We start from the raw sequence: 144,179 nt of genomic DNA on the forward strand, positions 1-144,179 counted from the left end.
GGGAAAAAAGAGAGAGAGAGCCTGACGCAGAGCCTGACGTGGGGCTCAATCCCATGAACTGTGAGATCATGACCTGAGCAGAAATCAAGAGTCAGACGATTAAACGACCGAGCCACCCAGGCTCCCCATATATTTCAAAAATATATATCTTTATGACACACTTTTTTCTCTTCCATGGTTTCTGATCAGCTTGGATTTTTTTTTTTGAACTCCACTTACTTAATTTTACAAAATATCACTGTATATTTATTCCTTCTCCTGTGTTGGCATGGATTTCTGAGACTTCACACAGCAATTAAAATGTTTACACTTTTTTCCTTTTGGGTATTGATGTTTATTCCTGGGAATTTCAAACAGCTAAGAACATATATATATATATATATATTTTTTTTTTTTTCCAGACAAGAGTTTTTTTTAACATTAGTACTATTGGTGTATAGGGTCAGATAACTTTATGTTGTAGGAGGGCTGCTCTGTGCAAGGGTGAATGCTCAATCTGACCTCTACCTTCTAGAATTCAGCCGCCACTCGCCTTGACACCACTCGCCTTGTCTACATACTAACAAATGTCCCTATGGGGACAAAATCGCTACCAGTAGAGAACCATAGTCCTTGATATTTGGCAATTGCAAATTGCTCTTTTGTTGTTGAAAACATTTTTTTTAACTCTTTCAATATCTAAGTATTTATTTTGTACTTCCATTTCTAAGTTTATTGCATCTGGGACAGAAAGTGTATTGTCTGCTTTATTAGACTTTTCAAAATTCTATTGATATTTTCTATGGCCTAACATATAGATAATTTAATAGATTCTACATGTGCTTTTAACTCAGTTTTCTTGGAGTTCAGGGGATTTAAATATATATATATATATATATATATATATATATATATATATTTATCCATTTGGACAACATGATTAGCTGCATTATTCTGACACTTTTATTCTAACTTATCTACTGTCTCTGTGATTTTTCTCCTACAAATCTTAAAATGTTTCTTGACACATATCCACTTTGCATTATTGATATTCATATTTCTTTCTTAGGAATTGAATTTCTTAGCCTGATAAATTGATTATAATATTCTAAATGTCCATTCTACTTAGAATATATTTTTACTTATGAATTTTCTAATATTTGTATTATTGTTACATATTTACTATGTTCTTTTGCTTACTATAGGGATTTTCCAACCCACAGATTTTTTTTCAATTTTAAATTAATACATAGGTTACTAAATATTATGATGAAATACCCTTTCTCATATTTTCATCTTTCTATATTAATCAATCCTAAGTTTTTAGAATACATCATATAAAAGGTAGTATATGTTTTTTGGAGAATGTGATAACTTACAAGAAAAACAAATTGATCTTGAACTCAGATAATAGCATTAATCCAAATAAAACTTGGATTTAATAACATAATTAAAAATGAAATTAGAAAATTACTTAAAAATGTAAGTAATTATGTATATAATCCTTTGCAGTTATAGGATTTTATTAACAAAAGTTCAGACACCAAAATAAAAAGATTAAGAGACATAATTCTGTTTTTTTACAAATATGCATTGTAGTGGCAAAATTAAAGTAAGTATAAAGCATAGAATAGCATGGATAACTATTGCATAACATACATTTTGCAATATGAGTAGTTAATATTCTTACTTTAGTAATCATTAAGTGAGAATGTGTGGTCTCAAGTAGGTGAAGGCCATCTAGGCAAATTCACACCCACGTTCATGCACACCCACCTATAAACACAATGCAACCTGGCCACACAAATCTAGGAAGATGTTCTACACTTGAAACCAGACAAGTGGAAATTAAACCTGTGTGTTCCCTCCTGTAAAAACAGTGAAGGTTAAAGGTCATAAAATACGCACTGCAGGTATAGGGAGAAAACAAATAAATGTGACTAATACGATTGTTTAGAATGTAAATTGTTGAAACCTTAATAAAGCTATATTCGCAATATGCAGTAAAAACTTTGAATATACATTTACTACTTTAACTATGAAATTTATCTTCAAAGAATTTATGCTAAATGCACAATATATATGTATGGGAAAATTAGCAATATTTGTATGCAGCACCCTACTGCATACCGTAGCCAACTAATACAGGGAATTAATTAACGTAGTACCTACTTTTTCAATAGCTCATCATTTTTTCACAAATCTATTAAATAAGGCAAATAATGTTTTAACTTTATTTTTAATTTGCAGAATAGTATTTTTCAGCAGATGGTTTATTCTAACAAACTTCATGTTCACACTGTGCTATGTTTTTATGAGTTCCAGCTGTTAACGGATAATATTTCACTGCCGAATCTATCATGTGTGATCTAATTGCTCATTATGTGCCTTAAACCACCAGCAATGTAGTTATTTTCAACTTGGAGCAAATTAAAATCTTATCAGCGTTTAAAAAATCTACAGTTGTCTTCTTCTGGTTAATTATTTTCAACTTGTGTTTTTCTCCGTGTATTTTGTTAGTGCATTATTTTGAATTCATTCAAACTGATTATCGCTCCTCTGCCCCCCGCCCCGCCCCATATAACTGGCAGGTGTGTTCATAGTTTCATTTCTGAGGAAACGGTTTTTCCTCCCCGTGTCACCAGCTGAGAGTCCTTTATGTTCCTCATTCAGACATAATAGCAGTAGAGCCCAAACACTCCAACTTTATGGATACCGTCAGACAAATGGATCTCTGTCAAGCTCTCTGTTAGTGGTGAATGTTTGGTATCCTCAGAGGATTACTCATCCAGTTGACTGGACTTTTTTTTTCCCCCCTGAAATTCCAAATGAAGACTTTGGGTTATGCTCTGTTCCTTAAGTAACTCGAAGTGTAGACCATTGTGTCTTTGGGGCACAGAAGAGTTGAAAACATTGGCTTTATGCTTAGACTAGTTCTTCCCAGAGAATGCTGTATGGCCAACCCTGTCTGACAGGTCTCAGATAATCTGGATTATTTTTCTGTTTTAAGGAAACAACACAAAACAAAACGAAACAAAACACGAAAAACTCAAGTCTCCAAGCTGAGAGAAATGTAAAGTGGTAATGAGTTGGTCGAAGCAATCCATAATGCTTCCACAAAGTTTAGGTTCTAAAATACAGGGGTTGGTTGTCTCCACTAGTCACCTATTGTCGCCTTCATTCATCTTTATTTCAGCTATAATTGAATACTCCTGACCAAACTTACATTCCAGAGACAAAGTGCCCTTTGCTTTACATACGAATGTGCTCCTTAAACATAGGCTGAATAATTTGTCTTTATCTATGGCAAAACCATCATTTTACTAATTTTTAAATGAAATTCTCACTACTGTTATTGATGTGATCAACTATATTTTATGAATATTATGTTTTATTATCATACAGTCTATCACCCGGATAAGGGTTGATTTTCTATGGTTAAGAACACTTTTTTTTTGAGACAACATACTAATTTCTTTATAGATTTGTTGCATCTGACATTTATTTACTACTATTTTATGCTGATTCTTTGCCTCCTTACTAAAATGTAAACTGCTTGAGAACAGGGACTTTGTGTCTTGCTTACCTCTGTTTCTAGGACAGAAATAATGCCTTGCATATACGTGAAATGGTTGCTTCCTAAAGCATCAAGTGCTCTATTGTTACCTAAAATTAATATAACATTGCATGTCAACTACACTAGAATTAACATTGAAAAATAAAAATTAAAAAAATAGGGGCGCCTGGGTGGCTCAGTTGGTTAAGCATCCGTCCGACTAGGTTTTGGCTCTGTGTGAAATCATATGGTATGTGTCTGTCTGTAAGTTGGCTTATTTCACTTAAAATTTCTCTAGCTCCATCCATGTTGCTACAAATGGCAAGATTTCATTCTTTTCAGGCCTGAATAATATCCCAGTGTGTGTGTGTGTGTGTGTGTGTGTGTGTTTATGTGTGTGTATACGTACCACCTCTTGTTTATCTATCTCTTCATCAATTGACGGATACTTGGGCTGCTTCCATAATTTGGCTAGGGTTGTAAACATAGCAATGCTTATATTCTTTCACATTAGTGTTTTCTTGATCTTTGGGTAAATACCTAGTACTGTGATTGCTGGATCAAAGGGTAGTTTTATTTTTAATTTTTTGAGGAATTTTCATACCATTTTCACAGTGGCTGCCCCAGTTTGCATTCCTACTAACAGGCCACGAGGGTTCCCTTTTCTGCTCGGCCTCACCAATACTTGTTTTTTCTTCTTGTGTTTTTTTTATTTCAACCATTCTGACAGGTGCGAGGTGATTCTCACTGTGGTTTTGATTTGCATTTCCCTGATGATGAGTGATTAAGAACCTAAATGTGGCCCCTGAAACCATAAAAATCCTAGAAGAAAGCACAGGTAGTAATTTTTCTGACACTGGCCATAAGAACATTTTTCTAGATAGGTCTCCTGAAGCAAAGGAAACAAAACAAAACTAAACTATCGGGATGATGTCCAAATACAAAGCTTTCAGGGGCACCTGGGTGACCCAGTCGGTTAAGTGTCTGACTTCAGCTCAGGTCATGATCTCGTGGTTCGTGGGTTTGAGTCATGCCATCAGGCTCTGTGCTGACAGCTCAGAGACTGAAACCTGCTTCGGATTGTGTCTCCCTCTTTCTCTGCCCCTACCCCACTCATGCTCTGTCTCTCAAAAATAAATAAATGTTAAATTCAAAAAATAAAAATCTTCTACATAGCAAAGGAAACAATCAACAAAATAAAAAAAAAAAAAGTACTGAATGAGAGAAGATATTTGCAAATGACATATCCAATGAGGGGTTAGTACTCAAAATATATAAAGAATTTATACAACTCAACATCAAAAAAACAAATAATGCAATAAAAAATGGGCAAAAGAGGGGAGTCTGGGGGGCTCAGTCAGTTAAGCACCCGACTCTTGATTTTGGCTCAGGTCATGACCTCACAGTTGTGAGATCCAACCCCGCATCAGGCCCTGTGCTGAATGTAGAACCTGGTTCAGATTCTCTCGTTCCCTCTTTCTCTGTCTCCCCCCAACTTGTGCACAGTCTCTCTCTCTCTCTCTCTCTCTCTCTCTCTCTCTCTCTCTCTCAAAGTAAATAAGCATTTTTGTAAATGGGCAAAAGACATGAGCAGACATTTCTCCAAAGAAAACATGTATATGGACAACAGACACATGGAAAGACATCCATCCTCCCTGATATTAACACTTTGCCCGTGTGGTGCGTTTGTTTAAATAATGAACAAATATGGATACCATGTTATTATATAAGGCCGATAACGTACATTAAGGATCAATCTTTGTTTTTCCAGTTCTGTGAATTTTGACAGATGCATCATGTCCTGTATCCATCATTATAGTATTATGCAGGATAGTTTTATTGTCCTGTGAGCCCTCTTCTACTTCCTCTCCAAATCTCTCACAAAGACTGATGTTTTGGCCGTCTCCATAGTTTTGCCTCTTCCAGACTTTTGTATACTTTGCCGTAATATCTGTGTAAAGGTTTTTGTGCGGACACAAGTGTTCATCTCATTTCATCATAACCCTAAATTTCTAGGCACAGGATTTGTGGCTTGTACAATAAGACGATGTTTCGCATTTGTAAGTAAGTGCCAAATCGTCTTCCAAAATGGCGGTGCATTTTCCATTCCCATAAGGAGTTACTCTTTATCTGCATCCTTTTCAGCATTTGGTGTTGTCAATGTTTTGGATTTTAGCCATTTTAGTAGGTGTGTGGTGGTATCTTGTTTTTTTCCTTTTTTTAATTTGCAATTCTCTGATGACATAGGACGTTAAGCATCTTTTCATATACTTATCAAGAAGATATTTATATATCTGCTTTGGTGAGATGTCTCTTCAGATATTTCAGCCTCTTTTTCAATTGGGTTGTTTGTTTTCTTATTGTGGAGAGAGAGGAGAGAGAGAATCCCAGGCAGGGTCCACGCAAAGAGTGTGGGGCTTGATCCCATGAACTGCAAGATCATGACCTGAGCTGAAATCAAGAGCCACATGCTCCACTGCCTGAGCCACCTGGACATCCCAAAAGTTCTTTGCTTATTTTGGATAAGAGTTCTTTATCAGATATCAGTTTTGCAAATGTTTTACCTTAGTTGACTTGTACTTTCATTCTCTCATTGGATTTAATTTTTGAAGGATATTTTCACTGGTTATCAAGTTAATAGGTTTTCACAGTGCAAAAGGGTTCCTCTTTCTCCTCATCCTCAGCAACGTCTGTTGTTGCCTGACTTGTTAATTTTAGCCATTCTGACAGGTGTGAGGTGGTATCTCATTGTGGTTTTGATCTACATTTCCCAGATGATGAGTGATGTTGAACATTTTTTCATGTGTCTATGAGCCATCTGGATGTCTTCTTTAGAAATGTGTCTATTCATGTCTTTTGTCCATTTCTTCACTGGGTTATATGTTTTTTTGGATGTTGAGTGTGATAAGTTCTTCATAGATTTTGAATACTAACCCTTTAATGATATGGCATTTGCAAATATCTTCTCCTATTCCATCAGGTGTCTGTTAGTTTTGCTGTTTCCTTCACTGTGCAGAAGCTTTTTATCTTGACGAGGTCCCCATAGTTCATTGTTGCTTTTGTTTCCCTTGCCTCTGGAGATATGTCAAGTAAGAAGTTGCTGTGGCTGAGGTCAAACAGGTTGTTGCCTGTTTTCTCCTCTAGGATTTAATGTCTTCCTGTTTAGGTCTCTACAGACCTACGTCTGTTTAGACCTACGTTTAGGTCTCTCATCCATTTTGAGTTTATTTTTATGTATGGGGTAAGAAAGTCGTTCAGGTTTATTCTTCTGCGTGTTGCTGTCCAGTTTTCCCAGCACGACTTGCTGAAGAGACTGTCTTTATTCCATTGAATATTCTTTCCCGCTTTGTCAAAGATTAGTTGGCCATATGTTTGTGGGTCCATTTCTGGGTTCTCTATTCTGTTCCATTGATCTATCATACTTGTGCCAGTATCACACTGTCTTGATGATTGATAATACAGCTTGAAGCCTGGAATTGTGATGCCTCCAGTTTTGGTTTTCTTCTTCCGGATTGCTTTGGCTATTCAGGGTCTTTTCTGGTTCCATACAAATTGTAGGATTGCTTGCTCTAGCTCTGTGAAGAATGCTGCTGTTATTTTCATAGGAATTGCATTGAATATGAATATGCAGATTGCTTTGGGTAGTATCAACATTCTAACAATATTTATTCTTCCAATCCATGAGCACAGATTATATTTCCATTTTGGGGGGGGTCTTCTTTAATTTCATTCATAAGCTTTCTGTAGTTTTCAATGTATAGGTTTTTCACCTCTTTGGTTAGGTTTATTCCTAGGTATTTTATGGGTTTTGGTGCAATTGTAAATGGGATCGATTCCTTGATTCGTTATTGGTGTATAGAAATACAATCAATTTCTGTATATTGATTTTATATCCTGCGACTTTGCTGAATTCATATATCAGTTCTAGCAGTTCTTTCGTAGAGTCTTTTGGGTTTTCCACATAGAGTATCATATCATCTGTGAAGAGTGAAAGTTTGACTTCCTCCTTGCCAATTTGGATGCCTTTTATTTCTTTGTGTTGTCTGATTGCTGAGGCTAGGACTTCCAAGACTATGTTGAATAACAGTGGTGAGAGTGAGAGTGGACATTCTTATCACGTTCCTGACCTTAGGGGGAAAGCTCTCAGTTCTTCCCCATTGAGGATGATATTAGCGGTAGGTTTTTAGTATATGGCCTTTATTATCTTTAGGTATGATGCTTCTATCCCCACTTTCTTGAGGGTTTTTAATCAACAAAGGATGCTGTATTGTGTCAAATGCTTTTACAGCATCTATTGAGAGGATCATGTGGTTATATGCCAACAAGTTGGTCAATCTGGAAGAAATGGAATAATTTCTAGAAACGTATAAAATACAAAAACTGAAACAGGAAGAAAGAGAAAATTTTAACAGACCCATAACCAGTAAAGAAATTGAATCAGTAGTCGAAAATCTCCCAACAAACAAGAGTCCAGGACTGGATGGCTTTCCAGGGGAATTTTTCCAAACATTTAAAGAAGAGTTAACACCTCTTCTTTTGACAATGTTCCAAAAATTAGAAATGGAGGGAACATTTCCAAACTCATTCTACGAGGCCAACATTACCTTGATTCCAAAACCAAAGACCCCACTAAAAAGGAGAACTACAGACCAATTTCCCTGATGAACATGGATGTAAAATTTCTCAACAAGACACTAACAAACCTGATGCAACAATACATTAAATGAATTATTCACCATGGTCAAGTGGGATTTTTCCTGGGCTGCAGGGCTGGTTCAATATCCACAAATCAATCAATGTGATATGTCACATTAATAAAAGAAAGAATAAGAACCACATGATCTTCTCATATATGTATAATACTTCTAACATCTTGCAAATTATTTCTTCTTTGTCATTTTATGGGTCACTAACTTTCTCCTGTGTATGGGTTTTATTTCTCTGCTTCTTGGCATTTTAGGTTATTTTTTAATCATATAATAGATATTACATTTATTGTATTATTACATTCAATGGATATTACCTTATTGAGTACTTAGATTTTATTGCCTTCCTTTGAACGGTATTTGTGTTTTTTTGTAACAAGCAGTTTATAAACTTGAGAAGTGTGTGTGTGTGTGTGTGTGTGTGTGTGCGTGTGTGTGTGTGTGACACTATTCTTTAAATTCAGTGAGGTCAATTTAGAGCAGCCTTTAACCCAGAGCTAGTTTAGCACTGTTAATAGGCCATGACCCTTACTTTCATAGTACCTGCTAAGACATCCTGGATGATGAGTGAGGATTCTCCACTTTGTCTAGTCAAAGCTATCATGCCATCCTGCAGTGTGAGGTCTAGGAATCATTCAGTTTCCAGATCCCTGGAGGCTGTTCTTTGCTGAGCTTCTTGGAATTTCATCTTGTGTAAGTCTGGCTTAGGATTTAGCAAGAGTTATAAAGGAATCATAATGATGATCTCTGGCTTCCTTCTGTCTTTATCACTTTCCTACATATTGCATTTTCTTCAGCTTTGAATTTTGATTGTTTTCTCAACTCAGGTGATCCTGCCTTCTCTGGGATTCTTCTCCCTAAGTGTGGGTTCCAATATTGCTCCCATACGGAAGCCTGGGGAGAAAGTGGGACTCATTTTGGCTATTATTCCTCTCTCAGGGACTGCAGTCCTATGGTATCTGAGACCTAATGTTTCAAAATATGTGTCTTATATATTTTGACCAGTTTTCTATTTTTTCCTGTGGAAGAATAAATCCAATCCTATTACTGTACCCTTTTTAATGGATGAGTAATATTCTATTTATCATCTATCAACTATCTATCTATCATCTCTCAATCATCTATTGTCTATCATCTATCTATGTATCATCTATTATCTACCTATCATCTATCTATTATCTATCATCTATCCATCTGCCTGTTTCCTCATCCTGTCAATATACCATATGAACTCTTCTGTTATGTAATCAGCTAAAGAACATAATACAGTGCAAATCGCACATTTGCCTCCATCATATGGGAACTGGCTGAGACTTAACTGTGTCTAATATTTTTATGTTAATATAGATGAATCGAAATTTATATTTTAGTTTATATTTGTGTTGCATGTTTTTTCACTATTTACTTTCAATAGGTGTAACTTACATGTAAACTCTAAAATCTTTAAGGTGTTCTTTCAAAAGAAATCCAGTATCAGAATATTTTCATCAGTTAATAGAATTACAGTGTGCATTCTTGACTCTTCCATATATAATATAAATTGCTACTTTGGTTTATTCGCAAAAAGTACAAATACTTTGCAATATTTTAAAACCAATTTATCCCACTCTCAAACTATACGCTATTGCTTTGTGTATTAGATACATTTTAAATTGCTCAAAAGTTTATAATACAGTATACATTTTAATATTTCATGAAATTGTATTATGCTATACAATCAATTATACAATTAAATTTCTCCCATATTTATTCCCTTAAAGAAATCCTCTTTATAACTAACCACTTGCATCAGAGATCATTACTCTTTGCCTAAAAAAATAAAATTTAGTATTTTCATTACTGTGGTTCTGTTGGTGACAAATTCTTTATTTTGTCTTTTTTTTGATGGATATTTGATGGATATCAAGAATAAGGCATTTATGTTATTTCAGAACTTTAAAAGTATTGGTACATCCTTTGTTGGCTTTCACTGTCTAATTTTAAACTGACGAAGTGACAAAGTTTAACTCTCTCTCTTTTAGAGTCAGCCTTTTTTTTTTTACCTCCAACTGTTCTTTATACATTTACTTTTCAGAAAATTTCAGAAGTTTTATTATGTTTCTGGTGTTTTATATATGTATTTACTTTTCTCTTATTTGTAGCACTTCCTGAAATTGTGATTTGATCTCATTGGTCATTTTTGGTAAAATTTCTACCATTTCCATTTGAGATGTTGTTCTGCTCAGTTCTCTTTCCTCTCCTGGGATGCTAACGCATTGGAGTGCTGACTATATCCGATGTTTTCATGCTCTTTCCTCTATTTTCACTCTTTAGTTTTCTTTTTCTTTTTTTTTTTTTAATTTCTTGACTATAGTTGCCATGCATGTTACATTAGTTTCAGGGGTACAACATGGTGATTCAACAAGTTTCTATGTTATGCTACACTCATCACAAGTGTCGTTACCATCTGTCACTACACAGTACCACATTATGGACTATAGTCCCCATGCAGTAACTTTTATCCCCATGATATATTCATTTAATAAATAAAAGACTGGATCCCCCACTCCCTTTCACCCATTTTGCCTCCACTTCCCTTCCCTCTGGCAACCATCAGTTTATTCCCTGTCCTTATAGATCTTATTCTGCTTTTTGTTTGTTCTTTTATTCATTTGTTTTATTTGTTACATTTCACATATAAGTGAAATCATATGGTACTTTTCTTTCATAGTCTGGCTTATTTCACTTAGCATTATACCCTATGAGTCCTTCCATGTCACAAATGGCAAGATTTTATTCTTTTTAATGACTGAGCAATACATATATATATATATATATATATATATATATATACATATATATGTGTGTGTGTGTGTGTGTGTGTGCGTGTGTGTGTGTGTGTGTATAATCACATGTTTTAATCCATTCATCTAGCTGTGGATGCTTGGGTTGCATCCATATATTGCTTATTGTAAATAATGCTGCAGTATCTTTTTGATATGGTGCATGTATCTTTTTGAAATACTGTTTTTATTTTCTTTGAGTAAATATCCAGTAGTGGAAGTATTGGGTTATAGTATTTCTATTTTTTATTTTTTGAGGAAACTCCATACTGCTTTTCATTGTGATTGTGCCAATTTGCACTCCCACCAATAGTGACAAAGGTTTCTTTTTCTCCACACCCTCACCTACATTTGTTATTTCTTATCTTTTTGATTCTAGTCATTCTGAAGTAAGGAACATGATATCTCCTTGTGGTTTTAATTTGCATTTCTCAGAAATACATTGCATTTCTACACACTAATAAGAAAGTATCTGAAACACAAATTAAGAAAACAATTACACTTATGAATGCACCCTCCCCCCAAAATACTTACGAATATACTTAGCCAAGGTGGTGAAATTCCTGTATTCGCAAAACTATAAAACATTGAGGAAAGAAATTGCAATGACATAAACAAATGGAACAATATCTCATGCTTATGGATTGAAGAATTGATATTATTAAAATGTCCACACTACCCCAATCTTCAAATCAATGCAATCCCTATCAAAATACCAATCCCATTTTTCACAGAACTAGAACAAATAATACTCAATTTGTATGAAAGCACAAAGGACCCCAAAGAGCCAAAGCAATTTTGAGAAAGAACCAAGCTGAAGCTATTATAATTCCAGATCTCAAGATATATTATAATGCTGTAGTAATCAAAATACTATGGCACTGGCACCAAGATAGAGACATAGACCAAAGAGAAAACTGGACAGATACATTCAAAAGAATGAAAATGGACCATTTTTAAATACTGTACACAAAAATAAATTGAAACTATATTAAAGACCTAAATGTGAGACCTGGAACCATAACCTTTCTTGAAGAGAACGTATGTTAACAGTAATTTATTTGACATTAGCAGTAGTAACATTTTTCTAGATATATCTTTCAAGGCAAGGGAATAAGAAAGAAAAAGAAACTATTGGGACCACATAAAAATAAAACACTTGCACAATCCAGAAAACCATCAACAAGACAAAAAGCAACTTACTGAATCAGAGGAGACATTTGCAAATATTTGATTTGATAGAAGGTTAATATCCAAAATATATAAAGAACTTATACAGCTCAACACCAAAAACAGAAAAAAAATACTCTAATTAAAAATAGGCAGAAGACATGAACAAACATTTTTTTTCAAAGAAGACACACAGATGACTAATGGGCACCTGAAAAGATGTTCAATATCACTCATCATCAGTGAAATGCATGCATATCTTTACTTCTATCACAAAATTTTCCCAGTTGTCCTTTCTTTAATATTCTTTGCATTTGTCTGAACACGTTTTCTGACTTACTTTACGTGTCACACTTCTTTTTCTAATACACTCTCAAATGAGTGACCTCTTGTCTAAATTTTCATCATTGTGCTTTTCAGATCCAGAAAATTTCTCTTTTTCAAAATTTATAACATTTAAATTTTTGCTGAAATTCTCAGTCTTGTCTTCTGGTATAATATAAATTATTTGAAAGTCAGTTTTAATAAATTTGCTTTTTGGATCCTATGTGTTTATAATATCTGCCATTTTCATATGTTTCTTTTTTAAAAAAAAATGCTTATTTATTTATTTTAAGAGAGAAAGAAAGAGAGAGAGAGAAGTAAAGAGAGAGAGAGAGAGAGAGAGAGAATCCCAAGCAGGCTCCACACTGTCAGCACAGAGCCCACAGGGGGCTCATTCTCACAAATCTTGAGATCACGACCTGAGCTGAAATCGAGTTGGACGCTCAACTGGGCAACCCAGGAACCCCTCATTTTTATTTGTTTTTACTCATGTTCTGGTATCTTCTACTTTGCCTGGATATTTTCCACTGGAAGGCCGCATATTTATCATGAATAATTTCAGGTCCAATTCGAGACCTAGATTGATGCTAACTTCCTCCTGATTGGATTTATATTTGCTTTCTACAGGCAGCTAAGACTGACAATCACCATTTTTCTACAAGTAATCCAAGAATGAGATATTTAAAGCTAATTCTTAAGCCCTTGCAAAAGCTGCCCTATTTACTGCTTCCTCTTATTTATAGACCAGCTAATTCGGTACAGTGTAAAGCTTGAAGTAATTACTAATGTGTCCTCCTCCTTGGCAAGCCTTGTGATCCAGTCCTGTCTCTCCACATCCTTCTCAATTTATAATTACATTTAAAGTTCTTCTCAGGTTGCCGGCCATGTCAGACAGAATATAGGAAATAAATTCGAGCAAAATTTAGTTCTAGATTCTGATCTCTTTCTCTGGAATTCCTTTTTTTTAATTTTTTTTTCTAATTTGGGACATTTAATTCCTCTCTGCCATGTCAACTTTCTGACGGCTTCAAACATAAGTTCAAAACAAGTATCCGTATTTGATTATTTTCTGAGCAAAATGGTTTCCCTAGGTTACTATGCATCATTTCAGGCAAAGGCTTCACTGATATCTGAAAAAAAATGACAAGTTTTCATAAGTACTTCACAAAAGTACATATCCAACTGCCTAGTGGAAAATGTTCAATCTGATGAGACATAAGGGAATGGAAATTAAAACCTCTATATTATTTCTTATTCCCTATACTGGTGATATAAAAAAAAAAGGCTAGAATTAATACTAAGTCTTGGCAAAGATGTGGATCAATTGTATATTTTATATATAGAAAATAAAATGGTAAAAAAAACACTTGGGATAAATATTTGGCAGTCTATACACAAACAGAATGACTGTGTGTGATAGACACGTATGCACACACACACACACACACACACACACACACTACATACAAGTTAACCCCTAACTGGAAATGATCCAGATTTCCATTTTTCTTCTTATCTATTCCTCCATAAGAAACCACTATAAAACTGAATGTGTTAAGGCCACATCTTTATTTAACCACAATATTTTGTTGGTAAGGTATTTGGAATAGGACCATCTAAGCAATTCTTCTCCAAGTGCTGTCAACTGAGGTCACTGTACAATATTTAGTTGGTGGAAGGGTCATTCTAGAGAGTTTAACATGGCTTCACTGCATGCCCATTAGTGGGCACATCCGAAGTGTGTATCAGCTGGACTGTTAACCTGTGCACCTACATGTGACCTCTATATCACAGTGGTTACATGACAATATAATCAGATGTCTTCTATGGCAATTCAGGGCACTGAGAGAGAGTGTCTGAAAAGATAGGAAGAGAATATGCTATGTGTCTTTTAACACCTGGGATTGGAAAAAAAAATTGTTCCAGCTTCACATTTCCATATTCTATTAGTCCAAGAACAAAAGAGTTCTCAAAATGCAAAAAGAAAGAAAGAAAGATACTATCTCTCCATGAGTCAGGGATATCAGAAGTATGCTTTTCTGCTCCACAAAAGACATTAGTAAAATATTTAGAAGATAAGCCACTGAGTGGGAAAAAAAATATTTGCAAAGCACATATCAGATAGGTATCCTAAACATACACAGAACTGTTAAAACTCAACGATAAGAAGATAAATAACACACTTTAAAAATGGGTGAAAGAGGTACCACCTCATCAAGAAGATATACCAATGGCAAATACGCATATGAAAAGGTGTTCAACACCCCATGTCATTAAGAAATTGCAAATTAAAGCCATAATGCAATATCACTACATGTCTATTAAAATGGCTGGTGAGGATTTGGAGGAACAGGGATGAGAGTCCCTCTGTGCTGGAGTCCAGTCCACTGCCAGTTAGAATGCAAAACTGACATAGATACTTCAAAAGACAGTTTGGCAGCTTCTTATGAAGATGAACATAGTCCCACTACACCATTCAGCAATTGTGTTCCCAGGTATTTATTCAAATGAGTATAAAACTTTGGCCACAACAAACCCATACGTGAATGTTTGTAGCAGCTTGATTCAAAATGGACAAAACTGGGAAATAATCAAGGCCTCCTTCAATAGGTGAATGTACTGTGGCACATACAGATAAGGAGACATTATTCAATGATAAAAAAATAAATAAATAAACCATCAAGCCATAAAAGACATGGAGGAACTCTAAATGCCCATTGATAAGCGTAAGAAGCCAATCTGAAAAAGCTGCAAACCCGATGATTCCAAATATACACCATTATCAAAGAGGCAAAACTATGGAGACAGTATAATGATCAGTAGTTGGGGATAGGTGGAGAGAAATGAATAGGTGAAGCACCAGGTGATTTTAAGGCAGAGAAGCTATTGCATATGGTACTGTGATGATGGAGGGGGGCCTGGGAAGCTCTGTCGGTTAAGTGTCCGACTTCGGCTCAGGTCATGATCTCATGGTTTGTGAGTTCGAGCCTCACGTCCCACTCTGTGCTGACAGCTTAGAGTCTGGACCCTGCTTTGGATTCTCGGTCTTCCTCTCCCTCTGCACCTCCCCTGCTCGTGTGCTCTCTCTCTCTCTCTCTCTCTCTCTTTGTAAAGATAAATAAACATTAAAAATTTTTATTTGATAAAAAAAATACTGTGATGGTGGATATATGGTATTGTGTTTGTCTTTGTCAAAACCCATGGAATATATAGCACAAAGGCTGAATTCTTATATAAACTATTGACATTAATAACAATGCGTTAATATTGGTTAATCAATTGTAATATATACATATATAAATATAAATAAATAAATTAATATAATATAATATATAATATAATATATTATATATTATATTATATTAAGGGAAACTGGAAAGCATGTAGTGGTTTTTTGGAAATTCTTTGCACCTTCTGCTCAAATATTCTTTAAATCTATAGCTGCTCAAAAAGTACATTAACTTTAAAAGTATATGCAACCATATTTAATTTAAAAAGACCATTCTCAGTAGAACAGATAAATAATATATGTAAAATAACCTCAATAGAAATAAATACACAGGCATGCCTGGGTGACTCAGTTGGTTAACCGTCCGACTTTGGTTCAGGTCATGGTCTCGCAGTTTGTTGGTTCAAGTGCCACGTTGAGTTTTCTGCTGTCAGCACAGAGCCTGCTTCAGATCTTCCCCCGCCCACTCTCTTTGTCCCTCCCCCACTCATTCTCTCTCAAAAATAAATAAATAAACTTTAAAAAGAAATAAATGAAGAGAAGAAGACATAGCCTAAAAACATCAATATTCTATTTCATTTAATCAATTTTGAAAAGAAAGAAAAATATTCTTCTAGGATAAATAAATTGCCTTTGGGTGATTTGTACTTGGGAAGAAGCAGGAGAAGTATTAATTTTCAGTAAGGTTCTATTTCCATCTATGGCTTATGGACAAATGAATGGGTTTATTTTTGAGGTTTGCTGGGTTCGCTAAACATGTTTGATCAATGTACTTTTTTGTATGTTTGATATATGTTAATGAAATATTTTAAATTGTACTAAGAAAAAAGTTGAGAAACTAAAAGGAAAAATAAACAAATAATAATCCTACAGGAAATTTTGAATTCAGCTCTCTGAGTCACTGATAGAGTTAACAGAAAAAAAAATCAATAAGGATCTAGAAGATTAGCATGATTGAACAGTGAGATTTAACAGCTAGGTTAACAAAACCAATACACCTATCTATCAATGTAGGTCTAAATAAATGTAGTTATACAGATAAGTATTTATTTCAGGATGATTTCTGAACACATTGGACGTAAGCTTATAACTAATAACCAAATATACATCTAGGAAGATGGCAGTGGAATAGAATGACCCTAGGCTCACCTTGTCCCATGAATACAACTAGCTAACTATCAAATCATCCTAAATAATCCCAAAATTGGCCAAAAGACTGATGAAAAAAATTCCAGAACTAAAAGAGAAAAGGCCACATCAAAGAAGATAGGAAGTGCAAAAATGTAGTGTGTGAGATACACAAATAGTGACCACTGTGGTAGGGAGGGAGCCACAGTCACAGAGAAGGGTGAGAGACAGACTAGCACACAGGGAAGCATGAATAGGGAAAACGAATCTCCACAGCAATTGGCTTGGAAAGCAAGAAGGACCAAATTTTGTGAGTTCTTGCAACCAGCACGGCTTAAAATCTTAAAAACTTAAAGGTCAATGGGCATGGCTTAGGTAGAGCCTGTATGGGATTGCACTTTCCTTGATGCAAAGACAGTCAAACAACCTGCAGACTTACAACTTGGAAACATTAATCTGAAGAATGTCTGGGGAACAGAGTGGGAAGGTTATTCACTCATCTCAGGGCATGTCCCTGAGAGACAGCTTTCACAAAGTCACCCCTCCAGGAACAAAGGGACTGGCTGGCTAGCACCATTTCCCTCTCCTGTCCCTCAGCACATGCACAAAGCCACCTGTGGGAACCAGCACTGTGACTACACTTGCTACCTGATTTGCTTTTACCAAGCCCCATCCCCTCTATGCTCTGTTGGAACTGCTTCTCCCAGCCACACTTGGCCCAGTCCCAATGTGGTGGGCCCTCTCCCCCAGAAGACCAGCCCAAACCTCTGCTCAAACTGTGGAGCATTGGTTCTGGCAGCAGTGATGACAGGTATTACTTCACAAACAGACCCAAGCACACCTTGTCAAATCATGCCACATTCTGGTTAGGAACCAAACACTGCTCACAGCACACAAAGAGCTTCTGCAGATGACTGGTTTAAAGGATAAGTGGCTAAGACAAAACAGCAGAGGACACAAAACACACACTGGAGGCACTCCTGGAAGCACCAGGTCCTGGAAAATAAGGAAGACTGCACATCAGGGCACCATAGGACTTCTTCTCTAGAAAGACATTACGCTCAAGAACAGGGAACATAGCTGATTTGCCTAACACAGAGAAATAGGCACAGAGACTTAAACAAAATGAGAAGATAGAGAAATTTGTCCCAATTGAAAGAACAAGACAAGGCCATGGCCAGGGATCTAAGCAAAATATAAGTAACACACCTGACAGAATTTAAAGCAATGATCATAAGGATACTCAATGAACTTGAGATAAAAGTGGAAGTCATGAGTAAGCCTCTTAACACAAAGATAAGGAATAACATAGTAGAGATAAAGGGCTCAATAAATGAAATGAGAAACACACTTGATGGAATGAGCAGCAGGCTGGAAGAAGCAGCAGAAGGAATAAGTGACCTAGAAGACAGGTAATGAAAAGCAATCAAGCTGAACAAAAGAAAGAATCATGCAAAATGTCAATAGACTTAGGGAACTCAATGATTCCGCCAAACATAATAACATTATAGGATTCCCAGAAGAAGAAGAGAGGGAAAGGGAGGCAGAAAAGTAATTTAAAGAAATGATAGCTGAAAACTCACCTAATTTGGAGAAAGAAACAGACTTTCAGATTCAGGACACACAAAGAACCCCCATCAGAAATCAGCGAAAGGAGATCCACACCAAGACACATTATAATTAAATTGGTAACATATAGTAATAAAGAAAAAAAAATTAAAGCAGCAAGACAAAAGAACACAGTCATATACATAAGAAAAGCCATAAATCTAGGAAAGGAATTTTCAGTAAAAACTTCCCAGAATGGAGTGGTATGATATTTGAAGTGCTGAGTGGGAAAAATATTCAGTCAACAATACTCTTTCCAGCAAGGCTAACATTCAGAATAGAAGAGATAGAGAATTTCCCAGATAAACAAAAACTAAAGGAGTTCATGGTTACTAAGTCAGCTCTGCAAGAAATATTAAAGGGGACACTTCAAGTGGAAAGGAGAGACCAAAATGGCAATATAAAGGCAGGAAACACAAAAGAAATAAAAGTGAGTATTTCTGTAAATAAACAGTCAAGGAATATATAGAATAAAAGCATGTAAAATATAACAACATATACCTAAAACATGGAGAGGAAAAAAAGGAAAGAGAGAAGGACAAGAAAGGATCAGATAAGATTGCCATAAACAACCACAAAACCAGTGAGAGAATGGCAATAAATAAATATCTATCAATAATTATTATTAAGTTCCTAAGCCTCCAATCAAAAGACATAAGATGGGGTGCCTGGGTGGCTCAGTTGGTTGAGTGCCCAACTCTTGATTTCAGCTCAGGTTATGATCTCATGGGTTCATGAGTTCTAGCCCCACATTGGGCTCTACTCTGACAGCACAGAGTCTGCTTGGAATTCTCTGTCCCCCTCTTTCTCTATGCCTACCCCTCTGCCATGCATTCTGTCTTTCAAAATAAATAATAAACAAAAACTTAAAAGAAAAGACATAAGGTGTCAGAATGGATTAAAAAGCAAGACCCATCTAAATGGTGACTACAAGAGACACATTTGAGACCTAAAGGTGCCTGTAGAGTGAAAATAAGAGAATGGAGAAACATACGTCATGCAAATGGATGTCAAAAGAAAGCTAAAGTAGTGATACTTATGTCAGACAAAATAGACTTTAAAACAAAGACTGTAACAGGAAAAAAAGAAAGACACTATATAATAATGAAAGGGGACAATATTTTTAGATACAAGAAGATAAAATGTAAAAATTTTGCACCCATCTCAACTACATAAAAAATTAATAATAAACATAAAGGAATTAATCAATAATAACAAAATAATAGTAGGGGACTTTAACACTCTGTTGACACCAGTGGAAAGATCATCTAAACAAAAAACCAACAAGGAAATAATTCCTTTGAATGACACTCTGGACTAGATGGACTTAACAGATACATTCAGAACATCCCATCTTAAAACAGCAGAATATACATGCTTTTCAAGTGCACATGAAACATTCTCCAGAATATATCATATATTAGACTAAAAAACTAGCTTAAACAAAATTCAAGAAGATCAAAATCATACAATGCATTATTTCTGACCATAATTCTACAAAACTAGAAGTCAACCATGAGAATATGTCTGGAAAGGCCACAAATACATGGAGGTTAAATAGCATGCAGTAAACAATGAATGGGTCAACTAGGAAATCAAAGAAATTATATATGGAATACATATACGGGATGTTATATACATATTGGAATATTATTCAGCCATAAAAAGAATGAAATCTTGCCATTTGCAACATCAATGGAGCTAGAGAATATAATGCTAAGCAAAGTCAGTCAGTCAGAGAAAGATAAATGCCATATAATTTCACTCATATATGGAATTTGAGAAACAAAAGAAATGAGCACATTGGAAAACAAGAGAGAAGCAGAGATACAAACCAAGAAATAGAATCTTAATTATGGAGAACCAACTGATGGCTACCAGAATGGAGGGGGTAAAGGGATGAGTTAAATAGGTAATGGGGGTGAAGGGGAACACTTGTGATGATAACCACCAGGTGATGTATCAAATTGTTGAATCACTGTACTGTGCACCTAAAAATAATATAACATTGTTAACTAACTGGAATTAAAATAAAAACTTAAAAGGCCAAAAAAAGCAAATAACCAAATATAAGTAAGCATTTCAAACTTTTCTTTTTTGTTACTAATTAAGAAATATTCTTGATATTAGAAATCAATTTGAATGGATTGGATGTCTTGTAAGGCAAGTGATCTTACACTTGGTTACTCAAATACATACATATATCTAAATATCTATGTCTACGTGCTTTTACATCTGTATATCTATTTCCAATAGCCTTGTATAATTTTAAATAGCATTGATACCTGTACAATCTCTCTAATCCATAAGAGTACACATATCACAAGGCATCACAGCTTTTCTGCTACAAACTTTAAATTATTACTTGATATTAGTAAAGTTATTATAATATAAAAAATAATAACAATATATTATTTGTATAATGCTAATATAATTAACATAAAAAGCCAGAATGATAGCAGTTCTTTAAAATTTTTCACAAAATTGAATATAAGATTGTTGTAAACATGCCCCCAAATATTTCACTGTCAACGTGATGGCAGTCCTGGGGCGGTTGGGTGACTCAGTTGGTTAAGCGTCTGACTTCAGCTCAGGTCATGATCTTGCTGTTCATGAGTCCAAGCCCCACAATGGGCCATTGGGCTGTGTGCTGACAGCTTGGAACCTGGAGCCTTCTTCATATTCTGTGTCTCTCTCTCTTTCTCTCTCTGCCCCTCCCTGCTCATTCTCTCTCTCTTTCTCTCTCTCTCTCTCTCTCTCTCTCTCTCAAAAATAAATAAACATTAAAATTAAAAAAATATATGATGGCAGTCCTTTTTTTGAATAGGTAGATGATAGGTTAATTTATAGGTGCATAAAGATAGATAAGCATATATACATGTATAAATTAGGTTTTCAAGGCTCACATATATAAAGTGCATAGAGATGCTATATATATGTTCTTGGACTGTGGATCTAAGGAGGCTCTTTGGAGATGATATCAACATCCTTTGTATCAGACAGAACCCAGGAATAGAAAGTTGCAGGTGCACTGGTGCCATTTCTTAGCATCCCGTGAAGAGACAGGTTTGAGTCAGGGTGAAGCTAAATGCTCCTGTTCCTGCTCTCTTGTTTTATGTGGTGAACAGAGCATGACCTTGTGAGACCAGACAGTCAAATTCAAGGCCGTGTGTTGTTTGATGTATTATTAGTGGAGAAATTCCAGCACCTGGAGACCTTGAAGGTCAGAAACAGCTGTTGTGGAGAGATAGCTTGTGAGAAGCATAGCCTCTCATAATGGAAGGAAGACAAGATTCTCAATCTCATCCAGCTTTTCATCAGCCAGTTCTGGGTGGGTCTCCATGTTCATTCACTGGAGAATCCTTACTACTCTTCTTCATGTTGGCAGTGTGGACTACAGGGAACCAGTCTTCTATTCTGATGGTAACATATTATAGATTAAAGTCTACCTGTTTCCTATGTCCTATGTTCAGGTAATTTCCAAATCAATACAGAAAGAACTCCCAGGGGTGCCTGGGTGGCTCATTTGGTTCAGTGTATGACTTCAGCTCAGGTCATGAGCTCATGGTATGTGGGTTCAAGCCCAGCTCAGAGCCTGAAGCCTGCTTCAGATTCTGTGTCTCCCTTTCTTTCTGCCCCTCTCCCTGCTAGCACTCGGTCTCTCTCTGTTGAATAAAAACATTTTAAAAAATCTTAAAAAAGAACCCCCAAAGCACTCCAATATTTTGAAAAGAAAGGATCTATAATTATTCATACGGAAAATTTGGTACTCAGTATATATTGTGATCATCTTATTTTGTGTAAGACAAATGAAGTTATAGAATAGAATAAACTTTGAATATTATGGTGTGTGTGTGTGTGTGTGTGTGTGTGTGTGTGTGTGTTTGCAAAAGCAGACAAGGTGTTGCAATGTTTTACATTATTATCCATTCCAGGAAAGAAAATGTCAACTTTTGAACCTAATTAACAAAAGGCTATTGCTTTTCTACATTTTTATTAAGGCAAAGGCAATCTATTTAAAAATAATTCAATTTATTGTAGATATGCTACAAATTGCTGCGAAGTGAGTTGCTAGCCATGGCCTGTCAGGGCAAATATGTTGTACAAATCTCAGATGAAAATTAGTATTATCATTTTGTACCACATCAAAAACAGCTCAGATTGGTAAAATTATTTCAAAGTCACGAAAACAGCAAATATACTCAAGAAAGAGCGGAGCAATCCCAAGTCTCTATTTTCTACTTATCCAGTTTGTCACCTGAATGAAGTCCCATACTCTGCAAATCTCTTCATCACGTGGATGCTCTATTTTAATAATTTCACAGCACTGCTATTGCCAAGAGATGATTTGCAGAAATCAGAACACAAATTAAGTTCGAGTGGGACATCCCCATGAACACACCCCATCATCTGACTGATGAGTACACAGACTATGTATGCTGATCAGCCCAAGATCATTCCCTCTCATTCACTGCATTGGCTCAGACATAAAACACAAGAATAGAGGACGGTAAACTCCCACCTTTATCGCGCAAAAGGAGATTTGATCACCCTATTTGACCACCCTGCGTTATTTGAACACAGCCATAGGAAAGTGCCAAAGTAACTTAACCAAAGCAAGAGTCCAGACAAATACCTTCTTACTGCTAATGTATAAAGAAATAAAAACTGATTTGGGTGGTATGACCAACACTGGACAGCACTGAAAAGGAGACGATTGGCTCAGTTAAGAAAATTTATGAAAGTAACATAATCCGGTGCATCGTTTAAAAATTTCAGAAAATTTTTTGAGGCGCCTGAGTGGCTGGGGTGGTTAAGCCTCTGACTCTTGATTTCAGTTCAGGTCATGATCTCACGGTTTGTGGGTTCTAGCCCCAGGTCAGGTTCTGAGCTAACGATGAGGAGCCTGCTTAGTATTCACTTTCCCTCTCTTCCCCTCCCCCACTTCCCCTCTCTCTGTCTCTCTCTCTCTCTCAAAATAAATAAAAATTTCAACAAGCTTTTTGACCTCTTCTGTAAAATGCAAGGAGGTATAGTCTTTACAAAACAAGATAAAATATAGAAGAGAAGAGCTTAAAATAGGAAGAAAGGTGGTGCATGAAAGAAAACCAGAAGAAATGCAGGCTCTTAGGCAAGATGGAAAGGAAATCGGGTTGGCACAAATGATTGTAGGGAAAAGAATCTTCAAATATTAAGGAGATAAAAAGCTGAACTGATAATGTGGGGACTCAAAAGTGGTTGAGTACCAACTTGAAAATTCCAATAATACAGAAAGGAAGTATAACTAAATTAAAATATCAGATAAAGGTATATAAAGATTTATTCCCCGAGTAAAGAAAGCAGAGACCAAAGTTTTGAACTGTATGTATTTCAGGACAGAAACCTTGAAGAAATAGAATGGAAACAATAACAAACAATATGATTGAACAGAATAAAATTTTATTTTATTTTATTTTATTTTACTTTAAAGTTTTTTTTTTTTGAGAGAGAGAGAGAGCAAGCAGAAGCAAGTGGGGGAGGGGCAAGGAGAGAGGAAGAGAGAGAATCCCAAACCAGCTCTGCATTGTCAGCATAGAGCCTGACGTGGGGCTTAATCTAACGAACCACAAGATGATGGCCTGAGATGAGATCAAGAGTCAGACAACCTATAGAGTCACCCAGGAGCCCCCAGAATAAAATGTTTAAATATCAGAGAGATTGCCTTAATTTATCTGAAATTTTAATTTTGATTTCTTATTCAACACCACAATTATTAGGAGAGTATCATTTAGTAATATTATTTGCAATTTTATTTTATTATAAATATTTGGCCTGGACAAATTCTGTTTTTTTTTTAATTACATATACATTATATTTTATTTTTTAAATTCTGTTCATTAAGTTATATATGTTATATGTTCATTAAGTTATATGTTATATAACTGTATATATATTATATATAACTTAATATATATATTAATAATATATATATAACTTTTTCTCTATACACACACACACATATATATACATATATATTCACCATATGTATTGATTTCTATTGTTAAACAAAATGTGCTTTTTTGCATTCCTGCAATAAAATAAACCTAATTTTTCAACTTGATTGGGACATATTATTCATTCTGTAAGTCAATATACTTGAATTGTATCTTTAGAATTATTGTGTCTATGTTTATAAGAGTTACTGGCCCACAAATTTCCATTCTTATAATAATGATAGAAGACCACCTGAGAATATTAAAACTTTAAATTTTCTTACTTCCATTCTGTCTTCTGTGCTCTAAATGTAGTCTATTTTAATTATGTGGTGGATATATGGTGGATAGACGGATAGGTGATAGATAATAGATGACAAGAAAGCATCATCTTATGGCTTTATTCAGTCCGTATTCATTTAGATTTTCACACACATTCATCAATTTCCATCATTTGTCCCTGAACCTCTGAGATTCCATATGGGATAATTTCCTTCTATTGAAAACGCACTTTAGAGACACAGTTGGAAAAATGAAGTTTAAATATGATACCTCATATAAAACTTAAAAAAAAAAAACCCAAATACCTAAGAAAAATTTCTGTGCAAGGAGCACAGGCCTACTCATAGAAAATTCATTTTGACGCATTTAATTATGCATAGTTTTGTTTTCTATTTAAATATTAAATATTAAAGTATGGTGCCAATGCACCACAGTGTCTGTACGTCTCGCTTCCTTTGCTCAGCATGTAGTGTGCAAATGCAAAAAGCTGCTTATTAATATTATACCTACTATTTCCTGGCTCTTACGAAGCTTTGTAGAGTTACCTTAATATCAAATTTATATTTATAATACACCCATATAATACCCATTAGGATCCTTATCTCAGATAGGAAGAAATTTAGCCTCTGTAGGGCAAAGTAGCTTACCAACAGAGAGAACTCAGCATTAAAGTCTGTATAACTCAAGATCCTGCCTTCTTTCCATTTTCTTTATTGCCTTTTATGTATGTGTTATGTGTTCAATAAATTCTCTTTCTTTAAATTGAATTTAACCCAAGAAGCAATGTTTTGTTGAACAATAAATGTGATATAGGACACTCTTCCTAACTTTCAGTTATGATACAGTTCATGTAAAAACAAAATATTTCATTGTGCTGGAAACTTAAAATAATGAAAATGGCACTTTCCACTTAACCAGAAACTGAAGGAAATCAAGTTGAATTACATGAGGTATAGAAAGCAAGTAGAAAAGGAACTGAATAAAATCTGTCCTTTACATTCCTTACTTTTTAGGCTTTTGAATAAATGTTTTTCCCCCAGTGGACTATCTTAGTCTGTCTGAAAAATAGACTTCTGTGTCTTGTATATTTAAGAAGGGCTCACCCTATGACAAACATGTCCTAAAATGCATCTTTCAAATGCATGAACTGAGTCTTATTAGACCTGAAGTCCACTCCATAATGCTTAATTGATGGCTAGTCATTATATGCTCTGTGAACTTGAGTGAAAGCTGTCCATAAGGCATTCATGGAAGGATGGAAAATGTGACGACAGATGATGAATGTTAGGTCAATAACCTTCAAAGATGACCTTACTTCTCTTTTCAATTAATTTCTCATGTCTTAAGATTTAATCTCTTCATTTCTCTTTGCTCTTGTTCCCAAATTGTGATGTACCAAAACTCTATGCAAACCAATTATAAAATGTAAAAAAAAAAAAAAAAAAAAAAAAAGAAAAGAAAAAAGAAAAAAAAGGCATTTTTTCTGTTACACAGATCCAAGCTAACTGGCATTTCTATAGCCCAGATATTTCCTTTGTAAATTCTTTATTCTCAACTGGAAGTCTTTAATAATATTTCTGAAGGGATACAAATATGCCTGTGCTCATTGCGATATGATACATTGTGATCCATTTTTAGACCTAGTAATTCCTGAAAACAATTTGCCTATGCTAAGATTCAGTGTGCTAGAAAACAGTAAACTTGTATAAGATGTAGCTGTCTTAGACACTGACTTTGAAAATTATAGGCTTATATTCTTAAGTGTCATCTCATTGGATGGTGTTGGGATATCTTATTTATTTTGCAAATGCCTCAGTTTCTTAAGTTTTTTTAAAATTTTCTATTTTACTCTTTTTTAGTTTTAGGTTTATTTATTCTGAGAGAGAGAGAAAGACAGAGAGAGAGAGAGAGAGAGAGAGAGAGAGAGAGAGAGAGAATGAGCATAGGAGAGGTGGAGACAGAGAAAGAGAGAGAGAGAATCCCAAGCAGGGTCTTCTCTGTCAGCGCAGAGCCCCATTGGGGCTTGAACTCACAAACTGTGAGATCATGACCTGAGCTGAAATCAAGAGCCAGGCACTTAACCAATTGAGCCACCCAGGCGCCCCACAATTTCTTAATTTTTATTTTGAGATGACTGTAGACTCACTTGCAATTTTAAGAAAAATATGCATATGATGCCATATAACCTATATACAGTTGCACACCCTTGCATAACTATAGAGCATCACAACTGGGGAATTGACATTGATATAATCCATTCACTTTTTTCCTTCACCAGTTTTAATTTCTTTTAATGTTTATTTATTTTTGAGAGACAGAGAGCAGGGGGAGGGGCAGGGAGAGACTGGGGCCGAGGATCTGAAGCAGGCTCTGTGTTGACAGCAGCGAGCTGGATGTGGGGCTCGAACTCACTAACTGAGGCACCCAGGTGCCCTGTTTCACAGTTTTAAATGCATTCATTTTTGTTGTATATGTGTATGTGCTTTCAATCTTATACAAATTTCTCATTTGTATAATTTTAAAAAAAAATTTTAATATGTTTACTTTTGAGAGAGAGAGAGAGAGCAGGGGAGGGGGAGAGAGAGAGGGAGACACAGAATCTGAAGCAGGCTCCAGGCTCTGAGCTGTCAACACAGAGCCTGACGCGGGGCTCGAACCCACGAACTGTGAGATCATGACCTGAGCCAAAGTTGGACTCTCAACTGACTGAGCCACCCAGGTGCCCCTGTTTAAATTTTTAAAAGTTACTGTTTGCATAGTGTTTATCATCTTTCAACCTATATTGCTGTATTTGATACAAGTTTCCTTAAGATAGCGTGTTGAGGAGTCATATATAACCATGCTATATTTTTTCCATGCTGCTAATCTCTCTTAATTGGGATACTTGAACCATTTATGTTATTTGGAGTAATCATGGATATGTTAGGTCTTAAGTCTGTCATTTTAGTATTTTCTATTTGCTTCATCTGTATCTCAGTGGAACAACTTTTCTTGTCTTCCTGTGGATTACTTAACTTTTTTAAAAGTATTCCCTTTTGGTTTATATTTTATTTTATTTATTTTTACTTAAAAATTTGTTTTTAATGTTTTTATTTATTTTTGAGGCAGAGAGAGACAGAGCATGAGCAGGAGAGGGGCAGAGAGAGGCAGGGACACAGAATCCGAAGCAGGCTCCAGGCTCTGAGCTGTCAGCACAGAGCCCGACTCGGGGCTCGAACTCATGGAGTGTGAGATCATGACCTGAGCTGAAGCCGGACACTCAACCGACTGAGCCACCCAGGCGCCCCAATTTTATTTTATTTTATTTTTTAAAATTAAGATTATTTATTTATTTTGAGAGACAGAGCAAGCAGGGTAGGGGAAGAGAGAGAAGGGAGAGAGAGAGAGAGTCCTAAGGAGGCTCCGCATTGTCAGATTACCTGACAGACCTGATGCAGGTCTTGAACTCATGAACTGTGAGCTCACGACCCTAGCCAAAATCAAAGGTTGGATGCTCAACTGACTGAGCCACCCAGGTGCCCCATCACCTTGTTTCATTTTTATTTGTTAATGTTTGTGAGAATATGGGTTTGGATACTTTTCTTTGTGGTGGCAATATATACATATATATACATACACACAGATGTAAATATAAATATATAGAGAATAATTTAATATATATTATATATTAGCATATATATTAGTTACATATTGCATATATCGTATATGTGTGTGCGTGTATATATATATGTGTGTGTGTACACACACACACTATATGCAACATACAATAATATCTATACACATTATATTATATACAGATGTATAAAATCAATCCCAGTGTATTGGTATTTCTTCTAGTGATGTGAAGAAATGTATTTCCATTTAAATTCCTTTACCCTCCCCACTTTTTAAATATAATTTTTGAAATTATTTTTCTAAATATATTAAACCTCGCATTAGATGTTGTTATAATTTTTGCTTCAACCATATTTAGAATTTAAGAAGCATATGAGCATGAACTCAGTCTATTATTTTGCTCCGTATTTTATTCCTGTGCCCAGACTGAGTATTCAAACTGGGAGCGGGGGCAGGAGGGCTGTTAGTGAGCTGAGGTTGGTCTCCCGGGGACTCCTCTCTTAGTCTGTGGCCAGATTCTAATGCTCTGTAGTTTGGGTCAAGGTTTTGGGTAGACTTACCCAGCTTGGAGGCCTGTATTCTCTACCTCACAATTTGTCTAACTCTGGTTTCATTACATATTTTAAGATTTACTTCCAAACTAGCATCGTGTCCTTTTCCCTAGGAAGCAAACTTACGAAAATCAGCCAGCTGGCTCTGCAACGCGTGAACATGACACAAGTGGCCTGTGTCGCCTTGCAGTGGCCATTTCGCTTAGCCCGCCTCTGCCGAATCTTAGCAAACTCAGTCACTGCCATCGGACGGAGCTCTTACCAAGTTTGCTATCCAGATGGTGACTTGATAATTGACTAAGAGAAAATAAAGATATATATTCTTATACTTTATGCTGCTCTCTATACATCCGCCACCAAAAAGACCCTCATCTTAACTCTATGCTAGTGACCCATATTTGATAAGCTCACAGATTATACTAGTGTGTTGTGTGTGATAAAAGTAACCTAGAGAAGCTAAAATAGTCCCCTTCTCATGATCCTGTAGGTTTACAAGCACGTTCAGGCCACATGAGAGGGATTTTTTTTTTTCACACGCACAAAAAACCAATTTTACAGAAGACTTGGGTACTTAGATTGAATAGTTTAGTATATAACACAAATAAAATAATAAATAGTAAAAACACAAATGCCCGCATATTACTGATTTATGGCTATCCAAATACAAATAAATATTTATCCAGTGTCAAAATTTATTAATAATAATAATAAAATGTTCACAAAGTGTATATTATTAGGGTTTCAATGTTCAACATAATTATAATTTATTTCTTTGCATGTTTCAAATATTTACATAACACAATATTTTACGTGTTCAACAACATGTATCGTAAACTTTCTGATCTTAGAAACATACTATTAATTAAATTAGCAAATTCATATTTACACATATGCAGGCACTTGCACATAATCTGTGTGTGCATATGTGCATGCGGTGTGTGTGTGTGTGTGTGTAAAATCCAAGTGTATGAGTTCTAACATTTGTCCCTGACTACAGGATTCTAAGGTTTCATTTAATATCTTTAGATCATGTGTGTGTAAAGTATTTACCTCATAAATATACGACAGTGGAAAAATACCAAGGTATTAAACTCACTCTAACGCACATCTTTGCTTTTTTTTTTTTTTAATTTTTTTTTTAACGTTTATTTATTTTTGAGACAGAGAGAGACAGAGCATGAGCAAGGGAGGGTCAGAGAGAGAGGGAGACACAGAATCTGAAAGGGGCTCCGGACTCTGAGCTGTCAGCACAGAGCCCGATGCGGGGCTCGAACTCACAGACCGTGAGATCATGACCTGAGCCGAAGTCGGCCGCTTAACCTACTGAGCCACCCAAGCGCCCCTTTTTTTGCTTTTTTTTTTTTTTTAATTTAGGCTTTTCCTGCAAAACCTGCAGTAATCCCTATACACAAAGTAATCTTCTGGATAAAAAAGTAAATATTTTTCTCAAGAACTAATCTTTAATTAGTTCTTAATAATATTTCCCTTCATGGTTCTGAAACTCGTACATTTGTGAGTATGTTATGACTAATTTTTTTTTCTGAAAATATTGGCATTTGTTAATGTAACTCAAACAATTATTGATTTAAAAAAGATTAAATATCACATACATTCTGAATCTCAGGGTGCTTAGGGTTCTGATTTAATCAGTCGTCAGCTGTTCATCAATACTTTAATCACTGTAAAAACATATATATTTCTTTGTGTGAGAAATGTCCAGGAGACTCACTGGGTTTCTTCTTCTTCTCCTTCTTCCCCTTTTTTTAAATTTTGTTCACCCATAACATATATCATTGATTAATCCACAGACAGGTTAATGTCCACAGTAAGGGAAAATAAGAAAAATGAATGAAGCTAGTAAGATAGAGATAAGAAAAGATAATAAATTTATAAAACAAGTGGGGCCATCTATCTTGATAGTGGGGATCAAATCCTGAAATATTGGCTACACTTATAACCCTACTGTGAATTTGGATGATATAAAATTGTGGATTATTTTTTTATAACTGTAAACACCCCAATTTGATTAAGATGAACACATTAATAATTTATCATTAAGTCACTTTAAAATAAATAATAAGTATAAGATAATAAAACAAAAAAAATAGCAGACACTTTATCATTTTCTTGTCCTGCTATTTAACATTTATATTTTATTTAACATCATTTAAGTTAAAATATACATATACATGTGTATATGTATGTATAAAATATACACATATACACAATATATATTATATATATACACACATATACACACTATATATATTTATATATATGTAATGTAAGGTATATATATAATATATATGGTACATATATGATATGAATATATGTATTTAATATATATATATAAGATATATATATATATATATATATAATATAAATATATATACCTTACCTAAATGTAAGAACTGAAATAATAAAATTCCTAAAAGAACACATAGGCGATAATCTCTTAGACATTAGCTTTAGCAATATTGTTCCCAGATATATCTCCTAAGGCAAGGAGAACAAAAGCAAAAATAAATTATTGTGACTACATTAAACTAAAAAGTTTTTGCCATCAACAAAGTGGGAAGGCAGCCTACTGAATGGCAGAAGATATTTGCACATGATATAACTGATTTTATATCCAATATATCCAAAATATATAAAGAACTTATACAATTCAACAGCAACACCACCACACACACACACACAACACACACACACACACACACACACACACACTCCAATTAAAAATGGGCAGAAGATCCCCTCTCTCTCTGTTCCTCCCCTACTCCCACTCTGTCTCTCTCTCTCTCTCTCTCAAAAATAAAATAGAGATAAAAAAAATTAAAAAGGCAGGGATCCACCTGGGTGGCCTCAATCAGTTAAGCATCTGACTCTGGCTCAGGTCATTATCTCACAGGGTTCGTGGGTTTGAGCCCACATCAGGTTTTGTGCTGACAGCTCAGAGCCTGGAGCCTGCTTCGGATTCTGTGTCTCCCTCTCTCTTGTCCCTCCCCCACTTGCACTCTGCCTCTCTCTCTCTCAAAAATAAAAGATTAAATTTTTTTTTAAATGGGCAGAAGACCTAAATATGTTTTCCCAAGAAGACATACAAGTGGCCAATAGACACATGAAAAGATGCTCAATAACACTAAATGTTAGATAAATGCAAATTAAAACCACAATGAAATATCACTTTGTACCTGTCAGAACGTATAGTATCAAAAATGTAAAACATGACGGTGTCAGAAGGATGTGGAGAAAAAGGAACACTTGTGCATTATTAGTGGGAATGTAAATTGGTGTAGCCACTATGGGAAACAATATGGAGATTCCTCAACAAATTAAAAAAAAAAAAAAAGAGCTACCACATGACCCAGTAATGGTTATTTACCCAAAGAAAACAAAAACACGAATTCAAAAAGATATGTTATCTATGTTATCACAGTACTGTGTTACAATACCCAAGATATGGAAGCAACCTAGTGTCCATCAACAGATATAATTTATATATTCGTACATATATATTTGTATATATATAAAGTCAAATGAATGGATTGTATGTGTATCTATATGTATATATGGAAATAAAGTCAGACAGAGAAAGGCAAATGCCATATGATTGCGCTTATAAGTGGAATCTAAAAAACAGAACAAATGAACAAAGAGTGAAACAAAAAAGTAGATTCATAATTCATAAGTACGTACAACAAACTGGTATTACCAGAGGGGAGGGAGGTAGGGGGGCAGGTGAAATAAGTGAAGGGAAAAATTAATAAAATAAAATAAAATAAAATAAAATAAAATATAAAATAAAGTAAAATAAAAATACTGAATCTTAATTAACAAATGAATATAACAATTTAACTTATTCATGGTTTGTGGTAATAAATTTTAGCATGTGTAATTATATTATTTCATTATAGTGTTAACATATAAAGTATACATAGTAATAGAGGGGCACAGGGTGACTCAGTCAGTTGAACGGTTGAGCGTCTGACTTCAGCTCAAGTCATGATCTCATGTTTGTGGACTTGAGCCCCGCATCAGGCTCTGTGGTGACAGCTTGGAGCCCGGAGCCTGCTTTAGATTCTGTGTCTCTCTCTCTTTCCCTGCCGCTCCCCTGTTCATGCTCTGTTTCTCTCTGTCTCTCAAAAAATGAAATAAAACTTAAAAAAAAATTTTAAAGAAACAGAATATACAGTTGACATGTTTGCAATATCATGATCTGTCTGTTCTTATGGATATGATTTTATATTAAAGTACTTAATAAGTACCTTATTTCTTAATTTTCAATTTAAATGGTGTATTTTTGTTGCTGTTGTTGTTGTTGTTGATGAAACATGTGTTGATAGGTAATAATATGCAGATCTTTTGAAAATTTTACAGGCACAAAACAGTGTCATTAAACATTCACTAATTTGTATTTTTTTTAATACAAGAAGGATACATCTAACTGAACATTACACTTAGATTATATTTGAAATGAGACCCCCCCAAAAATAGTTACTTATTATGTAAGTTTTCAATTGAATATCAGAACTATTTGAGTTTCCCAAGTACTCTTACATTTATTTTAAAGTGCTATAAAATATTTATATAATACTAATATTTAATCATTACTGTTTATAGAATTGCTATATTTAATCAATGTAGGTGATATCTTAAGTCACTCCACTCTAAGTTGTTTTGACCACATTTACCTGTTATGTTTAATTATTATGTTGGAGTAGTGCATATCAATTTCAGTAAATTTTAGTTTAGGAAAACTGCTGAATTCTGATCCTTCTATTAAACAAAGAAAAATATGAGGTAATTAAGAAAAGAAAATGAGTACCTAAGATGAAATTCAATACCAGGAGTCAATATTCTTGGTTCTAAGGTTTGGTATTTACACAATATAATGATAATGATAATATAAAATTAATAATAATAATAATAATAATAGATGTACAGCCAATCTCAAACCAAAATTTTAAAAATTTGATAACCCAAGTTAAAGATAAAATTTTAAATTTTATTAGATTTGATTAATTCCAAAAAACAAAAACAAAAAACCAGGCTCTGGGGCATATTTGGTGATTCCTACCAAACACCCGCACCAAATGCCGTCAAAAGGAAATGCTAGCCTTCGCATTTCTTCCCTACAGATGGTCTGGAATCAGTCAATTTGAAAGACTTATTTTCTAAAACTGAGGTGACACCTGAGAAGAGCATAATCTACTCCTGTTTCCTAAACTCAATTCCCAATCTGTGTTCTTTTAGTTGATTGAGGGAAGGGGAGCAGTCCTTTAAAACAAATGGCCAGCGTAAGGGCAGAGCCATCCAGCCACATGCATGAGAAGATGGCGAGAGTCTTGATATCTTTCCCAGCAGCCACTCCTGCTTTTTCCAGGTCCTGCCCTTCCCTACTGACACCACCACTAGTGGAAATATGTCTTTGCTACATCCTCTATGCCAGCAACTCCCAAAGCATTTTCCCTGAAATCGATGGGATGAATAAAAATAAACCAAGAGATTTTATGTTTAGCTTCTGCAGCATTTCTAGGTCTTCTAAATCTAAACTACAGTGTGAATCACCAAATGGAGAATGAGGGATATAGATGTGTATTTGTAGCAGATGTTTTCATGGCCTGTCCTGTGTCCTCTAAATCACAGATTCTGGGGAGAAAACCAGAGAGAAAACTATTTTCAACAATCTAGGATGGTAACCTCCAGCAGCGGAATCTCCATTTCTATCTAAGGACTATCTCTAGCAGCAGAGGAACTAGTTACTGGGCTTGGGAAGGGAGGAATGGGTAAACTAACATTTTAAGGGCATCTCACAACTAAGGAGTGGTATACATATACATAGGCTTCCTCCCTGCGGTAGTACAGTTTTGAGGCGTATTCCATATGGTTTCCAAAAGAATCGAGTCCTGGTGGCCAGCACAAGAATTTGCTCACTAACATATGTATCACTGGCATTTCTACCTTAATGTTTTTGGTTTTATTTTTTTTCCCTCTCTTACTTATCTCACTTTCACTGTATCTTCTCTCTCCCCTGCTTTTGAGATCACTTCCCAAACAAACACATTAATTTCTTTTTTGAATTCCCGGGACACATACATAACACTTGAAACTATACTCTTTTACTATACTACCTCTGGAGTTTCTGACAGCAGTAAATGGTGAAAAAGTGATGTCCAAATAGTTACAATGAATTAGAAACTACATATTCATGTTCAAAGTTTTTAAAAGCCAAACCAGTCATTGTCTCCTTTGAGACATGGAGACTCAACTCCTTTGAGTTAACATGGGTTCTTGAGTATCATGATTATTTAAAGAAAGCATTGCCTCCAGGGGAAAATGTCACATACTGAACAAATTATTAATCCAGTTATCCTTAGAAAATACCAGATATTTGAGGATTTTTACACATATAATCTCTGAATTGAAAAACTCATCATGGATTCATTTTATAAATATCTCCTTATGTGACATTGCTTTATTTATAACAGAGAACTGAAAGTTGAAGATTAACCCAACCCATTCTATTTAAAGAATAAAAAACAATGATTTCACAAGGAAAAGAGGTATAGGTTGACAAGATATGTAGATTTTTAAAATTTCCATATATTTTGTGTCAATTAAATTGTTTTTTTAAGTCTGCCTGCAGTTTTACACCTGTCAAAATGTGCTTGAACAAGAAATAAGTGGCTTAAATAATTTTGAAATTTATTATTCCCTTGAGATTGATTGAAGGAATTATGGGATGGTGAAATATTCTGATTGACACAGATTGGGGCAGGATTAATTCCCCAGAGTTCAATCCCTGCCAAGTGACATAGAGACTTTTGAATGTATAACATTTTTGAGAAAAAGAACATTAAGAAGGAGAAAAAGAACATTAAGAAGGAATAATAGATAACATATCATTTTTAACTAAAAATGTACTAAAAGTAGGTGTCTAAAAATTGGATGGGTATTTGCGCCTTAACTGTGTATTTTATTTGTGCATTTTATGTCTAGGTGATTTTTTTCTTTTGTTTATAAAAGTCTGTATTTTTTTATGATAGATACATTATATGCCAAATAAAGGGAAATTCAAACATAGAAAATCAAGAAGAAAAGCATTAGCTACTATTAACCAAACAAAGACAATAATTGCATGATCTATTAGCACATAAACTCTGTCTTACATAGCATATCCAATGTTTATGGAGACTACAAAGAAATTAAATTGGGACAAAGAAGCAACACTAGAAAATTCTGTAAGATATTATTTGTTTTTGTTTTTGTTTTTGTTTTTGTTTTTGTTTTTGCAGGGTCGGGGGAGCTCCTGGGTGGCTTAGTCGGTTGAGCATCCGACTTCAGCTCAGGTCATGATCTCATAGTTCCTGAGTTCAAGCCCCACGTCAGGCTCTGTGGGGACAGCTCAGAGCCTGGAGCCTGCTTCGGATTCTGTGTCTCCCTCTCTCTCTGCCCTCCCCTGCTCACGCACTCCCACTATCAAAAATGAATAAACATTAATTTTTTTTTTTTTTTTTTAATAGAGAGCTCAAGCAGGGAAGGGGCAGAGAGAGAGACAGAAGATATGAAACAAGCTCTGTGCTGACAGCAGAAAGCTGGATGCAGGACTCGAACTCACCTGGTGAAATCACGACCCAAGCTGAAGAGGGATGCTCAACTGAGTACCCAAGTAGGATATTAATATTAATACTAATATTGATATTAATATTAATACTAATATTAATATTAACTTTGGAACTTAACTGGGAAGATCAAAACAGTGAGAAATGATGGTACTTAAATGGCTGTAGAAACTTGAATCTACATCTGTGATTGTTGAGAAGTGTGTGTATAATTGGAATAATGCTTGTGTTTCTGTATAAGCAATGGTCGTGTATGTTAACACTAGGAGTACAGTAGGCGTGAGGGGAAAAGAAAATTTAAATCTGGGATACTCGAGGTCTACACATAAGAGTTCACAAAATATATTTGGTTGGTATGAAATTTGAAATATAAAACTATACAAGATTCCTTCAGAGTGAGGAAAAGACTACTAAATAGGCAGCAACCAGAAAGGCAGAAGTAACCAAAACACACACAGATTCTTCAGGGGTATAAAAGCCAATTAGGATAGAGAAATATGGGATTTTGTGTTTCATCAAAATGTTCCTGTCTTTCTAATTCTGATAATATAGTTGCCCCTGTGGCTAGTGGGAAAAACAAAAAACAAAAACAACTAAAGCATTAATATACTCATAAAGTAGCAACTTTTTTAGGTCAAAAGTCTGAATGCAGGAACTAAGGGAAAAATATCTCACACTGGAACTGGTTTGTCCCTAAGGGCAGGTACCGGAGCGAGTAAGTTTGGGTTTGCTAAGTGTCATGCAGCAGATAGAATAATAAACAGATATCAGGTCTTTCCCAAAAGAGGGAGCCACATAGGGGATCCTCCCCCATAAACTTGAGACCAAAAGATTACAGTCTCAATGTAAAAATGAATCAGAAGCAAATCAACCTTATCCCATACCCACAGGAAATTGTATGTAAAGTTGACTTGAGACTGAGCAGATTGAAAGTAAAATAAATTATTAAGAATTAGCAGTTGCAATCTAAGCATTGTTTACATGTGCTGCCCCAAAATGTCACTTGGCAAGTCCAAAAACCTGTTAGGCTAAGAAGTAGGATAAGGTGGTCCCAGAACCATGGTGTCTTTAAGGGACTCACAGAAGCCAGGTGCCTGGGTGGCTCAGCCAGTTGGCCAGCTGACTTCAGCTCAGCTCATGACCTCATGGTTCATGAGTTCGTGCCCCATGTTAGGTTCTGTGTGGACAGCTCAGAGCCTGGATCCTGCTTCACAGAGCCACTCCCCTGCTTGCATTCTGTCTCTCTTTCTCTCAAAAATAAACATTAAAAGAATAAAAATAAAATAAAAGATATTTAAAATGGATACGCATTGTATTATGCAAGTTGGAATTTTGATAAATAAAAGTAGTAATTTGAAAACAAAAAGAGGGAAAGTAATAAAACAAAAGAGAGAAAATGAGACATATGCAAGAAATTTAAAAAAAAGGAAACATATTGTAAGTATAAGCATAAACTATCAAAGATTACCTTAAATATAAATAGACAATAAGTTTCCTTATGATATAAAGATTGGCAGAAGAGTTATTTTTTTAATCCATTTCTAGGATGGTTACCAAGATATAAAGTAATAGAAAGATTGAAATTCAAACAACACAGGGGCGCCAGGGTGGCTTGGTCAGTTAAGTGTCTGACTTCGGCTCAGGTCATGATCTCACGGTCTGTGAGTTCGAGCCCCGCGTCGGGCTCTGTGCTGACAGCTCGGAGCCTGGAGCCTGTTTCAGATTCTGTGTCTCCCTCTCTCTCTGCCCCTCCCCTGTTCATGCTCTGTCTCTCTCGGTCTCAAAAATAAATAAACGTTAAAAAAAAAAATTAAAAAAAAAAAAAAAGAAATTCAAACAACACAAACCTTCTATGTAAGTACAATATTATTAAAATCTGGTATTGTTAAAGCAATGATAAGCAAAACAGAATTTAAGCGAAAGCATTTATTGATAAAAGGGAATTTATTCTTTATTATAAAAGTTTAGATTTGTTAGAAAGTTCTGATGATTTATATGTGTATCAACCTAACATAAACTGTAAAACCTTGGTTAATGAGCACAATTCGTTCTGGAAACATGCTTGTAATCCAAAACACTCTTGTATCAAAGTGAATTTCAGGAACCATTGGTTGTGATTATGTGACATTCAGCATCACGTAGGACTCGTATTGCAACACATCACTCATTTAGCAAGTTAAAATTTATTAGAAATGTTTGTTCCCCTTGCAGAACACTCTCAGAACAAGTTACTTGCAATCCAAGGTTTTACTGTATACCCAAAGTACATAGAGCAAAAATATCAGAACTGCAAAGAGAAATGCGAGAGGCCCCAAATCACTACAGACACTTAAAACACAAATATTACAAAAATAGAAGAAAAAAATTAAAATGCCACGCACTAAAAGAAGCTGTTTGATTAACAAAATGAACCAAATGTCATGGATCCGAAATGAATAGTAACAAATAACAAGAAAGAAAACTGGGAAAAGTATAAATAATATGGGTAAATAACTGGGAAAAGTATAAATAATATGGATAATGAATATTATAATATATGTTAGATGAATAATTAACACATGAAAAATGAAAGAGCTGTGTGTAATGCAGCTAAAATATGTAAAGAGAACATTTCTAACATCGATTGGGCTACTTAGCAAGAAATAAAAAGTGAATAAGTGAGAGAGAGAACCAAAGAATGAAGAAAGTAATATAAAGAAGTAATAGCATATATTTAAAAGTCCAAAAATTCAAACTTTGGAAAGAATGAAAAAAAGTAGCAAGCCTATAATGAGACTAGTGAAGAAAATGCACAAGTCACCATTATGTGGACTAGAAAAGGAGGCAAAATCACAGCATCTGTACACATTAATAATAATGCCTTTCTGTTTTACCATGATGGGGCAGCATACATTGGAATAAGTCTCCCAGAAAACAGACACAAAACCAAAACAAACAAGGTAAAACAAACATTGTAAGCTATGCAATAGACATTAACCAATAATAAGTTCTTCCATTTTGGCAGAACGGAAGGACATGAGGTGCTACATTCTCTTTGTCAGAACATTTAACATTGACGTACTCTTTCCACTTTACCTGCACCATTTAATCTTAGATCTACTATAAGTATATTCAATATTACCATTAATCATTTCATAAGATTCCCCACCTCACATTGTGCTTGATGAAATTCTAATAGACTCTTCAGAAAATTCTAATGACTATAGAGTTTCTCGAATTCTGGCATGTTTAGAACTACAGTTATTAGCTATGGTGCTTGAAGGGCCGTTTGGCTGGTTGGGTCCTAATATAGATTGGGCTGAAAAATGTTTATTAGGGATCCATATCTGTGAAAAAAAAAGAGCTTCGGAAGCAGAATTGAGAAGACGAACAGGAAGAAACGAGAGGTAAACCCACAAATTAACGGAACGTCGAGCATGAGCATTGTCTATGAGATTTGTCCTAATGCCAGACCTCCTTAAATGGCCTTGTTAGCTACCTAGGTATTGGTGGCGTCGTGAAGGGCATGACCTTGCATTAGTGGTCTTGCAGTAGCTGAAGCAAATACCAATGAGTGACATCTGCTGACCACACTCATTTCACTTGTCAGAAAGCGCTCCCCTGAATTACATTTATATTTTGGGGGAGTTGTTTTTAGGGCTGAGAATAAGGCTTAACTTGGTAAATGTTTCATGTGTACTTGAAAAACTTTGGATTTTATAGCGATTGATAAAGTATTTTATAAATGTTCTACAGATTAATTTGCTTGGTTATACTGTTCAAATTTTTACGTTGTTATTATATTGTGTATTAGCTCTATTATTAAAGTATACTGCTCAAATATCCAGCAGTAATTGGGATTTCTATTTTTTGATCATTGATCTCATTTTCTTGTTACTATATTTACAAAATCTACTGTTTGTTATACATGCATTAAATGTATCATATGTTATTGAAAAATTACGTTTTATGCTAATGAATTTACTTATTTTAATCATCTGGTTACATTTTTGCTGGTTACTAATTGCGCTGGTTACATACCTTTCTTTTAAGTCTAATTTCTCTTAAACTAATATGTCTCTCTACCTGTCTTAAGGTTAATAGTTGGATATTTGCAAATTATTTTATTTTTTATCAAATGCACCTCTGATGGACAGCATAAAAATTAGTTTTCTGAGAAATAAAGCCACACACATACGGTCAATAAATCTGACAATGGGTCCCAAAATATACAATGGTGAAAGGGCGGTGTCTTCGACAAATGGTACTGGGAAAATCAGACAGCCACATGCCAAAAAGTTGAAACTGGCTCCCTATCGTCTACCATACGGAAAAATCAACTCAAAATAGATTGAAGACTTGAATTTTAGACCTGCAATCATAAAACTCCTAGGAGAAAACACAGAAGGCAAGCTTCTTGACATCGCGCTTGGCAATGTTTTTTTTTTTGTTTTGTTTTTGTTTTGTTTTTTTTGTTTTTTTTTTGTTTTTTTGTTTTGTTTTGTACTGGACACCCAAAACAGAGGCAGCAAAAGTGATAATAAAGAAGTGGAACTCCAAAAGCTAAAATCTTATGCATAATAATGAAAAGCCATCAACAAATTTCAAAAGCAAGCTATCGAATGGGAAAAAAATATTTGCAAATCATACACCTGATAAGGGCTTAACATGCAAAATGCATGAGTCCATAAAGAGCTCCTATAACTCAATAGGAAAAAAAAGGAAAGGAAATTGCATTGTATAACAAAGAAAAATCTGCACTCCCATGTTCATTATACTATTTTATTCACAATACCCAATAAATGGGAATATCATAAGTAGTTATTGATGCATGAATGGACAAAGAAAATGCTATATTTATACAGTTATATACATAGTATAGTAAATATATCTTATATGTTGTTATACATATAATTTACCTTTCCCATTTTGTAGTATAAAATATAACAATATAATTAGAAAATATTGAATTCAAACCTATATTTATTTCAAGCCTAGTTAATGACATCTTATTCTTTCTTTCTTTTTTTTTTTTTTTTTGCATATTTTTCTTATATAGTACTAACACAACATCCCCAGGATTCTTTTAGCTTCACTAAGCTATTATAACATTGAAATCCAGTAAACAAATAACAACTGCACACATACACAAAAAAAGTTTCAAAACATTAGAATTTTTTTAATTTAATTTTTTTTTTGAAAGAGGGGGGAGACAGAGCACAAGCAGGGGAGGGTCAGAGAGAGAGGGAGACACAGAATCTGAGACAGGATCAAGGTTCCGAGCTGTCAGCACAGAGCCTGACATGGGGCTTGAACTCAGGAACTGTGAGATCGTGACCTGAACCAAAGTCGGACGCTTAACCGAGTGAGCCACCCAGGCAACCCAACATTACAATATTTCAAATAAATTATTTTTCAAGCCTGAGCATTGAATTAATAATCTCAACTCTCTGTCTCAATTGTGTATAAAGAAAAAATCCTTCATCTTTTATTACAAAATATATGTGCAATCAGCATACTTTTTATCACTATAGATTCTAAATACTTGCAAAGTTATTCTATAATTCCTCAATGAACCCTTGTGTCTAAAACTGGCTCAAATGTAATAAGACATCAATGATTAAAGTTCTACCAAATCAAGACACTGCAATTCACTGGAACATTGCTAGATATTCTTTGAGAGCCGATATTATTATTATTATAAGCCCATGCTTTTAGAAAAATGTACCATATTATCCAAAACTAGCCTTTCATATTCTATTCCTAGTTTGGTGTGTTAGAATAAGGTATTTTTGAAACACTTGAATTCATAAGGAGAATATTTTTTTAAAATGTCAATGAAATGCCATTTCTTCATGCTTGAACAACTCAAAATTGGCTCAAATTATTCTCCTCAAACTTTCCGAAACATTTTTTATCCAAATTCTAAGAACAATCACAATAGGTTTTAGCTACAAATGTGAGAATATTGTAAATGTCAGGGTGGATACATTTCAAAATGAATTTTATAGTCACCTTTTTCATCAGAGTGAAATTGTGCTATTTTGTTAAAAGTATATTTTATTGTAGACTCATTCTGGTCAAGATTTTGTCAAGTTGCACTTTTAAAGGCTGAAAAAGGGTTTCTTATGCAATGATTTTATATATATCCATATATAATATATATGGCATATAAAATCAGTATGTGCATCTGCTATATCAAATATCCTGTTTGAAGCTGTAAAAATAGGGTGATAACACAAAACATATGGTTGCATGCACCCCTGTATTCCAAGATGCAGAACACCCTAACCTTCTCTGTTCATTCTAGATGATACAATTTCTCATAAATCAAAGGGCAGTCATTGGCTACAGTAGAGGGTTCTGCTGTTGGTATGCAAATGATCTTCTCTTTAGTTTTTTTTTCAGATTCTTTTTTTTTAATGTTTATTTATTTTTGACAGAGAGAGAGACAGAGCATGAGTGGGGGAGGGGCAGAGAGAGAGGGAGACACAGAACCTGAAGCAGGCTCCAGGCTCTGAGTTGTCAGCACAGAGCCGGATGCGGGGCTCGAACCCACGAACCGCGAGATCATGACCTGAGCCGAAGTCTGACGCTCAGCCAACTGAGTCAACCAGGAGCCCCTAGCTTTTGAGGTAATTAAGGCAGAACATGTTTAAAGCGTAAAACTTTAAATGACAGTGCAAACCAGCACGTTTTCACCCATTCTGTTTGTCCCAGCTTCTCCAGCACACACACAAAATGTCAAATAGGCTTCAATGTGATTTTTGATAATAACTTCTCAAAGTGAGACACAAAACGGTGCACCGACACATTAAAATTCTGCTACATTTTCAACACACTTACTAACATGTCTTTGAATCACTTTGTGTAGGAATGGAAATAGCATGATATGCATTGAACAGCAGTTTATTTCTAGAAATTAATTTTGCAGAAACACTTAGAAATATGCCAAGAAAAAAAAACAGACAAGGATCTTCAGTGAAGTATGTATATATTCTCATACATGTGTGGATTTCGTTAAAAATTGAATCGTATTATTTGATTCAAGTACTTTATAACTGAAATATTTTACATTTTAATGTATCACAAGGCTGCTTTCAAGTAAATGATATAGATTTTTATTTTTATTTTACCAGTAGTTAGTGCACAGAATTTTATTTTCAATTTTAATTTAATTATAAATTTTAATTTATAATTATTGCATCACCCTTAAAACTAGCCCCTACTGCTAAATAGACAAGATTATAGAAGTCTATATTCCATTAACAACATAAGAATAAACACTTTGCACTTAAATATCTGTAGAACGATCCATTTATTTATTTTGGATTCTTTTATGTAAGTGGAATTTCCAAGCCAGCATGTTAATATCTTTCTGGAAATATTTTGACACAATATTTCCTTTTAAATTTATGTAACATTTGAAATATACACCTTGTGACAATTACTTCTTTGCCTTTCATTAGTTTAGCTCCATAAAGTTGTGTCTTCATGTAATAATTCCATGTTTTATCATAGTTTTTAATTTATATGGATGGTGGTATATCATATGCATTTTTATGTGATGTCATTTTTCCTTTCACTTTTCTGTTTTTTGTGTATCCTGTTTTCTCTGTGTCTTCTGAGATGTATTGAACTTGAAACATGCCACTTAGGATTATTTTGATTTTGATTTTTTTACTTTCGAGTATCATTGTTATATTAACATGCCATTTACTTATTGTATGGGAGCATTTGAGAATTCACATTTTTGGTATTTTAGTATTTTGAAAAATATGTATGCTTGTACAGATAAATTTTTTTTCAAGGCCCTGCTATCATGTGTCAGGAATGATCTAACACACACCGCGGAATGTATGGTCTACAAACTCTCAGTCAGCTGTGGTATTAACGCATAAATTGTGAGCAATGATTTAGAATGTTTTCAGCAACTCAGTAGAAAAATTATATAGCTTTTGAATGTAAAGATAAATATTTGGCAGTGTTTGATGTATTTTTTATTTCAGTTTAAAAAAAGTGACTTCATTGTATTTTATAAAAATATCTGCTCATGAGAGGCTGAAAAAAAATGTTCCTTCACTGACATTAGTTTGAGAAACGAGGGTCAGATATTATATTTACAGAAATGGAATTGCTTTTCATAGATATGCCTATTAAAATTTCATAGGGAAATTATCTTCCAAGGTGTTTATAAAAGTTAACGTTCCTACCAAGAGTGTGTAAGAGGATTCTTTGTCCACATTTTCACAAACACATAATACTGTTCTTTTGTTTTGTTTTGTTTTTGGATTGTTAAATAGTGTCCTACTTTTAATTGTCATCACAGTTTTATATTTGTCGGTTCAGGTTTCTAGTTTGAAATCCCTATTAAAATTTTTCACTATTTATTTGTATTGCAAAATATAATTCATTAGTGCTTTTAATTAATAAGGATTGTAACAAAATTGTCATTGTCGATACTCTGACCAAGATCCGACTCCCTGCATCAGAGCAAAACTAATTACTGTGTAACATGTTTTCATTTAGGCATTTAGAAAATGTATAGGCTAATATAACATGGATATAGAATTCTTATTTATTTTTAATTTCTATATTTTTAGTGAACATCTCCTAAAAACATTGTTGGTCTCTTGAATGTCCTCTAATTCAAAATTGCTGGCTCGTGGGTTTCACTCATGGGGAAATTTTTAGTTTCGTATTTTCCTAAATTATTTATAAAACTTTCTTTTAGGGCGCCTGGGTGGCTCAGTCGGTTAAGCATCCGACTTCAGCTCAGGTCACCATCTCGCGGTCTGTGAGTTCGAGCCCCGCGTCAGGCTCTGGGCTGATGGCTCAGAGCCTGGAGCCTGCTTCCAATTCTGTGTCTCCCTCTCTCTCTGCCCCTCCCCCGTTCGTGCTCTGTCTCTCTCTGTCCCCAAAATAAATAAACGTTAAAAAAAAAAATTAAAAAAAAAAACAACTTTCTTTTAGTTATTAATGACAATTGTTGTAAATTTTATAATACATAATCTCCAGTTGGTCCTTTATCTTTTTATGTTATTCATAATATACATTTTTTAATGTTTATTTATTTTTGAGAGAAAGAGAGAGAGACAGAGTGTGAGCAGGGGATGGGCAGAGAGAGACGAAGGCATAGAATCTGAAGCAGGCTCCAGGCTCTGAGCTGTCAGCACAAAGCCTCACGTGGGGTTCAAACATATGATCTAGACATTCCCCTCATAGAAATCAGTCCAAGAGAAATGAAAACACATCTCCGAATGAAGACTAGTATATGAATATTCACAATAACTATGGTTAGACTAGTATATGAATATTCACCATAGCTATGGTTATAAAAGTCAAACACTTTAAACAAAGTAAATATTCGATAATAGGTGAATGGCTAAAAAGTCTGTGACATAGCCATGCAATGAAGTGTGACTCAGCAATAAAAAGCAAGCCAAATATTAATCTATGAGAAAGCAAAGATGAAATCTCAAAATAAGCATGCTAAGTGAAAAGAACAAAGCCAAAGTAGGAGGATATACAATAGATTCCTATCAATTCAAAATTGTATAAAATATAGTATCATCTATAATAACAAATGACACTGTAATGGTTGTCTCAGAATAGGAGGTAGCAGGGGACAGGGGAGTTAGAAAGATGGAATAAAGGGGTGCCTGGGTGACTCAATTGGTTAAGTGTCTGACTTCAGCTCAGGTCATGATCTTGTGGTTCGTGGGTTCGAGCCCCGTGTTGGATTCTGTGCTGACAGCTTGGAGCCTGGAGCCTGCTTTGGATTCTGTGTCTCCCTCTATCTCTCTGCCCCTCCCCTGCTCACACATTCTCTCTCTCTGTCTCAAAGATACATAAACATTTAAAAAATTAAAAAAAAGAAACAGCATAAAAATATTTTTGGTATTAAGGAAATATTGATTATATTTTGGGGGGTGATGGCTTCATGAGTTTATGCATATTTAAGTATTTTCAGATTGTCACTAGAGGAACATCTCAATTTATCATTTTAATTTCTTATGCTGGTTTCTCACATTTTTATCTTTTTTTCATTATGGCTATAGTTTGGGTATGTTCTTTAGACTGTTATGTTCCAATTTGCTTACGGTCTCTTACTAAATTTGAGATTGCATCATCTTAAATATTTAATTGTAGTACAGTAATTTTCAATATGTTTCATGTGATATGTGCATAACTTATACATCTTTTTCTTATGTACTTTTTCTCTACTTATTTTTCAGCAGCATTCATGGAGAATCATCGCATGTATTAGTAACATAACATGTATTAAAGTACTTTATATAATTCACTCATTAATGTATCTTTGGTACAGTCTCTCTTGATCATGGGTATCTTGCTAAAATTCTACTAGTTGAGTTTGCTATTATTATACTTAGGACTTGAACGTTCATATACTTAAGCTACAATGATCTGTGTTATTATTTTTCCATGGTAAGTATATTTTGGGTTTACTCTCAACGTTGAGCTTACTTTATAAAGAATAATTTGGAAGTTTTATATGTGCCAATAGGTTGTGGAACATTGAATAGCACTATCATAAGCAGTTTTATAAAGATCTGGATAACATTTTCTTGAAAATTATCTAGGCCTAAACTTTCCTTGTGAGAGGAATTTTGAACATTCTACCTTCTGAAGTAATTTTTCTATTTCACCTATTTCAGTTAGAAGATATATATTTTAATGTAATGTTATCATTGAGCCACATTTTCAAATGTATTTTTTACATATTTAAGAAATAAATTTTCACTATTTTCATTAATTTCTTAATTCTTTCTCTTTTTTTCTTCTTTTATGGTTCTTTTCTCATTTCCCTTTAATATCTTAAGTTGCATTAATATTTTTACTTTCATTTTTATTAATATATGACATAAGCACTTTTTTCCCCCTGAAGAGAGCTTTACCTATTTTTCATAGGGTCGGATACATGGGACATTATAATTGCCATTATTATTATTATTATTATTAACATTTTATATGTATTCCACAAACTTGAACTGATTTCTTCTCTGTCCATATTCTGATGGAGAAGAAAAGTTTTTAAATTTCTCTGTGGTAGGTTTTCGTTCCTAGTTTTTTAATTAATGTTAATTAATTAATGTTAATGTTTATGTTCCTAGTATTTTTGTTCCTAGTTTTTTAATTAATGCTTGGTTAAATTTACTGTAAACATAGGATATTTCCTAAAGTATTTTAGTTTCTGGCAATATATTTATGTTATCCTCAGTGTCAATTTATCAGACAGTCAGGACACTATCAATTTATATGACAGACAATGTCCTGATATCAGACAAAAAAGATGATTATTTTTTTGTTTTGTTTTGGAACACTACAGATATTCCATTTTAAAATACTTGAATTCAGCCTTTTTAATTGTATTGATTTAACAGTTATGCTTTGTTTAATTATTTTATCATATTTAAGGCTATGAGTTTTGCTTTCAGAGATAGATTTTTTTTTAAATTTAATGTTTATTTAATTTTGAAAGAGAGTCAGACCCGCAAGCTGGGGAGGAGCAAAGAGAGAGGGAGACACAGAATCCGAAGCAGCCTCCAGGATCTGAGCTGTCAGCCCGGAGCTGAACATGGGCTCGAAACCATAGATGGTGAGATCATGACCTGAGCTGAAGTTGGAGCCTTAACTGAACCATCCTGGCGCCCCTAGAGATAGATTGTTTTTAAACTCTTACTTATATTAGACTTTTAATTTTCTGTCTTTTGTGCGTATGTATCTTATACAGCTGTGCCTTAATTTTCATTTTCGTTTTCATTGTTTAGCCTGATAACTGGAAGAATGCTTCGAACTATGAAACATTTAGATCCCTGACAATATTTTCCTAGTTCAAACTATAGTAACTCCATAATTTTAACAAAATAAAGTTGAATTTTTTTTTTTCTCCTGGCTTGACATTAATCTTCAAATATTTCCACAGGAGCTAGATGTATTAAAAATAGACTTGAAAGGAGGGATGTATCTTTGTATAGAATATTATATAAAATATTTTTAAGGCTGGGAGAATAAGACAAAAATGGGAAGTGTGGAAAAAAAAAAGAAAACAGATAAGTAATATACATAAAAACATTCATATGCCTAGCCCTCAAAAAAAAAAAAGGAATCTTTCCAAAGAAAAATAAAAAGTTTCTACTTGTACTGACAATATGTATAACATAAAATATAACAATTGTATTGAAATCATTGGATAATATCAGTTTATATTATAGAGGGAGTCCAAAATGAAAATGAATCACTCAATAGAATACAGTTTCTTAAACAGTTTTTTTATTTCTATGTAACAAATTACCACACATTTGTCAACTTAAAAAATATATATATATATATATATAAAATACATTTTATTATGTTAGCATATGTTTTATATATTATATATTGGTATATATTATATGTAAGTAATATATAGTTATTATATATTGTGAACATATTATTTGTTATTATCATATTATTTATATTTTATGCAAAAAATATATACATATATAATTTCCATTTTTCTGGGTCATAAATCTGTGCACAGGGTGGCTAGACTCTTTGCTCAGAGCTCAGCTGGGGTTGCAGTTCCTCCTGGGAGCTTAAGATCTTCTTCCCCAACTCACTGATTTTTGTCAGAATTCATTTCCTTGTGGAGGTAGGACTGAGATCCCTCTTTTCATGCTAGACATTGCCCAGGGACCACTCTCAGCTCCTAGAGGCCATCGACAGTTCTTTGACACTTGACCCCCAAAGGCAATTCGCAATGTGGATGTTTGCTCTCTTCCATAGCATGTCTTTCTGAGTTCCTTTTTGTTAATCAGCTGAAGAAAACACTGCTTTACAGTGGCCATCTGATGATGTCATGCCTCCCCAGGATATTTTTCTCTGCACCGTGTCACACAGTAGAAACAAAGGAGTGAGATCTCATCGTGTTCCCTCATCCCTTTCACGTGCAAAGGTTGTCTCGCTGTGCCCATGATATTTTAATTTATAGAGGTGACTGAGGTCAAGGCCATTGAAAGGACCATCTATTACAGTTCCCAGGAGAAGGGAGGCATGCCATGCCACACAGGGTCATGTCCGGAAGCACCAACGATAGCAGGGAGGCAGATGGGATGGGAAGACACGCTCAGAAACTTTGCTGTATTTTCTGTGGGAAAAGAAAGAGCAAGGCTGTTTAGTCAACCGAGTAGGTTTACAGTTGGATAGTTTAATGATTCTGGTGGACTGGACTACAGAGACAGACTCCAGTTGATTAGGACCTGGCTCTGGGGTGATTTAAGGCACAGGAAATAATGGCTTGGTGTGTGTGAGTTACAAACTGGAGGTGGTTAGAAATATAAACTTTGAATTGCTTGGTTTGTATATGAAAGCATACTGTCAAACGACTTATTTATTACTTCTAAGAAATAACTAACTCTGGGAGGGGCTGTGTGTCCCTAGTCAGCAAGATTTCCAAAATGTCAAATGATAATAAAAATACAGAAAAGAAAAGAAAAGAAAAGAAAAGAAAAGAAAAGAAAAGAAAAGAAAAGAAAGAGAAAGAAACATAGGAGTCATGGGGATTACCTTAGAATTCTATCTACCAGAATTTCAAATAGAATTCACAACAGCTTGTAATGATAGTTGAAAGGAAGCAACGTTCTTCAAAAGAAAAATCATGAACAAGAAACAAGAAAGTTTATCAGTGTGGGATCCCAAGTAAATGTCTTTATTAAACTGAGATTTAATTTCTCTGTTTGTAAAATAAATCTCACTGTACATGTGTATAAATTCATTAGGGTGAAATAAGAAAGCGTATTTCAAGTGTTTGCCATAGTATTTGGATACAGTTTGTCTGCAGAATTGTAAATATCATATCATTATTCCTACTTAATTCTCATTTGATTATTCTTAACGGAAACTTTTTTTCCCTCTTGTTTTTCTTTTTTTTTCTTTTCTCTTTCTTTTTTGGTTTTTGCTATCCATAAATTCCCAAATTAAGGAAACTCTTGGTTTTATTAGAGAGATGAGATGTCTGAACGTGTTGTACACTGTCTGATTTCTAGAATGTCACATTAAGTAATGTTGTTTACAAAACTACCAAAAATACATGACATGGCATATTGTGGGGGACAGCAGGCACCAGAAAACGGATAAATGAAAACAGAAAACAGAATGACTGGAGATGGATGCTATGTTCGGCAAAATTTTGGATTTGCATTTGGCAAGACAAGCTATAAAAGATATGCACATAGGAAGGGGTGGCTCGTTTCAGGGCAAGAATGAGAGAGAATCCATGGCTTTGAAGGGTTGAAAAGGCTGTTTGCTTTTGGTAGCCTCCACTGAATTGAAGGGGAGGGAGAGAGGGAAAGAGAGAGAGGGGGAGAGAGAGAACACAACACATTGAAGTAAACAAACAAACAAACAAAAACAACAACAAGAACAAAACAAAGACGTAAAATCAAGGCTGTAATTGTGTCTTGAAAGAACCTTGGTTGTGTTTATTGACACAGTTAGTTATCTGATGGCAATGACAGGAAGCTGGACTAAAAATTCTTTGCTCTGTCAAGTTTAAAACAGCATTCCAGTCTTCTGGCTATAGCAGGAGGACAACTGTGAAACTCCACAGCTCCCCAGAAAGCATGCATATCAATAACCACTTCCAACAAGTCCAGAGTGGAGAGTGGGTAAGCAAGGGCCTCCCCCTGAAGCTATAAAAGGTAAAGTCAGGAACTAATCAAAGACATTTCCCCAGCCTCCTGTAGAGGCTTTCGTGACATGTAAGCAATAGCATTTGTGGGATCCCTAGATGACTGTTTAATAAAATAAGTGTTTACTTTATTAAACCATTGTGGTTTGGGTATTGTTACAGTAGACTGCCTGTAATTCAATGACTTAAGAAAATCACCTTATAGCTTTACCATGAATTATTATGACTTTATGAAGGCAAATGTCAATGTGCTATGAAAACTCTTGGGGTTTTGTGGATGTAAAGCTTCCTCCGGGTTCCAAAAGTGGGGGCAGACCATTGGTTAGTACAACTATTAAGTGGAAAGAGACACTGATGCCCTGCCCTCCCAACCCCTTCAAACACAGAAGCTTGGATTCTATCACTTTCTTATATTGAGCACTTAAATATGTATTTAAAAAGAGTACACTCACAAAAAGATGGAACGGTGTTATAATTGTAGTCATGAAAAATTATACATCAAAGATGGTATAAAAACATTAAGAGTTAGGAAATTAGAGGGAAAAGATTTGTTCAATCATTTTTATCTATAGAGTTATAAATCCGTGCTAATGATAATGATGATGGATGGTTCACTATACAAAATAAGAAGCATCACTTTGAATTTAGCACCATCTTGTTTGGAAATATGGGTAAATTCAATGCCCTAGTTCATAACCACAGCAATGCAAGGTGTATTTACAGCAGAAATCTTGCAAAATAGTAGAGTTCACACGGAGCAAGAAATGTAAGTCCTGAGTCAACTTTCTTTATTTGCAAATTGCAGGGTGATATAATATGATTTCTGGATTACATTTATTAGAAAATGTGAATTTAGAAGGCTTAATTTATCACCAAAATCTGCTAAATTATACTTCAATGTTTTCTCAGTAAGTAAGGAAATTGTAATCCTGGGTTTTCCAGAAAGTTTCTGTTTATCGTATCCTCTTCACAGTGACACATAAACTATAAGATATCTCACAGATTCTAATATTTTGAGACAGTACTCCACCTTTTATCTTGCAACCTAATAAGAAAAGAATATGTGTTTGTCTGACACTCCACAGCCCCTGATTTTAATTAACACATATTGACTACTGATGATGAATGATGTCTTGGTGATTGAGAAACCCATCTGTCTTAAGTGGTGGAAGGAGATAAGACTTAGTTGGGTATTAATTATCTGTCTACATCAATCAAATTAATCAAAAGCCTTCTATTTAATCACTCATGTTGTGTTCTATTCACACACTGAAAATTCCAAGACAGAAAAATAATATCTAACTTAATATAAGACAAACAAGATTTTAACTATGGGGTAGATAATACAACCCACCCTGAATACCTTCTAATCCCTATAAACTATAAACATTGCCTGAAATCCATTGGATATATGGACAAATGTGATTTCATCTTTAATCATCTTTACGTATCTCCTATAAGGTAATGGTAAGGAAGACACTGTAGGTACATTGACATTCAAATTTGGGCTGACACAGATATGACACTTGCCAGTCTCTGATTTCAAGAGTCATCACTGTTTCTGGGAACTTCAGTTTCCCCAGCTATTAAATGTGGACAATTACGCCAATCACATATTGTATCTATTAGAAAAGCAAAAAGATACCTGAAGATCACAAATAAACAAAAGTTTTAAGCATAAAACTTAAAAGTGTTTTCTCACACAATCATACCAAAGTTTTGATAAGGATTTATTAAGAGCAAGTCAATGTTAGCAGGACCTCGTGCCTGATGTACCTGTATGCTTATGGAAATGACAGATGTTATTGAAGATAAAGGAAAAGCAACCAAATGGTCTCGGGGATATAATAAACAATTTTTTTTTCTAAGATTCCAATGATTTGATTTAGAGTTTGCATTTTCTGGGCCATTAGAAAAAAAATGAAACATCCAGCTAATCAAGGATTAATAAAAGTATTAAATAGTAACGATAACATCCATCTAGAAATATCATTACATATTATTAAAACCAAGATTATTTCAGAAACTCTAGGATGTTTCCGCTTTTTAGCTAAAAAGGGAACCGGTGCTATCCCATTAAAGCTTTACTTTTAATCTACTTAAAACAAGGCTAAATTACTCACTTTATCTTTAGTGTACTAGTAAAAAAGTAAACCATAACCTAAGGCCCAGCTCCTACTCACAACAAACTATTCAAAAGCGTGCTTGTGACGCAGCTGGCCAGAACTAAGAACGAACTAAGAACCTCACGTCCAACAGTTCAGACCGGTTGAGACCACCCACCTACCTGGGCCTGCGCAGAAGTCTGATAGGTGACCTTTTGACCTCCAGCAGCCTGAAATCTCGACCCCCTGATCACGTCAATGCCACCATCTTTTGACTACGCCACATGTGAAGAAGCGCCATGATTAGTGCCCCTGAGTAGATTAACAATTGCCTCATTTTCACCCATGCTCTCCCTAAAATCCCACAAATACTCAAGAGTCCCACAAATACTCAAGGTGGGTTTGAGATTTTTCTCCCTTCTCCCTTCACTGCCTTGCTAGTTAAACTTCTTCTTTGGTTGCAAAGCCCAATGTTTGGGTTGGCTCTGCATCAGGCATGCGGGCCCTCCTTCACTTACAAAACAAAGCCAAGGAAGGTATTGAACATGGTCATTCTTTATCTCTTAAATACTATTGAAAGCTAAATATATGCCAAACACTGTGCTAAGTAACTGGGATCTAACGGTGAACAGGCAGTTTCTGCAATATATTTAGAAGATAAGTTATAGGAGCGAGACATATTTTCAAAACCATGTGCTAAATGGACAATTTCAAAATGTCGTGCTGTGTGCAAGATTTTATAGGACCGAAAAGAGTTTCAGAGATTAGCAAAATAAAGTTTTCCAATCTACTTCAATATGAGTCAAATTAAGAGTAATTTTATAAGCCATTTTAATAGTCCCAGCTTAAAAAAAAAAAAAAAAGAAGAAGGAAATGTTTATTTATTTATTGTTAAATACAGAGCACAAAGGGAGATAGACAAAGCGAAATTCTCAGACAGAGAATTTCAATCAGGGTTTGCCATGAGGGGCAGTGTTGTTGGGCTTGAACCCACAAACCATGAGATCATGACCTGAGCCAAAACCAAAAGTCCGAAGCTTAACCGACTGAGCCACCCATGTGCCCCAATATTCCCAGTTTTTTAACTGACAGCATTTTTTTCTCTTTTAGGCTTATTTTCAAAACAATAGTAAAAGATTTGAGCTAAATTCAAAGTACCTCATGTTACAGGTAACTGTTCCATAACAAAACATGTTGAAATATTGTTATTGCTTCTATTAGATGAAGAAAATAAATCATAAACATAAATTGTAACCAACATTCCCAATCTGCAGAAAATCTATCTTAGTTGCTCATTTATATATGAGCACCGTTCTTGGAACGTCCGTGGCAACTAATACACGTGTTCAGCAAATGTATTTTAATTAATGCAAATAATAAAAGGACATTTCATTTGGTTAGAAGATAGGAAAATTAGAGAATTTTTGAATTTAGGTGTTTTATTTTAGTCTTGACAGTTTAATTTCACCCTTTCAAGGTATAAAAGATGAATTTTGTTTTGCTTTCATCTTGCAGGTTTACAGTAAAGGCATAATTTTAGAAATATAATAAACATCAAAAAAACTAATTAATATGGTGCATCACATATTGTGATTACTTCCTTTAAATTTACAAAACTTGGGCTTATTTTATTACTGAAAATCTAATTAAATTGGAGCTAATTTTTACTGACTACAATATATGTGTTTAGTTCTACAGAGTTATTGTTTATTATGTATACACAAAGCAAAAATATGTTTGGTATATGAGATGAAACTGCATAAAGGATATTGATTTTTCTGTGTGTGGTTGTAAACTATCTTTTTTCTTCGGAATATGTGTCAATTACAGACGGAGAGTAAGCTTTAGAGAATTATTTCCACAATTTTTACATTTCATTATTCTATTACCCATTATAAAGGAAAAGTAACTATAATATAATACAAATAAAAAACAAATATAATATAATACAAATAAAAAATACTGCTATGATAGTAAATATATTTTTTTCTGAGAAGAAAATATATATAGTTTTTGTTCTAATAAACACTTAAGTCTTGTTTTCTTTCATACATCCAAAGTTAAAGATTTCATAATTTATAACATTTTTCTTGATAGACTATCTAGTTTAAAAATACGTAATTTCTTTAATAATAATAGGATTACTTACATTTGTATTTATTAAAATAAAGGAAACTCTGCTATTAAGTAAATGATTTTTTTTTCTCCTTAATATGAAGGAAAAATATAGATACTGAGTCCTGTAGAGCAAAATAACATTTAAGTTTGGACATGAAAAGCACATCATTTGGGGATATTTTCAACTGAGAAACTAAGAGATTTATTAGATTCAATTAAATTTCTTACATGACTTGTGTGCTATGCTAAATTTAATATGGTAGCTGAAATAGATTATAAAATCCTGCCCATCTTACTAAGCAGATTCTATTACAATATAATAGAATTTGTTTGGAACATTTTTATGTTTCTTTCCCAAAAGAAACTACTTTGCATTGAATACTCACTACATTTTAATTTCCACCTCCCAGCCAGCCCTCAGCACCAGGAAACTGCTAACGTGAATTCTTCCTCCATAGATGTGCTCATTGTAGAATTTTTATATAATTTATATAAACAAGATGCTGAATTTTGCCAAATGATTTCTCTGTGTCTAATATGTTCATGTTTTCTTCCCCCTTCATTGTAATGATATGTGTAGTACATAAATTAATACATCAAATAATACATCAGGTGTTCTGTTGACGTTGTATCCCTGAAATAATTTTCATCTGATGAGTGTGTATAATCTGTTTTCTGCATTCAGTTTGCTAGTATTTTCCTAAAGATTTTAATGTTCATATTTATAAGAGCTATTAATCTTTAGCTGTCCTTTCTGTGATATCTGTTTACTGATCTGAGAGAATGAGTTGGGGAGTATTACCTCTTCTTGTGTGTTGTTGTTTTTTTAATTTTTTTTTTAACGTTTATTCATTTTTGAGAGATAGAGACAGAGTGTGAGCCGGGGAAGGGCAGAGAAAGAGGGAGACACAGAACCTGAAGTAGACTCCAGGCTCTGAGCTGTCAGCACAGGGCCTGACGCGGGGCTCGAACCCACAAACTGTGAGATCATGACCTGAGCCCAAGTCGGACACTTAACCGACTGAGCTCCCCAGGTGCCCTGCTCCTCTTGTGTTCTTTACAAGAAGAATTTATGAATTTTTCTTTTTTTTTTTCCCCTAATTTGCCAGTGAAGCCATTTGGCACTGAGCTTATACTTGCTAGAAGTTTTATTTTCTTTTTTAAATTATTTTTCAAATTTCTTTCTTTCTTTCTTTCTTTCTTTCTTTCTTTCTTTCTTTCTTTCTTTCTTTCTTTCAGTGCTAGTGGTGGGAGGCGCAGAGAGAGAGGGAGGCTGAGGATCTAAAGCAGGCTCTGCACTGACAGCATAGAGCCCGATGCGGGGCTTGAATTCACGAAACTTGAAATCATGATCCGAGCTGAAGTCTGACGTTTAAGGAACTGAGCCACTCAGGGCCTCTTTGTTAGAAGTTTTAAAATTATTAATTCAATCTATTTACTTGGTGTAGGTCTACTCTGAGTCAGTTTTCTTTTTTTTTATTCTTTTCTTTAAAAAAAATTTTTTTTATTGTTTATTCAATTTTGAGAGACAGAGAGAGAGCACGAGCAGGGGAGGAACAGAGAGAGAGGGAGACACAGGATCTGAAGCAGGCTCCAGGCTCTGAGCTGTCAGCAAAGAGCCCGGCGTGGGGCTCAAACTCACGGACTGTGAGATCATGACCTGAGCTCAAGAGCTCAAGTCGGATGCTTAACCGACTGAGCCACCTAGGTACCCCTTATGAGTCAGTCTTCATACTCTGTCTTTCCAGAATTTTTTTTTCCTTTCATCTAAGGTATTTAATTTTAGCATAATGTTATTCATATTTAATTTACAATCCTCTTTTTTTCCATAATATTCCATAATATTAAAAGCCATGTCCACTCTCCTTCCATTCCTGACTGCAGTAAATTTTATTTTCTCTATTTCTTAACAAATTTAGCTAATGCCTTGTCAGTTGGTTAATCTATTCAAAGAATGGGATTTGAGTAATACTGATTATCTGTTGTTTTTCTAGTCTTCTTTTCATTACTTTCCGCTCTAATCTTTATTACTTCTTTCTGCCTGCTTCATTTTTTGGTTGGTTCTTTTTCAGTGCTGTTAAGGTGGTAAGTTAGGTGATTCATTCGGGTTCTTTCTTTTTTAATATAGGCTTGTGGACCTGGTAGGGAGGAAGACCTTCCTCTGCCCTGCGGTCCTTCCAATTGGACTTAGAACCAACTTGACATGAGGCAGATTAACAGGAGAAAATCTAATTTAATCGGGATATGTCTCTCATGAGATTCCGAAGACAATGAGGCAGCAGGAAGCTTATATGAGCTGGGAGAGGGGTAGGTCTGAGGATACAAAGATGAGAAAGTGAATTAGCAAGAAGGTGAAAGGAGATGTTTGGAAAAACAAGGTTGCCTTATCATGCAGGTGGGTTCCTTAGGTAAAGGAGGATCCCTTGTTAGAAAACTAGCTGTTTTCCTAGCAGAGGCTCTTCCTTCCAATATAAGTTGAGGCAGCTGAGGAGTCAGAGAGCTTTTGCTGCATCTGCTTGGTTGCCATTACTTTTAACTTGAAATACTCTTTAGGTCAAACTGACACATTCTGGAGTGTCCTGCACCCTTCCAGCTTCTACGTTTTTGCTGCATAACATAGAATTTATCTGGTCTTTGTCCAAACTCCTGAGCACTAAGGGATTTTTGAGTTCTTTTATATCACTCTACTATGATAACAACTGTTTTGGGTTTTTCTACTTCATAGAGTGTATTCCACTAAAAACAGCAAATTAAGCCTCATGCTACTATCCAAAGCATGTATCATCTAGTTTGGGAAAAAGACTGATCTGGTAAATATTTTTAAACACCCAACTGTGTTTTCAAAATGTCATGTAATAATCTTGCATTTGTGATGATCGATTTGTGATTTATGTACTAGGAAAATCCTGCTTTTTAGAACATCTGTTTGCCTTGTTTTCATTATATTATTAGAATTGGTATAAATTCTGAATTAAAAGAGAACAAATTTATAGGTTCTAGTTCAGTAGACTGAAATCATTGTACAGAAGAAGGAAGTGCAAGTTTCTAAGAACTCAGATAAAATGTAGTTTTACACTTCCTACTAATGTATACCGGGTACCAAAAAATTATATGACTTTGAAACACGGAATTCAATAAACCATGTCAATCTAATCTTAATTATTCCTGCTCCAGAACCTTATTCCAACCAGTGGATAAAATACGGATATAATATACAAGGAAGAAGTGATGTGTGGAACATTGGGAAAAGATAAAACTTAATTTTCTTACAACTTACCCACAAGACACAAGTCCCTGGAGACAGACACTTTGCTAAGGGCAAAAGGCAATCTTAGCATAACATTATCCCAACCTCCAAGGGTGCTAGGTCTACTTTAACATATAGAAATTTCTTTGGAAATGTCCTTTATCTCTAACCCCCAAATATAATGTTAGCAAACCTCCTCCAAGCAGATAGTTTTATGGATGTACATCTGAAGGGTCCATGACTAAGGATTTTATTAGATAGTAATAAATGACCCATTCCTAACAATAGCTAGCCCCTTCAAGGTCCTGAAAACCTTGCTTCCAAAATTCCTTAGTGACTTACACTATCCCTAGCCCCTCCCAACTTGAAAGTATATAATCAATCACCTGTCACAACCCCAGGTCCTGTCGGTACTTTAATAAAATCACCTATTTCACTGAAAACATCTCAAGAATTCTTTCTTAGCTGTGGTTCTACATCCAAGGATTTTATGTCATATGGCATCCAAACATGTGGGTTGAGTGTTCTCTGGAACTTGAGCCTCAGTGCAAACTTGATGAATGTTTTCTTTTCTTTTCCCTTACTTTCACTTCAGGGGCTTTTCAAGAAATATGGTCTTATTAGAACACTTTCACATTGATTGCTCAGGCTGCAATCCTTTAGCCATGGCTACTCTATAGGGAGGGGAAAGCCTGTCTTTTGGCTGGAAGTTAGTATCATGGCCAGAATGGTGATAAGACCCAGAAACTTGATGCCCTCTCTTTGTGCCTATCTTCATACAAAGTTGTCTGACTTGGACACAGAACAGCCACCTAAGTGACTGGGACAGCTGCCAATTGTAAGACTCCCGTGTGAGGTTTCCTCCTCACTGGTCTAATGTAATCCCCTTCACATTGTTAGTCTAGCCACTTCTGACCTTATGGCCACCTTATGACCACCGCTCAGAGCCAACCAAAACCAGTACCCGACTGAATTAAAACCCAGTGGGGATCATTCCTTAGGGAAGTTGGCTGTAAAGACTGCATGTGTTGGAATGTCACTTAGACCATGAGAGATTTCTATCTTTTATTGTTTTCTGTCAGTGTCCTCTCTATGAACTACTTAAACTATATAATTGGGTAATTTCCCCCTTATAAAACTTTTCTAGTGTTTTCTATGAGAAAAAATGGTAAGGACACAGGCTGGGTGAACACAGGGTTCTGAAGGAAACCAGGGACACAAAAGGGGTGATTGATTATTCAATGATTAGGATAATCATCCTAAAGCCAGAAGAAGAAGCAAAATAATAAAGATTAGAGCAGAAATAAATGATATAGAAACAAAACAAAAAACAAGCAAATGAAAACAGTAGAACAGATCAATGACTCTAAAAGCTTGTTCTTTGAAACAATTAATAAAATTGATAACCCCCTAGCCAGACTTATTTAAAAGAAAAGAGAATAAACCTAGATAGATAAAATCATGAATAAAAGAGGAGAGAGCACAACCAACTCCACAGAAATACAAATGATTATAGGAAAATACTATAATATATATATATATATATATATATGTGTGTGTGTATATATATGTATATACATATATATATATATATATATATATATATACATATATATACACACACACATATATATGCCAACAAACTGGGAAATCTGGAAGAGATGGACAAATTCCTAGAAACTTGCCAACTACCAAAACTGAAACAAGAAAAAGGTAGATAATTTTAATAGACCCATAACCAGCAATGAAATTGAAATAATAATCAAAAATTTCCCAACAAACAAAAGTCCAGGGCCAGTCCTAGGGTAATTCCACGAGACATTTAAAGAAGAGTCAATACCTAGTCTTCTCAAACTGTTGAAAAGAAAAGAGAAGAGAAGAAAAGAAAAGAAAAGAAAACAAAACAAAACAAAACAAAAGGAAGGAAAACTTCCAATCTCATTCTACAAAGCCAGCATTACTTTGATTCCAAAAACAGATTAAGACCCCACTGAAAAGGAGAATTACAGGCCTATATCCCTGATGAACATGGATGAAAAAATCTTCAATAAAATACTAGGAAATCAAATTCAATAGTACATTAAAAGAATGATTCACTATGATCAAATGGGATTTACTCCTGGGCTACAGGGCTGGTTCAATATTCACAAATCAATCAACATGTTACACCACATTAATAAAAGAAAGGATAACAACCACATGATCCTGTCAATAGATGCAGAAAAAGCATTTGACAAAATGCAACATCCATACTTGATAAAAACAAACAAACAAAGTAGGGATAGATGGAACAAAACTCAACATCATAAAGGCCATATATGAAAGACCCACATCTAATATCACCCTCAATGGGAAAAAAAAAATGAAAGTCTTTCCCCTATGATCAGGAACAAGACAAGGATGTCCAACTCACTATTATTATTTAACATAGTACTGGAAATCTTAGCCTCAGCAATCATACAACAAAAAGAAATGAAAGGCATACAAATCAGCAAAAAGAAATCAAACATTCACTGTTTGCAGAGGATGTAATACTCTATGTAGAAAACCTCAAAGACTCCATCAAATACTTGTTAGAACTAATATTAATTCAGCAAAGTTGCAGAATATAAAATCAACACGTGCAGAAATCTGTTGTGTAAATTCTATACACCAGTGATAAAGCAGCAAAAAAGAAATCAAGGAATAGATCTCATTTGCAATTGTACAAAAAATAATTAGATACCTAGGAATAAAGCAAACCAAAGAGGTAAAAGATCTGTACTCTGAAAAGTATAGAACACTTATGAAAGTAATTGGAAAGGACACAAGGAAATGGACAAGCATTCCACGCTCATGGAATGGAAGAACAAGCATTGTTAAAATGGCTATACCTCCCAAGGCAATCCCCATCAAAACACCACCAGCATTCTTCACTGAGATAGGACAAATAGTCCTAAAATCTGTATGGAACAACAAAAGAACCCAAGTAGAGAAAGCAATCCTGATAAAGAAACATGAAACTGGAGGCATCATGATTCCAGATTTCAAGCTATATTAAAAAGCTGTAGTTATCAGGACAAAATGGTACAGGCACAAAAATAGACACAGAGATCAATGCATCATAAACATAATAGAAAACCCAGAGATGGACCCACAACTACATGGTCAACTCATCTTCAACAAAGCAGAAAAGAGGATCCAATGGAAAAAAGACAGTCTCTTTAGCAAATGGAGAACTGGACAGCAAAATGCACAATGAACTTGAACCACTTTCTTCCACCAGACACAAAAATAAATTCCAAATGGATGAAAGACCTAAATGTGAGACAGTAAACCATCTAAAATCCTCCAGGAGAAAATAGGCACCAATCTCTTTGACTTCAGCCCCAGCAACTTACTAGAAACATCACTGGTAACAAGGGAAACAAAAGCAAAAGAAGTATTGGGACCTCATCAAGATAAAAGGCCTCTGCACAGTGAAGGAAACAATCAACATAACTAAAAGGCAACTAAAAGGGGGAACTAAAAGTTTCCCCCTCTGGCACTGTTGATGAGAATGCAAACTAGTACAGCCACTCTGAAGAACTGTATGGAGGTTTCTCAACACTAAAAATAGAACTACCCTATGATACGGCAATTACCCAAACAATATAGAAATACAGATTTAAAGGGGTACATGCACCCCAATGTTTATAGCAGCATTATCAACAGTAGCCAAAATATGGAGGGAGTCCAAATGTCCATCGACTGATGAATGGATAAAGAAGATATGGTATATATATATATACACAGACATATGTACATATACATATATATATACATATATACACATACATATATATACATATAAATTGTATGTGTTTATATACATATAAATTATATATGTATATATATAATGGAATATTATTCAGCCATCCAAAAGAATGAAATCTTACCATTTGTAATGACATGGATGGAGCTAGAGAGTATTATTCTAAGCAAAATACGTCAGTCAAAGGAAGACAAATGTCATATGATTTCATTCATATGTGGAATTTAAGAAACAAAGCAGATTAATGTATGGGAAGAGACGGGGAGAGTGGAGAGAGGGGACACAAACCACAGGAGACTCTTAGAGAACAAACTGAAGGTTGATAGAGAGAGGTGGGTGGGAGATGGGCTAGATGGCTGATGTATATTAAAGAGGGAAATTATGATGAACATTGGATGTTGTACGTAAATGATGAATCATTGACTTCTACTCCAGAAACCAATATTACACTGTATGTTAAATAACTAAAATTAAAATTAAAAAAAAATGTGTTTTCAAACAGGATCTTTTTGGATGATTTCTCTATCCACCTGTAAATGCAAATGATGCTTTTTAAAAATATTTTTTAATGTTTATTTATTTCTGAGAGAGAGAGAGAGGCAGAGTGAGAATGGGGGAGGATAGGGAGAGAGGGAGACACAGAATGTGAAGCAGGCTCCAGGCCCTGAGCTGTCAGCACAGAGCCCGACGTGGAGCTCAAACTCACGGACGGTGAGATTATGACCTGAGCCGAAGTCGGACGCTTAACTGACTGAGCCACCTAGGCACCCCACAAATGATGCTTTTTAAATGGATAGTGCAGGATGCAGAAGGAGAACAGACAAAATTCAATAATACTGTATTAACTGTAAGGTTTGTAAGATGACAGATGGTTACCTACACTTATTGTGGTGACCATTTTGTGATATATGCAAATATCAAATCACTATATTATATACCTAGAACTAATATTGTATGCCAGTTATACCTCAATAGTTAAAAAATATCTTTATAAAATCAAAAAATAAATAAATATGAGGACAGGTTTAAGCTTGGCTCTGGTCTTATCAGGTAGTAAACTCCCCCCCACCCATTTTTTGGTTTTGTCTTAAAACTTTTATTTCTTCATTGCTTGACGATTTAAATGGAATGGAGATAAGCAAATTGAACAGCTGCCCACTTGGTTTACATAAATTTTAAACGTGACCCATTCATCAGTAAACAAAAGCAATACATTCTAGCATACATCCTACCGTTGTACATTTGTCTGGAGTTTCGAGTGTGGCTGAGATCTCTCTACCTGTACTCCATTATTATTTTCATTTCCATTGTTAACTTTTAACAACTTATCACTAATTGAGAACTGATTTACTCTGAGCCCTCATTTTCCCTGAGCTATGTCTGATCAGTTTCCTCATTCTCCGGAAGTCTATGCTGGAAATGGATATATCCAAACTAAGTACTGAAGAATACCACAATTCTCCAATTGGAATGTTTTTATGACAATAGAGCCAATTTCTATTCCTCTGTGAATCTCACCAGTGCATTAATTCTCTTGCTTTAATCAGATGATTCTTATTATTAACGTGTCGATTACCATTTTTATTACATTTTGATGGAAAATAACTACTAAAAAGATGTAGACTGTCAAATATAGAAGGTATTTTTAGATACAGATTCTACCCTAAATATGTTTGTGCCTGTGTATACCAGTTGCAGTAAATTTTTTAGGACACAATAGCATTTTTATGAAGTTATAAATGAATTGTAATGAAATCACTAAGCCAACTGAAATAGAGACACCTGTTGCCATTCAGGCATCAGCACTTTCAAGTAAGCTAAACAGATAGCTTTCATCTCGATACTGAACAGTCTGGTTAGTTAGTACAGTGAAGGTTCTCTAAAATGTTTCTTGGACATTCACTCAGTGAGCTGGTTAACAAATATTGAAAACTCTTCTATCTGGGGGCACCTCACTCAGTTTGAGACTACAGCAGTGACTGGGACACAGCTGTCCTCTGGGGACACCCAGGCTGGTCATGGATAAAAGTCAGTGTACAGGAAATCAAAGGACTGGAATACAGAGACAGATAGGTAACATAAAGAGACACCTACCATCTTCTGAAAGTCAAGTAATGTTCTCTGTGGTAGCTCAAAATGATCTAAACTGGATCTGATGGGTGATGGGGATTAGCAGACTCGTAGGGGAAGTGGAGAGTGCTGTGAAGTGTCCCAGGCATAAACTCGGCTTGCATAAATTCCCAGAGTGTAGGCGGATCATACTTTGGGTGAAATTGAGTTCCATTTTATACAAGTATTAAAACAGTATTACCAGTGGTGAATGTGCTATCTTAAAGGAGTTTTTCTGAGTTTTAGTTTGGATCTACTTTTATGATAAGCAAGTAAAGGTTTACGCTCAAATGTTCAGAAGCCATTAAGGAGCTCCCTAAGTTGTTAACAGGCCGTTAGGACCAAGAAATGATGGCACCTCAGGTAGAATTCAGAATGAAACACACTTAGTAAGTTGCATCTAAATATCTCAGTGCCCAGGCAAGGAAAGATCAAAGTGTGTATCACAAGACTACATAAAAATCTCATTATGCACCCCAAGAGCCATATTCTACCACTGAATGCCTACAAACTACCCCTAGATATCAACCTTAAAATTCAAATTTGGTGTTTCAGCTTTTCCTTCTGAACAACTGTCTCTGATTTATCAAATCTCTGTTTATTGCTCTGAACTAATAACAGCATCGTTAGCATCCTTAATGATTTTGAGAAATCTTTAAAGCATGATTCACAGATTCCTAAGATCTATCACGGTTTCTATGCGGTATTTTAGTGGTCATTAGAAATTCTACATCACGAAACATCTCCCACGTTATGCCATACGGGAGGGCTGAAATGAATTAGATGGCTCCTAATCAAGAAGATGGAAATCAAGATGCAAGGAAGATGAAGTTATGTTGAGGACACTGAGGTCGAGACAATTGAAGCAAATTGTCTTAGTTCCTACTTACAAGAATCAAGTTCCAGATTATAAAGATGACAATAATTTGACTCCCTTTGCTTAAAATTTAAATGTAAATAACAATGCTTTCCTCATCTTTGTTTATTCGCTAGTGCATTTATCCCTCCACACTTCCATTGACTCACTACGTTTAGGATAAGCAGGTGCATATGGCAGCACGTTCATCCAAGCAATCTTTCAGTCACATCCCCTGCACATGTAAACTCTGCCAAGAATAGTTCCCCAGCAAAGCACAGGAAACCCAAATATAAAGAAACATAGACTCTACCCTTAAGTGCCCTCAAATCGGTGGGACAGACAGAACACCAGTAATGTGGCCCAAGGTGATTAGTGGAAGGGGAAAGAGAGACTGAGTGGAGACAAGAGTGAGAAGGTGAGCGGAAACAGGAGGAGGAAGAGAACACAGCCACGAAGATAGGGAGTCTGGATGCTTACAGCTGCCGGGTATATAATCAATATGCTTTTCAAAGAATCTAGGGTGGGAGCTGATAAGGGGTTTGTTTAAAGAGAGCAATTTACTTCTGCGAGAAAAAAAAAAATCCCTCAAATGCAGCTGGGTTGACAAACACATTCAGTGAATGGTCATTTTGATTACTTTACTAAGAGCTGAGGAGGAAAAAAAAAAAAAAAAAGAATATTTTGCACAGGAACTGAAAGCTTATGTATTCCCAAGCCTTGGCTCTGCTGCTTACTTGGCTCCATTATTTGTGTCTTTATTTATTTTAACCTGTCATCCTCTTTCTGCATATTGGCTTCTCTTATATTCCAATATTCATTACAGCCTGGACAAGTTCTCTAGAGTGGCAGTGTATTAGTCCAGGTTCTCCAGAGAAACAGATGTGTATAAATATATATAATTATAGAGGCTGACAAGTTCCAAGATCTGCAACGTAAGTCAGCAAGCTGGACACCCAAGGCAGTCAATTCCAGTCCAGAGCAGAGGGTAGGAAAAAGCCAAAGTCTCAGTTGGAAGGCACACAGGAAGAAGGGATTCTCTAATACTTAAGGTCAACCTTTTTTGTTTCACTTATATCTTCAACTGATTGGATGAGGCCCATCCATATCAGGGAGGGCGATCTGCTTTATTCTATCTAACGATGTAAATGTTAATATCATCCAAAAACACCCTAAGAGAAACATCCAGAATAATATTTGACCAGATATTTGACCAGAATAATAATAGTTGACTATGGCTGAGTCAAGGTGACCCATAAAATTAAGCTTCACGGGTGGTTCTTGAAGTATGGTTCCAGGACCAACGGATCAGGATCATCTGGGGACTTGTTAGACGTGTACATTCTGAAGGCCTATGCTAGATCTACTGAATCAGAAACTTGGGCTGGGGCACAGCCTCTGTGTTTTAACAAGCACTTCAGGTGATTCTGATGCAAGCCAATTGGGAACCAAGAGCAATATCATTGTTCATGATCCCCTCAGATAAAACCCCTCTCGTTGGAACTCACTCGGTCAGAGAAGAGAGGGATAATTTAGAGGTGTCTTCTTCAGCTTGTGTCTGTACCAGGAGAATAGCATGGCCTTTCAATTGAAGCAGCCATATCTGGTACTAAGGAAATTTTTTTTTAATGTTTTATTTATTTTTAAGACAGAGAGAGACAGAGCATGAGTGGGAGAGGGGTATAGAGAGAGAGGGGGACACAGAATCTGAAGCAGGCTCCCGGCTCTGAGCCGTCAGCACAGAGCCCACCGCGGGCTCGAACTCACGAACCGCGAGATCATGACCTGAGCCTAAGTCAGACACTCAACCGACTGAGCTACCCGGGCGCCCCAGGAAAATTTTTAAGGTGTGTATTTAATATGTCACTAATAGAAAGTTTTCAGGACTGTCAGTTAAGGTATGGTGTCGGTATGCTTCATGCCGGGGCACTAAATTCTGAATTAGGAATCAGAACACTAGTATTCTTTTCCCATGGCCACCACCATCTAGCTGTGTCAGCTTTGGGACGTGACTTAAAACAGTTGGGGTCTTGATGTTTCAACCGTCACTCACACAGGTGGTGGCATGCCTTTCAGCCTGAGATGTCTGAGGACAAAAATGAGGAAAAAAAGTACTTGAGCCAAAACTGTTCACACTTAGAAAGTACCAAACAGTCACATAAGAAGAGACAAGCTAAGTTTGATGCTGTCATTTTGAAGATGCAGTGTCTCAATTGGTGGAAGAGAAGTTGTCAGTGGTACAAAAAGCAGCAGAAGAGGAACTTTGTGCCTTATTATTATTATTCCCCTATTTTGAACCACCTCTTGTCGGGAAACTGAGGTGGTAAACAAACAAATAACTAGGTCTCCAAGTGGGCATTAGTCCCAGTTATTTACAAATGAAATTGACCAGAAGCAAATATATAAGAAGCCAATAGATTCTTAAGAAGATGAATTGGGAGATTTAAACAACAACAACAACAGCAAACAAGGGTGTTTGAGTCGCTCAGTTGGTTAAGCATATGACTCTTGATTTCAACTCAGGTCATGATCTCACGGTTTGTGGGATTGAGTCCCACCTCGGACCCCTGCTTGACAGTGAGAAAGCTGTTTGAGATTCTCTTTCTCCTCTCTCTCTGCATGTCCCCAACTTGCTCTCTCTGTCTCTCAAAATAAATACCCCCCCCCAAAACAAAACAAAACAAAACAAAACAAAACAAACTTGCCTTCACTTACTAATCAAACTTAAAGTCCGTTGCAAAGAAAGCCACACAAGTAGAACTTGTCATGACAGCGGGACCACCTCATATGATATTTTGCTCTAAAGTCAATGTAGGTGTAGCTACAGTTGATTGTGGATCAGGGTATTCTTCCCATGTTTGCAGAGACAGAACCTCCCATGTTTGATCTCAAAGCACTGGATCTCCTGTCAGAGATGAGAGCGTTCTCGCTTCAGGGTCACCAAGATTCCCAAGTGCCACAGAGTCCTCTGTCTCTGACTCTTATTCTGAATGGGGTTTTTGTTGTACTTAGTCTTTCCATGCTTTAGCAATACAGGGGTTGATAGGTTATCATTAAGCTTGAGACAGCACATAAGCATAGATAATAGACTTTGGATTGGTGACAAGCTGGGTAGACCTCCAGGTCATTTTCTCTTTGGAGATGTGAGTTTATGCTGTGTCAACAGACAAAGGTTATATATGGACAATTTTTGGACATATATAATATATTGTATATATATAATTTATATAATTTATAAATTATTTATTATATTATATATTATAATTAATTATTAATTATTTATATATAAATATATATAATTATACATATATAAATAAATATATAAAAATATATAATATATAAAATATATATAATTATATATAAGTATATAATTATTAATTATATATAAATATATAATTATTAATTATATATATAATATATGTTATAATTTATATAATATTATATTATATAATATTATATATTATATATATTATATATTATAATATTATATTATATAATATTATATATTATATATATTATATATTATAATATTATATATATTTATATAATAATATATATTAAATATATATATATATGTATGTATTTGTTTCTCTGGAGAACCCTGATTAATACAGATTTTTGATACTGACAGTGGTTCTAGAAGAACAAAATGTTAAGGATGAGTTTTCTAAATTGGTTCCCAAGTTTCCTGAATAGATTCTCTAATCTTATTAGGTTGGAAGATGCTAATGATTCCCTTGCTAGTAGGAAAGAGAGCACTGATAACTCCATGGTGTGATCTAGCAATAGGGATACATGGGATGCATCCAATCAATCACTTATACAAAATGAGGAGATAGGTGACTCTGTATAATATTTTTGAATATTTATTAAAAACTTATGAAGTACAATAATGTTGCCTAGTTGTTCCTAAGGTTGTTGGACAAATGGTTCAAGGACAGCGTGAACTGACTGATTCAATATCCAACTCAAGCACCACAGAAGCTACCAAGGGGTTTTTCCTGTGGCTGAAGCAGAACTTTATCTCCTGTAGTCGAATAGCTAAATTTACTGAAAATAAAATGCAAACATCTTAGCCTAAGATGGCCGAACTACATGCAACACAAGCTGAACTCCCAGCTCTGCAGAGTGTCCACTGTTAAATCTAGGGCATTGACTCAAAAAGAGTAGAATCCTCTAGGTTGGAGTGATAATGTGTAGGAAACCCAGAAGGAAGCTGGGGACACTGAGTTCCTACATTCTGATGAATCTTCTTTGCTAATGAAAGAAATTTCCCCAACTCCAGTAGAAACATTTTCTCCATTTCAGTGGTATCATCCTCTTTAGCCACAATGATTTGGGCCTTTCCACCTCCTTCTGAGAGGGTTAACCTTACATTGCCTGAGGAAAATGTAATGGCCCCTCCCAAGGCAGTTGCTTTGCAAGGCAATGCTGATTATTCCTAAGACCCAGGCCTTCTGCCCTTCCTTATTTCTAGATCTTTAATCAGACTCAAGTTCTAGCAGGTCCCTAAAGATGAAGCACGATGAGGAGGTTCATTACACTTGAGTTTTCTAATTTATACAGATTGAAATCTGGGGAACATGTGTGAGGTTGGATACTAAAGGTGCAGGATGAGGATGGAAAAAAAAAAAGTTGGATCAGACCAAACTTATTTACATGGTCTCACTAAGCAAAGATTCTTCATTTAATGTTACAGCTCAGTGAGTTAGAAAGGACTCTGTTTGCTTGGTTGGTTGACCGAAACATTATCCAAAGTTGATCCACAATGAGCACATTGGAAATGCTAGATGAGCCTTGGTTCAATGTAGAGAAAGGGTTTCAAAAGGTTCGGAATATTGGGATATCCAGGTGGACTTGTCATTTAAGACCTATTCATCCACACTAGGAAGGTCCAGAAGATAGACCTTTTACCAATACTTTGAGAAATTAATTTGTGAAGGGAGACCCAGCATCCTTTAAGAACTCCATGATTGCTCTTCTCTGTAGGACACACCTCAGTGTGGAAACTACAATTACTTAACTGGGAAACATAAATGCAACAGGAATAATTAGAGCCTCGTGCGGCAGGGGCCAAGGGGTGTCAACTAACCATCAAACACAAGGTAAGTGCAGTTACCATGATAAATAGCAGAATCAAAGCAACAATAAGAATCAATCTGACTCCCAAAAGCCTATGGTGGGTACCTGATCATGGGGATCCTAAAGTGAAAGAGATAGTTAGCCTACTAAGTTCTTACTTGATCTTTATAAACAGAAAACTTCTAGGTTCAGTGAAAAAAAGTTTAAATTGAATCATAAAAAAACAGAATGTCATGACCACTCAGTTAATTCCTAGACTTGAACAAGTTTATAGATCCAAAGCCACATGAATGAATGGAAGCCCAGGTCCTCTTGAGGAAGGATCCTAGAACACTACCAAAAATATATAGTGGTAATCTTTCTCCCATCCCCAAAAGGACCTTCAGCCTTTCACCAGGGTAATGGTGCACTGAGGAGAGGGAAATAATCAGATTTATCAGGACCACTAGATACTGGCTCTGAATCGACACTGATTCCAGTATACCCAAAATGTCACTCTGACCTTTCAGTCAGAGTAGGAGCATATGGAAGTCAGATGGAGTTTTAGCTCAGATATGTCTGAGTGGGTCCAGTGGGTTCCAGAATCCATCCTGTAATTTCCCCAGTTCCTGAATATGTAACTGGAATAGAAATACTCAGCAGCTGACAGAATCCCCACATTGGTTCTCGCACCTATGCAGTGAGGGCTGCTATGATGACAAAGCCATGTGGAAGCCATTAGAAATCTATGTAGAAAAATGGTAAGCTAAAATCAACATCACATTCGTTCAGGGATGGTAGCAATCGGTGACACAATCAAGGACTTGAAAGAGACGGGGGCGGTGATTCCTACCACATCTTCATTCAACTTTCTTATTTGACTTGTACGAAAGGCAGATTTTGGAGAATGACAGTGGGTTGTCAAGGCTTAACTCCAATTGGAGCTGCTGTACTAGAGGTAGTGTCATTGCTTACGCAAATTAACACATCCCCTGGTACCTGGTATGCAGCCATTGATCTAGCAAATGCCCTTTTCTCCATCCTTGTCTATAAGATCTACCAGAAATAAATTCCTTTCAGCCAGCAAGGCCAGTAAGACACTTTCACAGTCTTACCTCAAGAGCGTATCAATTTAGTGTACTCATAATTTAGTGGACAGGGATCTTGATCGCTTTCCCCTACCGGAGGATATTATGCTGATCCTTTATATCCATGACCTTATGGTTATTAGACCTAATGAAAACATAGCAACTACTCAAGTCTTATTGGCAAGCCATTTGCAAGCCAGAAGATGGGGAAAAAACTGTGATTTCCCATGAAGTTTTCAAAGTCCCAGTGGTATGGGATACGTTGAGATATCCTTTCTAAGATGAAGGATAATGTTTTGCATCTCATCCCTCCAACAACCAAAGATGAGGTATAATGCCTAGTGGGCCTCTTTGGATTTTTAGAGACAATATATTTCTCATTTAGACGTGTTGTTCTGGCCCATTTACCAGCTGACATGACAAGGTGGTAGTATTTAGGCCCAGAAAGAAAAAGAAGGTTCTGCAACAGGTACAGGCTATTGTACAAGCTGCTCTCCCACTTGGGCCACATGATCCACCAGATCCAATGACTCTTGAAGTGGCAGAGGCAAACAAGGATGCTGTTTGGAGCCTTTGGCAGGCCCCATATGTGAACAGCAGCATGGGCCCATAGGATTTGAGACTGAAGCTCTGCCATTCTCCACCGACGATTACTCTTCCTTTGAGAAATAGCTCTTGACCTACCACTGGGCCTTAGTAGAAACTGAACACTTAGCCATGAACCACGGATTTGCCATATGGTCTGGGCTGCCCATCATAAACTGGCTATCACCTGACCCAACAAGTCAAAAAGTTAGGTGTATGCAACAACACTCTACCATCAAATGGAAGGTGTATATGGGAGATTGGGACAAAAGCAGACCCTGAGGCCCAAGTAACTTACACTAAGAAGAGGTCCAAATGTCTGTGATCACCATTGCTTTTTCTCCTTCAGCCTGCACCTATGGCCTCATGGGGAGTTCCTCTAAGACTATTTGAAAAGGAAGGCAAGTCTGGTTTATAGATGCTTCTGCATGGGATTCAGACACTACCTGAAAGGGGGCAGCTCTAGCCCTGTATCTTTTCTCTGGGGTATCTCTGAAGGGTGGTGGTAAAAAGAAAATCTGTCAGTGGGCAGAAATTCAAGCAGTGCACCTGGTTGTGCTCTTTATTTGGAGGGAGAAATAACCAGATGCGAGATTCTGTATGAAACCATGGGCTACGGCCAATGATTTGCCCGAATGGTCAGGGACTTGGAAGAAATGGAATTAGAACACTGGTGAGAAAGAAATTTGGGAAGGTGTACTTTGGGGGACCACTCTGAATAGACAAAAATGGAAATATATTTGTGTTCCATGTGACTGCTCACCAAAGGACGACCTTGGCAAAGGAGGACTTTAATAATCAAGTAGATAGGGCAACCCATTCTGTAGATACCAGTAAGCCTCTTTTCCAGCCACCCTAGTCATCACTCAGTGGGCTCATGATCAGAATGGCCATGTGGTGGGAATGGAGGTTATGCATGGTTTAACCTAATAGACTTCCATTTACCAAAGCTGACCTGGCTAAGGCCACTGCTGACTGCTCGATCTGCCAGCAACTGAAACCAACATTGAATCCCAGGATGGCACCATTCTCCATGGTGATCATCCAGCTACCTGGGGCAAATTGACTACATTGGACCACTTTCATCATGGAAGCAGCAGCAATTTATTCTTACCACAATACACATCTACTCTGGATACAGATTTGCCTTCCCTGCGCACAAAATGTTACCACCAAAACTACTATCCATAGATTTACAGAATGCTGTTAAAAACTAATTAGCCTACAACTTTTGATCATACACATTTATTTTTTAAATATAGTCACTTTTACTTCATTGGCTAGGAACTTCTGTAACATATTTTAAAAAGCTATAATTATTGGCATCTTTATTTTTTCCCTAATTTGCTAAAGAATGCTTCTCACATTTCATGCATGAGGATATGTTCTATGGACTGGGTCGATGTTCAGATACATAGGACATGTGTTCAAGTAAGAACTTCCGTTCAAACCATTTAATTTTTATTAATTTTTGAGAGAGACGGAGACAGAACGTGAGTGGGTTAGGGCAGAGAGAGAGGGAGACACAGAATCCAAAGCAGGCTCCAGCCTCCGAGCTGTCAGCACAGAGCCCGACACGGGGCTCAAACCCATGAACTGTGAGATCATGACCTGAGCTGAAGTTGGACGCTCAACCCACTGAACCACCCAGGTGCCCCCTTCAAACCATGTAAATTAAAAAAGAAGAAAAATACCATAAAGGGGTGTTGCATTTCATTTAAGAGTTAATCACATATATTGAAATGATTGTACTCAAAAAATGATAAAGTACATAAATTTTATTAAAATCTCGTATATTTTTAAGTATTTGTTCATAGCATAAAGGTTAATATATACAAATAATATGCTTTATGTGTCAATGTACTTGGTTTGATGATATTGTGTTTAGGATTTTTTCATTTATACTGATAGTGTTATAGAAGGAATTGGAATGTAAATTATTTTCCTTTTTTAAAATTTGGTATTGCTGGTAAGAAAATATTTAAATTATGATCCAAAATTTTAAAATGAGAGATTAGTCAGATATTTTTGAATCAAATGGAGTATGTTACATTGTTTTAGATGTTTGGTTTCATGTAGGTTTTCAAATTTTTCAATTTAACGGTATAATTGGAATTTTCTTAATTTATAATCTCTGTTACATCCTTAACTCTTATTTTCTTAATTGTGTTTAATTGCATATCCTTTCCTTTATAAATTTCTTTTTCTGTTTAAATTTTTACAGAGATTTGTCTTTTTTAATCCCTTTGCTTTTATTTAGTCATTTATTTGTTTATTATATGTGTATTTTAAAACTAGAGTTACTCAAAACTCTTTATGTTGATTCTTTCTTTTGTAGATTTCTTTTCGGTTGTATTAATTTCTACTGTTATTTATAATTTTCCTTCTATTGTCTTCATTATATTCTTTAATACTTATGTAGCTTGTTGAACTCATTTAATCCTGGTAAATACAAGTATGTTTTTAAATACTCAATTTACATTTTAAGTTTCCACTGCATATATATATATATATATGTATGTATATACTTATACATTAGATTAAAATTTCACTATATATGTAAAAGTTATATAAAATTTATAAATACATCTTTTATTAATTTAATTTAATTTAATTTAATTTATTTTATTTTTTTATTTTAGAGAGAGTATGTGAACAGGAGAGAGGGACAGAGGGAGAGAAAGAGAATATCAAGTAGGCTCCACTCTGACCTTGGAGCCTGACACTGGGTTCAATCCCACAACCTTGGGATCATGACCTGAGGTGAAATCAAGAGTCAGATGCTCAAATGACTGAGTCCCCCACGTGCCTCAACAAATACATCTTTTAAAAATTGCCACTAAAAATGTTATTCTTTTCAGATCCTGCAACTCATCTTTGTTTTGTTTTTGTCATATGTTCTAATTTAAGGAAAACTAGTTATGTGAAATTTTCTTATTTTCATTTCTTATTATGTTAAGTCATTTACATGGATTAAATATTCCTTGTAGGTCCTTAGTTTTTTTTCCTCCTTATAAGACTTCATTTTTAATAGACTATGGTTATTCAAATTAGAGTCTTCTAGAATATATTTTCCTTTATTTGGTAGACAGCCAAGCCCCTCAAGAAGGCATCACCACCAGATTCAATGCAAATGATTTACCATAACCTTTGGGGCAAAGTGGGCAATGAACTCAAAACAGCAATTTTTATATCACTCCTCAATCAAATGATCATACAACAGAGAAGCCTGCTTTATACACTACTATAAACAAAAATATTATCTTTTCCTTTCTTTTTTTTCCCCCTAAACACTCATTTGTGTACATTCAACTTTCCAGACAGTTCACTTCTAGTCCCAGAGACTCTAAACACAATGAAATTGGGCATAGTTTGGTCCTGGATCATTTTTAGGACAAATACTACTCGTAGCCTTTCTATACCAAGCAAACATCTGGTTTTAATTGGCCCTACTCTTGGGGCCTATAAAAATGTTCCATAAATGAAACATAATTCCAAATATGATATTGAAGTAACTTGCTGAATGGAGTTATTTAGTCTTGTATATGTCAATAAAGGATATATCTTTCAATTTAATAGTAATTTGATTTTGGTATAGTAAAATTTAGTTTTCCCTTCTAATGATAATGAAATAGCAAATGTAGAGGCTTCTTCATTCTATCTTTAATTCATCATATTAAAATAAGTTATCCATATTGAAAACTATTTCCTCTTGGCACGACAGGAAACCAGACATCCATCTATTTAACATTTAATGCAGAAAGTATGCAAATCTGCTCATAGAAGTGTAAGTCAATTTTCTTTTTTTGTTTTGTTTTTTTTAGTTTTAACATTTATAAGATACATTTCTTGAATATTTGAAATAGGCTCTTAGACTTGGATTTTTGTTAAAATTCATAATGCAAAGCAAAGCTTGGTTGTTCTCCATGGACAAAATCATAATAATGAAAATTCTCACTTCATTCTCAACAGAATGTCTGATACAATCTGAACGTGAAAAGAGAAGAATAATTCACACAGTACTCTTATTCTTTCTGTCATGTGCCTTATAAACTTTATTTTACTTAGTCTTTCCTTTAACTATCCTAGATTTCTAATATTATTGTGTTCCAAATTAGAAAATAAGTGATAAAAAATCAGCATTTCATCCAAGTTAGAGTTTCCTCTGTAAGGTGTTTCCTCGAAAAGTTTAAAAATCTTGCCTTTCACTAAGAGTGTGAGAATATATCTTATTGCTCATTAAAATTAATTCTAAGGCCATCATGAGATTCTTGCCTTTCTCAGAAAAATCTAATGGATTTTAGAACAGTCAACTTTCCCGCCAAGATAACTGACAGTGAGTCAACTTTTTTGTGTGTAAGATTTCCTGCTAACTCTTCAAGTATTTCAATAGCTTCTTAGAAACTTTAAGAGTCTAGCTTTTACATCATCAATTCTCCATTAAAGGACTCTGTGGTTCTGGAAATGGCATGAGAGCATTTTTCCAACAATTCTTACCATTTTGTCTTACTATTTTGGAGTTGGAATTGTTTTCTTTGGGGGAAATATGAGTTTGTGATTCAATTGAATTATTAAGAGCAGTCAGTATTTTTTATTTTATTGTTTTAATTTTTTAATACTTATTTATTTATTTTTGAGAGAGAGAGAGAGAGCAGTGGAGGGGCAGAAAGAGATGGAGACAGAATCCCAAGAAGGCACAGAGCCCAAGGCAGGGCTCGAACCCACGAACCATGAGACCATGACCTGAGCAGAAATCAAGAGTCAGACATTTAACTGACTGAGCCACCCAGGCACCCCAAGAGCAGTTAGTTATTAGGTACAGGCCCACAGGCATACATATGTACCTGCTATACGTACTCACACACATCATGGCTCAGAATTCCCTTCTAACGAGGATTTGATAAAAGAAAATTAGTCTAATATATGGACTTTATTTATACAGCTTAACTTTTTTCCATATTGAGAATTTCCTTTAGAAGTACTCAAAATATTTATGATTGCTTTAGGACATTTATCTAAGAATTACTTAAAGGTAATGAATCTAGGGGCGTCTGGGTGGCTCAGTCGGTTAAGCTCAGTCGGTTAAGCGTCTGGCTTTGGCTCAGGTCATGATCTTGCGGTTCGTGGGTTCGAGCCCTGCGTGGGGCTCTATGCTGACAGCTCAGAGCCTGGAGCCTGCTTCGGATTCTGTGTCTCCCCCTCTCTCTCCCCCTCCCCTGCTTGCACTCTGTCTCTATCTCTCAAGAATAAATAAACTTAATTTAAAAAAAAAAGCTAATGAATCTACATATTTGCGTATATTTCCTGAACTTTTTTAATTACATCACTAGTTTTTATTCTCTGGCATTCTAACACATCACATGCGCTCTCTAATTCCTCACAATCCCACCCTAGTGTATCTGCAAGGGCCCTTCATATGAGAGGACAGTGATTTATCCTGACCCAAAGACACTAACTTATTTAAAGTAGAACAATTATCTCATGTTTCCCTAGAATAAAAACAATATTCAAGATTTGAAGCAACACTCAAGATCAACTTTCATGTATGACGTTTGGACTCCTTCCACCAGGAAAATATGGGATCTATGGGAGATCCACTTCCATCCATGGACTTAAATTGTAGAAAAATAGTCTTAGTGGGACAACTCACCCAGTGGCGCTATTATTACTTGGAGCTCTAGTCTGAATAAAGCTATCCATCTTCATGATCTCCTTTTTTATATTTGAGGCCAAAAGTTATTTATTTTTAATCGTGTATCTCCAAAAATAAAATAATCATTTTTCAATATTGTTTCTGAAAACATCCTTTTTTTTAATGTTTTGTTTTATTTTATTTTTATTTTTGAGACAGAGAGAGACAGAGCATGAACAGGGGAGGGTCAGAGAGAGGGAGACACAGAATCAGAAACAGGCTCCAGGCTCCGAGCTGTCAGCACAGAGCCCGACGCGGGGCTCGAACTCACGGACCGCGAAATCATGACCTGAGCCGAAGTCGGCCGCCCAACTGACTGAGCCACCCAGGCGCCCCTGAAAACATGCTTTTTTATTTCCACAATTCTTTTCTTCCCCCCTTTTCTGTATGCGTTCTATTCTACCTCCATATTCTTTCTGGATTTCTGAATTTTACCACTTTCAACTGAGTGCAACATTTCTGTATAATGTTTTACACTAACATATGCTATCACTTGAGATATTTTTCTAAGTATTTATATTTATTAATATTAACAATATAACATTACTTATATAATAACATTTATGCTATTATAGATACTAATGTAATGCATATTATATGGTATATTACATATATAATAACAACTTTAATTTTAACAGCATTCCTAGGAATAATGTTTTCTTATTATGGTTATATATTACTGATATATTGAAAAAGGGGAAATTTAAAAATTGAACAGAATTATCTGCAACATATAATACAAATATACCTTCATAGTATAGAGGATAGAGGATTATAGTATAGAGGATTTCTTCAGCCAGAGGATGAGTTTACAATTTACATGTTTGGACACCATGCAGTGGCATAGCCAATGCACCTTCTCTATCATGGGCTTGTCACACAGGTGTCAGGACCCAACAGCACACGTGTCCCAGTTCTGTCCACACCTCATGCAAACAGCTCCCTTGACCCTATGGAAATGTCAATGTGGTCCACCCTGGGTTGAATGAACAGGGAGGAAAGCCCATATAGTACCTAGAAGTAGACTTGTGGTCTTTTGGTTATGGCATTTTGAGGTCATCTGTAGACAGAGGAATGCACTTTTTATAAATGTGAAAATTGCCCAAAGAGCATCTATATTTTCTAAATCAGAAGATGTGTCTTCTTAAAGACAAAAGCCTTTAAAAAGTTGAGGGCTTAGTGTTCACAGCACAACAATGTAACTCATTTCAGAAAACATTTGGGTAATACCTAATCTAATTAAGGACAAGTCTTCTGAAAAATAAAGCTTTATGAAGTTTGTCACTTTAGAATTGAATTTTAATAAAATGTAAAAGTATAAACCCTTACATTTTATTCCAAGAAAGCCTTGAAATTACTCTTGGGTTCAAAATACTTTCATGGGAAAAAAAAACACAATCTGTGATAAAACGCCAGTTAGGCATAGGCTTTACCACTTTTTAAGCAAATCTATAAGGGATTTGTGGGCATGATAGGGCAATAAAGGTCAAAGTGTCTGGCTTTTACAGCAGAAAACATGGTGTCTTCTTCTTCTTTCCAGGGGTGGGCATAGAACTACTGTAAGAATTTCATAAACACTTGAGCCATCACTGGGTGGGAGCCAAGTATTCAGATACTTAACACAGATCCTTAGATCCTTAGCCAGGGTTCAACTTTGTGGAAAGGTAATCGGAGCTGACTTCTTCCCCTTTGCTTTCTCAATCATGACTTTGCTTTACTTCAAGTTTAGCTCTCCCTGGGATGATAGGAAAGTTGGGGAGAAGACGTCACACTTCAGTGCACCACTCGGCATGCACATTTCGGAATGATGCAGAACACACAGTTAAGAGTACATCTGTCCACAAGTAGGATAATCTTGTCGACCTGCACCCTGAAAGCTCAACTTCACTGGTTTCCCATCTACCATAATATTGGAGAACTGCTGTCCACGACAACAGGAGTGATGTTTTCCAGGAGCTGCATCTGTCGTGCAGCTGATCAGGAGACAAGGTTTCCCTGTGGCTCGGTCTCAAGATCTCCCATCTGATGGTCTCTATCACCAGGGGGTGTGTGGCTGGAGCCACCATCCACACCACGTACCCCTGAGTTGACTGGAAGCCAAAGCCCATCCATAGCCACCATCCAAACCTGCAGAAAATATGGAAAACAGCTGTGAACATAAAAGCAACATAAAAGCATGACTACTCATTGAATAACTAGAAATGAGTTAAAGCATAAAGAGATATTAATGGGTGAGTGTGGCCTTTGACATCTCAGGCTTGCAAAGCACATACAGACATAGAGAGCTGCAATTCTCGGACTATAGTTTCCAGATAAGAGAGTCAGGGTGGCTGGTTATAACGCAAACTCTCAAGCTCCACCCACAATGATTTTGACTTCGTGGGCCTGGGACGGACCCGGGTACTGCATTTCTACAAGCATGCCAGGTCACCCCAACGCAAGTGACTCAGATCACACTTTGAGAAACAATGAACTGCAAAAAATATCGGACTTTGGAGCTGAGACATAAGGTCAGCAGATACATGGATGGCATCTCAGTCTCATCCCCTAGGTCAACTAATGTTTCTTCTTAGAAATAATCTGCATTTTGCTATCTCTCCTCTTTTGCGTGTGCCTGGGTGGCTATTACACGGAGGTGGAGAAGAGCTGGCATCAGATAGGTATGCACATGTTCTTGTCCAGTTCTTGGACTCTGTCAGAGGTCCTGGTGTGATCTGCTTTCTGGGCCTCTGTGAAGTGTGGCCAGTGTGGTCTGACTCCCTGAGCCAGGCTTCTCTGCCTCTCCCACTGGTACACTGGCTCCAGATGTGTTGGCTCCTATTATGGAGAACTGGTTGTAGGCTCTCATGCTATTCATCCAGAAGAATTTCCTCTGACCCAGGCTAAGCTGATAGGTATAAAAACTGATATTCACTTTTGTCTTTATAATTTTTTCCAGGTATTCTGCAATTTGAGTATTGATTTTTCTCTTTGAAATAAAAAAAAAAATACAGTGACCGTGACTTGCCACGAACTTTTATTTTAGTTTCTATTTTTGTCCTGTTTACATATTATTACGCTTGATGAAAATCAAAGGGCATCTACATCATAAATACTTGGTGAAATGTACTTAAGCTTTCCCAGTAATCTAATATGGTCTTTGCAAAAAGAAAAAAAAGGAAAGACATATTCAAGTGCTCATGGAGAAAAATATATTTCTCTCATAAAGTTGTAGCCTTCATTTTTCTCATAAAGTTGTAGCCTTGATTTACATAAAGTTATAGCCTTCATTTTCTCCAAGGAAAACCTCCCAAGGTACTGTTTTCTCAGCATATGGCCTCTTGTATTCTTCATCTAACTACACTAGAATATTAAAAATTCTCAGTATGTCTTTCTGCTAGTGTTGATATAGGGAGACATGCACAAGAAGGAAGTTGGAGCCTTTATACCACATAAAAGAATTCATTCCAAATGGATGTAAGAGTTAAGACTATAAAACTCGCCAAAGAAAACATCGAGGGAATTTTTCATGAGATTGGATTTGGTGGCGTTTCCTTCAGTATGATGCCTAAAATATGGACAAAAAAGAAGGATAATAGACAAATTGGACTTCATCAAAATGAAGAGGAGAAAAACAACTAAATTTGTGTGTGTGTGTGTCAAAGAACACTATCATAAGACTGAAAGATATTCCATAGAATGGAGAAAATATTTATATATAATATATCTAACAGGGGATGAATGTCCAGAATACATAAAGAATTATTAGAATTCAAGGGCAACAACAGTAAAAATCCAATTTAAAAATGTTTAAAAGACTGAATAACCTTTTTCCCAAAGAAAATATACAAATGGCCAGTAACCACTTAAAAAATGCTCAACATCACTAGGCATTAAAGAAATGCAAACTAAAACCACCCATTAGGAAGAAAGAAAGAAAGAAAGAAAGAAAGAAAGAAAGAAAGAAAGAAAGAAAGAAAAAGAAAGAAAGGAAGGAAAGTAGGAAGGAAGGAAGGAAGGAAGGAAGGAAGGAAGGAAGGAAGGAAAGAAGGAAGGAAGGAAGAGAGGGAGGGAAGAAATAGCAGGTATTGGTTATGTGGAGAGATTGAAACCCAGTGCATTGCCAGTGGCAATGTAAAATGGTGTAGCTGCTGTGGAAAATAGTTTGGTGTTTCCTCGAAAAGCTAAACTTAAAATTGCCATGCAAACAAACCACACATATTTGTCCTTTTGTGCCAAAAGGCTTATTTCTCATAGGGTATTAGAGCAGGTGGAATCATGGAGACAGAAAGTAGAATGGAGGTTGCCTGGGGCTAGAGGAGGGAGAGATGTGAGTTATTCTATTACTCCATTTGGGTTGACAAAAAGGTTCTGGAAATGGAATGTGATCGTGGCTACACAATATGGCGGGTGTGCTTAGTGTTGCTGAATTATACACTTAAACATAGTTTAGATAGTGAGTTTTATGCTATGTGTTTAATCACAATTTAAAAAAGGAAATGTGTTTCATTCACAATCTGAATGGTAGTCATCAAATGTCAGAATATACATAGGCATTGAGAAATGTGAACAAAGTTCAAGCAAAAAGAAAATGGAAACAACATGTGTGTCCATTGACAGATGAGTGGATAAAGAACTTTTGGTAACACATATACAAAGGGATAGTATTCATCCATAAAAACAGAAAATCCTGCCATTTGTGTCAACATGGATGGACCTCCAGGGCATTATTCTAGTATGGTACATAGAAAAGTTGTTAAGAGAATAAATCCAAAAGTTCTCATCACAAAGAAATTTTGTTTTTAATTTCTTTCCTTTTTCTTTTTCTTTTCTTGTATCTATATTAGATTATAGATGTAAACTAAACCTATTCAGGTAATCATTTCAAAATATTTGTAAGCCAAACCATTATGCTGTATGCCTAATGTTATACAGTGATGTATATCCATCACATTTCAAAAAAACTGGGGAAAAAGGAAATGCCTCTAAGCAGTTTCTGGCACCAGGAGAAGGCTTCTCAGGGCACCTGCTCAGTGAGAACATTTTCAGTCATTGGGTGACTGGTGATGAAACCATGGCCACAATGCCTCTCATAAAGAGCCCTTGTGGTTACCCGGTGTTGTCAAGTGAGTCACAGAAAGGAGGAGCAAGTTCTAAAGAAAGCTGCTGAGAAGCAACAGAAAGACAAATAAAGAAACTGATCCCATTCACAATTGCACCAAGAAACATAAAATACCTAGGAATAAATCTAACCAAAAATGTAAAAAATCTGTATGCTGAAAACTATAGAAAGCTTATGAAGGAAATTGAAGAAGATATAAAGAAATGGAAAAACATTCCGTGCTCATGGATTGGAAGAATAAATATTGTCAAAATGTCAATACTACCCAAAGCTATCTACACATTCAATGCGATCCCAATCAAAATTACACCAACATTCTTCTCGAAACTAGAACAAGCAATCCTAAAATTCATATGGAACCACAAAAGGCCCGAATAACCAAAGTAATTTTGAAGAAGACCAAAGCAGGAGACATCACAATCCCAGACTTTAGCCTCTACTACAAAGCTGTAATCATCAAGACAGCCTGGTATTGGCACAAAAACAGACACATAGACCAGTGGAATAGAATAGAAACCCCAGAACTAGACCCACAAACATATGGACAACTAATCTTTGACAAAGCAGGAAAGAATATCCAAAGGAAAAAAGACAGTCTCTTTAACAAATGGTGCTGGGAGAACTGGACAGCAACATGCAGAAGATTGAAACTAGACCACTTTCTCACACCATTCACAAAAATAAACTCAAAATGGATAAAGGACCTGAATGTGAGACAGGAAACCATCAAAACCCTAGAGGAGAAAGCAGGAAAAGACCTCTCTGACCTCAGCTGTAGCAATTTCTTGCTGGACACATCCCCAAAGGCAAGGGAATTAAAAGCAAAAATGAACTACTGGGACCTTATGAAGATAAAAAGCTTCTGCACAGCAAAGGAAACAACCAACAAAACTAAAAGGCAACCAACGGAATGGGAAAAGATATTTGCAAATGACATATCGGACAAAGGACTAGTATCCAAAATCTATAAAGAGCTCACCAAACTCCACACCCGGAAAACAAATAACCCAGTGAAGAAATGGGCAGAAAACATGAATAGACACTTCTCTAAAGAAGACATCCGGATGGCCAACAGGCACATGAAAAGATGCTCAACGTCGCTCCTCATCAGGGAAATACAAATCAAAACCACACTCAGATATCACCTCACGCCAGTCAGAGTGGCCAAAATGAACAAATCAGGAGACTATAGATGCTGGAGAGGATGTGGAGAAACAGGAACCCTCTTGCACTGTTGGTGGGAACGCAAACTGGTGCAGCCACTCTGGAAAACAGTGTGGAGGTTCCTCAGAAAATTAAAAATAGACCTACCCTATGACCCAGCAATAGCACTGCTAGGAATTTACCCAAGGGATACAGGAGTACTGATGCATAGGGGCACTTGTACCCCAATGTTTATAGCAGCACTCTCAACAATAGCCAAATTATGGAAAGAGCCTAAATGTCCATCAACTGATGAATGGAAAAATAAATTGTGGTTTATATACACAATGGAGTACTACATGGTAATGAGAAAGAATGAAATATGGTCCTTTGTAGCAACATGGATGGAACTGGAGAGTGTGATGCTAAGTGAAATAAGCCATACAGAGAAAGACAGTTACCGTATGGTTTCACTCTTATGTGGATCCTGAGAAACTTAACAGAAACCCTTGGGGGAGGGGGAGGAAAAAAAAAAGAGGTTAGAGTGGGAGAGAGCCAAAGCATAAGAGACTCTTAAAAACTGAGAACAAACTGAGGGTTGATGGGGGGTGGGAGGGCAGGGAGAGTGGGTGATGGGTATTGAGGAGGGCACCTTTTGGGATGAGCACTGGGTGTTGTATGGAAACCAATTTGACAATAAACTTCATATATTGAAAAAAAAATTTAAAAAAATTAAAAAAAAAATAATGTGATGAACAGAAAAAAAAAAAAAAAAAGAAAGAAAGAAAGCTGCTGAAGGGCATTGATTTAGAAAAGAGTTTCCAGTTGCAGAGGTCATTGCAAACAAGCACCTGCTAATAGCTCTGTAGTATATATGGTGATAGGAACGCATTGATTAAGCGTCTTACAGCCTAGCATGACAAAGCTTGCTATTTTGCTATGCCACAGTTAACGGGTGTGTTTTCTAATTTCTCCTATTTAAAACTGTTGGAAATAGGTTCTGGAGAGCAATTGTATGCAGAATATCTGATTATTTAAGGAACAAATTATCAACACTAAGCATGCATATGTACCATTTTATATATATATATATATATATATATATATATATATATATTATTTTACAGAGAGAGAAGGTGAACAGGGGAGAGGGGTGGAGGGAGAGAGAGAGAGAGAGAGAGAGAGAGAGAGAGAGAGAGAGAGAGAGAGAATCCCAAAATCCCAAACAGGCTCCACACTCAGGATGAAGCCTGATTCATGGCTCCAACCCACAACCCTGGGATCATCACCTGAGTGGAAATCAAGAGTCCAACGCTCAACCAACTGAGCCACCCAAGAGCCCTTGCAGATGTATTATTTTTAAATGATTATTTAATTATTTAGATTTTCTATATCCCGACTTCTTTGTTTATTTGATACACTATGGACTCACATGATGTTTTAAAATTTATTTTTCAAATTATGGCAGGGTTTTTTTCTGTATATCTATGCCCCAGGAATTTTCAATATTTCTGCTTAAAAATTATATTCAGTTCTCATACAAAGCACATGAGTAAGCATTTTAAACCTTTTATTTTTGTCTTTTTTTTAATTTTTCTTTGGGGTGCCTGGGTGGCTCAGTCAGTTAAGTGTCCAACTTCTGCTCAGGTCATGATCTCAACAGTTCGTGAGTTCGAACCCCGTGTCAGGCTCTGTGCTGACAGCTCAGAGCCTAGAGCCTACTTCGGACTCTGTGTCTCACTCTCTCTCTCTCTCTCTCTGCCCCTCTCCCATTCATGCACTGTCAACAGATAGTGTAATGATGATTTCAGGAGTAGAATTTAGTGATTCATCACATACAACACTAAGTGCTCATCCCAAACAAGTGTCCTCCGTAATACCCATCACCCATTTGGTCCACCCCCTCCTTCCACCTTCCCTCCAGTAACCCTCAGTTTGTTCCCTGTATTTAAGTCTCTTATGGTTTGCCTCCCTCTCTGTTTTTATCTTCTTTTTCCTTTTCTTCCTCTGTGTTCATCTGCTTTGTTTCTCAAAATTCCACATACGAATGAAATTGTGTAATATTTGATTTTCTCTGACTTATTTTGTCTAGCATAATACATTCTAGTTCCACCCACATTGCTGCACATGGCAAGATTCCATTCTTTTTCATTGCCAAGTACTATTCCATATACCACATCTTCTTTATCCATTGTAGTAGTTATGAGACAATATTGGAAAAGCAAGAGGGACTTAAATCCTGTAAAGTCACTGGTCAGAGGCAAGGGTTAAAAGTTTCCAAATACTTTTAGAGACAAATACCTCCTTCTGGGAAAGTGAACAAGTGAAAGATAACAGCCATCAGGAATAATGGTTTTCTGGGAAAAATTAGGATTAACAATTTAAGGCCTGCTTGCACAAGTGTTTCTATTTCCCAGGATCCCTAAAAGAATGTCAACCATGAAGAAAGGCATCATGTGATTGTCTCGTGTCCACTGAAAAGTAACGACCACTAGATAATGACCATAGGACTGAAAGATGCTTCCCCACCCCAGCCCCTCCTCACCCTTTGGAAAAGTGCCTATACAAGCCTTGCACACTACCCCTTTGAGAGCAACATACTCCTTTCTTGCTGGCTGTCTTGTATAACAAGCTATTTCTAATAAACTCTGCCTGCTTACTTTCTTTCAAGCTGTGTTCACTTCTGTGACATTGAGACTCAAGAACCTGGCTTTGGGGATCCAGTAACAGGCTTGATCTTATTTTTTTTCATCTTATTTACACTTTGTATTTTTTTAAAATATATTCTTGTTTTTTATCCTTTGTTAGCATGGTTTGGGCTTGCTTGCTTTCTTTCTTTCTTTCTTTCTTTCTTTCTTTCTTTCTCTCTCTCTTTCTCTCTTTCTTTCTCTTCTTTCTTTCTTTCTTTCTTTCTTTCTTTCTTTCTTTCTTTCTTTCTTTCTTTTTCATTTAAAAAATGTCCTTGGGGAGCCTGGGTGGCCCCGTGGGTTAAGAGTCCGACTGAGGCTCAGGTCAGGTCTCACAGTCTGTGGATTCGAGCCCCTCCTTGGGCTCTGTGCTGACCGCTCAGAGCCTGGAGCCTACTTTGGATTTTGTGTCTCCCTCTCTCTCTGCTCCCTCCTCCACTCACAATTTGTCACTCTCTCTCTCTCTCTCTCTCAAAAATAAATAAACATAATTTTTTTTAATGTCCTCACTTGTGCCTATTGGTTATGAAAGACTTTCCAGTGTTGGTAGTAGTTGACGTGAAAATGCTGGGGTTCAGGAGAGGATGGTCCAGAAAGAATCCATGAGGTGTCTTTGGTGCAAAAAAAGGTGGTTTTACTAAAGCACAGGGACAGAACCATGTGCAGAAATTGCCTCACTGGGGTTGTGAGGAGAAATTGATTATATACTTTCGAGTTGGGGGGTGGTTAGGGATATCCTAAGTCTCTAAGGAATTTGGAAGCAAGGCTTCCAGGACCTTGAGGGGGCTAGCTATTGTTAGGAAAAGATCATTTACTACTGTCTAGTAAAACCTCAGTCATGAGCCCCTGCAGATGTATATCAGTGGGCCATGTTCATGTACCTAAGGGGGGGGGGGTGGGTAGACATAAAAGAAATTTCCAAAGGAATTTTTACATGTTAAAGAAGACTCACAGGATCCTGGAGGTTGGGCTAATGTTAAGCTAAAGTCGTCTTTTGCCCTTAGCAAAGTATTAACAGCAAGGCAGCAGAGCTCCCAGAGGAAGGTCACCCTGTCTGTCTCAAGGACTTGTCACTGGGTTGTAACTTGTAAGGAAATTTGATTTTTTTTTTCTTTTGCCTTTGTTCTCCACATCAATAGTTGTACCCATAAGTTCCTTTTCCTTTATTCATAACTTCGGAAATAAATCTACCTTTTGGTGTCCTCTTTCAAAGATAAAGAAATTGGGGCCCCTGGGTGGCTCAGTCGGTTGAGCACCGACTTTGGCTCAGGTCATGATCTCACAGCTCATGAGTTCGAGCCCCACATTGGGCTTTGTGCTGACAGCTCGGAGTCCAGAGCCTGCTTCGGATTCTGTGTCTCCCTCTCTCTCTGCCCCTCCCCTGCTCATGCTCTGTCTCTCTTTGTCTCAAAAATAAATAAAACATTAAAAAAAAAAAAAAACAAAGATGAAGAAATTAACTTCCTCTCCTCTTCTTCCAAATCTTCCTCACTGCCTTTGTTGTCAGAAATTCCTCATCAGGTAGTCAATTCGAAAAAAGAGGCTCAGGAAAATTAACCCCTCAATCTTTGAATATTTGAGAACACCAGAGAGTTTCCTTAGTATGTGAGTGAGCACACAGAATGGCCTTGAACACTGTGGGGGAAAAGTCTAATTTTGTTCCTTAGCTTCTATTTTTTCTTAATCACCTTATTTCCATATATATTTGTTTTTAAATTTTAGTGGGTTTGTTTTGCTAAATTTGCTAAATTTTAGTGGGTTTGCTAAATTTGCTAAAGTTTAGTTTGTTTGTTTAGTGGGTTTGTTTAGTAGGTTTATTTATTTGCAATAAATAAATATGTATTGGTTCCTATATTTATTTTGAAATTTATAAGTTTTCAATATTCAGGGTGAGGTTTTCATCAATGATAGTGTTATTTTGTTTGTGTATATTTATTTATTTCTGTCACATTTGTCATGACTTCTGCTTCATGGACATCAACCATATGATTTTGGGGGCCTTCTTTCCTGCCCCCTATCTTTATTATATTCCCTTTAAATATGTGCAGCCATAATATAATTTGTTTTATATCTGTTAAAATGAACAAACTTGCATTATGATTAATCATTTTAGTAGATGATACATAACAATCCTATAAAAGATATCTACAAATTTCAGATAACTTCCCCATTTTGAATGAACTAGGTCTATATTTTATGTCTTACGTGCTACAGGTAATTCTATTTCACTTTTAATCTCTCCTTTGTAATATACAAGCATGTATAAAATACATATATATGTAAATTTATATACATATATAAATTTATATATTTATATATGTAAATTTGAGATTCATATATATATATGAGTTCATATATATATATGAATCTCAAATTTTCTTTCTTTTTCATGTTTTCATAAATTTCCTTTAAAATATTTGTTACATTACTCACATCACTTTCATCCCTTACATATAACACTCAGTGCTCATCCCACCAAGTGCCCTCCTTAATGCCCATCACCATTTAGCCCATCCTCCCCACTCAGCAACCTGCCAGCAACCCTCAGTTTGTTCTCTGAATTTAAGAGTCTCTTATGATTTGCCTCCCTCTCTGTTTTTATCTTATTTTTGCTTCCCTTCCCCTATATTCATCTGTGTGTTTCTTAAATTTCACATATGAGTGAAATCATATATTTTTCTTTCTCTGATTGACTTATTTTACTTAGCATAATACCCTGTACTTCCATTCACGTGGCAAGATTCCTTTTTTTTGATAACTAATTAATATTCCATTGTATGTATGTATATGTGTGTGTGTGTGTGTGTGTGTGTGTGTGTAAATACCATCTTTATCCATTCATCATTCGATGAATATTCCATACTTTAGCTAATATCAATAGTGCTGCTATAAACATCCAAAAAAACTGCAGGTATGTTCTAAGGATTTTTTTTTTTAATTTTTTTTAACGTTTATTTATTTTTGAGACAGAGAGAGACACAGCATGAACGGGGGAGGGGCAGAGAGAGAGGGAGACACAGAATCGGAAGCAGGCTCCAGGCTCTGAGCCATCAGCCCAGAGCCCGATGCGGGGCTGGAACTCGCGGACTACGAGATCGTGACCTGAGCTGAAGTCGGACGTTTAACCTACTGAGCCACCCAGGCGCCCTTCTAAGGATTTTTTTAAACTCACTTTTATAATAATCAATTCTATCTGTTCTATACAATATGCATTTTGGAAAGACTTTGAGAAAATAAACTGGACCAAAAAGGAATTTCAATATTTCAAAAAATTCCTTCCATCAAAATTTTCCTAATTTGTTTCCTTTTTTTTCCCCCTGCCACTGTATTCTCCTTCATTTTTTGCAATCTTCTGATGCCTACACACAACTTCTTTGGCCTGAAAGACTTGTGTGGCTAGCACCAAATCTTGGATGTCAATCCTTCCTGTTCCGTATTTGGAAGTTCTTTTGTGTGCATGTTCAACTGACTCTGGTCAGGGTTAGCATAGTTAATTCCTGACTCTGTTCTCTCCTGCTTCCTTTTTACCTTCAGGATGATTCTGTTGTGGCAGAAAAATGAGCAAATCCAAATTTTAGGGGGGATAAAAAGGTAAATTGTCTCAAGAGTTGAATGCAAAGCTCCGATCATCCAGATCGCTGACATTCTGTGGTGTGCACCTGGATCCGTGGTGACATCCTAAATTCCTTTATTCCATCTTGCTTTATAAGCCACATCCTAATTTGGGTGATTCATATTACATAACCAACTTTGAAAGAAACTTTCAAACATTAAATATATGGGTAGATCGATTATTGACTGCTAACATCCTCCCTTATTTCAGTTTAAAGTTTATCAAGTAGATTATTTATCATGTGCATTTGTGGCTATTTCTGTACTGCATTGAAAGTGCATTATCATTTCGTGATTTTAAAGGGAGATGATAAGGAAAAATGATTTGATTTGTTTAACCACGCTCTCTGAAAATATTTGTTTCGTGCAATGTTTGCAAAGAGTAGCCCACAATAGTTATGCATAAACGTAAATGTATGATGATCTTTTTTTTTTTGTCTGCATTTCACAAAGTTCTAACTGAGGCCTGGGTGACCTTCAGGGTTGTTCATGTTTTGCTCACTTTCAAGAGTTGGCGACGTCCACCTGGAATTTCACTTTTCCACAAGTTCCTCTAGCAGTTGGGCCCTAGTCTATGGTTAAACTCTGGTCTCCTCATTGACTGTCTTGTTGGTGGATTCTCTCCGACCTACGTGCTGAAAAAATCTGCATCTGCCAAGCTGTTTAATTTCTAATTCTGATGAGGTAAATCACTGGTCAGTGAACTGGTCATATAGGATCGGAAGTGATTGAGAAATGCACAGAGAGCTAGATATTCTTCCTCCAACCCCCAAAGGCTGTCTAACAGCTACATTCTTGATGTAAAGAGAATGGTGAAATATTTGCATCCTGTACATGATTAGGACAGTGACTGGAGGTGTTCTTGAAGGCTGTCTGGAGCAACATTGTAAGAAAAAAAAAAAAAAAAAAAACGATGGGAAGCTGAACCACAAGATACAAGACATTTCTTAAATTTGCCTTTTTTCTTTAAATTCTCTCAATTTTATTTTATTTTTAAGATATATTTAGAGCTGTTTTATTTTTTTAATGTTTATTTTTGAGAAAGAAAGACAGGGACAGAGTGCAAATGGGGGAGAAGAAAGAGAGAGAGACACAGAATTCAAACAAGGCTCCAGGTTCCAAGCTGTCAGCACAGGGGTCTGAGGTGGGTCTTGAACTCATGAGCCATGAGATCATGACCTAGGCTGAAGTTGGACACTTAACCAGCTGAGCCACTCAGGCACTCCAGAGCTGTTACAGATTTACAACAAAATTGAGAGGGAGGGGGGCGCCTGGGTGGCTCAATCGGTTAAGCTTTGGCCGACTTTGGCTCAGGTCATGATCTCGCGGTCCGTGAGTTGGAGCCCCGCGTCGGGCTCTGTGCTGACAGCTCAGAGCCTGGAGCCTGTTTCAGATTCTGTGTCTCCCTCTCTCTGACCCTCCCCCGTTCATGCTCTGTCTCTCTCTGTCTCAAAAATAAATAAACGTTAAAAAAAATTTTTAAAAAAATTGAGAGGGAGGTACAGAAATTTCCTATATACATCTTGCCCCCACATATACACAGTCACATCCATTATCAGTGTCACCTTCCAGAATGGTACAATGTGTACCAAGGACAAGACTGCATTGACGGATCATAATATTCAAAGTCCACAGTTGCTCTTAGAGTTCACTTTGGTGTTGTATATCCTTTGGGTGTAAACAAATATTTAATGACATATATTCATCATTCTAATATCCCACCAAGTATTTTCACTGCCCTAAAAATCTGTGCTCTGCCTATTTATCTCCCCCACAAAAACCTCTGGCGCCCACTGATCTTTTTATTGTCCTTGTAGTTTTCCGTTGCCCAGAATATCAAATACTGAAATCACTTGGTGTGTACTCTTTTCAGATTGGCTTCATTCACTTAATAATACACATTTAAGGGGAGCCTGGGTGGTTCAGTCGGTTAAGCGTACGACTTCAACACAGGTCGTGATCTCATGGTTCATGAGCTTGAGACCTGCATCAGGCTAGGTCAACCTAGGTTTTATGCTATCTGATCTTTTAGGGGTTTTATAGTTCTGCATTTTACGTTTTGGTCTATGACTGATTTTGAGTTAGTTTCTGTGAGCGTAAGGTTTGTGAGTAGATTCTATTTTTTTTTCTTTTTTTTTTTTTGCTTCTGGATGCCTAGTTATTCCAACATCATTTGTTGTAAATGTATCTTTGATTCATTACATTTCCTTTGCTTCTTTGTCAAAAATTAAGTGGCTATATTTATGTGAGTCTATTTCTATGCTCTCTATATCATGCTGTTGATCTCTTGTCTCTTCTTTTGACAAGACCACACTCTTCTGACTACTGTAGCCTATGGTAATTCTTAAAAGTTGAGTAGCATCACCTTTCCAACTTCTTCCCCCTCAATATTATTTTGTATATTCTGGATCTTTCCTTTTCCATATAAACTTTACAATCATTTTGACAATGCCTACATAATAAGTGGCTAGCATTTTGATTGGGATTGGATTGCACGCTGGGAAAAACTTACATCTTGATAACTAATATTAAGTTCTTCTTATCCATGAACTTGGGATATTTCTCCATTTATTTCGCTCTTCTCTGATTTTGTTTGAGTTTCATAGATTTCTTGATGTAGATCTTAAACACATTTTGTTAGATTTATAACTAAGTGTTTCATTAATTTGTATGCTAATGTAAATGATATTATGTTTTTCATTTCAAATTCCAGTTGTTTATTATTAGTGTATAGGAAAACAGTTGACTTTTTTAGATTAATATTGTATCCCGCAATTCTGCTAAATTGCTTATTAGTTCCAAGATCTGTTTTGTATACTCTTTTTAAAAAATTTTTTTTAACCTTTATTTATTTTTGAGACAGAGAGAGACAGAGCATGAATGGAGGAGGGGCAGAGAGAGAGGGAGACACAGAATCAGAGGCAGGCTCCAGGCTCTGAGCCATCAGCCCAGAGCCTGACGCGGGGCTCGAACTCACAGACAGCGAGATCATGACCTGAGCTGAAGTCGGACGCTTAACCGACTGAGCCACCCAGGCGCCCCTGTTTTGTATATTCTTTTGGAGTTCCTATATAGCCATTCATGTCATTTGAAAACATAGACAGTTTTATGTCTTTCTTCCCAATCTATATAGTTTTTATTTTATTTTTTTTTTCCTTTTCTGGCCTAACTTCATTAGCAAATATTAGTAGTATGATGTTGAAAATGAGTGGTGAGAGGGGATGTTCTTGCCTTGTATCTGATCTTACTTGGAAGATCATGAAGTACGAAATTAGTTGTAGATTTTTTTTATATGTTCTTTATCAGACTGAGAAAGCCCCATTTGTTTCCTACTTTACTGAGAGTTTTTAACATGAATGGTTGTTGGATCTTGTAAAATTATTATTTTTGCATCTATTGGCATGATAATGTGATTTTTTTTCTTTTTTAGCCTATTAATATGATAAATTACATTCAGTGGATTTCAAATGGTCAACCAGCCTTGCACACCTGGGATAAATCTTATATGGTTGTGGTTTATAATTACTTTTATATCTTGTTAGATTTGATTTGCTAATATTTTTTTGAGGAGTTTTGCACCTATGTTCATAAGAGATGTCAGTCTATAGTTTCAATTGTATTTTTTACTCTCTTTGCTTTAGTAACTTATGGAGGCATACTTGCTTAAATCTGTCTTTGTATTTGTCTCCTCATATATTCCAAATCTTGCTTTCAGATAAGTATCGGTCAATTCACCTTTGAAGCATGAGAGAAAAGCAAGCAAACATGCCAAACTACTTGCCTGAAATCCCAAGTAGAAGAAAAAGACTAAGACAGTTAACTAAACAAAAACAATACAGGCATCATACACTAAGGCCTTCCCTTACAAAAGAAGTTTGTTTGTTCATTTGTTTGTTTTTTAATCATCTTGTGTGTTATTTCTTTCTTTTTTTTTTCCTCTTTTAAATAAAGAAAGCATAAATCTGTGATGGTAGAAGCATTGGGGGAAGAATCTATCATCCTGTTTCCATAAAACACTCTGGTAACTGCTGAGAGTAAGATACTGTTTCTTTGTCTGAAATAAGCCCTCCGCCAGCATTATTTTGAACAGTGAAAACCTACTCATTCTTTAAGTCTCATTTCAATGGTTTCTTTTAAGACCCTTTCCTATACCCTTTAGACCAGGCACGGGAGAAAACTTCACTGTCTTTTCTAACAACATTTGTTATAACACTAGCCACAGATATTATCTTCAAATTCATTTGGGAATTCGTACTTTATGTTTGTTACTCATGTTGGGATATAATAGCCGTGAGAAACAGACCTTTCCTTTCTTGTTTGTTATTTTCTTGTCCCTGCCAAATGCAGCATCTTTAATTATGACTGCTCAAAAAAAAAAATGTGAATGAACTTTATATGCTACAGGGGTATTTTAAAGTCCAGGACAAATATATCTCTCATGAAGAATTCTTTTTTCCCCCCAGATTTATTGAGATATAATTGAAATATAAATCATGTTTATATTTGGGCTTATATTTGAGGCTGAGGGAACAGGAGAGAGAGAATCTCAAGCAGGTTCCATGCTCGGCACAGAGTGTGATGTGGGGCTTGATCTCATGACTATGAACCTGAACCAAAATCAAGAGTCAGACACTCAACAAACTGAACCACCCAGGCACCCTAATGCATGTATATATTGCTAAATGATTGCCCCAATAAGCTTAGTTAACTCATTCATCATTTGACATTTTTTTGTATGTGTGCTAAAAGCATTTAAGATGTACTCTCTCAGCAACTTTCAGGTATGTAATAGTGTTGTTAACTATAATCACTGTGCTGAGTGCTAGTTCCCCAGGACTTATTCATCTTACAATCAGAAGTTTCTACCATTTGAATAACATCTCCCCTTTCTCACCCCACCCTTGCCCTTGCCAACCACAATTCTACTCTATGATTCTATGACTTTAAGTTTATATATTGTTAGATTCTATACATAAGTAAAATCATACAGTGTTTGTCTTTCTCTGTGTGTTATTTCACTTAGCTTAATGCCTTCAAGGATTCTCCATGTTGTCACAGATGATAAGATTTGCCTCTTCTTCTTCTCAAAGTTGAATTATATATTTATGAAGTATATATATGTATATATATATATATGAATTTTTATATCTATGTATCTAAACATCATGAGAGATATTATTAATATTATTATTAATATATTATCATTAATATAAATAACATGAGAGATATTATTATTATTATTAATATTGTATATACTATTATTTAGAGAAAATAATTTCAGCTTTTCACAGTTGAGAGTGATGTCAGCTGTAGGTTTGTCATATACTACCTTTATTATATTAAAGTATGCCCCTTCTATAACCAATGTGTCAAGAGTTTTTATCATGAAACAGCATTGAATTTTGTCAAATTATTTTTTTGCATGTATTGAAAGGGTTATATAATTTTTATTCATTATCTTAAGGTGGTATATCACATTTATTTGCATATATTGAACCATCCTTGCAACCCTGGTAAAATTCCACATGATCATGGTGTAAAACCCCCTAAATGTACTTACGAATTCGAGTTGCTAGAATTTTGTTGAAAAAAAAAAATTTAATACATTTAGCAAAGATATTTGCCCGTGATTTTCTTTTCCTTTAGAGTTCTTATCTGGCTTTGGTATCAGAGTAAGAGTGACTTCAAAAAATATTTTGAAAGTCTTTCCTCTTCCACTTCTTAAAAGAGTTTGAGAAGGACTGGCATTAACTCTTTAACTACTTTGTAAAATTCTGGTAGAAACCATCCAGGCCTGGGCTTCTCTTGCTGAGAGTTTTTATTACCATCTCAATCTCTTTAGTTGTCACCCATCTGTTCAGTCGTTCAATATTAGTAGGTTAGATGTTTGTAGGAATTTACTCATATCTCCCAGGTTCCCCAATTTGTTTTCTGAGTGCATAATTGTTTATAGCAGTCTCTTACCATCCTTTGTATTTTAGTGCTCTCACTATAATGGCTCCTCTCACTTATAATTTTGGTTGAGTCCTCTCTCTTTCTCTCTTTTCAAAAAAACAACTTAGTTTAATTGACATGTTCAATTGTCTTTTGAGTCTTTATTTCTGCTTTAATCTTTATTCTTCCTTTTTGTCTTCAACTGTGAGCTGTTTGTTCTTCCTTTTCTAATTCCTAGAGGTGTGAAGTTAAGTTGTTTTGCTGAGACCCTTTTGTTTTTTCTTACTGGAGGCATCTATTGTTGTAAACTTGCCTCTTAGAATTGGTGTTTGCTGCACCTCACAAGTTTACGTATCTGTGTTTTCACTTTTGTTTGTCTCAATATACTTTCTGATATCTGTTTTGATTTCATCTTTGACTCAGTGACTCATTGGTTGTTCAGGAGCCTGTTGTTCAATTTTCAACTATTTGGACATTTTTCAGTTTTATTTCTGTTAGTGATTTCCAGTTTCATACCACTTGGTAGAAAAAACTACAGATATTATTTCTTAAATATGTTCAAGCTTGCTTTGTGGCCCATGAGATAATCTAACCTGGACAACATCCTTATGGATGTCAGAGAAATGCATATTTTGGTGCTGTTGGATGGAATGTTCTGTATATGTGTGTTAGGTCCATTTGGTCTATAGCATTGTTCACTATAATTTTCTGTGTGGATATTCCATCCAATGTCAAGAGCAAGGAATTAAAGTCCTCTATATTACTGTATCGTCTATTTCTTCTTTTAGGACTGCTGATATTAATTATTATTACTGTTTTTTTTTTTACTTTTATATACTAGAGGTAAATGTGATCTGTACACCAATATTACAATATTAGAATATTCTGAATTTGACTATATATTTACCCTTACGAGTGAGTTTTATACTTTTTTTTTTGTTACTTAGTATCCTTTTCTTGCAACTTGAAGAACTCCCTTTAGCATTTCTTATAAAGAAGGTCTAGTGATGAACTCTCTTAGCTTCTGTGTGTCTGAGAATGTCCTTATTTCCCCTTCATTTCTGACGGATAGTTTGCCAGGTATAGAGTTTTTGGTTGGCTGTTTTTGTTTTTTGTTTTTTTTCTTTCAGGACTTTGAATATACCATTCACTCTTTCCAAGCCTGCAAGATATGTGTTGAAAAATTCACAAATCACCTTATGGAGATTCCCTTTTGTGTGATGAGTCATTTTCTCTTGCTGCTTTCAAAATTCTCTTCTTGTCTTTGGCATTTAAAATTTTGATTCTAATATGTCTCAGAATAATCTTCTTGGGTTGATCTTGCTTGGGGTTCTTCAAGCTTTCTGTATCAGGAAGTAAGTTATTATTTATTTAAATAAGCTTTCTGCCCCTTTTTCTCTCTCTTCCCCTGGGAATCAATCATACAATGTGAATGTTCATTATCTTGGTCTCCCATAATTTGTACAAGCTGTCTTCACTCCTTTTCATTATTTTTTTTTAAATTTTTGTTTCTCTAACATGCTAATTTCAAATAATACAATATAATATTGTGAGTTCAATGACTTTCTTCTGCATGATAAAGACTGTTATTAAAGCTATGTATTGAATTTTTTGATTCTGTGATTATACTATTCACATCCATGGTTTCTGGGTTTTTTTTTTCATATTTTCTATTTAATTTTTGAACTTCTCATTTTATTCCTGCATTTTTTAAATCTTATTTCATGTAGTTGTCTATTTGTGTCCTCTTATGTTTCATTGGCTTTCTGTAAGGTGTTTATTTTGATTTTTTTAGGGGGGGTGGGTCAGGGAAATTGTAGATATCCAATCTTTTTTGGTCTGTTACTGTACCTCATTAGTTTCTTCTTTTGGCATCATATTTGTTTAATTTTTCATGATCTATGTAATACTGCAGTCTGTGCATTTCAAAGGACAAACACCTCTTCTGGTCTTTACAGACCACTGTCAGAAGGTAAAGACTTTCCTATTTGTTGCACAGTCTGATCAGATTACTTCTTGATTGCACTTATGCTGGTTTGGAGCCTATTACAAGGCTGTCAGTAGGTCTGCAGTAGGGTCCATGATTGATTGACTTACTATCATCAGCTTGGGTGGGCATGGGTCCTGTCTGGTCCCTGGTTGGATAGGACTGCCTCCAGCATCTTGTTCAGTAGGGTGGAGCTGGGACAAGAGTTTACTTCAAGGTCACATTTGGGTCATCAGGCAGTGGGTCTATTACCTGGTTCATAGAGGTGTGGCTCCCACCAGGTCCCTAGGTGGGCTGCTGCCTGGTCATTTGGTGGATTTTCTGAATCAATAAGACTGAGCCTTAACTGTGGCTAAGAGAGAACGCAACTGTGCCCCAGCATTGTTTCAGATGGCACAGCCAATACTGAGGTCTGTAAACTTGGCTCTGAAGGCATGGATGGGGGTGTCTCCAATCAGGTTCCTGAGCCAACTAGACTGATCTTGTTAGCAATTGGAGGTGCGAGGGCTATCTATATCCTTTCAGGGTCTCCAGGGGCACAGATATCAATGTCTCTGACAGGTCCCCTGGGCCAGCAGTATTGCTCATGGACAGTGAGTGAGAGGGGCTGGAGGTGAGACTAGGGCCTTTTCAAGGTCTCTGGGAGGATATATTGGAAGGTATCTTACTGGATACTTGGGCTGGCAAGTCTTATGTCCAACTGCAGCTGTGATGAGGTTGTGCCCAAGTACAGGAATGTTCAGGATCCTCAAGGGTGCAACAAGAAGTGTCTCCTGTTGAATCTTTGTGCTAGCAAGAGTGTTAAGCATACTTCAGTTGGGAGGGACTATAAGACCCTTTCAGAACCTCCAGGGTTACAGATGGGAGTGTCTCCCACTGGGACCCTAGACCCTAAGAACTGAGGGTAGACTAGCTGTGAAGGAGTTAAAGCCATAAATAGAGACTTTTCAGGATCTCTGGGGGACACAATTAAAGTTTCTCCTGCCTGGTTGCTGGTCCAGCAAGGCAGCTTGTGGACAATGACTGGTAGGCACTGGAGCCACATGTGGGACCCTTTCAGGGTTTCTGGGTTTGCAGGTGTGAGTTTCTCCCACTGGTTTCCTGTTCTGGCAGTACTATTTACAGACTGTCTGGGAGGGGTTAGAGCTCAGTCACAGATCCCTTTCAGCATCTAGAGTCTGACTGAGTCTGGAAAACTTAACCCCCAGGGCCCCTGGACCATGGCTGAGGGTAGGTAGGGCTGGTTCATGGGTCACATTAGAGTCCACAACTGAAGAGGTCTATATATCGTTACCTCCTGTACAGGTGGGCATGACTCCTCTTGGGTTTCTGGTTATATTGTGCTGTAGGCTGTAGCCAATTCTTCAAGGGTATGGAGCTGTTTCTAGGTCTACAGCCAAGACCATGGTTTGTGAGTCTGCCACCCGTGTGTGAGCCTTCCTTTTCAAGATGTCTCTCCTTGGTATTGGAATGTACAAGGATTTCATGATCTCCCACTTGGATCCCAAATCTCCCACGTAGGTACTTGTGTCTGTGGATGGATGGAAATTACTGTTGTTATGGAGAGTTTTTCCAAGTACCATGTATTTTATATCGGTTCACTCTTTCTTCAGAGGAGCTTGGTTTTATAAATGTGAATTGCTCTAACATTTACAAACAATGGGTCACAGATTTTTTTTACCTAATCCTTTGCTCTGGAGAGATAGTTAAGAGGTTACCCATAATATGAATGGTCTGGAAAATGAGTTTTCCCCCCAAAATACTATTCAAAACAGTAACAGTTAACAGTAAATTTGCCGCATTTATGTTTTTATCCTTGTTGCTTAGCACTACTGTGGAAAAGGATATGTTCGTTAAAGAATTGTTGATAGAGCTCCTACTTTGTACACATTCTTCTAAGGGCTACGACACAAGATGACATCTGCTCTTGTGGTTTACATTCTAGCAGTGGAAGAATATGTACAGAATACAGAATATGCACAGAATAAATAAATACACAGATACAGAATATGGTGTACAGAATGTACATAAATACATAGATACATTAAACTAGATGGTATATTTAAAGGGCACAAATACCATGGAATTGGAAAATAGAAGTATAGGGCAAGAAAGAGGCAGGAGAAGTACTACTGAAATTTTAAATGAAGTGGTTATAGTAGGCTTTATAGAGAAGATGACATCGGATCAAAAACTTGGGGAAGATGAAGGAGCAGGCTGTAATGACATCTGGGGACAGGGTTTTTCCAGTGGAATGACCCCAGAGGCATGACTGGCACTTTCCAGGGACAGCAAGGAAGGAACTGTGGCCCAGGAGACCTGAGGTATCAGAAGCACAGCACAGGATAACAGAAGGTGATACATATCCAGGTGTCATGGGGCTTCTTAAGCCATTGTAAGGATTTGGCATCTATTCTGAGTTAAATGTTATGCCATTACAGTGTCTTTAAAAAATGAATGGCATGGTGAATATTTAGGTTTTAACAGGATCACACTTGTCGCTGTGCTGAGAATGCTCTGTGTGTGGTATGGAGAGTGGAGACCCGTTAAGAGGGTAAGGCAGAACTCCAGGTGACATAGTGATGGCCCTGATCACAGAAGGGACCAGGGTCACAGACCAGGTGGAGTAGCTGGATGTAGTTTGAGGAAAGAAATGACCACATTTCCTACCAGTTAGAGATTTACAGGGTGAAAGAACGTGACGAGTCAAGAATGACTTCCTGGTTGTGATTAAGAACACAAGGAATTGGGCACAGCACTGGGAAAGTGCTGCTGGGGGAGGGAGTGTCATATTCAGACCAGAGTTCTTCTTTGCACATGGCATGACTGAGACGTCAGACACATCCAGCAAGCCATGGCAAAGGGCAGTGTCTCAGGGAGAGGGAAAACATTGGGGCAGACTGTAAATATTTCTTCAATATAATGTTGGCATTGGAAAAAGATGAAAAATCTACATTAGTGGACACAAGGTGAGATCCATAGTTCAACTTCATCTTATGGCAAAACAAAAGTCCATGAGGGTAAGGGCACATGACACTAAAGAGAAGAATAAGAAGCTGCCTTCTGGATTCTATACTTGTTTCTTATCTTCCTATATTAGCCTTCAAAAACATAATTGAATATATTTGTATCTATTTTGTCTTTTAAAATATACTTTTAAGATATTACATACGTTACTATATTTATTGAGATGAATATATTTCAAGAATAATTTTTTTTAAGTTTATTCATTTATTTTCAGAGAGACAGTGTGAGTCGGGAAAGGGCAGAGAGAGAGAGAGAGAGAGAGAGAGAGGGAGAGAGAGAGTCCCAAGTAGGCTTTACGTTGTCAGCACAGAGCCCAACATAGGGCTTGAACTCACGAAACTGTGAGGTCATGACCTGAGCTGAAACCGAGAGTTGGATGTCCAACCAGCTGAGCCACCCAGGTGCCCAAAGAATAATTTTTCATAAGTACACTATCATACGTTTTTTAGAATTTCTAAATGACAGTCATTTTTACTGACGAACAATCTAAGGGTCTAAGTGGGTTCAAATGTGTATGGTCACATTTGGCTTCCTTCAAGACTAACTTTCTACTTCAAACTGTACATTTTCTCTTATATTGATTAAATATTCTATTATGGAACCATAAATAAACTCTGATATTTCCTTGGAAAAATAGACTTAATACGAAATGAATTCCGCTGCTCAATCCGGTAAGAAATAAGGCGCGTGGTGAGCTTAAAGCAAAGACAGAAAGCAAGAAAACATGGTAGACATAGTCTTGTTGTACCGCACAGTGTATCTGCTAATATCCCATTCGATTGAATAAAATGGAAAACTACAAAAGCTAAAAGCTTTTCTTTTTTTCCTAATAAGACAATGCCCGTTCTGTAGTTTGATTTGTACAAATCAGTGGACGGACCGTTGAAGGTTTACGCAACCGCAGAATGTGTAAATGTCAGGAGACAAAGCTTCCTTTTGAAATTGTAGGTCTTTGTCTCCCATGCATCACTGAGGGTTAGCCTCCGCCATATACCACGGGCCCTTGGCTTCCGAGGCAGCCACGTGAGTGTGCCGTGCCACACACTCATGTTTGTGATAGTAGTTCCAATCATTCCCTGGGCTATGCCTGAGAGCCCACAGGGCTGAATGATCGGAAGTCGCTAGAACCAGCAAAGAACAAAAGGGTTGTACACATTCTGTCATGAAAGGCAAACTCATCCAAGGAAAATGCTTGGTGCAAATGTCATTCCTTTCTCTCCGGAGCTGGAGTGCCCGGATTTCTGAAAAGGGCTTCGTGCTTGAAATTTTCTTTGAGCAGAATGTTTGAAATCATGCAAGCTGGAGAGGCAAATAAGGAAAAACCGTTCCCCACATGTAGAAAAATCAGCAGAAGCTTTCAAACATATGACTTATGAAACAGCACAGCTGGGGTTCTTTTTGAGCAGTGTGTTAAGCTATTACTCAGAGCACTGAAGATGTGGTTTTTGCTTCCTGCTATGTTTCTCTGAAAAGCCGTTGAAAAGAACCGGCGAGCCGCATTCAAAATGTGGAGAGAAACATAAAAAGTGGTGTATGCTATTCAATCAGGAATTTCTCTGCCTTTGTGGAAGCTGAAGCCTTTGTTATTAGTTAGAATTACAGTGAAAACACTGCCACTTAAGTAAATAGTTGACGCCCTGTAGACCTTTATGTGACACGTAGAAGTTGGAGACATAGCAAAATATCATAGTGGAGAGAATATATGATTTCAGGTTAGAAAGCTTGGGGAGTAGAACTGGATCCATGAGCTTCTAGTTAAGAGAGATGAATTCTACCAATTTTTAGATGGGGAATAAGAAGAACACAGACCGAACAGTGTAGGTATTTTAAAATGAGCAAATGAGAAAATATTTGTCAATATCGCTTTTTGAAATTATTTGCTCGATGTCTCACATCCATTAGGAGGGCTACTAAAAAGAAGAAAAAAAGTTGGCAAAAAGTGGAGAACTTATGCATTGTTGATGGGAATGGAAAATGGCACAACTGTCATGGAAAACAGTTGGACAGTTCCCCAAAATACTAAAAGTAGAATTACCATGTGATCCAATAATTCCACTTCTGCATATATACCCAAAAGAGTTTAAAAAAAGGGTCTCATAGTGGTATCTGCACACCCACGTTCATAGCAGTGTTATTCACACTCACTAAAAGGTGGAAACAGCCCAAGTGTCCAATGACAGATGAATGGATAACCAAAATGTGGTATATACATACAATGGAATATTCTTCAACATTAAGAAGAGAGAAGATCCTGGGAGCCTGGGTGGCTAAGTCAATTAAAGGTCCCACTTCAGCTCAGATCATGATCTTGCAGTTTGTGAGTTCGAGCCCGGCGTCAGGCTCTGTGCTGACAGCTCGGAGCCTGGAGCCTGCTTAGGATTCTGGGTCTCCCTCTGTCTCCATCCCTCCCCCTCTCATGCTCTGTCTCTCTCACTCAAAAACAAATAAACAGAAGAAGAAGAAGAAGAAGAAGAAGAAGAAGAAGAAGAAGAAAGAAGAAGGAGAAGGAGAAGGAGAAGGAGAAGGAGAAGGAGAAGGAGAAGGAGAAGGAGAAAAGATCCTTTCACATGCCACAGCACAGATGAACCTGGAGAACATTATGCTAAGTGAAATAAGTCAGTTTTCCAAAACACGAATTCTGTATGGTTCTACTTATTTGAGGCACCTAGTGTGATCATATCCATAGAGACAGAAATAGATTGAATAGATCCAGTAGGCTGGTGGGTGCCAGGGCCTGGGGGGGGGGGGGGGGGGCGGGGAGCAATGGAAAGTATTGTTTAATGGATAGACTTTCGATTTGGGAAGATGAAGAGTTTCAGAGGATGGATGGTGGTGATGGTTGCACAACAATATTAATGTACTTAATACCGCTGAACTGTACCTTTAAAAAAAATGGTTACAATTATACATGTTAAGTTATGCATGTTTTACCACAATAAAAAATAGTTGGAAACAATGTACTATCTTACTGACATCACCGTTGTTGTTGTGGATCGTTCCCAAGGACCTCATGAGGATTATTGCTGAAAATAGAAACAACACATTGTGGCTGTGGGATTGTAAATAATTAAGAAAGCTCACGGGCTTTGAGCATAAACCAGCAGGATTCAAAATGCCAAAGACAAATGGATGGAAGGCATAATTAGGTCGCTGATTCCCAGGTAGATATTTTTTAAATCTATGCAAAAGATAAATGGGAATTTGGAACTTATCAATAAAGAAGTCCTAGAATGACTTTTGTAGAAAGTTACACGTGTTTACTAAGTAAATTCAATTTATTTTATTTTATTTTTTTTAAATTTTTTTTAATTTTTTTTTTGAGGTAGTTAACACATACAAGACCAGGAAGGAGGCAGAGAGAGAGGGAGAGAGAGAATCAGAAGCAGGACCCTCCCTGTCAGCACAGAGCCCGAAGTGGGGCTTGAACTCACAAACTATAAAATCATGACCTGAGCCTAAATCAAGAGTCAGACGTTTAACTGACTGGGCCACCCAGGGGCCCCAGTTTATTTTAATGTGTTGTATAGAATAGGTATTACATACACATATTAAAGAATGAAATAGGTCTACAGTAGAGGGAAAAGGATGAGGGAAATAGAGGAGAAAGAATGCTCCCTTCTTCCCCCTTTCTTCCAGAAAAAAATGTTACATCAAAATGGCTTTTAGAGGTGCTTGGGAGTCTCAGCCAGTGAAGCGTCTGACTCTGAATCTCAGCTCAGGTCATGATCTCATGGTTCATGAGACTGAGCTCCACGTCAGGCTCTGCACTCTGCACTCTCCACAGCATGGAGCCTGCTCGGGATTCTCTCTCTCCCCCCCTTCTCGCTGTCCCTCCCCATTTCTATCTCTCTCTGAAAATAAATAAGTAAACTTTAAAAAAATGAATTTTAAAAATTAGTTATTAATTTTACAAGTTTTTTTTTCAGGAGACTGTTAAAATATTTGAAAAGAATTCCATTCAGAAATAACAATGTATATATATAATATATATATATTATATATATTATATATATTATATATATTATATATATTTGTTGTGTAGACAACAAAACAACAAAAATTCAAACCAAAATATTACAAAAGTCTACTAAATAAATTCTACTAAAATAAAGTAATTGATAGAAATAGTTATTCCACATACATGAACACAATAATCAAAATTATAAGATACATGTGCATCTATACATATATGTATATGCCTTAACATATGTTAGGGCTTTTTTATATCTTGAAACTCTTAATTGGAAAAACTTTGGGGGAAAGCAATCATTAGTACATGTCACTAAATTATTGTTAATGTGGTACAAGTAAATAACTATACTTCTGAGATTCTATCCTGTAACTATAATCTGTAATACATAAAAGAGTAATATTCATTATGGAAAGTATTAGAAACCAAACTAATGCCCAACATGGAAAACAATATTATGCAAATTAGGAGATATTAAAATCTCAGGAAAATAAAGGAGATTTTCTTTAATTATATGGCTTACTACTTTTCTGTCGCTGCATGACAAAAGACCACAGTTAATGTCTTAACATGATATTCATTTACCTCACAATCCTGCTGGGTCAGAAGTCTGCCTATAGGTCAGCTGGATCCTCTACTCAGGGTCTCCCAGACTGGAATCAAGATGATGACTAGGGTTAAGATACTTTCTGGGGCTCAGTCACCTCTCTCAAATTTATTGTTCTGTGGCTGCAGGACTGAGGGCCCGGGAGAGTAGTGGCTATTGGCTGGAGGCTGCCCACAGTTCCCTGCCATGGGGCCCGCTCCATAGGAAAATCTCATGACTGGTTGTATGCTTCTTTTTTTTTTTTTTAATTTTTTTTTTTTAACGTTTATTTATTTTTGAGACAGAGAGAGACAGAGCATGAACGGGGGAGGGTCACAGAGAGAGGGAGACACAGAATCTGAAACAGGCTCCAGGCTCTGAGCTGTCAGCACAGAGCCCGACGCGGGGCTCGAACCCACGGACCATGAGATCATGACCTGAGCCGAAGTCGGACGCTTAACCGACCGAGCCACCCAGGCGCCCCTGGTTGTATGCTTCTTCAAAGGCAGCCACAGTGTCTCGTTTTTAGCTAAGACATAATTTAAATTGAAAAATGCAATCACCATTGCTATATGGTATTAATTAAAAATAAGTCATAGGGCTGCCCATATTAAATTGGAGGAGATTACACAATTGTGTGGGTCATTGTGATTGTCATTGGGATTCACTTAGGGTGATTCTGCCCCACATAGTAAAGGCATAAACTATACAGTAAATGAAAAGAGCAGAATGCAATGTCAAACAGAAATATTCACCCCCAAAAATCTTAGGCTGAAATCAATCCACCGTCAAATTATCGGAAATGATAATTTATCATTTGTGACCCTGAAAAATTACTGAAAACAGAAAGGAAAATATTCAAGACATCCTAAAGTGAGTTTTAGCTAACACAAAACAAAACAAAACAAACAAACAAATAACACAAAGGGATTGCTCTAATTGCTATTAAGTGTACCCAAGAAACTTGAACAGGTTTCATTTTACTTTTGCCTTCATACTCTTAGCACAGCCTCTGGATCTGAATTTTAGGATTCTATATTATAATGAGGCTTTCCCTTATCACAATTAAATACAGTTTCGGAGATGCTTAATATCAGAGCAATTTGCATGTGCACAAGTTTTTCTCATGACCTGAACCCCCTTTTCAATATAAATTCCATAACTCAAGAAATAGGAGAGAACCCTGTTTCTCCCTATATAGGAAAGAACTCAAGGAATAGGTTTGAGAACCACAGGAAAGCAAGTTCTCAGAATACCCGATATTTTCCTGACTATCCATCTTCTTTGCCTCATGTTTTTCTATCAGCTCTCACACCAGATATGAACGTAAAATGATTTATACAGATTTTTAATACCAAAAAGAACATAGGAACAATGTACTTACTTGAGGTTCATCCAGAAGAATTAAATGGAAAAACACTAGTTGGAACATAAATGCATTCAAGAGAAAAAGGCCGGGGGAAGGGGGGAATCTTGAGCAAATTTCTTTCCCTAAAACAACATATTTTTTTAGCTGGAACAATTTCAGTGATTTAAAATTAGCAACTTTCTCTCTTGTTCTCTTCAGGGCTGTGCACTGAAAGCTGAACTCAAGATAAAGTATGCATGTAACACGGTCGGAATAAGAGCAAGAAATATTAGAGGATGAAGACACAAAGACATGCTCTTCTCTGCTTGTCCCCACCGCTACTGCGTAGGTCCATGGTCTCCGTTAATAGGCTCACTAGAATTCATACAACCATGAGCAGACACCGTCTTGACTTTGTAGCTTTTCTTTATACCAAACAATGGTAAACCAGGATGACGTGTCAAGAATCACTACCTCTCCTAGGAGCTTCAATGTTCGGATCTGTGTTGGTGATTGAATGAGGATCTGAATATTGTTAAGCCCTCCGGAAGCTAACGACACAAAAGGTAGTGATAATCTTGATGAGCTGGGTACAGCTTCTGTGCTAGAACGCTAAGCAAGGCCATTTCTATTCATAATTCCATTTGCACTCATGAACGCTCTAGGAAGTAAGTATTATTGCAATCCTAGTGGAGAAGGCAAAGGGAAAAAAAAGTTACAAGGCCTTCAGTCTCTAGTAATATAGAACCAAATAAGCAACAGACAGCAAGAAACAAACAGCAATTTGACCATTTTATTTCGGGGAATAATCTCCTGAGAAGATCCTATGAGTTTTAGTGAGGAAATACAGCTATCTAGAGTAAATTACTTTCTTTCTATATAATTCCAATCATTGCAGATAATATTTTTTGCAAAACACAATGAAATGAAAGTTATCAGACATATGAAAATCTTGTTTTGTATTATTAGATACAATAAACATAAAATTACTTTATAATAATTCTATATAATTTTAAATTGTATAATTCTAAATAATATGATAGTAATGTCTAAATAGCTTCTAAATTTTTAGTTTTTATAATAAATTGTAAATACTCTGAATTCCTTTCCGTCTTTTTTTAAAAAGAAATTTAATGTTTACTTATTTTTGAAAGAGAGACAGAGCATGAGTGGGGGAGGGGGAGAGAGAGAGAGACAGGGTGACACAAATCCGAAATGGGCTCCAGGCTCTGAGCTGTCAGCATAGACCCTGACGTGGGACTCAAACCCATGAACCATGAGATCATGACCTGAGCAGAAGTGGGACACTTAACTGACGCAGCCACCCAGGTGGCCCTCCTTTCCTTCTTTAATAACAGACTAGTGACAAAAATTTGTGGATCTATATCCATGTGCACACCACACTATGAAGAGTAATGATACTGAAAATGTTTCTGACATAATTGCTAAAATTTATGTAACAGAGATCATTGAGCTATTTATTATGATGTTTTTAAAGGTTAGTTCAATAAAATAATACCAAATCAAATTTCAATAGCATGCATTCTTTGAAGGACTAAATAATTGTCTGTAGGAGCAACTCTTTAATGATATAGGTTTAATCTAATAATAAACTTAAAATACTTGAGTAAGTATTTCACTATACACCATGTCAGAAAATCGTCTATAAGTACAATTTCTCCAAAATTATTATTAGTAAAATTGAGGAACAGGTAGATCATTAATGTTACATTTTACCTAAAGATCTTGCTTCAAATAGATCAATGTAGAAGTTTGATCAATTGCAATAAGAAGTTCTATCATTCTTTTGAAAATCAAGCTATACAGAAGGGCATATTCCTAAACAGAAAGAATGGAGTAAGAATCTAAGAGAAAGAATACAAGTTCATTCTAAGGATACAGTACAAGATTGCTTCTAACAATTTGCAAATGGTGATTGAAACACTGAAATTTTGCATTATTGATTTTTCTTTTTTTTTTAATGTTTATTTATTTCTGAGAGACAGAGAGAGTGAAGTGGGAGAGAGGCAGAGAGAGAGAGAGAGAGAGAGAGACAGAATTCGAAGCAGGCTCCGAGCTATCAACACAGAGCCTGACGCAGGGCTCAAACCCAGGAACTGTGAGATCATGACCTAAGCCGCAGTCCGATGCGTAACCTACTGAGTGGCCCAGGCACCCCATATTATTGAATTTTTAACACGGCAATTGATAATTTTTTATTGAAATTGCCCATTGCAGTCAAACCCACATACAAGGAAACTGAATTAAGCCTCCAGGTGTTGTTAAGTAATATCACTCCCTGGTGAACCCCAAGATGAATTATTTGATACATTTACTCTCAGATAACTTATAGATTTTATATATTTTATGCACTGGTTGGAAAAAAGCCAATTAAATATTGGATGACATCTGCCAAACTAAGTATTATGGTTTAAATATATTTGACATTGTGACACTCTTTCTGAAATTGATGAGGTCGGAGAGCTAATTGTCTGTTGAGTCCACTTTTACAGTATGAAAAGAAAACCTCATACTTAGCCTTGAAGAAAGCCCACACAATACAATACAGGAAGGGGTAGTTTAAGTTCATTCAAAACTGTTTAAATAATTAAAGTAGTTTTGATCCATTAAAATGTGTAGAAATTGTAAATTAGGGTACAATGCTTTATGCTAAAAATATGAACTGGTATATTTTGAGACTATTAATTCTGACCTTTTTTTATTAAGATACAAGCCATAATATACCTACAGAATAATAATTTAGGGATCATGTAGGTTTATGACAACTTCCCCCACATTGATTTGTGTCCACAGAGTTAAAGTTTGAATGATGAATATTCATTTTGATCTTCTAGATTTCCACACACACAAAAGACAGGAGGTATAACTGTGGTCTATAAAGGATTAGCCACATCTGGATCTTACTGCTCTATTTGAATAACGGTGACCTCAAAACCCATATGTGCAATTTGTCAAGAATGAAACCTGCACACATTTTAAGGTTAGTAAAACAATGGGTTTTCAACTTGGAGTGAAGGCTGAGGCTGAGAGGTTTCTATTTTCAAAAATAAGACGGGTCTTATTTTTGGATCCATTTTGGACATTATGTGCCCATCTGGGGGTGACCATGTCCTGGGCTTACTAAGATCACATCTACAGGGGATGCAAGGACTCTGCCAGTTAAAACAGGCTTTCAGGTGGAAGAAGGTATTTCATGAGCACTATTTTAGTGGAAGAAACTTTTATTTAGCTGTGCTTGTTTATTTATTTACTTAATGAAATCGTTTGTTACATGTAAGAAATGTGAACACTGAAAGCACCTGAATTTTCCTTAATTTTAAAGCTAGGAAACACAGTTTCTCATATCTTAATCAACATCTGGGCTCTTATATAATACATCTAATGACTTCACATTTGGTTACTTCACATTTGGTTACTTCCGCCATTTGGCTTTGGGAAGACGACACTAGGTATCCCTAGCGTATCCCCAGGGATAGACTAGATTGCCCAGAAAGCAGATGCCGAGGCTATGATGGAGAACTACATTTCTGGGGAGCAAGAGAGACCAACAGATTGAGGCAGAACAGGAGAGAGAGCCCATTTGGAAATGTATCAGAAAGCTGCCTTTATGTATGTATGTGTGTATGTATTTAAGTAATTTGGGGTGTACAGAAAAATTGGAAAGATTGGAAATATGTAAGTAGCAAACGTACATTACAGAACACAGACCAGGATACTCAGATGGTAAACCAGAACTTGTATCCAGTTTTGTGGCATGTGGTTAACGTTATGCAATTCAGTGTGCCTGGGTGGCTCAGTCGGTTAAATGTCTGAGACTTAGGCTCAGGTCATGACCTTGAGGTTTGTGAATTCAAGCTCCCCCCCCCCCCCCCCCCCCCCCCCGTCGTTAGGCTCTGTGTTGACAGCTCAGAGCCTGGAGCCTGCTTCCAATTCCCTCTCTCTCTGCCCTTCCCCTGCTTGTGCTCTCTCTCTCTCTCTCTCTCTCTCAAAAAATGAATAAACAATAAAAAATTTTTAGAAAATGTTATGCAACTTTATTAAGTGTTTGATTCCTCATATTGGACAGGATGCAATTAGTTATAAAACCCGAAATGTTACTTTTATCTTTAATATACAAAAAATATTTAAAGACCCAGCAAGTTCTAATACTATTTATTTTATTTGATAAACAAAAATCTTATTGTAGAAACTCAAAATAACGTAATATATTTTTGTAAATATGGTCAGTTCTTTTTAGTGGATGGATTGTCCAAGAATTAAAGATTAGTTGAACAGGTCAGGGATTAGAAAAAAAAAAAAAAAAGGAAGCAAAACTAAGCCTACACAAAATAATTTCCCCCTTTTTCCATGTCTTCCATTTGTTTTTTGTATAGTCCAGTATGTATGAATGCAAAATTACATTTGTATGTTTATTTTTCTTAGCTAACGGCCAGGCTTTATTTTTTTTATAAAGGTTCCTCCTTATCTTGGTTTTGTTCGATTTTGTGTGAAGAAATGTTAAATATTAGTATTATTTAATGTTCATTCTGAGTTTCTCAAGTCCCACTTTAGTGTTTGAATTTGATTAACCATCCAGAAGACCCACTCAAGTTAGGCTCTCTTCAGACAGCCTGAAAGAAACACTGCTTCTTCAGTTCTGATGAGAGGATCAAAGGCCTTTTCCTTTTCAAGTGCCAAGGAGACAAAAACTGATGATTTTCTATCAAGTTGATTATATGCAGATATCTTATTTCTTATATGTCTCCTCAGTGCGCTTCACCCTCTTGTTATAAACATTAATTTTTTATGCTCCTTTCCTTTATAATATCCTGAATTATTTTAATGCCTATTCTGTATAATAGGTTGTTTGAAATCCTACGCCCCCTAACAACACATTCTACTAACACTCCAGCTCATAAACATTGCTTTCAGAGTTTTGGCTTTTGAAGTATTTTTAAATTAATTTTGATTTGTGTATATTTTGCTTATATTTGGGCATGATTAGATTAGGTGTCCTGTAACTAAACATCCCTTCACTTTCCTTACAATGTCTGGACAGGTATGTATGGAACATTCTCAGAGAATGACAGAAATCGCTATTTTTCTCACTTATCTGCCTTCCAATTCATATATATATACATATATACATATATATATATATATATATATATATATATATATATATATATATGTCTTACTTGGGGATGGAAGGATCCATTCTCCTCCTCCAGTCTTCTTCTCTGCTTCCCTGTTTATTCTGGTCCCCTGGATGTTATGGTGACTACTTGGTATGAAATACTGGCCTTTTATTTATTTTTCCAGCTTGGGGCCCTGGGTGGGACTTGAACTCGTGACCCTGAGATCAAGACCTGAGCTGAGATCAGGAGTCAGTTGCTTAATGGACTGAACCACCCAGCCCCCACTAAAATACTGATCTTTTAAACCTTCATTGTGGGAAGAGCCATATATAGTCCTTGTAAGAAGTAATTGTGGGTATTCAGAAACTTTAAAGTTCAGGTCTATTAGGCAAAGAAACTTGTTCCTTTTTGTTAAACACTAACACCCACTCCCAGAAACATATTTTGATTCAGGCTAATGTTAAGTGGTCAACTCTTTCATTAGGCATAAAAAAATAATGGTCTATTTTTATCCCTACTTACGTAGTGTATGTTGTTGTACATATACAACATGACTTAAGCATCTAGAAATTCATTACAATATATCAATTATTTTATGTTCTACCATTGACCAAGGCATGTCATGGTGCCGTTCTTGAAAACATTGGTATTACTGATACTTCACCTCAGTGCTCAAGAACTGAATGGTTGTGCCACTGAGCATAGATAAAAACTCAGCCATATGTTTGCTGATTCACTTCTGCCCCCATAATTCTTTTTTTTTTAAGTTTATTTATTGATTTTTAAGACAGAGAGAGAGAGAGCAATGGAGGGGCAGAGAGAGAAGGAGAGGGAGAGAGAGAATCCTAAGCAGGTTTTGCATTATCAGCACAAAACCCGACTTGGGACTCCATCCCAAGAACCACAAGATCATGACCTGAGCCAAAGTCAAGAGTTGGACGTTTAACCAACTTTGCCACCCAGCCCCTGTCTCCGTGATTCTTGATTGTTGGTATCTAGAACTGAGAACCCTGACCACAATGCAATCAGGCAAAGCGAGCTTTTATCTTCAGACTCATGAGGTAGAATCTTATATTAATGCTTTGCAAAGGCTTCATCAAATCAGTGAGTGTGAGACCCTGATTCTTGCCAGAATTTCGATAGATGACCATATGTAGCTTAAACACAATTACTAGTTATTTCTCACAGGTTTGAATTATCTTTCTGTAGTTTAATTCACTTTTAAAGTCAAGTTATAGTTAAAGGCTTACATAAGCTTTGTCATTGGCTGTTACAAGTTAAGGAGGGAAAAAAAAAAAAAAAAAAAAAAAAAAACAGACATGAACAAAGAGAGGCAGCCAGTCAAAAATTATGTAAAATTACAGATATATTTGTTAGGGGAATAATATCTACTGTGTGTCTAAACTACTAGATATTTTGAAAATTGATCAAGAAAAAAAGAGCTTTTTGAAATGGCTGGAAGCTCTTTTCTGTCAGCTTCTCTAAGTGATTTCAAGTGGTACTGCTCATTACGATGCCCAAAGGAGATTGTTTTGGGAAATGGGAATTTATATGATGAAATGGAATAAAATGTATTGCACTCAATTTTCATTTCATAGCCATTATCCAAGTTGGGTAGTAGAGTTTCTAAAAGGTAGAGGGGAGAAGTCTTGCCTCTGACAAATAGGTCCAATTTTTAAAAATATATTCTGCTTCTAAAGCCAGCAGCTAGTTAGGACGGTGCATGCCCCTCCCACACAGTTTACATGCCGTGAATTTCAGTATGTTGATGTCATTCTAGCCAACATTTGGAGCAACTTTTCAGAGTTTCTGCTGGATATAAGAAATAACTAAGTGAAAAATCTTATATAATAACTAAACTTCTGATTGAAAATGATATATTGATTCTCCACATAGATAACTTTAGATGAGTCTTAAGTAAAGGTAGTAATCTCATTATATATATATATATATATATATATATATATACACACATATATACGTATATATGTATACGTATATATGTGTGTATATATATATATATATATATATACGTATACATGTATGTATATATATATAATCCTTGTGGAAGTTGTAGATGGATCTGATTTGGGACTAGAACGAAGAAGTCTGTATTCTCCAAAATTCCGGAGGCATTGTCATATTTTTAAAACAATTATACATATTTAAGAGCTTTGTAAAAAGCAGTGGTATTAAGGAAAAACTGCGTTACAGGCTGCAAAGGGCCTGTTCAAATTAATAATTTAAAACTTGAACCTGGAAGCAATTACCAGTCTCTACAATCACCACCACACACACAGAGACACTTAGACACACACACACACACACACACACACACAATTCCTTTCCCTTTTACCAAAAGGCAGGAATTGAAAGTATTTCTCTCCTTACTAACTGATACTCTTTTTATTTTTTCATTGACAACAAGATGTCTTGGCCCATTCGAAAAATAAGAACAATAATCTAGGAACAAAGCCTGGTGCTTGAGCCCATAGATCATTCCCGCTGAGTTGGGTACAATCTCTTCTTCATAAAGACCATGCTACTTAGCCTACAAGTACATTTAAATTGGGTAATTTCCCTCACAAAGTCAGAAATGCAAATGAGATAAAAAGATTAAAATGCTATATAAGGACAACAGAAGATAAAAAGTTATTGCTACGTTAAAGCAATCACAAAGTAATTGACAAACTGATTTTCTTAAAAAAAGAAGACTCATTTATTAGTCATTCCCATCCCACTAAATTGTACAAAAAAGTGAGCATTATTTAGCATACTGTTTCCTATGCTATTTGTTTTTGATTTGAAGAAGAAGGCATGGGAGAAAGTACTGGAAAAAAAAACAGATTATTCCATTTATTTATCAGTCTCTAATTATATTATCTATTAGTATCTCCCATGTGTCAAATATTTGGGAGAAAACCACGGATTGCCTATCTCCTGTATCTTGGCAAAAAAATGAAAATTTCAATGAAAACGTGAAATGAAAGTTTCAACGAAAATGTGAAAAACATTTCAACAAAAATGTTCCCATTTGCAGAATGAAATATGTATATATAATTATCCATGTTTTCGCGTTGAAGGCCCCGCCAGCTCATTGGGATGCCACCATTCATGCCTTCCTGTGATGGCGAGATTCCATGCACACATGAGTGCACTTGAAAAGGACCAAAGCTAGAAGTAGAAACACCAGCCACTAGTGGGTTCTGCGCAGAAAAGAATGGGGGCTTGAGCCAAAGTAAAGGGGAGTGTTTGATTTGTATTTCGAATGTGTTGAAAGTATCACCAAAGAACCTTGCTTGCCAGCAAACAAAAAGCATAACGTATGTCCGTAGAACCTGTATTCCTCAAGATAGCTTAAATACAGGCATTGCTTTGGAATTGAAAGAAAAGTAAAGAAGGCCAAGGCATTCAGGTTCTCACAAAATTAATTGCCAGTCACAAGGCTGCGTGTCTCCATGGGGAGGAAGTACTTTACTTGGGGTCTGAGAGCTGGAGAAGGGAAGGGATAAGATGACAAAGATATTTCCCAGGACAGATCACAGAGGGAGCCTCACTCACATCCACCTAGCACCTGTCTTGCACCCTCAGAATAACAGGAATTAAGTTTGTGAGTGTACTTTTTCCTGACGAGGCTGGGCAGATTGCCTTACTTACATAGAAGGTAAATTCATACCTACTCTAAGAAGGATGATTTTGTTCTCCCTCTGGCTTGCTTCAACAATGAAACCAAATCCCCGGCTCCTCCCTGGAAGGGGTCTGTCCACCCATGTAACACCTCAAGAGCTGCCACCTGAGACATGGGCCCCCAAGTCTTCTAGCTCTGAGAACCAATAAAACTTGTTTATATGAGTCCCACAGAGCTAAGTACTCCCTACATCTAAGGGTAAAAGAAACAGGCAAAAAGGCCCATTTCCCAGATTATCCCTGGAGGAGTTTGACTACTCTTTACTAGCTGCTGCCTGGGAGCCTGGCTTCTAAGCAGTCTGCATTCAGGTTCTGATGTGATTTTCCTGGGAGCCCAAGAGAACTTTTGGGCACTTCCCCAAATTTACCCTTTGGCTTTCTCCAACAATAAAATTAATCTCCAGCTGTTCCCTCAAAGAGGCTTGTCCACACATCTAGCACCCTAACTTTTGCAGCTGTCCTCCGAGGGATGGGTCTTCAAATCATTTAGCTTTAACAGTCAACGGGGCTTGTCATTTATGACTTCCACAAGTCCGTATGAAACAGTAAAAAAAGCAGTTTTTAAGCCTGTGTGCAAGGATTTCCTGTAGGTATGCCCTCTGGGCTCAAGAGAGTGACCCTCAAGAGGGTCTTCCAGGGAGTCTAAAGAGCTGGTTGGCAAATCCCTTCCTGTCTCCCATGGCTCACTTCAAGAGGAAAATCAGGTCTCCAGCTTCTCCCTGAAAGGAGCTTGTCCAAATATTTACCACCTCAACTGTTATGGTTGCCAGTAGAGAAACTGGTTCCCAAATCTCTCAGCTTTGAACAGTGAGGGAACCCAGCATTCATGAATCCCATGGGACCATACAAAACAACAAATGTGGCAATTTGTATCACTTTTTTTTAATGTTTATTTCTTTATTTTTGAGGAAGAGACAAAGAACACAAATGGGTGAGGGACAGAGAAAGACGCACAGAATCCCAAGCAGGCTCCAGACTCTGAGCCATCAGCACAGAACTCCAAGTGGCGCCCAAACCCTCCAACCTTGAGATCACAACCTGAGCTGAAGCCGGACACCCAACTGCCTGAGCCACCCAGCCATCCCAACAAGGTGGCAATTTGGCTGCACAAACACTCCCAGAGAGCTCTCTTGCTGTGTCTGCAAAGGCAAGTAGGTAAAAATACCTCCTTCCTACATTCTCCCTAAGAGGGAAGGGAACATCCTGACTTTCCCAGCTGCTGCCTGAAGGTTGGGCTTCTTATTAGCCTGCCTCAGGGAGCTGAAGGGGAAGGAAATGAGTAGTCTTTTGGAAGCTTGAACAGGCGAAGATGCCTTTGAGACACTGACATGCTGGCACACCCTCATTTACTGGGAGCCACTGAAAACAAAGATGGAAACTTGGAAACTCACAAAGGTTTGAATGGCAAATGGGAGCTCAAGCCAGGATGATAGAAGAGTTTATCTCCTATATGAGATCAGTCTGTCAAGGCTAGGAGAGGTGGCTGTTTTATCTAAAGTCCACAAAGCAACACAAAGAATGAAGAAAAATGAAGAAACAGGAACTATGTCCTAAACAAAAGAACAAGATAAATCTCTAGAAGCTGACCTTAATGAAATGGGGATAAGTGATTTACCTGATAGTTCAAAATAATGGTCCTAAAATTGCTCACCAGGGATGAACTAAATGCTATTTTAACAAAGATAGAAAATATTAATACCAAAGCAATGAGAAATACAAAAAAAAAAAAAAAAAAGACTTAGATCTCATAGAACCAACCAAAGTTAGCAGAAGAAAGGAGATAACAAAGATCAGAGCAGAAAAGAATAAATAAAGACTAGAAAGACAATAGAAAAGATCAGTGAAACTAACATCTGTTTGGTTTTTTTTTGAAAAAATAAACAAAACTGACACACTTCATTTGAACAAAAAAGGGAGAAGATTCAAATAAATCAAATCATAAATGAAATAGGAGACATTAGAAATGATAACACAAAATAATAAAGATCATAAGAGGCTACTAATAAGGATCATAAGAGGGGAACAAATTGGATAATCAGAAAAAAATAGATAAATTCCTGGACACAGTCAACTTATGGTAAAGTAGAATATCTGAACTGATCAATTACTCATAAAGAGATTAAATTAGTAACCAATTCCTCCAAACTAAGAAAAGCCCAGGACCAGATGGCTTAACACTGAATTGTACTAAATATTTAAAGAAGAAATAACACCAATCTTTCTCAAATTCTTCCAACAAATAGAAGGGAACACTTTCATTTTTTTTAACATGAAATGGATTGTCAAATTAGTTTCCATGCAACACCCAGTGCTCATCCCAACAGGTGCCCCCCTCAATGCCCATCACCCACTTTCCCCTCCCTCCTACCCCCCATCAATCCTCAGTTTATTGTCAGTATTTCAGAGTCTCTTATAGTTTGGCTCCCATCCTCTCTAACTTTTTTTTTTCTTCCCCTCCCCCTTGGTCTTCTGTTAAGTTTCTCAGGATCCACATAAGAGTGAAAACTTATGGTATCTGTCTTTCTCTGTATGACTTACTTCACTTAGCATAACACTGCAGTTCCATCCACGTGGCTGCAAAAGGCCAGATTTCATTCTTTCTCATTGCCTAGTAATATTCCATTGTGTATATAAACCACAATTTCTTTATCCATTCATCAGTCGATGGACATTTAGGCTCTTTCCATAATTTGACTATGGTTGAAAGTGCTGCTATAAACATTGGGGTAAAAGTGCCCCTATGCATCAGCACTCCTGTATCCAGAAGGGAATACTTTCAAACTAATTTTATAAAGTCAGAATTACCCTGATACAAAAAAAAAAAAAAAAAAAAAAAAAGACAGAACTAGTCCAAGAAAAGAAAACTACAGGCCGATGTCCCTGATGAACATAGATGCACAAATCTTCAGCAAAATATTAGTCAACTGAGTTGAACATCACATTTAGGGGATACATACCAGGATTGAGCGGAATTTATTCCTGAGATGCAATGAAGGTTCAACATATGCAAATTAATGAATGTGATAACACCACATTAATAGAAAGGAGGACAAAAATCATAGGATCATCTCCATGGATGCAGAAGAATCATTTGGCAGCAACATCTTTTCATGATCAAAACTGTCAATAATATTGGTATAGGCTGAATGTACCACAACATAATAAAGGCCATATCTGAAAAGCCTGCAGATAACATCATACACGATGGTGAAAAGCAGAATGATGTTCTCCTAAGATGAAACATGACAAGGTGTGACTCTTGCAACTTTTATACAAATTATTGTTTCAAGTCTCAGCCAGAGCAATTCGGAAAGAAAAAGAAACAAAAGACATCCAAATTAGAAAAGGAAAAATTATGATTATCTCTGTTTGCAGATGACTTGGTACTAAAGAATTCATCAAAAAATTGTTAAAGCTAATAAATGAACTATGTAAAGTTGCAGATACACAACATACAAAATCAACTTCATTTCTGTATGCTAATAGTGGATTATTAAAAAGAGAAATGACAAAAACAACCCATTTACAATAGCATCAAAAATAGCAAAATACTTAAAAATAAATGTAACCAAGGAGGTGGAAAACCTGTACGCTGAAAACTGTAAGACATTGGTAAAAGAAGGAAAGAAGACACAAATAAATGTAAAGACAATCCATGTCTGTGGACTGGAAGAATTACTATTTCTAAAATGCCTATGCTACCCTAAGCAACCTACATATTCAGTACACTCTCTATAAAATCTCAGTGGCATTTTTTTTTGCAGAAATTGAAAAAAAAAATCTAAAATTTGTATGGAACTACAAAACACTCCAAATGGCCAAAGCAAAATTTGAGAAGGAATAACAAATCAGTAGACATCAGGTTTCTTGATTTCAAACTATATTACAGGCTACAGTAAGCAAAACATTATGGTATTAGAATAAAAACAGACAAGTATATCAGTGGAACAGACTAGAGAGTCTAGAAATAAACCATGCATATATGGTCAATTAATTGTCAACAACAGCAATACAAATACGCAATGGGGAAGAGATAGTCCCTTTAGGAAACAGTGTTGAGGAAACTGGATACGTAAATGAAAAGAGTAAAACAAACCCTATGTTATATCATATGCAAAAATCAACTCAAAATTGAATAAAAGCTTGAATGTAAGACCTAAAAACATGCATGGATAAAAAGAAATTCTGTCATTTGCGATACCATGGATAAAACTGGGTGGGGGGCATTATGCTAAGTGTAATACGCCAGAGGGGAAAATGTTTTGAACTCATATATACTGAGAGTAGAATGATGATTTCCAAGGGTTGGGGGAGGAGAAAATGGGGAGAGATTGGTAAAAGTGTACAAACTTTCAGTTATAAGACAAATAAGATCTAAGCATGTGATATATAGCATGGTGGATTGTATAATTCAAATGTTCTGAGTGTAGAACTTAAATATGCTCATATAAAAAAAAAGATGTAAGTATTGGAGGTCATTAATGTGTTAATGAACTTGATTATGGGAATACATTCACAATGCATACATATTTCAAATCATCACATTGTACTCTTTAAGTATATTCCTTTTTTTTTGTCAATTAGACCTCACCAAACTGAAAGAAAAAAGAAATATTTTTTTGAAATTCTAGTGCAACTTCACTACAGTGGAATTCAATCTACCGATATAGTTTCATACATGTGAAATAAAACATTTATTATGTGTGGTAAAATTATTATGTGTGGTACTAATTGTAAGGTCAATAATTGATAAACTCTTAATGAATGAAACACTTTTCACTCCCTGATGATACATCTATACAATAGATTTATATGAATTTTTCAAAAAAACAATGGGTGGGTTCAAAGAGGAAATAAGCAGATAGGACCAATTTGTGCAAATACATTTAGAAACTAATTAAGCCTGGTAGCTGGAAGATATGAATGCTGGACATTTGGGGAAAATATAATTTTATAAATTTATTTATGTTTAATATATAAAATGTGATACATATATAATATATCTTTATATCGATATACATATATATCTATGTATCTGAATCTCCAAAACACTGGCATTGAAATTTAAAACTTGCTGGAAGTGAATGTACCTCTATAATCTTTCCTCATCAATCCTTGTCAACTCTATTAAATCACTAGTAAGATAACCTAAAGCAAAGAGCAAAGAGGGGGAGGGGAGGAAGAGAGTTAGTGGGGAGATAGATCATAAGCTTATTTTATAAAATTAATTTATTATTTTAATTTGGTTAAAGAGCATTAGGCTTTCTAATTTACTGGATAGTATCTTCCATTCAATAAAGACTTTTGATAGATTTTTTCTGACAGAGAGAGGGGTGGGGGAGGGGCAGAGGGAGAGGGAGAGAGAGAATCTTAAGCAGCCTCCATACTTAGCGCGGTGCCCCACGTGGGCTCAATCTCACCACCGTGAGTGAGATCATGACCTGAGCCAAAATCAAGAGTCCAATGCTTAACCATCCAGGCATCCCAAGACGTTTAATAGATTTTAATGTGTTTTCTAACTTAAAGAAAAAAAAAAAAACAAAAAACTTTGACAAGTCAAATCAAAGAGTTGAAAGGATCCAAAATTTTGATATTTTAAAAGAAAATTGAAAAAATCATGTGTTTGTACTATGTGCAAAACATAATTCTATGTGTTATTTTACCTATTTAGGCTTACAAAGTATACATGTCTACAAGTTTCTTTAATTTTGATAAAAATATATATCTTTAATAATGACAGCTGTCCACTTGACTGGATGTTAAGGCATTAGAAAGTTACATGTTTAGCTGATAATAGATGCATAGATGACATTTTCTTTTTTCAAATATTTTGTTGCACATTTCTATATGCTGAAGATATGCTTTGAGAGAAAACTTTGAAACATTGGAAGGCAAGCCTGTAATGTAATTGGTGAGAGTAAAAGATAGTTTTATGACTTTATTGTGTGATTCATTGTGTGTATTTTATTGGTAAAAGAGACCACTGATAATTGATAATGGGTCCGCCATCAGTGAATGTGTAAGTGCAGAATTGTATGTGCGTGTGTGTGTCTGTGTGTTCTCACACACAGACACACGTAAATGTGAGTTTATTGGGTTTTTATTAAACCCTAAAATGAGAAAATACTCATTTGTTTTTAACTCCATCTTCTGAGTTACACTTACAAAATAAGACTATTTTGTCTTAATGGTTGTTATTACTGAAGAAATCTGCTGCTAAAAATATGAGAGATTGGCATAAAATTTCTTCAGCTACAGTAAGATATTGCTGTACTTTGCATGACTTTCCCGACAATATGAATGACTATGAAGCTGTTATCGCAATTTGTTTTTTTAATTTGGGTTACATTTCCATCAATAAATGAAAAATATGTATAGCTGCATCCAATATTGCTTAGATATTTAACTTTTTATAGCATTAACATACAGTCAAATGAACAATGTTCATTGCTAAAGACATATATTTTAATCAAAATTAAATAATCTTGTAAACATGTGCATATGTTTTGAAGCTTAAATAAGTAAAAGAACACATAGGGGCACTTGGGTGGTTCAGTCTGTTAAGCTTCCGACTTTGGCTTAGGTCACGATCTTGTGGTTGGTGAGTTTGAAACTCGGACTGGGCTCCTAGCTCTCAGGGCAGAGCCTGCTTGGAATCCTCTGTCTCCCTCTTTCTCTGCCCCTCCTCCACTCATTCTCTCTCTCTCTCTCTCTCTTTCTCTCTCTCTCAAAAATAAATAACACTTTTTAAAAAAAGAACACAGAGAATTATGTTTTGATCTATGAAGATCAGAGAACACCCAGCGGGATAAATATTAACTCCACCTAAACATACTGTATTCAGACTTCTGAAAACCAAAGACAAAGAGAAACACTGCAAAAATGTAGGGGAAAACAAACAGTTGGCCTAGAAATTAACACGAATAAGATTTATGAGTTATAGTACTTTCTCACCAGAAACCATGTAAACCAAAAAAGGGTACAGTGATGTACTTAAAGTGATGAGAGGGACATAACCTGCTATGGAATTTTGTATCCAGTGGAATTATCCTTCAAATATAAAGGAAAAACACAGATTTTTCTCATATTTGGAAATGCATATTTCAAACTCTAAAGCAATGACTAAAAAAAAAAAAATCAAAAAGAAGTGTAATGGAGGGGCGCCTGGGTGGCTCAGTCGGTCAAGTGCCTGACTTCGTCCCAGGCCATGATCTCACAATTCATGGGTTTGAGCCCCGCGTCAGGATCTGTGCTGACAGCTCAGAGCCTGGAGCCTGTTTCAGATTCTGTGTCTCCCTCTCCCTGCATGCTCCGTCTCTATCTTTAAAAAATAAACAAATGTTAAAAAAAATTTAAAGAGAAGTGTAATGAAGATGCTAAAAGAAGAAGTGCAAAAGTATAACTATATAAAAATAATCAGTTAAAAGCAGAGGCAGACAAAGAAGGAAAAGAAACACATGAATGGCCCGTGTGCTTATGGAAAGCCATAGAATTTTATGGAACAAAGAATGGACCTTGATGTATGCAAATTAGAATAATTTAGAAGGTGCAGGCATGAAAGGCTGAAATGCAGACCATGGCATAAAAATCTAACTGCATTAGAAAAATAGGAGGGAACCTCACTGAAGGGGATGGGGGAAAATGATGGTGAGCTAAGTAACTTTGGAAATTAATGGAGTCGGTAGGACTAGATACAACAGAACTGTGCACATAAATACTGTACTTTAGTAGATAAAATTATTTCCTACAGAGTTATGCATTAAAACTTGTGAAGCCACCATACACACATTTTTTTAAATGTTTATTCATTTATTTAAAGAGAGAGAGCGAGCACACATGAGAGAAGGAGAGGAAGAGAGAGAGGGGGAGAGAGACTCCCAAGCAGGCTCTGTACTGTCAGCATGGAGCCCGATGGGGGGCTCCAACCCATGAACTGTGAGATCATGACTTAATGGATATGGAGAGTGTGATGCTTAACCGACTGAGCCACCCACGTGCCCCATAACTACACTAGTTTTAAACCATTAAGTAAACGTTTGGTGGAAGCTGCAAACTGGGTTTTCCCTTGCTTTAATTGAAAATTACAAATAAGCAAAGGGAAGACACTGGAATGATCATCAGGCTACTGGTTTGGAGTTGGAGCACGTATTTAGCACAGTATACACATAGATGGTTACATATAGAAATATTTACAAATCTGTGGAAATATGTGGGTTAATATACAACAACGTAGTGTCCTGGAAATAAAAGCAACGGGATTCCATGGTGAAAGGACTGAACCTAGGACCACAGCGAGCAGTGCACATGGTACATATGGCTGCTGTACCTTCCAGGGCCAGTAAGTGAAAAAGTGCTAACGAAGCAAATGGGCAACAATAACAACAAATGATTGGGATGAACCAAAGGGGTGTGGAGACCAAGTGAATAAATTCCTAGTGGTCAAAGATGGGCCATTAAATTTTTTGAGAGAGAGACAGAGACAGCGTGAGTGGGGGAGGGGCAAAGAGAAGGAGAGAGAAGATCCTAAGCAGACTTCGCGCCATCAGCACAGAGCCTGATGCAGAGCCGGAACCCACAAAACCACGAGATCATGACCTGAGCCGAAATCAGGAGCACAAACCTTAACCAACCGAGCCAGCCGGGTCCCCCAAAGATGTACCATTTGATCAACAAAATAAATACATAGTACTTGATTATAATACGAAATATGAGATATATATCTATGAGTCCATATGGATAGAATTAAATAAATACATTTAGAAATAAATAAATATGGGGAGTAGACAAATCTCTTAGGCAAAAGAATTCCCAATAAATTTTGTGGGTACTCCAACCTCTAGAAGGTGAAGTGTAACTCCCCGCTTCAGTGTAGGCTGTGTGTAGATTAAAAGAAGGATTATGTGTAATAAAAAGACGCACCGAGTAACAAATATAAAACCACAGTATAATAGAAAATCAGAAATTTTTACTTCCTGACCATCCAGAGAACAATTAGGCACTAATCTGAAATGGGATGAGGATAGAAGTTCATAATATGAATCATAACATTGATAAGATTTAAAAATTAATAGCTAAAAGCATAAAATACATATCTTCAATTTAGTCGTAAACCACACTTTTGCCTTGAGAAGATGCATTGTATGCATTGAAAATGGTCGGTCTTCCCAAAATGCTCTATAACTTCTTGAAGAATATAGATATTCAGCTGTAGAATTTTATGTGTGAAAGAGGAAGAGACTCAGATGTGTAGGGAATAGGGGAGACATTACTTTTCTAAATAACAAGACAATGTTCTGCTGTTTAAGTGATTTGACCTGCATGTGGTCATGAGAATAAAACAATATCTGGTAGAATGAAAAACGATAGCACAGACACAGAAACATAAAGTAATTTGTCTTAGGAGAGACAGCTAATGTCTGTTTTTATAGACAATACATTTTTTTATAGATGGAAAACCCCACTTTTTCCAATTTTCCTTAAACCTCCTTCACATGGCTTGGAAATGGGAGCTTTTTCTGGAATGCAACAGTCCTCTGAAAAGAAATCCTTCTCTCTCTGCTCTTTATTTAGTCTTTTTTCTTGCAGATGGACTGGGCTAGGCTTTGTTCATACACCTCTGAGCTTCAGCAAATATTCCTAGACAGAAGAAAATTCCTTTTAATAACCTGTTGTAGGGATAATGGATATTATTTCTCTAGCTCCTTCTGTCAGATGGACTGAATACAGCTGTACGCATTAGGAATGCTACCTGCAGTGGCATAACAAAAAAAACAAGATTTTGTTTTTCTCCCATGACAACAAGTCAGACGGGAGGGAGAGGAGAGAGGGGAAAGCTGTGTCCAGCGGAGAAGGCAACGCCACAGAAGTGCCAGAGAGCACATCTCCTATTTTGCAGTCAACCTTAGGATCTAGATTTTCTCATTGACTTTTTGTCTCATGGTTGCAAGAGACCACCCTCCTGCTACACTGCACACATTTACAAAGGAGTAAAGACAGTGAAGAGGAATATTACCTTTTCAATTCATTCCATGAATTGTTACTTACTCACTGCCCTTGGGTTCACAGGAGGTCAGGTGTGATATTCATTTAACAGAATCAAGGTCCTGGGAATAAAGCATGCGGAGAATTTGATATTGGTTTGGCAAATAACAGTTTCTATTATATTTACTCCAAAGTTTAGACGACACACACACACACAGACACACACACAAATGGTCAATGTCCTCATTATATTTACACAAGTGAGTCACCTACCATTTGACTGCTTATATGGATATTTTCAACTTACCATTAGAAACAGAACCACATTCTGCCAAGGCTTTATCTTCAAAGCGAAAACTTCTTTTGAAAAGGATTACCTTTTTTTCTTTTTATTTATTCATTATGAAGATTGTAAAATATAACATAGGCCTCCCTATAAATAAATTAAAAAATAGGAATAGATACTATTAACATAACGTGTCAAGGAGAGTCAATTTCATTTGAAGGAGGAATCATTCTCTTAATGTTTATTTATCTTTGAGAGAGAGAGAGAGAGACAGAGAGAGAGAGCATGAGCAGCAGAGGGGCAGAGAGAGAGGGAGACACAGAATCCGAAGCAGGTTCCAGGCTCTGAGCTGTCAACCCAGAGCCCGACGCGGGGCTCGAACTCACAGACCACGAGATAGTGACCTGAGCTTAAGTCAGATGCTTAACCCACTGAGCCACCCAGGCGCCCCAAAATAATTTCTTTTGAATGAAGACAGTTGATTACAAGGCTTAGAGCAAGAAAACATGGTCAAATTAAATGAGTTGAGTGATGTGACCACACATTCTTCTTTGCGTTTAGGAATATGAATTAGAATGACTGAAATGAGAAATGTAATATTAAATCACCATTAATAATCTATGCTAAGAATTTTATTTCCGATAAAGGTGTAGTTGTTGTGTAGAGGCAAGTTTGGGGATTTTGAGTTGCCTTAAATGTTTGTCTTCATTCTAGAGTTTCCTGGGACTTCTAAATCAGTAGCAGACCTGTGAGAGACATTCTCACATTCATATTGTAACTAATAATCCCAGAGATGTTGTGAAAAAGCTATTATTCTCTTTTCTTGCTCCTGGTAATTTCATAACTAAAACTGCTAATAATGAAATGGTAACCTCTAAGTTGAATTTCAGTCAAACCAAAGCAGTCAGTGATTTGGAGATATTAAACATGGGTTTCAGAAAGATTTGACAAAAATGTGACAGTTTTAGTTATATCGCTACTTAATGTATTTAAAAATAAAGATACACTACTTCATTTTAAGACTCCCATTTTTAGTGAGAGTACTTTTCTATTACATTGCCTTGTCTCTTATGCCATCACTGCAAGTCTGATTTCTTTGAAAAGTGAATACACAAGTGCTTCGTTAAGGAATCTCTGAAAGATTCTCAATAGGTTGGGGAAGGTCCTTTTTTCTCTTTGACCTTTTGAAATTGTATTTTAGAATAGTAAACGGTCTTCCATTCAGAGCAAGTCTCATTATGTCTATTGCGGTTTCTCTCCACTTAAGCCAGGAGGAGGTTATTAACATCTTTCGGAGAGAAACGCGTTGAGTAGTCAGGAGAGATGCTTGTGTTAATGTGGACTGGTTCAGGCCTCTTTTTGTCATGAAATAATTACTGTTGCAAAATACCAGCAGGTGTTGAAAGAGCAGGATTAATTTGTAAGAGTTGAATGACATCATTTCAAATGGCTTATTAAACACTAATTAGATTTCGAATTGTGTGACTCTCCATATACTTATGTCGGGATGGGAAAGTTTAAACATCTGCTTTCCCTATGATGGAGGTGAATAAGGTTACAGTTTAATTTTCAGAGGTGACAGTTTATCAAATGAAATCAAAATGGAGATATCCAGCATCATGTTTTATAGAATGAAGAGTATATTTAAATCTCCGTTTCTGTTCTCGGTGTTCTTAGCCAATTAAGTGACTGCATTAAAGAGTGTAATTCCTTGATCTGCTGTTTGTGATTCAGAGCATCTATGTAATGAGGTTACTTCAGTTGTATTGTTGAATAAAAGCAAGATCCTCCTGGAATGAGAAAGACTTTGAAAAGAGTGGTCAAACTCAGTGCTAAAGGATCCCACGTTTTGTCTTTATAAACTTAGGCAATACGGTGGGTGTTTTATTTATTCAGTGTTAGTAACACATTTTGTTCTAAAAAGCTATAAATATGTAAAATATTTAATATATTTAAAATATATTTAAAATATATAAATACATAAAATATTTTAACAAGGAAAGTCCTCTGATGATATAATATTAAGCTAATGTAATGATCTTGATAACAGAATGTTGCCACTGGATACAATATCTGTTGGAAAGATCTGTTATGCTTCAGCCTATTGGACACAAGAGCATATACACTGGAATTCAAGTCAAAGATAATACCAGATATAATAATAAAACATGTTACATTCTAAAGTGACAGACAAGCTGTTGCTACTGTCTTAAGATGTAAAACAAAATGAAATAAAGGAGCAGAATAATACTGAAGGTCAACTGATTAACATCACTTCCACACAAAACTCTGTTCATCTTTACCCTTTAAATCTACAGGGAAAATTTGCCGAGTAAAATGTCCCTAAAATCATAACAGTGACTGGTTGGCAGAGCACCTGTTTCTCCACCTTCCTTCTCACCCTCCACATCACATCTGATGCCCCAGTGAGCTGCTGAGCCCTGGTGGGACCAGAGGCAAAAGCAAATGCGTCTTGCTTCTCAAAACATCTGCCCGAGTCTTGAGCCAAACGGGAAACTTAATTGAATCTCTAGAAATAAAGAAGTAGCATAATATTTGAATCCTTGCCTTCCCCGATTGATTGTCATGCCTTCATCAGCCCTCATAAAGCCATGTGGTAGAGAACAGGGAACAGTGTCTGATAGGAGGGCACTGTTTCCTTTGCGCAGTGACACCGGCTCATAAGACAAATAACAGCCTGTCTTTACAATATTTTTGTATTCTGTTTATCATGGGTGTTAGACAAGAATTTCATCTTTATGGGTTTTTTTGAGACATAGAGGGTGCCAGTGAGCAAGGGGCAGAGAGAAGGAGAGAGAGTCCAGTGAAGGCAGAGAGGGAGAGAGAGCAAGAGAGAGAGAGAGGGAAGCAGGGCTCACTGGGAGTGAGGATTGAGCTCACCCGAAGAAGGGCTGGAGTTCACAAACCATGAGATTATGACCTGGGAAGAAGTCCAGTATTTAACTGACTGAGCCAACCAGGCGCTCCTTGTCTTTATGTTTTAAAATGTCCCATAACAATATTTAGCTGGACTACTGAGGTTATTTGTTGTTGTTGTTGTTTTAAGTCCCTTTAATTGTTCCAAAGCAAGTAAGTATCTCAATCCTGTCAGTCTTATCAGCTCTGGTCTTTTAATTTCATAAGTAGTCCATGTTTGATCTCACCGATGGTGGGCTTTTTTTCCCCCCCTTTGCATTCGGTTTTCACACTCATTCTCAGATTTTCCCATAATAGACAGGTCAGGTGTCCACAAATATATGACATCTGAAATTACGTTGTTCATTTATTGGTTTGCCTGTTGGTTTTTATTTCCCACTCCTCCCCATCCTTATGTTCACTGGAAAAGCAAGTCCCATCAAAGTAGGAAACTTACCTTTTCCACTGGTTTTCTCTCAGCTTTCCTGGCACGCGATGGGCACCCAATGACTATGGGTTGAATGAGTGATTATATAGTTGTGGTTTTTGTTTTGTTTTGTGTGTGTGTGTGTGTGTGTGTGTGTGTGTGTGTGTGTGTGTTTTCTTTTGGCATGGGACTTGTTGTTTTCTGGAAAAAAAAAAGAGTTAAATTGAGTTTTCATTTCCCTGGGATTTTATCAATTACTGTGCCTTAGTAGAGCTTCTTCTGTTTTGGAGTAATTATAGTTGAGGCCAGAGAGGTTGGTGGAGTCTTCTGTGAAATGTGTTATCTGCCATGGTAGTTTATCATATAAGTAGAGAAAGTAGTTAAGATTTGAAAGGTCTGATATCTTTGTATGAAAGTTAATTTACCTGCGGTGTACAAGACATATGGAAAAGGTATTATCTGATGGTAAGGACAATAAGGCAGTGAGTTAGCAAGGTTTTCTGGCTGCATATTAAGGAATATGAACAACAAGAACAGATCTAGCCCAAAAGCAGCTTAAAAAGATTAGGTGGCAGAAATCTCATCCTTTCAATTATAGTAGATCTAAAATTGGCTTACCATAGACCATGTACTTATTCTTACTTGAAATATTGTGTCATTTTTTACCAGACTCCTTGAATTGATTGGTTGATGAGTCATTTGTTCACTCATTTCAAAATATGTGTTTAGCAACGTATATGCATTGCTTTGTCCTAGATAGTAGGGACATAGAACAAATGGTATTTTAAGATAACCAAAGATAAACAAACTTTGAATAATGAGCAAGAAAGTAGTTCTAAAAATAGTTGAAATGTAAATAGAGCTCAGCTTAGAACTGTGCCAATATGAGTACAGATTGAAAGTTTTTAGAAGATGAAAGGTAAATATCACTCATCGTGTCGTATTTTTTAAGAGAATAAGTGGGTTGTAAGTGTGCAGATCAGCTATATTTCTATCTCCAATAAAATTATAATATAGGATGATAGAATATTACTGTAACTGTTTTGTCTATTGCCCAGGAAAAAAAAATGTTATTAACTGCTTGATCTATCCAATTGACTTCACAAAAATCAATTGTTAAGACGGATGAAAGCTCTGAATGAGGGAAAAATGGTCCTGTAAGCAGCAGTGACCTAAGTCTTAGTCGACCGAAGCAAAATGAAAATGTAAAATGGACAGTTTCTACAGATCAAACAGAAAAAATGAAAATATTTTAATCATGAGCTATGTGCAGCCAACATGTCATACGTTTGGCCTGCATTTTCCAATTCAGTATTTTTATGTGAAAAGAGACCATATTCTTTATAAGAGCACTAACCTAGCATTTTGAAATTTCTATTTAAATCAGTGTTTGGTAAATCAATATTATCTGCTGACACTTTGACTCTGAACAGCCCGAAGCTCACAGCGGCATAGCCCACATCATCACTAAGACAAGTGCCGTGGCTCTGATTCTGAATGTTTTCCTTCTGTCACGTCCTTAAATATTCCAGACAACGAACAGTAGTGACCTTTTCAACATAAATGGACATTCTTGGTTAAGTTGAAGTTTTCTTTCCGTTACATTACTTTGATGGCACAGCATTTAATAATACTAGTTCAATATAGCAACTCAAATTCTTTACAGGGTTAAATGTCTATATTCAGGTTACTGAGAGCATCAGTTATTCAAAATGCTAGTAGAATTGGATGCAAATGAAGTGATTCGGCATGAATCTACTGAATAGCCTCTTCCATGGTATTTTGCTGGCTGCAGGTGTTTTATTATCCTACTTTTTAAAGTTTATTTATTTATTTTGAAAGAGAGAGAGAGACTGAGCACGAGGAGGGAAGGGGAAGAGATAGAGGGAGAAAGAGAAAATCCCAAGCAGGCCCTGCGCTGTCCCCACAGCACCCACGCGGGGCTCGAATCATGACCTGAACCCAGATGAGCCACCAGGAGCCCTTCACACTATTTGTTTTAATTTTGCAGTAGTTGATAGAAGTTTATCCAAGAAAATTTTACTATTTCAATCGCTACCCAAATTCTTTGGTGGGAAACCAGTCCTTAGGAGAACAGTCTTCTGTGTAAAAAAGTCCTGTTTAGCTATGCATTGTATTAACCTGTCTGTACAGAAAAATCTGTCAGTGATAAAAAAGGGATAGAACATTAAGCGTATTATCACTATCACAAAGTAAGCCTTGTTTGTACGTTGAGGTATCTAACCCATGTCTGTAATTAATCAAGTAATTTCATGCTAACAAATTATGTAAGCTTATACATCTTTTTAAAATTCACCTACAACACTGCATGATTTCATTTCACAATATTTCTGGGACTGGGCTAAATAATTGTAATATTTATCTTTAAAATAAAGTGCCTCAGCTTGAGTTGCACTTTCTAATATTGTAACTGGTAGCCTCTATGGCTATTAAGTAGTTAAAATATGGTGAATCTGAATATTCAGACACACACACACACACACACACACACACACACACACACCTAAAATGTGACTACAAAGTACCAAGTTTAAAATTGCATATGCAGCTCAGATTATATATATCTGGGACAGCACTGGGTTAAATTGACCCCAGATAATAGAAATGGACTTGAACCTTCATATATTAAAACAGATGTTAAAGTAACAACATGAAATTATGTGGAAATAGCGGAATAGTTAGGTCAGTTTAATAGAACAGGAACCCAGGAGCAAACTCTCTCTAGCATATGTATGAGAAAATTCTATTTTAATGTAACAGGGTAGTATCATCAATTTTACCATACTTGAGTAGCAATAAAAAATGCTGAGGAAATTTATTAACCATTTAGTAAAACACTAATTCCATCTTTTTTTTAATCTTTTGCTTTATACTTGCAAGAATCATAATATAAGTAGTAGAAAGTAATATATTGATACATTAAGGCACACAAAAATTACCAACTGTTTTAATCTCCTTGGCCTACCATAGCAAGATACGATAGTCTGCATGGCTGAAAAACAGAAATTTATTTTCTCATTGTTTTAGAGACTGGAAAGTCCAAGCTGAAGATACTATGGGACTGGTGAGAGTTCTCTTCCTGGATTGCAGACATCACCTTCTCGCTGTGTCCTCACATGATGGAGACAGAGGAGAAGAGAGAGCAACTTCTTCGGTGCTCTTCTCATAAGCACACTAATCCCCTAATAACAGAGCTGCCTCCCCTCCCCCTTATAACCTCACTTAACCTTAATTACCTTCTTATAGGCCCCATCTCCAAATACAGTTATATTAGGGATTGGAACTTTATATGAATTGGGGGAGGGGGGGCACAATTCAGTCCATAGCACCAATGTTATGAAAAAGTGGTATAATAAATAATAAGACAAATGAGGAATCATAGACAAAATAATTCCTAGCAATAATGTAGAAAAACAAATCAAAGAAAAACTGGCATTATATATGAGCTAATTAGTAAGGAAAAGGTAAAGAGGGAAATAAAAATGTTCATGAACTGCTTTTGGAGTTCACAATTCTATAATTAATCTGCGAGGCAATTTGCAATACATAAGAAATCTAGGTAATATATATAATATATTTATATTATTTTTATATATATTTTATATTACATATAATATATATTATATTATATATTATCTTATATTATATATAATACAAAATATATAAATATATAACATATATTATATATTATATACTATAATTATATATTTTATGTATTATATATATAAATAAATATATAAATATATATATATAAATATAATATATAATATATAAAAAATGTATTATAGGGGTGCCTGGGTGGCTTAGTCGGTTGAGTGTCTGACTTCAGCTCAGGTCATGATTTCACAGTCTGTGAGTCCGAACCCCGCATCGGGCTCTGTGCTGACTTCTCAGAGCCTGGAGCATGTTTCAGATTCTGTGTCTCCCTTTCTCTCTGACCCTCCCCATTCATGCTCTGTCTCTCTTGGTCTCAAAAATAAATAAATGCTAAAAAAAATTGTAATATATTATAAAATTATATGTATTAATTAATGTATAATTACATTCAACTTAATTATAATTTAATTTAATGAATTTAATAAATAATTTAATTAATTAATTAAAAATAAACAAATAAAATTTAATAAATAATTAGATCAGAATATACGTAATTACATCACTATCAGTGATCATAAAATAATGGCACTAACTTAAATCTTATTGTTTAACATAAAATAGTGAGCAGTCATAATAAAGATCTTCTCCTTGAGCAAAGTCAAGTCAGTCTCCTCTGAGCCCTCTTGTCGATTAGGCCTCAGCCGTGGCCTGTAGACACTGGAGTGCTAATAGTTTCCAACCGTTCAAGGGCACCTGTCTACAGTGACCCTGGCTCCCCTCAAAGTGCCTGCCGGAGAAAACTTAAGGCTTCCAGAAGCGGTCACTGTTTATCCAAGTGAGCAGACATGTGCCCTGTGGGAGGGTAGGAGCCTACCCACCTGAGGGTCAGTCAGCAAACCCACCTGGGTGTCACATGGGCCAACCAGCACTCCCCCACTTTCTGTAATGTCTCTGCTTCCCTGACTCTGCCCAAATCCACACCATTTCTCCTCTGTCACTCTCCCTTTAAACCACAAATCAGGATGGGGCTCAGCTCTTTCCCCTACGAATAATTACTTAATAAAATCTGTTTGTACTGGTTGAACTACTGTCTGCTGCTGTCTTTGACGGGCGTATGATAAAATATGATACAATCATGGAAAGTCATGCTTGTGAAAAAATAGATAGATATATTTAAGTTTATTTATTTTGAGACAGGAGAGAGTGTGAGCAGGGGAGGGACAGAGAGAGAGAGACGGAGAGAGAGTCCCAAGCAGACTCCATACTGTCAGTGCAGAGCCGGAATCAAGGCTTGATCTCACAAACCAAGAGATCATGACCTGAGCCGAAATCAAGACTCGGATGCTCAATCAACTGAGCCACCCAGGCACTCTTCAAGTTTTTATTTTCATTTGCCCCATATTTTCTTTGTAGTTATATGGCTTTGTTTTTACATATGTACTTTTTTACACAGAGTTAGGGTAGATATTTTTGTTTGACCAAATATGGGAATCATATTGTTTTTTTTTTTTTTTCTTTGTAATCAGGGAAGTTAATCTCTAAAGTTTAACAAATCTCTACTTAAGCTGATATATTTTGCGGTTCAGTTCCAGACTACTGCAATAAAGTGAATATTGCAATAAAGTGAGTCAAATGATTTCTCTGTTTCTCAGTGCATATAAAAGTTATGTTTTACACTGTTTTGTAGTCTATTAAGGGTGGGAGCATAATGTCTACAAATATCAATGCACATACCTTAATTAAAACATACTTTATTGCTAAAAATGCTAACCATCATCTGAGCTTTCGGTGAATCATAGTCACTGATCACAGATCAGCATAGCAAATATAATAAAACTGAAAAAGGTTGAAATAGTGTTAGAATTACCAAAATGTGACACAGAGACTCAAAGTGAGCAAATGCTGTTGGTAAAACGGTGTGGACAGACTTGCTCCACACAGGGTTACCACAAAACTTTAATGTGTAAAAAGAGAAACGCAACATCTGTGAGATGCAATAAAACAAAGTGGAATAAAATGAGGTATGCCTGTATTACATATATGGTTCAATGTGTGTGTTTTTTTATTTTTTTTTTAATGTTTATTTACTTTTGAGAGAGGGCGAAACAGAGTGCAAGATGGGAAGGGGCACAGAGAGAGGGAGGGAGACACAGAATCCGAAGCAGTCTCCAGGCTTTGAGCCATCAGCACAGAGCTGATGCAGGGCTTGAACTCACGAACCGTGAGATCATGACCTGAGCCGAAGTCGGATGTCCAACTGATGGAGTCACCCAGGTGCCCGAATGTTTTGTTTTTATATTTTTTGTTTTGTTCATTATTAAAATGTTTTTCCAAGTATATATTTTTAATTTCTAGTAATTTTAAATGTGTGCATTATCTTTTGTACTTTTGACATATATATATATAATGTATTTAAATTTATAGTTTTAATAATTATTTCATTTGCATTCAATTTCAGGTATGTTTACATTTGTCAGTTGCCATTTTTTATTTTTAACTATTTATACTATGCCAATAGCTTTACAACATATTTATAATTCTCAAGTGGTTTTGATTTGCCTCATTATGAAAGTTTTCTTTATATATATGTGACCAAATTCCCCTTGTTTTCTGCTATCAACAACTTCATATGGTTTTGAATTCTTGGTAACTGAATCCTCTTTAAAACTCTCTACGATTTGTTTTGCTTTCTTATGTTCGGTTGCGTCATAGTTGAAATTTTAAAAAAAGGAATTTCTTTTGCTCTTTTGGAATTTACTTCTATTTCTTCATGTACATTGTTTAAAGTTCTGCTTGCACCTGTGGAAGTCCATAGTACATCGTCTTTATTTACATCATTCAAGTGTGGCACTGACCTCTGAACAGGCTTTGAGACACGATGTGACACCATGTATTTCTTGCTTAATAAAGCATAAAAAAAAAAAAAAACACAGAACTTGAAAAGCAAATTCACATTTAGAATTAAAACAAATTAGCAAATGTATTCCAAATACAAATAAGCATAAGATGAATTTTTCATTCAGTAATGTAAATTTAAAGCAAACATGCCATATGGACAAAAAAAAAAACAACTATAAGTAGAAAGAATAACTGTCTTTCAAAATAAGTATGAATATGAGACGTGTGGTGAATGAAAAGTAGTGCATAATGGGAGACTCTCTAACCCATTTCAAGCAATAGGTACGGGGCAATCCATGTTTTGTAGTTGAAACAACATGCAGGGGGAGCAGACGGTGTGTGGGACACAACTGATTGACTACGCTCCAGAGTAATTCGGTGGGAATACTTCAGTGTAATATCATACAAAGCAATGCAATAAATCGCAATCGTTTATTTGTCGGAAGCTTCCTGAATGCAACAAAGATTAGAGAAATGGTGAGTGGTTAGTACTGGGGGTCTAGAACGGCATGTCCCTTTTGATGCCAGGAAGGTAATAATGAGAGCAGTGCCATGGATCTTCAGGGGGAGAATGGGCCATAACACTGAGAAAGAGTTCTCGTTGAAAGTCATAATAGTGGCAACGATATATAGTTATACCCAGCACGGCCAGGGGGAGAGTGTGATGAAAGAGTTTTGATAAGAAAGAAATAATCAACCATACTGGTGGTAGGAGAAAATGTAGAAGGAAACAAAACAAAACAAATAAAAGAGTCTGTGCATTCTTTTTTTGGACTATAACTTCTTGGAGGGCAAGGACTATACCTTATATTTTTGGTATCTCTTCATCATCCTATGCTTTGTTTATCACATAGGGACACTCAATAAATACTTAACGAGTGGATGAATGAATGACATCAAGTAAACCATATGTCATTTTTATAAAGACAAAAGTAATTATTAGACTAGTTTCTAGTGATGTTATTTTAAAATACAGATTTCTTTTAGGGTTTTATTAGAAGTTGAGGATGTCAGTCTGTATTATGACAAAACCTATTAACATATCATTGTAACTGATTTTTCTAAAATAAAGTCACTCTTCCTTGGTTTCATTTCATAATTTATCTACTTCCTTCCATTCCTTACTTTTAAATGACGCATAATGCATATTTCTAGCAAATGCCTTTAGAGTCTCAGGTACCTAAATTCTTTTAAATATATCTATTGCCCTGGAGAGTCGTGGCATATACGTATCTAATTAAATTCAGATCCTATTTTAAATGAAAAAGAGTTTGACTTACAAGGTGTGAAATTATCTAATGATGTCTTTCAGTTCTTAAATGTGAATATTCTACAGTATTTTAATTGTCTTCACAAGATGAGATTTTTAAGTTTTATTTCCATGGAAAAGTTCAAAATAATCACTTTATAATTGCTAAAAGTGAGATTCCTGGTGAAAATTTCCCTGTCCCCTTAATTTTCAGATAATACTTTGATGCTCTAATTTCTGCAAAAGTAGGCAATACTGCTAATACTAAATCCCAAAATAAATGATAGAGAAGTTGAAGTAATTAGTTTCAAATGTCTTCAGTAAATAATAATTTCTAAAATGTTAAGAGTTGACCTTTTAGAGGTAGAAGGTGTTCAATAAAAGAAAGTTATCTAAAATACACTACTATTGAAATAGTTGTTTCTCTTTTGAAGTATGATCGATACAGGGGAAAAAAAAACAAAAACAGCAACAGCTATGAATCCAGTCTCCGTTTGTATATAACTGATTTATTGTAATCAAAAACCAAATGTAAAGTGCAAAATATTTTTAAAATTATGCCTACCCGCAATACAGAAGAGATTGTATGTGAACCAATGTGGTTCAGTAAAGTTTGTGAAATGAGTTCATAAAAGCTTATACAAGTGTTCCAGTAAGATATATTGTTGTTCTCTTTTGCTTTTGTTTTTCTTTTTATGTAACTATCTAACTTATCAAACCAGGATAATCTGTAACACTCAATTAGCAAAACTTGCTGGGTATTTTTAATTTGTCTCTCCATATGCTGGTAATTTTGAGATTTATAGTAATTTGCATCATGGATTACACTCAGGAAGTGTTCATTAAATGTTACTTTTCCACTTTTTTTTTCTAAATATAAATTTCAAAGGACAATACCAAAGTTCGGTGTGGGAATCGAAAAGGCACAATTCATTGAATATAGTTTGTGGCATTAAACCTCAGTATCCTGCCATAGTCATTTGTTTGTTGCCTCACCTAATTGCTATGTCCTTTGCTTCATTAAATGATGGACAGAGAGTCCGGCTTGCTGTATGACTCTTGGGTCCTTCTTACTCCGATACCTACTTTGACTCAGGGCAACAGGGCCATATGCTTAAAATCACACACCATATGTATACAGCATGCCTGATCGTTCTCAACATGGTCAATTAGAATAAGAAATTTTTAAGTAAAAATGACTTAATGAAGGTATATTTCACAAATTTTCAGACAGATAAGTGAATGGCACAGTTACCTAGTGTTCTGAATAAATCCTACTATTATTCCATTACAGGAGAACTCCTCAAAGATACAGCCTTTCAGATTCAGATTCAATCCCTGCTGAAATTCTGCTCTGACATTTTCAGAAATAAAGGATCCTGAATAAATAGTCTTGAATATCAAAACCTCTTTCCTGAAAGAGTATCAGATTCCTTCATCACTATGCTATTCTCATGGGATATATATTTACCTCTGTCTAGCTTTTGGTAATTCTTTGATTACAATGCCATATCGTGAGCTATTTTTCACAGGTGATACAGTGCGGTAGAAATAATACACTACCGAGCATTCTAACTCCTTGTACTTCACGTTCAGCTCTATTGAGATCTATGTGATATCAGTAAAGCTACCTCACTCTCCACCCTAGATTGTCCCTTATAATTCTATTTTCCATCACTCGGGGGAGGACTCCATTTATTTACTAGGTTCCTGATCATGATTTCTACCTTCAATTTTTCTAAAAACTCAAATTCTTTAATACCCATGTGTTATTCCCAAGACTGGATACTAGAACTTAGATTATCATCTATAATTGATCTATGTGAATAGTTTATCGAATGGCAATTGAGTATGAATTGGTAAACAGAAATTAGTTCTGAGCTGACACCATTTGGTTTCATATGAAGCTCACATTTACTGGTGACCACAGGCAACTTTCTCAGTTTCCCCATGGCTCACTTTCCTCCTTTATAAAATCCAAACCATCACTGCACCTAATCACAAAGATGTGGTAAGGAATACCTACCTTACCACCGTATCCATCACAATTACTGTTAAAATTATCAATATTATGCAGGTATTAGTCAAATCGACACAGGACATATTTAACTCTGTATTTCATTTATACACTGACAAGGTAAGTGTTTGTAAGCTGATTGAGATTTAAGAACAGTATACACATATAAGCACACAACGATATACAATATATACCAAAGAAGGACGAGGCAGTCTTCATATTCCAACTACTAAAATGAATCGATAGGAGAAGATATATCAATTAATTTATAGATTTAGAAGTTAAGAGTGTCTAGCATGGTATGATGTCGCATTTTCCTGGTGACTCTAGCCAATTAAGAGAGGTAGGATAAAGGGAGTAGTGGCATAATTATTAAACAGAATGTTTAATAATGTTCAGACATCATGTTCCCACCTTTAATAGACTACAACACATGTAGTAAAACATAACTTTCCTATGCATCGGGACACCAAAAAATTTGCTTGACTTACTTTATTACCATATTCGCTTTCTTGCAGTGATCTGGAACTGAACAACAAAATATATCAGTGTCACTAGAGATTTGTTAAATTTTAAAGATTAAATTCTCCTGTTACAAAGGAAAAAAAAAACAAAAACAAAAACCATGATTCTCATATATGGTCAAACAAAAATATCGACCCAGATTTTGTATAAAAAGTGCATATCGAAAAATGAAGCCAGGGGCACCTGGGTGGCTCAGCCCATTAAGCATCTGACTCTTGATTTCGGTTCAAGTCATGATCTCACGGTTCATGAGTCCAAGCCCTGCATCAGGCTCTGCGCTGACAGCACAGAGCCTGCTTGGGATTCTGTCTCCCTTTCTCTTTGCCCCTCCCCTGCTTGCTCTCTGTCTTGCAAAATAAATAAAAATAAGCTAACTAACTAACTAAATTAATTAATAAAATGAAACCAAATAGCTACAAATAAAATACTAGGGAAATAAAAATGAAAACATCAGGGGCCCCTGGGTGGCTCATTCATTTATTTGGGTATCAGACTCTTGATTTTGACTCAGGTCATGATCTCATAGTTCATGGGATGGAACCCTGGGTCGGGCTCTGTGCTCATAGAGCAGAACCTGCCTGGGATTCTCCCTCTTCCTTTCTCTCTGCCCCTCCCACGCTCACGCTCTCTCTTTCTCTTTCAAAATAAATAAGTAAACTTAGGGGCACCTGGGTTAAGGGACCGACTTCAACTTAGGTCATGATCTCATTGTCTGTGGATTTGAGCCCCGCCTCGGGCTCTGCACTGACAGCTGCGGGCCTGGCACCTGCTTGGGATTCTGTGCCTTCCTCTCTCTCTGCTCCTTCCCTGCTCATGTTCTTTCTCTCAAAAATATATAAAGATTTTAAAAAATAAATAAACTTTAAAATAATAAAAAAAATAATCTTAATTTTCTCTTAAATGAAAAAATGTTGTAACTAAAAAAAGACATAGCAACCAAAATATGGTGAAATAAATATATTATAAAAATAATTCTGAAAATTGGACAACATACATAAAAAATAAGAGTCTTTTAAAACCATGCTTACCTAGCTGAGAAAATGGAATTCAAACACCATCAGTTATTTTGTAAAAGTAAAACTTTGTAAACTAAAGTAATTGGCAAATTATTCCATAAAAGATTAAATTCATTACACATGATTGAAACTAAGTATGTATACAACTGTGAAATCATTATAACATTCAGGAAAATGAACGTATCTCTTACCTCTAAAAGTTTCCTTATAATCCTCAAGTAATCATTGAAGGGTCACATTAATAATTTGGAATTGCTTTGTGATCACTTGGGTCTACCCTTTCATTCTTTTTCCTCCTCTCAGGCAACCCTTAATCTTACTTCTGTCATTGTAGAATAAATTGCACTTTCCAGAATTCCTATTCAGCATACTTATTTTGAGATTCCTCCATATTATAGCACGCATTCATGAGCCAGGCTTTTTTACTGCTGAATAGTCATCCATTCTGTGAATATTGTGCATTTGTTCACTCAATCACCTGTGATGGATGTCTGGGTTGGTTTCAGTCTTTATTTATTAATAAAGCTGTCATGAGCCATCTTGTACAGGTAATTATTTAGACATGCACTTTCTTTTCTCTTGAGTAAATATCTTGGAGTGGAATGTCTGGAGTATATGTATGTACACATTTAACATTTTTAAATTATTCATTTTGAGAGAGACAGAGAGCGCCAACAGGGAAGGGGCGGAGAGAGAGGAAGAGAGAGAATCCCAAGATATCTCCTCACTGTCAGCACGCCTGATGTGGGGCTCGAACTCACGAACCAAACCATGAGATCTTGACCTGAGCTGAAATCAACAGTCGGACGCTTAACTGACTGAGCCACCCAGGTGCCCCGCACATTTAATTTTGTAACACCAAACTATTCTTCAAAGTACCATTTTACATTACTCTCACTCCGCATATTCACCAATACTTAGTTTGGTCTTCCTTTGTAATTGTAGCTTTCCAATAGATGTAGAGTGGTAACTCACAATTTTAATTTGCATTTCCATAATGACTAATGATGAGCAACTTTTAAATGGTCTTATTTTCCAAATGCATTTACTTTGATCAAGTGTCTATTCAATTTGTCCATTTTTACTAGTCTTATTTTTTCTTATTACTGTGTATTGATAATTTTTGTCTATTCTGCACGGGAGTCCTTTATCAGATACGTGATTTACAATATTTTCTTTCAGTCTGTGTTTTGCCTTTTAAATTTTCTTAGAAATATCCTTTGAAGCAAAAGAGCGTTCAACTTTGAAAAATTCCAACTGGATGTTAACATTTTAATGGATCACACTCTTGGTATCATGTAAGAAATTCTTGAGCTAAATTTGCAGGTGGTTGTTGCTATGCCTTCTTGCAGATGTTTTATAGTTTTAGCTCCTATAGTTAGATTTATGCTGTACTTTGGGCATGATTTCATAGGGAAACATCACACTTACATATCAAAATGTATAGCATATAATGCTATTATTTAATGAGCCTCATATTTCTTTGTGCCAAAAAATTAAGTGTGGTATCGAAATGAATAAAAATATTATGGAAAGGATCATTTAATTAATAATATTAAAAGCCACAGAAATTTATACAAGCAGTTATCTCTCTCTCCTTCTTTTTGAGAGAGAGAGAGACAGAGAGAGAGAGAGAAATAAACAAAAACCTCAGATAGTAAATATTCTCCCTAGAAGAGACATTGACAGGGGCGCCAGGGTAGCTCAGTCAGTTAAGCGTCATAATCTTGGTTTCCAGCTCAGGTCATGATCTCACGGTTTGTGAGTTTGAGCCCCGCATCGGGCACTGAGCTGACGGTCCCCTCCTCCAGCTGCAGGGCTTTTCCTGAAGCCTCTTGAGTCTAGGTGTGGATGGTCTTCCTCTACATATGAAAACTTTTGTTCTGTCTTTTTTTTTTTTCATTTTCCAATCATTTATTCTATGTATATAGTAAATGTGTTTTTTTAATTTTTATTTATTTTTTTATTATGAAATTTATTGTCAAATTGGTTTCTATACAACACCCAGTGCTCATCCCAACAGGTGCCCTCCTCAATACCCATCACCCACCCACCCCGCCCTCCCACCCCACATAAACCCTCAGTTTGTTCTCAGTTTTTAGGAGTCTCTTATGTTTTGGATCCCTCCCTCTCTAACCATTTTGAAAGTGGGTTTTAGGCTACATGGGAGTTTCACCAGTGGTGGAAGTTCCCCCCCAGGCAGTCTCACAAAGGGGATGTTATCAAGATTCTCTCCAATTTTCTCTGCAACCACCTGATGGGGTTCCTAGAGTAAAACTTTGGAAAAAGTTCTAACCCCCATCTCCATGACTACAGCCTACAAAAGCCTCACACAAGCCCATATCCTACCCTTAGCAAGTTCATTTCAAGTTTCTGGTTATATTAGTTTCCTAACACTGTCATAACAACTTAATACAAAGCAAGCAGCTAAAAACAACACAAATGCATTATCTTGTAATTCCCCAGGGTCAGAATGTGGGGAATGGAGAGGCTCAGATGGTTCTCGGCCGGTGTTCTCACAAAGCTGAAATTGAAGTATCAGCCCTTGAGTTCATATCCGAAAGCTCCGGGAGCTAATCAGCTGCCAGGCTCATTCGTGCATTGTTAGAACCTACTTCCTGTGGTCACAGGCCTGAGGTTCTTGTGTCCTTGTAGACTGTTAATGAGACGACACCTTCAGCGCCTAGAAGCCTCTCCCCAGTAATTCCCTATTGGCTTGATGTCTCTGAGCCAGCAGCAGCATATTGGAACACTCTCATGATTGGACTCTCTCTAACTTCTTTTGCCACATTACTATTACCTTCAGCCAGAAAACAGGTTCTGCTTTTGAGGGCGAATCTACCTAGATAATCCAGGATGGTTTCCCTATTTAAGGATCTATAACTTTGAGTATATCTGAAAATATTTCTCTAATAATAAATATAATATAATATAATTAATATAATATAATATAATATAATATAATATAATATAACATATTCATAGGTCTTAGGGATTATAGCATAGACATCTTTGCAGAATGCATTATTCTGACTACAACACAAATTAAATCTTTTATCAGTTGACTTGGTGTTCTGACTTACATATGTGTATATATGTGCTGATATACTTTGTGTGTGTGTGTGTGCGTGTGT

At 36.0% G+C, this 144,179-nt stretch overlaps 1 pseudogene; it reads left to right on the top strand.

The window, feature by feature from the left end:
• Positions 1-29,102: 29,102 nt before the first annotated feature.
• Positions 29,103-73,410, top strand: LOC128775464 (uncharacterized; annotated as a pseudogene).
• Positions 73,411-144,179: the final 70,769 nt, after the last annotated feature.

The sequence above is a fragment of the Panthera pardus genome, unplaced genomic scaffold, assembly GCF_024362965.1.
Source record: "Panthera pardus isolate Hobbes unplaced genomic scaffold, ASM2436296v1 HiC_scaffold_8, whole genome shotgun sequence".
Classification (NCBI taxonomy): Eukaryota; Metazoa; Chordata; class Mammalia; order Carnivora; family Felidae; genus Panthera; species Panthera pardus.